Raw genomic sequence first — 144,179 nt, forward strand, 5'->3', positions numbered from 1 at the left:
AGTGCCCTACTGAAAACGTCAGAAATTTTCAGCTTTGGGAATATGTTTCCCCCAAAACTGTAGTGACTCAAGAGTGTTGTTGTAAAGCCATGCAAAGCAAGAGAGGGTCAAAAAATCTGAGAAGCAATGATTCAGTTGTAATGCTTTTGCTCATTTCTTTGAGTTGTGGATTCTAACCTCATTAGTGGCTTCTACAAACCTTGGTGTTCATGACTTGCAACTGATACCTTTTCTAAAAACAGAGGGAGGGAGGAGAGGGAGTACTCTGTTTATTTCAACAACCACAAGCAACACTTCCAAAATACACTTGTGGTTGTATCGCAGAGTTATGAATCTTAGGTTATCTAGTGGTGACTAACATGGTGAGACAGTAGCCTAATATGTCCAGGCTTTATTTAGAAAAGGTAATTCTTGTCGAAGACAACACCAGTGTTTCATTCACTGTTTGCTGAATCCATAAGTACAGGTATCAAGTCTGTTGACAGTTCATGATGCCAAGATACAGCAGCTCTCCTTTCAGGGTCTGACTACAAATTTTAAAGGATTTTGCAGTACAGAAAGAAAGAAATTCCTCTCCCCCTCCAGCTTCTCTCCTTCCAAATGCACTTTTTAGGTTATTCTATGGTTTGATCAAAGTTAACAAAGGGTTGTGATATCTCTGGATCCGGTAGATTTTTCTCTTACCTTGTGGTGATTTTTTTAAACACTATTATCTCATTAGAGAGATGGTTCACAAATAGACTGTAACAGCTTTCTAAATTCTTCAGCCAAAGCCTGGATTATACCAGTTGTTACATTTAGAGAATCCTACAGGTTAAGAAAAAAATTACTTTTTTTTCCTCACTGCAAGTTAAACCTTGTAGAGTCTGTGTGTGCATCTTCAGTAAGGCAGGAATCTTCTACTGTTCTGCCTATTTAAAAATAAAATGGAAGAGCAAATCCTCTCTGGCAAACTGGGAGTTCCTCAGGTTTTGGGTTATATACAGTTTGCATTGAAGATAAGCTGGTTTGGGGGGCATAGGCTTTGACATAGAACATGTGGCTTTATTCCCATGGACAGACAATGCAGCTGAACTGGGGATTACTGAATACTGTGGAGTCCTCCCTGATTTGCCACCTTCTCATTGATTGCGAGTGCAGGGAATTGTTTGCCCCTGTGGCAATAACATCATTTTAATATTTGTCTGGTAGTGAAAGAATGAATGATATCTTCTCCCAGAAAGACAGAAAGTGTTTGTGTTGGTTTGGGGTTTTCTTTTAAAGTGTTGTTGGTTTTGGTGTTGGGTTTTTTTTAAGATAAATAAAAAATCTTCTGTGGGTCATTTTAGGCTCTCAGAAACTTGAATGTGCTAAATGAGTATGTTTCCCTAGCTGAGCCAATAGGGATAGCCAGGCACAGGCAACACTTTTATCCCACGAAAGGGAGGAGGGGTGAATGAGCCAGAAGATATAAGCTGAAACAAAGCCATGCTGTCCTTCTGAGTCATTCGCATACACTGGATGGGTAAGGCTTCCTGCTTCCTGGGACACAGAAGTGGGGTCATGATTCTAACAATGGACGTTGGTAAGTCGCCTTTTATTAAATTTGTCTGTGGGTTTTTTCTGGGAAGTCTCTCCTTCCTTCCTCCTAGCTGAAAAGAAGATATCTGTAAACTGGGAGGCTGAATTGTTAAATAAAAGAATGCTTAATCCAGACTTTGCATGCTGTGTGCACTTCACTGTGTGTTACACTGGTGTTATTTCTTGACTGTTACTCATCGAAGCATATATCCTCTCTTGCAAAGCAAGACCTTGGTATCAAAAGTGTGCCTGTTAATTTGTACTTCTGTCTTCATTGGGACAGAACCTGGGGCTTGAGAAGTACATGATGTCTCACTCTGATAATAGATGTGATAGTGTCTGGAAGATGCATGCTAGATCTTAGGCTTGTTGAAAAGAGTTATTGGTGAACTAATGTACTGGCTGTGGCTTCCTCTACTCTGTGTTTACAGAAATTTTTTATTGGGGAGGAAGAGGGAAAAACTACTTCATTTCTGTGGTAGGCAGCTCTGCTTTATGTGCTTATAGCCAAGAAAGTGTACGTGAAAAAGCACACACAGAATTTGGGGTTTTTTAAATTAGATATGAAAGTGAAATCTTTAACATAGTTCCCTGTGTGATAGGGAGAATGAATGTAGAGTGGTTTCTATAAAAGAAACAAGCAATCCCAGTCCTGCTTCTTGAGAGGGGGTGTGTTTCCATGTCATAACTTGCATCCTTCAAATTCCACAGTAATAAAAGACCTTGGATTTTAAATGGTTATGGATAGGACATAAAGCACCAGTGGTTGTGCTCTGGCAGCATGCTCTCGGCTGCTCCTTCCCTTTACCAGCTGCAAGCATGCCTGCTGCATTTTTAAGAGGTCTGTTGAACTTTTGTCAGCAGTTGGTTCGGCTACTTTTTTTTCACCACAGTGCAGAAGCATAATGTGACATGTTCTGCAAGCTCTGTTCAAAGTGATAAACTTAGTCGGGTAGATCTTGCCAGTCTGTTTTATCTACTTGTCACATGCTGGGTTTACTCCATGCTAATGAAAAGCTCACTGTCCCCTGTGTATGTGAATTGATTCAGTTGGGCATATGCTGGGCCCTAAAGGGAAAAACTCTCTGTGCCTTCTTATGGCTCTTTAACTTTACCGAGACTTCCAGAAGGTGACCCAGCTGGGTTCTTCATGCACAATTTAGAGGAGATAGCAAACCACTTCATTTAACCCACCCACACCTAATTAAAGTTGTTTTGTTGTCGTCTGTGTAGCCAGTGACTCTTTTTGTGTTCAAGGTATGTTACAAGCTTTGCAAAGCTTGTAACATAACTTAAAACTGAGATGATGAAATTTAACACAAGCTCTAAGAGGAGTAAGATGGTGCATGGCTGACAATTTTTCCATTAAGTGGAAGATGATTTTTTTATTAAGTGATTTTTTGGCCCTTCCATTAGAGTAGCTTCTAGAGGAGCCAAATTTCAGGCCCTTAAAGCAGTTTGAATACCAGGAATTGGTGATCCTCTTCTACCCTTGCTTGAATAAGGATTGATGCCTAGATTGTAGATGTCATGCCATATATTTTAGGAGGATGCCCTGGCACTGTTCAGAATTTACATGCTTGTGGGAGATAGAGATAACAGGTTTTGCCCACAAGACATTTCTTCCCCTTTGAAGTACCAGAGTTCCTGTACTGCCCTGGAGTAATTGAACTCTTTGTTTTGGAGAGACTGGGAGGATGTTAATAATATCTGGTTGGAAAAATACCTTTTATTTGCCTATAATTACATACTTGCATTGTGTGCTGTTTCTTTGCACTGTGAGGTGAACCATAAATATAATGCTGCTCACCTGTGTTTCATTGGATCCAAGCCTGATTTTTTTTCCCAGAACCATGTCACTGCACTGGTTTCTCCAGAACTACTGTGCTCTTGTAGTCCTAGTGGTAATTTTCAGTTATAACAACTTGTATGGTTAGTAAACATATATTTTGGAAGATCTTAATTCTGTAAGAATTCTTAAATTATAGTTCTTAGCTTCTTTGTGGGAAAACTACCTGAAAGGAAACATTGTAATTCAAGAATTTATAACAGGGAATTCTAGTACTTCACAAGTGTATTTAGGTTACAGAAAAAAATATGCGAGCAATGCCTTATGCCTCAATCTGGGACATGGATGGTGCCCCATGAAGTTTATCTGCTTAGTTTCACCCACCTTTTAAAGCTGTCCTTGCTGTTCTTGGAACTGTTTGCTTATTTCAAATTGCATGTTTGCATTACAAGTCAGGGCTGATAACTTCTTTTATATGGGCATAAAATACTTAAGCTAGTTTTTAACAGAATAAAACTTCTCTTCCTTAAGATAATTGTAAGAATAGTTGTGCATTTGTTTTAAATTTGTATTTAATGCATTTAATGCTGCTGCATTTGTCTTAGCACCTTCTAATTTCTGTCAGGAGGAGAACTAAAAATGTTTTGGATGGGGGGAGTAAAAAGGAGGGCTGCAAGACAGAGTTGACAGTATAATTGGATTTGAAGCAGCTACAGGCTGGGACTGTTGCAACAGCTGATTTGATCCTTCTGAGTTTCAAGAGCTATTTATGGTAGATTAGCTGTATCAAAGCTCTACTGTTCCAACCATAAAAGGCTGGTCCTCTGTGAAGTTGCCACACTGCATTTGGCTTAGTCCTCTGAGGTTGGAGAGCCTATAGCTTTTTATGTGGATAAATCCAGTGATGGATGGAAATACTAAAGGCAGATCAAGGAATAACACTGTTGAGGACTTCAGATGGCAGCGAACTCTTAAAAGGAGATTTTCACTAATAAATTTTTTGCTCTGATGTTTGGAATCAGCACTTGGATATAGCTCCTGCATATTTACTGCATTTGGTGAACGCATGCTTTTAGGAAAGCGCTGTTCTAAATTTATCTGACTTATCTGAATCATCTTGACTGCACATGTACTTGCCAGCCATGCATGTTGATATTTGGTAACTTTTGTGAAGTCACTTTTCTGTTTTCTGAGCGGGTGAGTGTTAGGTCCTTTGGAAAGAAATCTTAGCTAAAGTGAGTAACTTCTTTAAAACAAGAATTATTAAATACTTGGCTAAAGAGAGCTTCAGGCGATACCTGTAACTACTTTGAGAAGACTTTGATTCCTTTTGCTACATCCTTCTGTCCTCTGTGTAAAGGCAGACAAGTGGATTTTTTACAGGACTCTGAAGTAAGTAGCACCTTGTCTGGAGAGCTTGCACGCAGTCGCTCGAGTCACTTGTTTGAGAATATTCACAGCATTGTCAGGTTGAAATGCAAGTGGGTTTATTCCAGCCTGTGCATGCCAGTCCTTCAGCCTTCTGTAAGGCATTTTGTGTTTTTATTTTCGAGTTTTGCTTAGACGATGAGTTCATTCTGCTATGAATGGAAAGTCCTGTCACTGGTTGGTTTGTGTGATGTGTCTATTCTTTTTCAGTTTTAATATGTGAACCTTAGCCACAGTACTACAAACGGCTATAAGAACACTTATATAGCAACAAAAGTTTTCAGTAGTAATTTTCTCTTGTGTTTAAGAAGTTCTGTATACACCTGTGAATACTGTTGCATTGGATAACTCTTGTATTTTGAGACTTGGAGTGTTCCGAAGAAAGCTTCCTCCAACTTTCCATTCTCTTATTTTTAAACATTATCAGAACACCACAGGTGGAAGTTACTGGCACTATTTTACCTTCCTCTCCTGCAGCAGTATCCTTGCAGGCAGTTACTCGAGCCAGTTGTTTGAGAATATTCACAGCGTTGTCAGGTTGAAATGCAAGTGGGTTTATTCCAGCCTGTTAAAGGGGGGGAGCATAAGGGACAGGGGGATGGGAAGAAAAGTTTCCTTGCTTCAAGGATATCCCAGGTGCTATATTTTAATCTCCAGAAACAAGAACGGTGTCCTTGCCAAAAAAAACTCAATTTCCCTGTCAAGAACTAGCAATTTAAGGCCATCTTCCATTTTCTTTGGATTACAAATCTGTATTTCTCCATCAAATGTATCCAGAATTTTTATTCTGAATTCTATAAGCCTTTGTTTTAGCCCAGGGAATACCAGAAGACAGAACATATCTGGAGCGTTACTGTTTAAAAACAACTGTATCTGTTTAGGGATGGGAATATTTTATTGGAATAACCAATAAAATATATATATTAAATTTTTCTCACACAGACTTTATTAGATATACATTTAAATACTCACCTCTATCTGTGTATTTTATAGGAGATAGAATCAGTCTACCTGCATAAGCAGTGAGGATATGGAAGAAACTGCCTGATCAATATACTCCTTCAGACAGCTTCTTAGTTTTTGTGTTGGATTAACAGATGTGTGCTTCAGTTCGATACCTGACTTTAAAATGTTTTTACATCATTTCCAGTAAAATTAGTATTTTTAAGAAGCATCCTTTTTTATGTGATCTGATTTTGTTTTCCTTTGCTAATTACATTTTTAAAAGCATGTTGCTATAAATTGCTCCACCATTTTAACACGCCTGTTTTGTACCTGTTAACCTGTTAGAAGGTGTCAATGCCTTAAAAGCCTTAAAACCACAGAGCCATCAGATACAGAAGTTAGATATCCCAGAGTGTGCAGAAGAGCAGGAATACACTGGTAGAGCTCTTAACTTGAGTTTCAGACTCAAGTGCACTAACAGTATAATGCAGGAAATATTTTGATTGATGAAAAGTAACAATATCTGCTCCTCTTCATGCAGCAAAGGCTTAAATGTAATGGAATAGGTAAATTTTCTTCCCCAGCTCAATTTAAATGTTAATTCTACCTCATCCTGTACTGTTTTGTCTTGATTGAATTGCTGAATTACATTTTTGGCAAAAATTTCCAGTAGGAAGGAGAATTTCAGATTTTTCTGGGCATTATTCTGCAGGCCTTTAGTTTGGTAGTTGACATTTCTTTGCTAAATTCTTTGATAGTTTATATGGGATAAAGGTAGTGGGGATATGCAAGCAGTATTAATCTGTCTTTGAACTATGCCATTTTTATACAGAGAAGAGACATTATAACTGTACACAGAGCTCCCCAAAACCATCTAGTTGAGGAACAGTAAAATGATAGTGCAGATTTCTTCTTCACAGTGAGTCAAGGTAGACTCGAAGAGGGTAGAGTTGAGCCATTTCTGGCCAAGACATTTCCAGACAGGTCAGAGGAGTCTTTTGCCAGTTTTCTGTGTGGAAAGTATATGTGTCTTATACATCCTAACACATTATGAGCTGAGGTTTCTCTTTTGTGTAGGTTTATGTTGATGAAGTGGTTTGAAAGCTTTATATAGTCTTACTACGTTTGTTTATGTGAAAGGATATTGAGAGTGTATAGAATTTGTGGTTTGTGGTTTTGGGGTTTTTTTAAATGCAACATTTTCATTTTACTTGCTTAGAACATGTTCAGAAGATCAGCTCTTGTCTATGAAACCTTTAATATGATGAACAGGGGAGAAATTGCACAAGTTTATTCAGTTTAAATTGTCATTGTTTGAGTTCATGTTTGTTCCCCAGTGTGTTGGCTGTTGTGCATGGCAATTTCACTGCAGTTTTCTGGAGGCAAAAGCTGCTGAACAGTTTGCAGTAACAGGGTGGCTGAGATTATTCCCTTAGCAGAGGCCTTGTGATTCACAGTGTGTTTTCTTGCTGGATGCAAAGGCTTCTGTTTCTCCACGGAAAAGCCTCCATTTGGCATAATGGAGGAGAATAGTGATCTTGCAAAGGAATTAGTGTGCACAATGGTCTCACCTTATTAGTTCCCTGTTTTGCTGCTTTCCCAATTAGACACTTTAGGGTTAACAGACACACTGGAAGGTTGTGATTTTTAATAAGCAAAACATGTCCTACTTGGAGTCTGCCTTAAGCAGATAAGAATGCATTGGGTAACTGGTGATAAAAATGCTTCTGATGTCACTTATTCACGTGGTGGTGTGTTGAAGGGAGTCTTTCATTAGAGAGGGTACAACAACTATGCACAATAAATCTTTGCTGATTTATTTGGATTCAGTTGATGGAATGGTCTCTGCTCTAATGATGCCAGTTTTCAGAGTTTAAAAAAAAAAATAAATCTTTCAAAGACCCAGATTAAAATAGTTTGAATTTCCACCAAACACATCTCTCTTCAGGTATACAAAAAAGCATCATGAGAAACTCAGACATCAACTATCATGTGTTGTAATAACTAAGGCTAGCCACATTTCTAAAGCAACTTGAGGCTCCATCACACCATTACAGAGGAAGTGTGCAATTTCCCAACAGAACTCAGCCATCTGACACTAAAAGATGCCATGCTGTTACTAGTGGTCTGTTACAAAGGAACTGCATTTAGGTGTTACTGCCAAAGTACTGTAAGAAGTTAATAATACTTCTGTGGAGTTAATGACTGCCAAATGTGCTCCTCGTGGCTTATACCTGTAAGACTCTTGGCAGTCAGCAAAGACCCACAGGATTTCATTCTTGCTTTGTTATATCAGCCTCAGATTTAGACAAAAATACTGTCTATTCCCCAAAATAAAACAAAGGTAGCACTGTCTCCTATTAGCTCGCTGCGGAAGGATGAAGGAGTGTGGATTAATGTTTCAGAACAGTTGCACCAAGTGTTCTAGAGAATATGCAAGTCATATGTGCTTTACATGTGACTTTTTCAATCTTGCCCTTTCTGACAAGAAGCCCAGTTAAGGCTCAGAGACAGCTACAATAACTCTTTAACTCTTAGAAAATAATTGCCCCAACTGTTTATATTCATATGAAAAACGGAGAGTATTTCAATGTATTTTCCATTAAGAGCCAACTGGCCCTGAAAGCAAGGTGAGATCCTACTGAAAGCAGCATTTCAGGCAGCTGTTGGCATCCCAGCGGTGACTAGGGTTGGTCAGGCTAATCATGTAGCCACAAGTTAGGTCTGGGAGTTAAGACCTGGGTTCACTTGGCTTCTGTGTCAGTCATCATAACACCTACCTGTCTTCAGTTACAATAAAAAAAACTTGCCAGATTTTTTAACACAGGCAACTGGAGCTGAACAACTGACACAGTTGTTGCTGCAGCAGCACTAGATTTCACTTTTTATTCCCTTTCATTGTGAAGACAAGTAGCTGATTTTTGCAGTGAGTAAAGCTAACCTTGAATTACATATTTCTTACTGTAGTCAAACATCCAGAGCATATAACTCGTTTGAAAAACAGACTTAAGGCTTCAGTGTTGGTAACTCTAAGCAACTTGAAGCTGAGGCAAATAAAGCTTATGGCATGCCTTAAAAACTCTAGAGTTAGTTTTTACTAACCTATTTCAAACAAAAAAACATATCTTAACTCCCTGAGTTGAACTCAACAAAACCTGTGTGAATTGTACAAGTTGACTTTGAAAACATAGCTCAACCCCTGCCTCTTCATTCTGATCAGATAGTAGGATGTGGCTTTGCAAGTAAGGAAACTTTGCATTTAGAGGTTGTGGTTCAGAATAAGAAACTTCATTTTATAGCGGTAAGATTAACTCTGGTCTTTAAAGGCTGCATTACAGATGCAATACTAAATTCTTGGGTTGAAGTTTCCCATCTTTCCTACTTCCATTCCTTAAGTTATACTTAAGTTAGCACAGAATATGTTTTGATTATAGAGCTCTACATACTAAAATATTCTCTTTATCAGCACACAGATATGTAAAAGTGTGTTACAAATGTAACTGTGGCAGATGCAGTTTCGATATTGTCAGAATGCAGTATCAGTTTATATGTGGAATTGTTGGAAATTATTACTGTAGCTCTGCAAAAAATAAAAAACATTGCACCCTCAGTCAACCAACTGTCCTGAGAATGAACAAAACCATTAGAAGGTTTTTGTGGTCAGTTTTGCTTATCAGAATCCTCTAGAATTGTGTTTCAAGTGACTACAGTTGTTTTGTGCTATAGTGAATTAGAAACATAGTGAATTAGAACACCTCTGGAAGAAATATCTTCTGTTTGCAAAAATTGTATTTGGTGTGTGGATAACTTTGATTTTTGTTTCCTTGTTGAAATTTCTAGAAAGGATAAGGGTCTTTTGGCTTATTCAGAGCGAGAAAGACTAACAGAACTAACCACTTATGCTGACAAAGGTAAGGTCATTAATTTTATGAAATGATATGCATTAAAGGGGGGGAGCATAAGGGACAGGGGGATGGGAAGAAAAGTTTCCTTGCTTCAAGGATATCTCCCGAGGATTTCGGAGGAGTATGGATCAGGCAGGTAGATTTGTATGTGTACATGTGTCTGTAAAGGCCAAATAGACTTACACAAACATATTGCCACTTTCAGCAGCTGTGAGTCATGCAGTGAAGAGCCAGGCAGGCCAACAGTGCTGGTGCCAGGAGGATTGGCATGTAGGAATCTGTGCCAAGTCTTCATCAGGCTCCTGATTGCCATGTGTATTTGAAGAGTGACCTGTCCAGATGGAAATCTTGCAGAGGTGGGAATGTCATGTTTAAGTTGTAGAAAACCTGGCTGGGTTAAGTGCTTTGAAAAAGTAGCAAAGACTTGTTTGTTTTGAAGTACATCAGAGCTCAAAAGGACAGATTTGATGATCTTGTGCTCACTTATAGCACAGTATGACAGATAAGAGATAAGTGTTGAGATCAGAGGAACTCTGGTAACTGAAAGAGTTTTGAAGTTAAAAAAGCTCCTGTGTATGCAAATGGTTGGCATTTCTCTTCTGATTAGAGGCTGGAAGCCTTTGCTGATCAGTCATTAGGTGAAGTCACAACCCTTTATGTATAAGAGCTATGTTTAGGTGGGCACAGGAAAAGTTACCCATCCTGGCACTTACTCAGAGTGAGCCATAGAGGCTTAGATTTTCTGGTATTAATTGTGTTTCTGGCTATTTGGACTATATATGTTTTCAGATTACAAGGATTCATAAGGGTTAAGTCAAAGGAGAAAACATAGTATCAACACACTTCTGTCCAACATTTTATTCTCCGAGCAAGTAATGTGTTCCAGACATATTAAGTAGGATTTATAGCAAGTACTAATTGCAGAAAAAACCATGAAATCATTAATAAGACTTTGCGTTCTTCATAGCTGCCCTACTTTAAGCAAGGGAGGTCAAGAGCAGCCTTGCTATTCACTTGCTTGTAGACTGGTGCTTAGGGTTGTCTTGGAGTGGGTAAGTTTCAAAATGAGGTCTCCCCATTTCTTTTGGAAATACGTAAGCAATTGGATGCCATTTGGTGAGGCCAGTCCCATTCTTTCCTACTATTGTCAGGAATGATGGTTGCTATCCACCTATGTTAGACATTGCAGCACACCTACTGGATCATGTTCCTGCAAATAATCAAGGCCAGGGCTACCAAGCTTGTTCTTCTGACTGCTTTAGACAGCTAATGATTTGGATTGGCAGGTAGGAATAGTGAAAGTTGCAAGCTTGCTTTAAAATACCAGTTTAGGAATCCTTCCCACTCCCTTCTCCATTCTCAGTTTGCTCCAGAACCACTCTCTCCAGTGGTGTCAGTTGGCTACATGGTCACACAAATCAGGGAACTGCTCTGTAGGAACTTTTTTCCACTTCCTCTCGAGCCCTGAGGGTTTCCCAGACCTGCTGACATGGCTATGCCAGTGTGGGTGCTGATTTAGTGGTGGTGGGAGAGTCAGGTTTTGAAAAGACCTGGGAGTGTGGGAGTGAGAATGAAGGACAGGTGAGTAGGGAACACTGTGCTGGCTCTGGTTAGATGGCAGGAGAAGAGACAAAAACTGTGAGCCCTGTGAGCTCTGTGAGGTACCTTAGCGCTTTGCTTTCACCCCATCAGGTGGGATGTCAACATTTAAATGTTTGTGACATGAGGTCTATCACACTGTGTTCATGATAGCCTCAGTTTGCTTGATTTAGAGGCTTAAGCAAACCATGGTAAGGCAGGAAGGACAATGTGTTATGCAACTGTTGTGCTAATATTCTTATGCAAAAGAGAATTACTCTTTTATTTTAAGACACTACATTGATTTTTGGACCAAGTCTATTGCTGTGTCTTCTAACCCAGGGTTAAAATTTCCCAGTGATTTACTTTCCTCTGTGTCATGCTTCTGAAAGAGTGCCACAGGGACTTAAATCTGAACAGTCTTCTACTTGAAATTAGTTAGTTCTGCACCTTTCGTTTGAAATATAAGTAAGTGTTTGTCTTGAATTACAAAAGCTAATAGACTGCCTGTGCTGGGTTGTTTGGACTTCAGTAAAAATAGGTGTAAGTAAAACTAGGGCATAATTTTGATGGACAGCTATGAAAGACTTATGTTTGATATCACAGGAACTTTACAGCTTGATTGAAGGCAGCACAAAAGTAGCACGTTTCTGCTGAAACACTGAATATTTCTGATTTAAACCTAGGGCTAGTAATTGAGTAAACTTTTATGAGTGACTTCCAATGCCTGTGATGATGAGAGACTGAATCCAGACAATGAAATGTCATGACAGCACAACTCCACAGAAGTTAATTGTCAGGAAAAAACTGACTTCACACACATTCTTCTCAGCAAACACTTCAGATAAATCACGAACTATTAGGCTTAGTTGCCCTGGCTTGTTCTTCCTGGTATTGCAAGTAGCCTTCCACAGCAGGCCTCTTGTTCTTTATGCAAGACTTTGGAGAGACAGAGAGGAGAGAAGGCAAGAGTTAAGAGAGATCAAAGTTTAGGGACCAAGCTTTGAGACAAGAAGGTAGAGGTATTTTAAAGGGAAGCACTTGAAGAGGAGCTCTCCCATGGTTTTTTTTCTACTGTCTTGATTGGATAAATGAGCTAGTTTAAACAGGATCTTCAGTCACCTCTCTGCTGGGAACAGACAGGGTTGATATGCTGGGATAATAGTCTAAGATTTAATCTGAGTATTGCATCATGGGATTACACCCTAGGAGGTGTAAATGTCTAGTTCTCAACATGACTTCACTTACATGACCTATACCCTTACAATGCCTCATTCGGTACCTTGGGGTATTTTACTCCTTATTTATATTTTTTACTCTGTCTATGAAGCACAACCTGCTGCTCAACTTCAGAGTCTAATGAATGCTTTGAGCTGAAATGAGCTTCAGACTGATTAACATTTCTGAATTGCTTCTTTCTTGTGACATGTAACAATTAGTTGAATTAGCATGTAATTTTTTGGTGTCTGTTGCTTCCACAAACACTGATTTTTGTGTTAAACACTTTCACTGTTGGCAGGGGGGCAAAACTTAAGTGTGGCCCTTGCATATTCCTAGACTGGTGGGCTGAAACCTAACCGTGAAAGCCAGTGGAGCTGAGATGTGCCCTTCTGCCTGTAAAGGGATGCTCTACTGCAGCTCCTGCTGGGCAGACGTGTGTGAATCTTCCTGATACAGAGGAGTAATTTTGTCAGTTCACTGGGGGTTAAGTGTATTCAGTAGAGTACAGTAAATACAGTAAAAGACAATGCAGTTGGTGGTACCGTTCCCATGGCCATCAAACTGTACTCCCTGTGGGTGGTCTAGCAAAGCAGACAGGCTCAGAATGTTTGGAAATATTTACATAATTCAGGACCCTGAAGCTGGCAAACATGGCTGTATATCCTACAAGAGTATCAAGTGCCAAAAAAAATTGGGCATTCGGCTTTAGCCAGCCTATCATGTTTTTCTTTGTAGCTAAAAGTCCTTCCTTCAACCACCTGCCAAGTGTTGTAGCTGTTTAGCTTTAAGGGTTGACAGCTACCCAAACCTGGTTTTGTTGCAGGCCAGAGATTTAACTTACAAGCCACTAAAAATAAATAAATAAGGGGGGGTGATGGTGGTAGTAGAGTTTTGCAGGGCAGACTTAGTTCAGATTTTTTTCACCTCCTTTTGGAGCACTTAGCAAAGCAGAAATCAAGCTTTTGGCTCAGGGGTTCTTAAAATAAATTATTTTAACCTGTTGTTTTTTAAAATAATCATAATAATTAAAAGAACCATTCAGCCTCTAAAGGAGATCCTGTAATAGTGAAAGGTCCCCCTTCCCCCTCCACTACAAAGAATCTCTCCCAGTTAGGGCAAACAGGCATCTTGTGACTTTTACAATAGATCTTTGTGTTCTGAAGACCTAGCATAAATAATTCCTCCTCAAAGAAGGCTGAGAAAGGAAAAAACAAGGCCAAATAGGCTGGTTTCTCCACAAAAACAAGGCAGAAACAGTATAATTCCACCACAGTGATGTGTTCTTGCTGTACCCTGACCAGTGAGTGTCCAGGACTGCCTGTAGTGCAAGACTTTTCCCCAGGTTTTGGTAAATATTTACAACAGTCTTCCCAAACACCAGTCTCTGGCCAAAGCTGTGACCTGAGAGCTAGAGGAAGCATCAAGTGAAAAATTGCAAGTGATGATGTTGTATAAAGCCATTTTATTTATGGTACTTCAGACTTGATGGACTGGCCAATAGGCCATTGTATCAGTCACAATTTTAGCCTTTCCTTTTTTAAAACAGGATCATGATTACAACCTTCAGGACTTCTGACCTTCCTTCTTCACTGTCTGAGTTGCTGGTCTCTAATTTCTCTTCCCTTTCCCTGCAAGGATTATACCCTTTTTATTACTTAAGTTATTCTTTATTTGCATTTCTCCCCTCCTTTATTCCTGCTGAGTAGTCTACAGATTCTCTTTGGAGACACCTTTTTAAATATTATGTGTGCCTAGTGGTACTGTTGGTAATTACTTTTCCAAATATCAGGCTTCTCATTGCTTGGTAAATATTTGGAGCAGAAACAGAAACCAGAACCTTGGAATACTCATTTATGACAGATAACTCTTATCTTGTTTGTTCTGAAGCAGTGGTGCTGAGGGGAAAATCACATAATTACATCAATTATTCTAAGGTAAGGTTTGACAATAACTTCAGAAAGTTCTATTTAAATTCATTTTGTTAGGAAATGACAAAAGTATTTCTGAGCTTTGTTGAGCTGCCTCTCTGCTGACAAAGAAGAAACATAGCTAAGGAATAGATAGGAGAAATGACACATACTATTTGACTTTCTAGTTTTGCTTTCCACTTTGCATGAATATTAGGAGGAAGCTTATGGCATAATACACACCTGTCTTAATACATTTAATGTAGCCTTAAATTTAACATTCCTTACAAACCGTGCTCTAATATTTGTTGCCCAATTCAAGTTCGTAAGAGCTTTTGATCTACATGCATTATGGACTTTACTGAGCTCTCCTTTGAGAACTGGAGATGCTTTATATCTGGAAAAGGTTGGGTCACGTGTTTGTGACATACAGTAATGTCCAAACCAGTGGTCTAAAACTGCAGCATTGTCACAGTTCAGAAAAAAATAAACTGTCGAAGAAATTATACATTTTGGTACCAAAGAACTGTTTATGCCTCTTGGTAATGGAATAATTGTACGGAGGCACAATTCTGCCTCTGTACAATCCTAAACATCCACTGGTCAGATTTTGTGACCAATACATCTGTTCTAGAACAAGCAGCAGTCACAAGTATTGAGGCCATGTTACTTAGAACACAGCTGCGTTGGGCAGGGCACGTCTCCAGGATGAAGGACCACCGCCTCCCTAAGATCTTGCTCTATGGTGAACTTGCCACTGGCTGCCGCATGAGAGGAGCCCCGAAGAAAAGATACAAGGACTCCCTGAAACAACATCTCAGCCTTGGCCATATTGATCACCATAACTGGTCTACTCTGGCCTCCAATTGGGAGGTCTGGAGACACACCATCTATAACGCAGCTGTCTCCTTTGAGAAAGCACGCAGGATCACCCTTGAGGAGAAAAGGCAACGCAGAAAGAACGTGTCTTGTAGAATACACCATCTAAGGAGTCTTTCTGTTGTGCTTTCTGCAATCGGATATGTCTGTCACGTATTGGCCTCATAAGCCACCAGCGTGCCTGTAACAAATGTGGATAGTGCCTTCCCAAATCTTCCTTCGTGAAGCCTAGCCATGAATGAATAAGTGGAATAACATGTCACAAACTTTATTTAGGTGTTGCAGTGTGGCAGTTTGGTCTGACTTGTGCACTTGCTGGAGCAAGCTGACTGTGAGGAATAATTGTCTGTACTCATCTGATAAACTTTGTGGTTTGGGCACCTCTTCTCTGGCATAGGAGCAGTCTTTGAAGGGCTGGTTGTCGCGTGCTTGGCTTGTAATTGCAGCGGCATGTAGGAGGAGAGAAACAGGAGGAGACAAGGGAGAAACGAGTGTTGTAGCCTAGAACCAATGAGGCCTGTGAAGAAGCATCACGTGCAGCAGAGGGATTAATAGACATCCTTAGCACTCAGATGTCTGCTGTGTTGGGTAATCCCTATGAAATTACCTAGATGGTTGGATCAACTGCAGGCTTGGTTCACTTCCTGAGTTGTAATAAATATGCTAAGGAAGAAGCAGAAATAATGGAACCTATTTGGGCACTGACATGCCATTGAGTTTGCATAAATCCCTGGAAGTATAATGCTGGCAAATGAATATTCATAAACCAGGCTATTAAAATTTTTAAGAAACCTTGAGGGGATGATGATGTTAGATTCCAGAGTTAATTATAGAGATGGTAAAATTCTTGGCTAACTAGGCTGAACATACCTCACAATAGTTTTTACACAACAGAACAATCAGAGGGAGCCACAGTGTTGGATATAGGTTCTGAATCTCTTAATATATTCCCTGAAGAGGAAGTATTTACATACAGCTACTGTGGAAATAAATCACCTTCTAGTAGTTGAGTTGCCAGTCATTTCTTTTGAGCTTATTTTTGTCACTGAATTGGTTACAGTTTCTAGCTTACTTGTTGTAAAGTGCCCTGCTTGGCTGGGAAGCATGTGGTGGCTCTCTCAAAAATTGTCAGTTGTTAAATGCAATCTGTAGTGTTCACTAGACTTGTTACAGGGAATACTAATACTTCTGTAACTTTACTTACTCAAGGTAGCAATCAGTTTTAAGGATTGTTGCTTTGTTTTAACAGTCTCTTTTCCTCTCAAAAGAGTTATGAAAAATGTCTGATTTCAGTTTTGTAGGATAGTGGTATTTTATAATGTTTTCAGAACTAATGAGGGTTTGGAGAGAGCTACTGAGGTCACAGTTCTAATCCCACTTGGAAGAAACAAATTGAAAATTTCTAACTTTTGTTGATGGTCATCATATTCTTATTTCTGCTATTCCATTTTTTCCACAGTATTGATTAAAACTTGAGAGAAATGCCAAAGCCAACCTGTCATACATGTCCTTGCAGTGGTGCAATGAGCAAAACTGCTAAACAGGATTATAGCTACCCTGGACTCAGGGTAGTTAAAGTTCTAAATTATAGGATCTTAGTGAAATTAATGTTTCTATTCCACCTCTAATAATATTTCCTTTCTTAAATACAAAGAGTTAAAAGGAAGAACACATTACTGTGTTTCTTGAATCAAAATCTGTATGTCAGGACCCTTTTAATGGCACAATCCATAGGAGGAAGAGGAACAAAATAATATTTGTCTTTTTTTTTAGATGTGATATGAAGTTAAAATCTAAACCAAACTAGTTATTTGTTTTGGTCATGGAACAGGAACAGCTGCTCACTCCCTTTATTATGCCAGAGCAAGGAACACAAATACTATAAACATAGATGAAGCAGTTCTTGAATCCCAGCAAAAAGCCTGAAAACAACCATGAATGTCAAAACATGCTAAATAGGATTCTGAAGGTTTGGGAAGATTTAGAAAATCATTCCAACTTGCCTTGAAATTGAAATCTTTCTTCTTAAGAGGCAACTCTTCAGCAGTCAGGAAGTCGAACAGAGATGCTATGTGACCATGAAAATGCAAAGTCTTAAATTTTGAAATATACTTTTTATCAGAAATAATACTTCCAAGAGCTCTCATCAGTTCAGGGATTGCAACAGGAAATCACCACTGGTCAAGTGAGATGTGCTGCAATTTTGAGAGAAGGAAAATCACTTATTAACCTCAGCTTGCAACAGCCCTTGTTGTAGGGTGACTAAAGAGGCAGTGTCTGCTTTTAGGGATAAAACATAGGCTGCCCCTTTGACAGAGGCCTTCAAAGTCCTCTGAGAGGAAAGCATATTTATCACTTGCCTAGTCCTGCAGTTTGCAAGTAAGAATTCCACACTTACTGCTCAGTCTTGAGCCCTTTTACTACAAGAGGGACGTGTGCCACAGAAACTCTCCTCCCCACCTTCTTCCTGCTTACCATGCTTTAACAGTGTGGCCTCTCTGCATAAGATCAGGCAGGAAAAATAAAAATATACATCTGCGAGATATATTTTATGATGGAAAACAAGGTTTAAGACTGTTCTGGATGAGAGGCTTTTGAATGTTACTTGCAGGCAGCCAAAGTTGCGTTGGTTGCATTTGTGTAGGAGACAGCAAAGTTACTTGCCACAGAGGAAGAACTGAACAGATGCCAAACCTTCATCACAAATCTGTCCACTACGAAGAAAAACCTTGTTTGTTGGAAGCCCAGACTTTTCCTTAGCAAATTGATTTTTTTAGTAGGTATTTCCCTTTCTTTCTCAAATCAACCATCCATCAGAGGATGGATGCAAATGGTTTCTGTCATTGAAGGCAGGTGTCTCTGTGAACACTATGTTCTAGAAAGGTTGGAAGTGAGAGACTGGCTTAGTGGTGATGTTCCACCCAGCACCAGTGCTAGGCATCTGCAATGAAGTGGACATTTTTTTCCTCAGTTCAACAGAACTGAGCCAATGCTCCAGAAGCATAGGGGATACTGCAAGCTAAAGACTGTGTAGAATGTGAACTTTAACTTGTGGAACAAAAAGTTTTTTTTCTGAGGATGATGAAAGTACCTTTAAATAGGTACCTCTTCTTTCTATTTCGCTTTAATGCCTTTTTGAAGGATCCTATATTTGACCTTAACAATACCAGCGAGGAGGAAGATAGGGGAAAAAAACCTGAATGGAACTTGATGGAGTCTCTTTTTCCAAAAGAAAAAAGGAAAAATTACTGAAGGTACATCAGCATTTCTACCTGGGAGCGTTTCTTGTTATGAGAGAAAGCAGGGTGTAGAAAGAAAATGCAAGTAGATCCTGATCTTTTGCTTCAGGTCAGGTTATTACTTCAAATTCTTGAAGTCTCCTCTTCTCACTTGGTCTCCTCTGCCGCTGATGTTCCTGAGACTCCCAGGAGATATCAGGAATATCAGGAAGATGACTGGCCTCAAGTTTTAGTTCCATTTATTTTTGCCAAAGTTGTCAGCGGTCATGTAAAAATAGTCTCTTCTCCCTGTCTGTGGGAAGAAGGGGGATGTGATCACAAGGAGCCATCTTGCAGGTATTGCAGTGAACAGCCTGTGAGCTGCCTCCTGTTCCTGTGTTTTGGTACATTGATGGTGCCCAGTCTGAAGTTCTATATCGAGTCATTTGTCAGCACTTCAGTGAGCTCCCTGTCCCCCTCCCATTCATAGCCAGTGCTGCCTGTGCCTTGAATGTGACTATACCCTCTTATCAGGAGCCTCTCCTTGCTCTCAAGAGCAGATACGCTGCAGTCCTCAAGATAGCACTGTGATACAGGCAGTAAGTGTCCTAAAGAGTGTAGTTGTGTGAGCTTCAAGCCTTGCGGGATTTCTATGGATCTCTCTTCTTCTCCTCTTTCCTTTAATGATTAATAAGCAATTACAAACGGTTTTCTTGTTTGTTTGCTTTTTCAAACGGTAAACTCCACACTTGTTCTTTTTTTTTTTTCGGTCCGAGGAGCATATGGCTGTATTGATTGTGCAGACCTGCCACTACACTTTGCCAAGTTGTTGTTAGTTTGCATGGTGGCCACGCAACATTTTATGAAAAAGCCCTGCCCTGCCCCTGCCTGCCTCCCTCATTGTTTCCAAATAAAGGCATGTCTGCAAGGGGAGTTAAGCCTCCAACTGCCAGACCTTAAAGAAAGGAACTTTTACCCATAGATTGAAAAGAGGGATTTATCTGCAACAAACTGTTCCTTTCCCACCCCCTTCCCTTTCCTCAATTAAGTGAAAAAGTTGCTTTAAAATTTACATCATGCAAACTGCTTGTTTTACACTCATACTCTCTAGCAGACAGTTTAGGAACCTACCATCAGGCCTGAGTCACCCTCAGACTTAATGAAACGTCCCAATTGATATTTCTTTTACCTTTAGAGCAGTTTAAGCAGAACATGCTCATGTTCCTGAAAGACTTAATAAGTGATCCTTTGCTTGCATATAAACCCTCATCTGTGTGATGAGTGGGGAGTGTGAATGGTACCTTTAATGCAAGGTAGTAGTTTGCGTGACTTGTTTTTTTTATTATTTTTAAGCCAGAAGTACTCTTTATCATGGGTTTTAATACCAGTTTTACGTGGCATAATTGATGGTTAGCTGTGTATGATCTAAGGACATTGCTAACATGAGGTTGTTAGGAAGCAGTAATTTATTAGACCAGACTGGTATAGGGGGAAAAAATGAGCCAAGCTTTCAGGCACACCAGCACTTCATCGAGTCTGAAATAGAAGCAGCAGATTTCAGGTTAAACAGAAGTTATGAAAAACACTCTGTTTAATCAGACATGCATTGAACCTGCCAAAAAGGAGCTTGCTGGTATGATATTCCTTCAGTGGAGGGGGGAGTGTGAGAAGATAATTGTTATACTGGAGAAAGAAATAAGGAGTTTAAAACCAGTTAAACAGGGGAAGGCTATAAAACCAGTACCTGATGAGCTCATGGCTGTTCTCAGTATCTATAGGACAATTGGGAAATTTTAGTAGTGTGTCTTCTCTTTGGAGGTTTCTATTTTGTAGGATTTTTGAGGATCAAGATTGCCAGATCAGTCATTTATGGACAAATTGTTGGGTTTAACAAAAGGAACTTTATCAGACAAATCAAGTTTCAGGCTTTTTTGTCACTTGGTTGCCATTCCTTAGCCTACACTAGACTTTAAGAAGTTACCTAGTACTCAGCTAATATTTCTAAAGGTAATGGCAGAAAGAAAAAACAAAACAAAACAACAAAAAAACCAACCAAAAAAAACCCCACAAAACCTTTATTGTTTATTTGTTTTTAAAAACACAAAGTATTTACTTCTAAAATATGATCAAATCTATTCTAACAAGAAGCCCTGAATGCTTTTTTTATCTATCTTTTTTCTAATACATTTTTTATCTATTCTTTTCCTCGAGCAGAAGCCAAATTCAGAGTTGAAATACTTCAAAAAAAAGTTTCAAGGCTTTGTAGAATGATAGATGCTTTACTTGTGCTGCTAACGAGTTGGCAATGTGCTGTTTCTAAGCTTTGAATGAGGTTGTGCTATCCATGTGGATTTGATGACACTCACTGACAATGTATATTTGGACTGTACACTGTGGAGAGCAGAGGAGAAATGTTGATGCTCTTTAGAAAAAGTTTTCACTATTTTTCTGTAGTGCTGTATCCTAATTGATTAATATGATAGTTAAAGCAATGTCAGATTAAACATGTTAAAGTAGAAGTCATTATCTTCTAACTTGCTCATCTGGCTTCTTAGTTATGTTTGATGGGCTGTCTGTACAAATGCCCTCTAAATTAACCCCTTTGATATTAGCAGTTGCTTTAAAAGTTATGGTATCTTGCCTTTATCATGGAAACTGACTTTCATTATCAATTATAATGCTCAAAAATGCTTGATGCTGTTGGAGTGGTGTCAGGAGTCCCGGGAACCAGCCTGTTCGTTTTTTCTGAGTTCTGTGTTAAGAGGGCAGAGTTGTTTACTCAGCTGTGTCCTGTAGTACCAAGGGGCTGGATAGGTAACTCGTTGCCTTTAACCCGAGCTCTGGATAGGTGGAGGAGGTCAAAAAGCTTAATCTAATTCAGATAAATTACTTGCCAGGAAGGGGTGTAGCTGTGCTAGCATTTGTCTTCCTCTGCCAGAAGTCAGCTTCCTCCAACCTGCTGAACCAACAATTTGAAAAAAGTTATCATGTACTGGGAGGAATTACATAGCAAGTGGGATGGATTGAGAGACTGCAGCATCTTCTATGATCCTTGATGTTGTAGGATATGGCATATCTGTGTCTTGGGCTTCCTTCAAGGTAGTTTTATGGAAACTTCCAAAGATTAATGTTAAAATATCACTTTCATGTGGTACTTGAGTCACATAAGTCTTCAGTCACATGGGTAGTATTGGAGCTAAGGTTTTTGTGTTTTGCTCTCAAATTCTTTGAGAATTTACCTGTAATTAGTTGTGAATGCCCTCCATGATATTTCCCGAAAACCTAAGCCAGACACCAGGTCACCCTAAGACTGGTCTTGAGGTATTGGCCGTATTGAGTATGGCCTCTGTGTAGCAAGCTCATAGGAAAGGTAATATTAGAAGATAAAAGTAATATATTGGTTTAGTATTTGACCAAAAAGTAGAAGCATTAGGCTGACATTTGGTGTGGAACAAGTTACAGAAAAACTTTAATCCAACTGGAGCTTAATGGAGTGAGATGTCTCAGTTCTAACAGATATGGGCTTTGTATATTGGCTGCCTGTTGTGTACGTAGCTTTTATTTATGGCAGAGGTAGCCAGCATGTTCTAAAAAGTTGAAATAAGAGTATTTATAGGACTCCAACTGATTCATTTATACTACCAGTGCTTGGAAAGAGAAAGAATTAAATGGCATAACACTTGATGAGATTAAAAATAGGAAGGGGAAAAAACTTATTTGTAGCAAATTCAGAAGATGGAAACGGATTAACTGTATATTATTCTGACAAAACTGGACCCCAAATCAGTTCTGAGTTCTTCTTTTTCAACCCCCATCTCTTAGTAGGGGTAACTGAAAGGATGCAAAAGGCCTGCTGCATTCTCCAAACTTAAAAACTGATTATTGTTGATTTTTCTCACATATAAGATATTAAAGGGGAAAAAGAGTATGAACAGAAACAGTTAAGCCCTTTACATAAGGAAATAAAAATAAATGTTACTTTTATTTTTCTGTAGTGAGGGATAGATTTATTACAGTGTTTTAACAATGTTGTTTATTGGATCTTCCTGTTAAGATATTTTCCCACAAAGTAGTGGCTGTGGAACACCCTTAGTGTTCATCCATTCGGAAAAAAAAAGCACTACAACTAACATTTATGACTTACACAGAGAAACAATTGCTTGACTTTTGAAATAAAACAAGACGGTGCTCTACAGTAAATGTAGATTTCTGGAATTCCTGGCGCTGATTCATCTCCGTCTACTCCTTTCTCTTCCCTGCCTTTCTGTGTTTGGAAGTAATTTTTCAGGGTTACTTACCAAGCTGCCTGACTTTCACTTTTCTTTGCTTCCCAATTACAAGACAAAACGATAGGAGAGTTGTGTGTTTATTCTAATATAGAATTTTCTTATAATCAATAGATTAAAAAAGCTAAAAAACCCAACCAACCAACCAAACTTTTTTCCTGTGAAATCCAATTTCTATGCAGGTGTGTTTTACACACCCACAGACCCTTGAAATATTAGAAGCTGGATGCTCTCACACTGTTCTTCATAAAGACTGGCAAGAAATAATGGTAATACTTGGCCAAAAAAAAAAGAAACTACTTGAGAACTTATATATGCCAAGTTGTTTAATAGTTTACTTTCACACATATGCACACATACCTTTGAGTGAAGAAAGTAAGAATTTGACTATAAAAATTAAATTATGCTTTCCAAGTGAAATCCTTATATAGTGTCTTCACTAGGAACAAGCCTCCAGTTCAGTGTTCATTAAATAGCATTCTAGTGCTCCAGATCTCCTTGGATAGGATTCCATTCTTTTACTCCATATTGTGAGCTAATGAAACTCCTGGACTTACTCCAGTCTGTGCTGACTTTACATCTAGACTTTGGGTATAAGCTGCTGATTACTTACTGAAGTTTCAAACTTCCCAGGAAATGAAAACAAAGAGCTCAAGAAAATGTTGCAGCTTTTCACGGTGATCTCATGCATGGCCACATGCTGTCAGGATGTTTAAGTTTCTTGTGCTGAATTTTAATGCAGGCATACTTTCCATGGCAGTTTGAAATACTGCTGTAGTTTGACTTACAACCACTGGCAAACAGTATACTTACAAAATAGTTCATATGTCTTGAAATGTAGCCTTCACTGAGCTTGGTTTTGGTTTTGTTTGTTTGTTTACTTGACTATTTATGAACTTGATTTTTTAAGTCAAAACAAGCTCTATGTATGCTGAACTGCAATACAAATTGGTAAATCTTGTATTTAGAGAAGCTGCTGGATTACTTAACTCTTCTACTGCTGTATTTTATTCAATTTTTCCATTAGCACTTAAAAATCAGGCCAAATATAGAAAAGCAGTGAGGCAAACACACATCTTGCTTGGACTTCAACAACTTCATGTGGAGTTTTGATATAAAACTTTATAGTAAATATGCCAGTAATGCTGATGTGCTGAAATGAAGCTCCCAAATGGCTCCCTGCTGTAGGAAGAAGGACTATTTTCATACCATAAGAATACCTTTCTGTAGACTCTGTGAGCAGAACACTGGTGCTGACAATAAACTAGGATCATGAATTTCTTGTGTATCTGTGCAGCACATGCTCTCTTAAGGTGCTGAAGCTCATGTGCACCTGCCGTGTATTGTTCACTTGCTTGAATCACAAACTATGGTTCCAGACTTTCCGGTGCCTGTGAGGATGATGGGGCATTTTAAAAATGAAGCTTCTTAGGGTCCATGTACCCCCAAACTCCCCAAGGCTTGCAATATCTTCTTTTTCCTGAGAAATACGAGATCCTGGGTTTGGAATCAATGCAGTGTGGATGGCAAAGAGAAGTCTTGCTGCAGAACTTATCCCGTTTCCCTCCTGGGTTTTGCAGCCCCTCCTGAGCTCTGTGCTCCCTGTGGCAGCTGAACATGCTGCTGCCTCATCAGAGCTTGCAGAATATCAGCTAAACACCAGGCTGTCTTCACACGTGACAGGGCCCTAAGGACTGAGCATTCTGTAGCATCACCTGGCACAGGGCTGTGTCCAACTGTGCTCTGTTGGCTAAGAAGCATTGTACTCTGCGTGTCTGTGATTTTGAAGATCATGCACTATTTCTCAGCAGTGGTTTTGCCTTGCTCTTAGACAAATACCTTGCAAGGCAAGGTATTTTTTCCTTGCCTTGCAAGGACCTAGTCCAGCACCTTTTCTGTAACTGGTTGTTGGTGTATTACTGTAATAACAATGACCATGAAGACATCTAGGGAGTCTGTTCTTTCCAACTCTGATTTGTTCAAGCTGCCTGTCTTTTTTCTCTTTTAAGGGATGTCTCTTTCCATTACACATGCTTAGTGCCTCTCTTCAGACAGCACAGCATTCCTTTGATGCTATTCATGGGGCAAACAAGTTGACTGATGAAGGGAATTTACCTGCAAGAAAAAAATGTCCAAGACTATCAGCATGCTTTTACACTATGACCTTGTGGTTGTTGGCCTGCTCCACAGTGTGCTGCTGAAGTTAAGCTTTCTGTGCTCCAGTTGGTTCAGCTCTCACAAATACACCTTCTTAGTTTCCCATGAGTGGTTCTCTCCTAGTAAAGGGGAGAGTAAGTATCAAGTCTGCTAGGTTGGACAGACCATTACCAAAATCTCCTCGAGAAGGAAAACAAAACCCTGCTAAGAAGGTGGCCAGGTTTGTGGAGGGGATGGAGTGGAGTGGGTAAAGAGAGCCAGTGAGGAGACTGGGTCTCTAATGGGAGAATCTGCAGTGGGAGTTGGAGAAGAGCCAGGGGAGAAGTGGAGGTACCTTTGGAAACACTGAAGAACACAAACACAGTGGAATTACCCAGAGGATGGGGGAGAGGAGGAAGATGGAAGTATACGAAAGGCATCAGAACTAAAATCAGAAGAGGGGGATTGGCAAGGATGAGAGCTGGGAGACTAAGAGGAGTAGAGCTGGGAGTGGCAGTTCTAGTCTTGGGAAGATGCATGAACTCTGGGACAAGTGCTGCTGAGCTCCTCCCATGTGTCAGTAAAAGCTAAAGTGTGGCTGAGCACTTCTTTCCAACCATAACATGGGCATCAATATTGCACCAGCCTTGGGGGCTGTTCTCTGTATGTTGATGAGGTGGCTCGGGGAAGCTGGACTGTAACAAATCACTCAACTCCCCAAGCAACTGCCCTTGTTCTCTCATTTCTAGCCAGTTTGTTCACTACATTTCATTTCAACAAAGTTATGATGTTTTGCTTTTGAGTTTGAGCTGACCATCTGTGGATCAGGGGAAGAACACCTCCCCATTACCTCACTGAGACCCCATCTGTCTTCTCAGTGAATGTGTGCCTGCAGCACATAACTGGTGATTATGTGGTGGATGTGTTTCCTCTTGTGTGACCTAGGGCTGGGGTGGCAGTTGATTCTTGTAAGGTCACTGGCGGAGGTGGCCTGTGTGGGGGACTGAGTAAGGAAAACATTCTTCAGCCTTGATTTAAACCAGAGGTTCAATGTGAGCCATGATTCTGTTCTTTCAGCATCACTTTTGATATGCATAGATTTTGATGAAATTAATTTTCTACCCTGTCCTTGAAGAATTCAGTGAGAACTTTATAGCTCTGCTAGTAACTGTGCTTTGTCCTGAACAATGAAAATGCCATGCTTCTTTGTGAGGGTGATTTCCCTACCACTTAGGCATCCTTTTGCATTTAAGATATTCAGAATACAGATTAAAAAACAATGTTGATTCTACTTTTTTCCCCCTCCCCCCATCTTTAGCACAGGAGGAGATCCTGTTGTATTTCTAAACTGTTCCCAGAATTCCTTCCTGAAAGGGAATCCGTCTTAGGATTCTTAATGTCTCTGAGCAAAGATGGAAAATGACAGTGTTAGAATGGAGAAAAGTCAGCTGTAACATTAGCTCCTATTTAAAATTAAAACTGTGAAAGCATAAAAGCATTTGAAAGCATTTGCTAGTGTGCAGTTACCCCTACGGTCCTAAATTAACCAGTGTCAAATCAACAGTCACCTGTGAGAGTGTCACAGTGTTTTTCTATGATTGTGCCTGAGTTTATTGAGATTCACCTTTTTAGCCAAGAGGAGAAAGTGTTCCCATGGTATTTTGTCCATGGGTACTCTGGGAGACTTGAAATGAATGGGTGAACCCATTTCCTCTAGCAAGTAGTGCAAGTCCAATAGGTTTTCTCTCGGCCCAGCCTGGATGTCTGTGAAATGTGACTGATTTCCATAGTTCAGGGCTATCTTGACTTCTTCCTAAAACTCTTAACAGGTCTAATGCACATGTACCAGTCCGTCTCATTCCTAGTGTGTTGTTTTGTTTCCTCAGTGTTCATTATTGATGTTGTGCTGCTGATGTTGTGTTCATTATTGACGGCTGTGCTGCTGATCTAAGCAAATTGGACACAAAGTGGGTTAGCTTATGTAGGACTTACCTGTGTGTAATTATGTCTGACTGGCCCTTTTTTGAAAGTGTGTGCCCCATTTCTTTGTATTATATTGAGTGAGAATAGACTTTGAGCAGAAAGTCAGCAATTCTGAGCCGAGATCTGTGTTTGCATCTGGCAAAGCTTCAGCCCAAAATGACAACTGTTTAGCTTACAAACTGCCAGTGTGATTCCCAGCTGCATTTTTTAACATGAACTATTTTAAGAGTGAATTTGCCGTATATTCTATCTCTTTTAATTATAATAGTGTGAACCTCAGGTTCATTGCAGGAACAGGACATAACTGCAGTAGTTTTGTTATTTCAGTAGGGTGATAATCATAGTTTGGTTTTGCTCCCTGAGCTCAAGAGAGTTTTCTACTTGTGAGAATCACGTAGTAAATACATCATTATATCTGGTAGTATTAGGTAGGTATTTAAACCTTACTGTGTGGTGTCAAATGTCTGTACTGACCTGAAGGGAAAAGCCACTCTGAGTGGCCCCTTGGAGGGGTCTTGCAGCAGCACTGTGGCAGGAGGCGGCCTGCACTGCTCTCCTCTGACAGCTCTAACCACAGAGCAGTCTCATGGCTTTCCTGGCAGACTCTGTGCTGGGAAAGAGGATAGGGTGGTATCCAAATCTAGCATCTTGAAGTTGCCTTAGGAGAGATGTGAAGCGGAAAATAGACTGAATCACAAGAGATGCAGCAGAAGGAGGGGTTTTGTTCGTTTTTCTTTTTGCCAGATAGCTATTTCTGGGGAGAGTAAATCATTACTTTTGAAGCCATCTGTCTGAATTGCAGTGAATCTCACCATAACTGATCAAGACTAATAAATAATTAAATAGCAGTGCTCAAATGAGTATCTGTACCTTGCTTTCATCTAGTTCTCTTGGTTCTGGTGTTTGACAAGTACCTGTCTGCTGCCTTGGAGCTGTGAAGGCGGCTGTTTTTATACCCATGCTGCTGCCCTACTTTCAAGCAACTCATGCAGTGAGAAACCTGATTATTTTTTCAGTCTAGTGGCCCTACAGTGTGCTGTGGTGGAAACTGTACCTGAACTCCCTGCAGTTTCGTGCTGCTTGTGGTAAAACTGAAGTGTGTCTTCCTCAGCTGTGAGTGTCGGCCGAGCGTAACCTCTGGCATAGGAGCGATGAGAGCTGCAGAGCAGCGCTGCGCTGCCGCGCGTCCCGTGGCTGTGCGAGCGCAGGGATGGCAGAGCCGTGGCCGGGAGCTGAGGGAGGCTGGTAGGCTCTGGCTGCTGCTGCGCTGCCGGCTTGCAAGGTAAACACTGGGTGACCTATAAGCCAGCCAGTCAACTCGCGCGTGGCCTTATTAGGCAAGCTGCAGAGCCCGTGTCTGGGGACAGAACATGCTGGATGGCGGCAGAGAGCGCGCAGCCCAGAACGGATCCAGCCCAGACCCCGGGAGATACGACCCAGTACTGCGGCGCTGACAGCGAGCTGCTGCTGCCTGAGCCCAGCTGTCAGAGAGACTGAAACTCTGCCTGGCAAATATCAAGAATTGTGCTATTAAGAGGTGGCTTTAAAAAGTAAAATGCTTTTTGTGTAAATGTTAGTAACTTGTAGTTCTCTTCCTGATGTATTTTTCGTGTGCTTGGTTATAACCTTAGGACACCAGTTCACGCCGTCAGTCCATATACTGAAACACTTTGTGGTGGCCTTTGTTGGGAAGTGTGTGTTCATTCCTTGTGCTGCCTGCTTTCAGAGGCACACCTGAACTAAGGGGAATTAATTTATTTTTTTTTTCCACTTCAGGACTTGTTTCTCCCCTCTTCTTATGCAGTTTTATGCCCTTTATTGGAAGACTGATTTTTACTGGCTAAAGCAATGGTCTTGCTCCCAGAAGAAGAGGAATATTGGCACCCACAGCCTGTGTGAAGACTAGCACTAGTCTAGGTTACTTCATACCCACCTCATGAAAACTGACTTTCACATGGAAGAAGTCTTAAAAAACAAAAAAGTATTTCTGTTTTTCCTTTAGTAAGATCTCTGTAGATTTAGACAAGTGCATCACAAGCAGATGCTGTGCAGGCTTTCCTGGGCAACTCTGGGAAGGCTCTTCAGTTCTGACTTGTGATTAATTTTCTATTAGTGACTGGTGCCCCCCTGAGCACTGGGCATGTTTGTGATTTTCGCAGGGGCTTTGGGAGTGAATGAGGGCAATAAAGAGAAAAACGCCATGGCTGCTATGAATTTAAACCTGCTCTCTAGAGAATAGGCTCCAGAACTGCAGCATCACTGTGTTAACCAGGTTTTCTTTCCTCATTAATTTTTGCTTAGCCATGCTGGATGTAAATTAAGGTCTGGTACACGTGCCTTTTCATAGTGACACTATTTTCAGTGACAGTACTTGTAGCTGAACTGTCCTACCTTTACCATCAGCTTTTGAATAGAGCATACATTTTTTTCCTTATTTCTCTTACTAAATATTTAATTTTCTGAGAAAGCATTGAAACATGCTATAGAGAGGATGGGAGCTGGGCTCATAGATTCATTGTCTGCAAGGTTGTTGTCTGCCTGAGGCTTGAAAAGTTATATTTCAAGGTAAGTATGCAGGGATATGATGTGACCTGTGAAATGTCACATCACAGTGGTAAACAAAATTGATGTTTTCCTTAGATGACTACTATCACAAAGAGCCAAGGAACGTTGTTATAAATTCTTCCTTGGGGTGCGTGTGCCTGTCTCGACTCCCTTTTTGGGCTTTTACATGCATGTGGAGATAGCAGCGCAGAGGTGAACAAGAGCAGACAGGAGAAAACTCAGTAGTGTGGCTGGGCTTTTTGTGTCACTTAACTGCATGGGGCCTCTTGCTGCTCCAGGCAATGAGACAGCCTTGTGCTGGTTGTAGACACCAGAAGTGTCAGAAGATGGGGAAACCCATCATGAAAACCCTAGCTGTTTGTTTGCAGGACAGGCGTTTTACAGCCAGTATCCCGACAACAGATAAGGCCCTTGGTTGTCCCAGCAGCAAAGTTCTTGTTCACTGCAATAGTAAAGAAGAAGCTACTGCTGGTAGTGTGACTTCAGAGGATGTCCATGGAGCTGTGGCTAACCCTGTGCGTTTACAATCTGAGCTGCAGCTGCTTTACAATGAGCCATGGTGTGAAACGCTCTCAAATATTGTTTTGTTAGGTAAAACCCCATATCTCCTCAAAGTCCTTGAGCTGTTTAATCATTCAAATTGTACGTATTGCTGGGAGATGAGTTCCTGCCTTATCCTCATTTCCAGCCATTTGCTCAGTCCATGTCTAACCCTGCCCGTGTTCATGCCTGACATCATCTCTTACTGTTTCAGGCCCAGAGACAAATAGGTCTGACTGAATTTGGGTAATGTGCCTCGCTGGCATATCTGATTACCATATGTGAAAAGGGTATGTGGCCCTTGAACTTCCTTGAAGGAGCTACTCTAGACTGATCCTACTCCTAAAGAGGAAAACCTTGGACATCTTTTATGCTACAGTCTTGCCATACAGTTTTGCAAACAGTGATACAAGATGTAGGCATGTCAGGGAACATTAGACTCACGTTCCTTATTCTGAAAATGTGTTGCAAGATTGAAAGGTACCAAAATTTCCTTTTAGGAGCAATCTACTGCTAAAATTAATGACTCGAGTGATATTTCTTCAAATCTGAAAGAGTAATCTAGGGATTGGAAGGGGATTTTTTTAGTGTGTGTGCCAAAATATCTGTTGTTCTCCCTTTTCCCTCAGCACATGACTAAATAACCAGTACAAAAAGACCATCCATATTCTTTTAACACATCTGTCATCTTATTCTGAAAAACTTAGTCTCCTTTATAATCTTACTAATCAGCTTTTTTGATCTCTTTGCATATGACCTGTTTTAAAGTGCACCACACAGACAATGCACTGCTGAAGTTTATCTGAAGAGTTGTCCAAAACATACTCACTGACCAGACATAAATCTTCTTGCCAGAATCATTATTGAAAAGGATTACATTTGCTTTCCACTAGAGTAATGATACCATGTCAGGAAACTATCCCAGTTTTAAAGTTCATATAAATAACCTTCATTTAAGAAATGAGAAATTATCACTTGCCCACATACATGAGGTTTGGATGGAGAAGACAAAACCAGAATACATACTGTGTTTGCAAGCTAGGCTGTTTGGATATCACTCAAGATGGTAACTTTCTGTTAAGTGATTGCAGTATTGAAGTAATCTTCTGGTAGATTTTTGACCTGTATTTTAGCTTTGGGCTGACTTATTTCTTGAACATCTTGGCAGAAATTCCTGGAGAGTGGGAAAAAGGGGAAATAAGGAAAGGGAGTGCCTTGCCACTTTCCTTCAGAAAGATATGCCTGCATGCCAAAAACTGACAGGGAGTGTGGGGTAGGCGAGCAGCCCGCAGCCTGGGAGGGGAGGTCAGATGGAGGGATGGAAAAGAGTGATCTGGTTTAGCCCAGTCTTCTGACCTTCATTCCTTCAATCATCTATAGCATCTCAGGTCTTGGCACAGCCATTCCAAAGGTGCTTCTCTTGTCCAGAAGAAGAGCAGTGGAATAAAATTCATGAGCTCCTTTAAGTCTCTACCCATGAAGTGTGGATGAAAATGTAATTTTGTCATCTTGTTTATACAGCTCATCTCAGTTTTCTGTGCTGCTCAGATTCTTGCTAGGTAAGTTGCTGAAAGTTTCTTTGCAATCACTGTGGGTTTTCTTTTCTCTGCATTGTTGATTTCTTTAAAATTTTATTTTTAGGTTTTCTTCAAACAGCTGTCATGGGCTTTTTTGATTTTTGCTTTTATGATAACTGCAAGTCACAACAAAGTATCTACTTCTCCTTATCACAGAGAAACACTTCTAAATATAAATTCATAAGTGATCAAAATTCAGGAAGGAAAAAGGCTTGATCTTGTTGGGACCCGATTCATGACTCCTCAGTGCTTTGGGACTGGCAGCCCTGTAAGTTTGGAACCATTTTGCAAGCCGTTTAAACTCCAGCTTTGATTAGAGCGATTAGTTTTGCCAGGCAAAAGGAAGATATTTTCCTTCTCTTCCTGTGGGAAGCTTCAGAACAACGTTTAACTGCCAGCTGGTCTTTCATGAGCAGCCTCAGATTTGAAATGTATACATGCTTAACCTCGAGCTCTTTGCCCAGATGACTGCAAACTTAGCTTCCCGCTGGGCTGCCCCCCCTTTCTGACGGCTGAACTGTTGTTCTCTCTTTGTTTGCTTATGTTGGAGGCTACTAATGCTCAAGAATTAATGATGGCAGAGGGGGACAAGAACATTACTACCGATTTGTAACACAACCTTGATAACATAGCTTGGCTGAACACACTTCTAGTTCCTGGAGACTGGATCTTTTTGAAGGACAAACCTCTCTTCCTCCTTTCCTCATCAAGTGTTTGGTGATGAATTTCTTTGTCTCCGAGAAAGATTTACTCTTAAATCTGCTGTTTCCAAACAAGCAGCACAATGCTAAATCCGAGATTTCTTTTCTTTATACCATTGCTTGACTCTGCTGACTTACTCTTTTTACACCTTACTGTTTTTCTCCACTGCCAAAACTGTTAAGGGACAGCACAGAGACTGCTCTTGCAATAGGTGATCCCTTATTGATGGAAAGGAGGGAGGGAAGTGGTCAGTTACCGTGGTTAAATATTCCCAGTGATCTGTGAAGTGCAATACACTAAGTATACACTGTGAAGTGTAATACACTAAGGCTCCAGTATCTCACAGCTTTTAGAGTTTTAATATTGCAAGCAGTGTTAGCACATACCCCGCATTTTGAATTGACACTGAGCAAACTCTGGGATCACAGATTCTGCACAGTAGCACACTTTCAATATTAACAGCAGTGATATTAATGTTAATTCATAGATACTGTGCACAGAGCAATGGCTGATTGCTTCACCTTCCAACCTAACATGAAGAGATTTTTAAGCCAAACTTTAGACTGTGGGTAGGTATTTTTGTGAAGACCTTGTTACAGATGTTGTTTTTATTGGATATTTTACTTTCCTCTGTAATAATTCTTTGATTCCACACACTCTGTATTTTTGACTTGTCAGCTGTATATAGTAGGAAAAGGAGTCCTACTTGCACCAAAGCCTATCACAAATATTTCTTCCCAGGTAGTAGCCAGAGCTATTGGAGAGACTGACTTCCTACTGTGTTCTGTGGGTAGAATTTAAACAGCACGAGCAGAAACCTCTTTAAAAATTACACATTCTGAAAGGCACTCCAGAGGTTTTCCATCTTTCTTCAGCTCTATGTGCTTTACCTTCTGCACCTCATTCACCAGGAGGATGCTGAGGATAAAATGTTGGAGATGATGTATAGCAAAGGAATGTGGGAGCCTGACTCCTCCCTCCACAAATACAAACATATCTGTCCCCTGTTGTATGGGACATTGCCAGACATGGGGATGACATTTGAGCCGAGCTTACCTGCTTTGTTAGCCAGGAGGGTTGATCCCTTTCCTGGTCATAAGATCTTGTGCCTTTTTCTTTGTTCTGGAACATCCTGAAAAGCATATCCAGCAAAAATAAAAGGGGATATTTGCTACCAGTTTAGTCATCAGACCGGGTCAGTAGGGGAGCAGGACCTAGCAGAAGTCCTGCAGCAGAGAGAATGACAGGTAGGATGACTTGGCAGCCATGACCTATTCCATCAGCTCAGCTGTCAAGTCTGACTTATCCTTCCACCTTGCTTAAGACTGCAGACACAAAATTTATCAAATGAATGTTATTTATCTGCACTTTATATAAGAGAAACTTCCCTTACTGTGTATCAGATGAGTTACAGGTGCTTAAAAGTGCTCCAGGTAATAATACATCTACTTACAAGACCAAGTGAACAGTCTTCACAAAAGCAGGGTTGAGAAAGAAGGGATTTTTCAGCACAGAGCATCTCTTATTGATATACCAACACAGATGCTGGTCCTGAATCTCTCCGTTAGCTGTTACCAGCAGCTTCTTTCTTAGTTCTGCACTGTCTTGGTTTTGTGTTTTAATTACAGCTGCGCTTACGCTTAGGCCATAAAGCAGATTTTCAGGTTAATGGCAAATTTGGAACTTATGTCAACAGATTATGTTTTTTGTTACTGGGGTTTTTTTATATATTAGGCTCTAGTACATGGAGGCCTTCACAGCTAGTCAAGAGAGAACAGCAGTGTCCATTTGTGTTCTATTGGTAGTGCTGTGAAGTGGTTAGAATGAAACATGAGAGGTAGCAAGGTTACAGGTAAAGAAAAAAACGTGGTGTGTACCACCAAATATTTCTGAACAGAAGATGTTACCTGGTGAGTCAGAGGCTTTGAGGTCATGTTCCTTGTGTTGGGTGACTCTCATTCTAGAGAGCTCTTGACTGTTGAAAGATCAGCTAATATAAGGTGCTTCGGTTAGGGTGACTCAAACATTATTCATGTTTAAAAATAAATAAATGAATACAAATAGCAGGGGCATTAGACAAGATGAAGTGCATATTCTTCTGTCCATTGTAATAACTTGTTAGCATGAAAAAGAGTGTTTTGATGACCTAAACAGGATAAATACAACTTCATGGCAAGCCAACAACCATTAATAGGTTTTTGATAGATTATATATTTCACTTGTGGTTAAGCAGTCTCTTTCACAGCATCATTGCTTATATATTTCCTTTACATAGAGGTTCCCAGCATAGATCAGGGTTCTGTTGTACCATATATCATAAAAACAGGTGAGCAAAGTCAAGAACTTCAGTATTTTGTTTCTAGGCTGTGTTCTCATGGTCCTGACAACCCCAGTCTTGTGGTGAGTTTTCTCATGGAATTATAGAATTGTTTGGGATGGAAGGGACCTTAAAGATCATTTAGTTCCAACCCCCCTGCCATGAGCTGGGACACCTTCCACTAGACCAGGTTTGTCAAAGCCCCATCCAAACTGGCCTTCAACACTTCCAAGGATGGGGCATCTACAACTTCTCTGGGCAACCTGTTCCAATGCCTCACCATGCTTAAAGAATTCCTTCCTGATATCTCATCTAAACTACAGGTCCTTGTAAAAAGTCCCTTTCCAGCTCTCTTGTAACCTTCTTTAGGTACTGGAAGGTGCTATAAGGTCTCCCTGGAGCCTTCTCTTCTTCAGGCTGAACCACCCCCACTCTCTTGGCCTGTAATACTAATACTAGTTGAAACCTTTTTGAAGGGGAGAAGTCTGTTGGGGGGAAACTAATTGGTTTCCCTATTTGTTTGTGTGGGGTTAAGTGCATGGACCTGTTTCAGTCACATATTTAATGCTTCTTTGTGTATGTTAGACCATCAGGTAGTTCAGTGTGGGTGACTGAGCCAGGTTTATTGCACCATTTCAAATTATTATTTCCAGACTTTCAAAATTAACTATAAAGGGTTTCAACTCTTCAATCCAAAATCCATCAAATCTGTTTAATAATAGAAAAAAAGTAGCTAGACAGTACTTTTGTGCAGTTTTGCACCTTCTGTCTCGAATTAAAATATTTGGAGCTGTGGTGTCTGTTCTTTAATCCCCACCCCCACCAGTAATTTTGCTCATATGTTATCCATAAATCTTGTCTGTTTTAAATGTTCCAACTAATAGTTAGGCAAAACATTTAAGCATAATGATATGATTAACAGCGTCCATTTTTTGGCAGCCTGGATGCTGTTTTTCTTAAGCTAGCACTGCAGTTTATCCTGATTAGAGATATGAAGGAATTATTCTTCTTCTTGGAGGATTTTTTTGGTTTCGTTGTTGTTGGGGTTTTTTTGTTTGCTTGTTTTCGTAATACGAGGATTTAGGGGTTCTACATTCATTTTGCAGGAATATAGTGTGTGATTTGGCTGGATCTTTGAAGTGGTAATATTATAAATCTCCCAATCACCATTGCCCAATCTGTTTTAGCATTCATGTGCCTAATTTCTGTTTGTAATCTGATTACTGGCTTGAGCTGCTCCGGCTTGCAGCCTATTGCTATGCATTTACTGTACTCCCTGGGACGCGATAGCCTGACAGCTCCAGTCCTCTGCTATGAAAAATCTCTACACGATATTGCTAAGACAGGCCTAGGGCTGTGGCTGGTGGAGAATTAGCTGCTATTGTAGTTTCTCTTTGCCGAATCCTTTGTTTCTGCAACCATGTTCAGAAATCCTTGGATCTCCAGCTATTTGGGAAATGTTAAATACTCTGAGGAGCAAGGTAAGAGTTCCAAGTAGATAGAAGAAAATGCAGTTCATTTGTGTGTGTTTAATCTCTTGTATATATGTATGCATGTGTAAATATTGTTTGACTGGATCTTCTGCAGCTGCATTAGGTACTTTAGCAATCAGTATGCAGTTAGTCAAATAGGCTATTTCATTATTTCCTAAAGGGCACTTTTGAAAGATCCGATTAGATGGATCTTTTAATTAGCTTAGCATGCCACCGACTTAGGGCCTTTAAATATACTAAGTAACACTGGAAGGTTGCATCTACTTTTTCTTTTTGAATTCAGCATTTGAAATTTCTTATGTGTTAAATTATGGATAGTGGTTTTATCCGGTAGCTTGTACCTAAGAGGGAGGGGAACTAGACTGAACAAATGGTTAAACTTGTGAGCAAGTTTGATTTACACTTCAGTGAATATATTCTTAATTTTAAATGCAAATACTTAAAATTTCTTTAATGTGATTATGAACATGTTTAGAATTCTTCAGCAAAAGAAAGAACAAAATGCTGTTGCAAATATTTTCCTTCTGTGTATCAGGTGCTGTGAGGGTGGGTTTTTATCTTTAAATTAACCATTGAATAAGACTCTACTAAACTGATGTTTCTTTGTTGAGCATATTTATTGTCTTTTGATGCACAGTTGTTTTACTTTTCCTCCTGTGTTTGTATTTAAGACTTCTGTATTGTGGTAAGTTAGTTTTATTGGACTTTAATCCCCCCCACATGATGTTTAATTTGAACAGGAGGAAATACATAAAATATCAAAACTGTGTAACAGAATATAATTGCCTGCTAGTTTTTTCTGTGTTTAGGGTGTGGGGGAAAATTGGAGCTCATCCCTGTGAAATACAGCAAAGTTTTAAGATGTTTTTGAGGCACCATAAATGTGGTGTGTATGATGTTACTGAATGTGTTTAATGGGTAGCAAGAGCCAAACCGGCTTATGTGCCCCGTCTTAGCAGCCCTTCTCCCTCCCTGCTCCCAGGGAAGCAATGCAGGCTACTTTCTTCCTTTCTCATATTCCCTCCCCCGTTTTGGCTAGGGTAGGCAGAATTTCTCTGTGGTCTGCTTGTGGTTTTCATGGTGGACAGCTGTTTCAGTGCCAAAAATTCTAGGATGGGTTGTATCCTGTAGAACAGCTATAAATTTAAGATATGCCTGGTTCTGATTAGCTAAGCTGATACTGAGCTGGGCTTTGAAAGTTAGTGCATAGTCTTCTCAAAATCATGTAAATCTGGCCTTTTTTAGAGGATGCTTATGGCATGGAGTATTTTTTTTAATGTTGTAGTGTAAAATATAATGATTTATATACCATTCACACTGTTTTTCTTATAATACTCTGTTTTGGTTTAGCAAGATGTTTCTGTGTAATCTATGTGCTTTATTCTCCATTTAATGGAAAGAGAAAATTAATGTTAACAAAAACAGGAAAAAGTTGCCTATTAAAGTTGAAGAATGCTATTAGCAGAGCTGCTAGAAATCTGCAGTGACTTGTAGCAGATGCCTAAAAAATGCTTTTTTGCACAATTTAAGCTTCTTTATCAAGCTGTTGAAATTCTTTGTTACTTTTTTTTACCTTTTTTTAATCTTTATACCTGTAGAGATGGCAGAAAGAAGCGAAAGAGGATGAAAAGTTTTGAAAGACATAGACAAAATATACGTTCTCTAAATTAAGACCTATATTGTCAGCTATAAGTTGCATTATACCCTTTCTGCAAAAATAAGGGACATTCTACCCTGACTTTAAAACATTCTGCATAAGCAAAAAATTTTTGTTGCCAGTTAGATCTTCTTTGAAATAGTTAAATCTCAAGTGTGAGGCAGAGTTCAAGGGATGTATCTGCTTTTGAATTGTTCTAAAGTCCAGACTGTGTAATATTCAGGTCCGTCTTTGAAAAATGAAATGATTGCTGTATCAGTGACCAACTGTTTATTAATTTAAGGTCTTGAGGTAGTAGATTTAATACAGATGGGGACAGAAGGCAGTTTTCCATTGGGAGTAAGTTATTAGTAGCTTTATGTACTTTTCAACAGCAGTCACTGACCAGGTGCTCCCCTGCTTCCTGGCCAGCAGTTCTCTAAGGTCTCTTAATAGCATCCTTGTTGTTGGAGGTGGAGATGGTACTTGGAGCACTGGACCCCTTGCCACTGGTTATCATTTAGAACCTCTGGTGATGCACTTGATTGCAGAAATGAAAAAGCTAAATCTGGGAGAGAGTGGGGAGATTGCCCATTGCTTGTTGTGGTTCACAAAGGTTTGGGAACCTAAAGGCTTTGTAATACATACTTTTTGAAAATGGGGCTGCATCTGACAGTTTTGCTCTCAGTGTAAACACGTGTTCCTCTGTGAAAGTAAAGCTAAGGCTTTACTTCTAAGGCTTTTCAGAAAAAAGATGGGAGCTTCCAAACAGTAGACAGCAATTTGTCTGTCATGGATGGTGTAATACTGTTGCAACAGATCCTCAGCTGGACATCTCTGACTTCTGCAGTGAATATGCAGTTTTTATATGCTAGGCTGCAGCCAAAAAGGCTCTTTCTGCTTGCAACATTTCTCATTTGCAGAGTGCATCATAAACATGTCTACTGTCCATTTTATAAGCTGGGGAACTGAGTCAAGAAGTTAAAATGACCATCCCAGACTGCAGTACTACACCACAGATATTAAGAGTAGAACATGGCAGTTCCATGAAGCGTTGATATTTTTAGGATATCTACTGTCTGTACTCATTTTTACAAGGCTTGGGTTTATCACCATCTTGGACATGCCAGATTGAGCTGTTTGACTAGAGAAAAGGCCTCTGCACAGTCTTTTACAGTGGATAGGCTATGTTTGGAGGCTACAACCTAGTTTACCAGAAGTTCCCCATTTATTCCAGCATCTTCACAATGTTGTGTTTTTTCTTCTATTTTGCAGATTTTGCCAAGGGAAACTCAGTCAGATTTAAACCTTCACGATTGCTCCTACGGAAGAGAGCGTTAAGGTGAGGTGGAGTTCGTCTTGCCCAGTGAAGATCACTGGTTGCAGTAACTTATAGTCATTGCTTGAATCTGCATTTACTCTTTTGTCAGGAAAAGTGATTACTGTCCTCTCACAGGACCAAGCTCTGGCACAGAGCAGATGCTCTGAACGAGTATTGAAAAGACCAACTGTCTCCTAAGTAATGTTAAAATCTATAGCTGGAATTGTGCAGGGAAAAGTCCCACTCTGCACTGGGCCTCCTGCCACTGCAGTGCACATTTTTCCTTGTGTGGCATGGACACAATACAGATCAGTGAACCAGCTTGGAGTACTTACCTGTCTGTAAAAGAAGGTGGCTGAAGTGGATGAATTAATTATACATCCTTGCAGGGAGCTTTGTCAGCAATCTAGGGGAGAGAGATGAGGCGGGACACTGCAGGGATGAATGGACAGGTGGTGTTGCTGCTTCCTTGCAGGGCTCTGCTGCCTTGTGCCTGCATTCTTAGGACGTGGTTCCACGAGCCTGAATAAGGGGATACAGCTACGCAAGATGGCAAATCATGTTCCCTCTCTCTTCCCATCCTTGCTCCAACTGTTTTTGGTGTCCACATTTGTGCTTACTGGACTCATTCATAATGGCACAGAGAAGAGATCAGGGAGTTGGGAACTGACTCTTGCCCCAGCAACCAGCCTGTTGTTGGCTCAGCTGCACAGGAATCCGCCAGCACACAGGCTCACTTTGCAAACTTCTTTTCAGTCAAGGCACACCACCTGGAGCACACCTGATTCCCTGTCATGTTGTTTCTTATGTGCTGTAGAGAGATGGAGAGAATAGGTGTACAAGACACACTGTGTTATGAAAGCAGGTAGGGGAAAGTAGAAATGAATAGCGGAGGAGGATATGACTTTAGAATGGACCTTTTACTTAAGGGTCCAGGGAAGAAAATTCTCCTGGAGGTAGGGAAAGAGGAGTGAACACCAAGAACCTAGCTGGCAGGTATACAAGTGGATTTTGTATTTCAATCATAAAATCTCAGTATATCCTGTAGCTTTAAATGGGATGGCAGGTCAGTGTTACCAAGTGGCATTTGGATCAAACTTCTGGTTGCTTTTGGGCATGTAACTAGGTTAGTGGGGCAGCTATTTAGAAACTGTATGCTGCTGCAGCAGCAGCAGATGAAGTTTGCAGCCTGGAATCCCTGATGTATAGAATACCACCCACACTTACTTTGGAAGTTGGCAGATCAGTATAACTACTGAGTATAACTACTGTCAAGTACTCTACTAATGCTACATTATACATTGTTTTTTAAGAAAAACGATTGAGATTGTGAAATATTGTTGCCTGTGTTTTAAGAGGAATCATCTGAATTCCTGAACACTGGAGAGTATAATGAGTTTGTTGGGAACCTGAGGCCAAACCACACACAAATCCTGTGTGAAACAAACTGGTGGGACCTCTTGCTGTTGATTGCATTTCATGAACCATGGTCACAGGCTATGTTTCAGGCAAGGAAAGGATGAGAAGTTCCTCTTTCAATTCCAGATTTAACAGGGACTTTAAGAAAGAATTCTTGCAAATTTCTAATTTATTTTTTTTCATTTAGAGAACATCTCGTATGCCTTAATTATTTTAATAATGAATGTGCAGAGCCTAGCTGGTAAGTGTGGAAATTCATGGTACTGAACATATCTGTTCAGAATCTGCACCTAAATTTATAACATGACTAGATGTAGTTGTGATATTTCTAGAAGAGAGTTGTGGATGAGTTTGAAGGTACAATATATCTGGCAATTCAAGTCTGACTATCTGACTCTACTTAAGCAACTGAATTGATGCAACTCCTTCTTCAGCAGAGCAACTAATAAAGCAGGGGGACACATGGATATATCTCTTTGAGAAAAAAGGGAAAAAGGGAAGTCTTGGTGTGGAATTACTTATGAGTTTATTTTTTTAAAAATACTTATGAGTAGTGTCCTGTAATTTTATTTTTGGGGTTTTTTTGTTTCTGGTTTTTTGTTGGTTTTTTTTTACTATTTGGAATTACTTTAACATCGTTCCAACTTAATTTGGATTCCTAATGAATGTTCTTATTGAATACTGTGACATGTCCTAAATATGCCTACTTTCATTTTTAGAACTAATTTGATATATGAGTCTATAAATACCCGATTGTTTGGCTTGACTCTGTCATCTTCAGAGCAGTGCTCTGTCTCTGAATCCTCTGTGCATGTGAAAGCAATGTTATTATATATTGGATTAAAACATTTTGGTTTTTTCATGTGCAAATACTTAAACCAAGCAATGCTACCTGCAACTTAGCTAGAGAGAGGAAAAAAAGCCTCTGAAGAGATAAAACTCCTCAATTGTGGATTAAATAGTATATGAAAATTGTTAATCCTTTAAAAAATAAACAAGTAAATAGATGCTGACAGTCTGTCCGGAGGGAAATGGAAAATGAGGGCATAGGGAAAACTATGAAGGGACTTTCACTAAGCAAATAACCTGTGATGCTGCGTAGCCCAGTGAGGGTTAAACTTAGGAAGTTTGTAGTTATTTAAAGAATTTTAGTGAAATCTGCCAGTGAGCAAAGGTTGCAAACCACCCTCTGTACAAAGGAGGAGGGAGCTCACATACAGGAAGAACTGGATGACCTTGAGGAGTAATAGAAAAAGGATGTAATGTAATAACACTAAGTGCACAGTTGTGCATTGGGGGCCGATAAATTTTTCTGTCACTTGCAACTGATGAAAGCAAAGCCTTGGCATATTAGTTTCTGACACAGGATTGAGCAGCCAATATAGTGTAGATATAAAAAGGCAAATGTGTTGTAGATCCCAGCATTCAACTAACTAGTCATATAATAATGCTTTCTCTTCTAAAATTCCTATTTTTGTAAGATACTGCTAAGACCCAGGTCTGGAATCAAGACTATCCAATTCTGGTCATGATATGCAGAAAAAGATGACTTAAAACTAGAATAAGCGGAGAACGTTTTTACAGATAATCAATGAAACTGAGAACCTGATTTGAGGAAGCTAAGTACATATGGGTAACTTCTGTTACAAAAAATAAGGAAGGTAAATAACAACACTGGCATGAGAATGAATGGATGGAAACCCAGTAAAAGACATTTAGACTGAGTTTTGATTATCTCTGGCTTCAGAGTCCCTGGAACTCCCTGGAGTGAACCTAACTAGTTTATAGTACTTAAGGATTGTTGAGGAATCCACAAGCAATCCAATAATCCTGTTCTTTTTAGAACCAGCAGGCTAGTGCCAGTCTTGATTCTGTATGATTTTACCCTTGGAAATTCATGTAGGAATGAGACATAGTGGTCAGTGTTAGTGCATAATTAATTTAAACAAGGCTTTTGCTGTATGAGTGAATGCTTTTCTGTACAGAGTCCCATGTTTATGGAAACTTAAGGTGCTGCACTGTCACAAGCATTATGGAAGCAAGTGGAGATGCTGCTAAATACAGCACAGATATTCAAAAGTCATGAGCTGGGTCCCTCAACCCTTTTGTCTTAAGTAATCAAATTGATTTGACAAAATAAATTTGGGGGTGGTTTATAGCCTTAGGCCAATATTATTTTCATTTTTCAAACTCATGCTCAGCCAAAAGGAGTAGAAACTGCTTTCAAGAGGGAACTGGGAATCTCTCCACCCAGCATTCTCCAGAAGCTGTGTCTGTAAGAAAATAACATATTGTGAAACTAGTAAGAATCGTGAGTATTGGCAGTGTGGGGTTAGGCATATACAAACATGCTGTTAACTGTCTGAGTCTCTGCCCAGTGTCAGATGACACATGCACCCATTTTCTTGTGGCTGCTTTGTGCTGGTTTTTTACTGTATTTTGGGTTTTGTTTAGTTCAATTACAGTGTTTTTGCCTGGTAAGGAGACAGTTTTCTCTAACGGACAGCTTATTGCAGCTCTTCATCTTTTATTTGCAATTTTCTGTAGTGACTAACATTGCTTTTCTTGGCAGTACCTGGAATAATTTCTATAAGTGCAGTTGTTGGACACAATTTGCAGCAGGTGGCAGGGTGCCTGGATGTGACATAACCCAGTTTCTTCATTGTCATTTCAAGGGTCTTATTCTCTACTCAATGTTCTACAAAGGAATATTATTTATAATCGATAAACATGCAAATACTTATAGGAGTTCATGAAAAATGTTACTAGTCATTATATGTTAAAACTCTAACCAATGAGAAATATTCTTTTGGAATAATGAGTACAGAATTCTTTTTTTTTGCTATTTTTTTTCTTTTCTAACCAAATAACTATGGGGGAAAAGTGCCATTTAAAATCTGTCCTAGGAAGGATTTTCTAACAGTAAGACTGCATAGTTTTTCTTATCCGAATGACGGTAAATCATATGGCACATCACTACCATGGCAAAATGAAGAGCCTAGGATCCACTGTGAGGATTTTTATCTGTTACATCTGTCTACCCAATTTACTAAACATTTTAAGACCATATAAGTTTTCTTATACCCAGTTGAGATAGCTTAGAAGTCATAATGCCAGAATACAGCAGTTTGCTCTCTATTTTTAATGATCAGAGAAAAAAATCTTGCTTACAAGGAGGAACACTTCCTCCCAAAAAATCTCTATAGACAGTTAGTATCTACTTTAGACCATTATGACACCTACATTTTACAGTTAAAATGTGTATATTTAATGGACATATTTAAAGAAATATTTTGTTTCACCTAAGTGAACATTTTTCTTGTTTTGAAAATACATAGTATAAAATTAAATTACCTGACTGATGCTCATATTAATGTATTATAAACCATGTAAAATCCAGAGAACAGTGCAGTAACAATAGGGCAGTCATGCAGAAGGCTGCTAGGTGGAGTGTACATACAGTACTGCATTTGATGACATATGTTTTAATATTTATGGAGAACCATTTGATACAGATTATTTCAAATGTAATTGCTTAGTATAGCATTTTGAAGGCAGTCTCCAGTCAGTAATTTAATGCAAAAATGTGTCACAGTCAGTTCCAAACAAGTTTCAAATTATGTTAGGTTTGGCTTTCTGATTTTCTTTGGGTTATTTCTTAGCTCATTCCTATGGAAAATATTTTCTTGCGTATCTGTGTTAGACTATCTTGCAGTAAATTGATTACATCTTGGCTTTACTTCATTTGTAGCAGAAATATCCACAGTTCTGTAAAACAGATGTTGCTTTCAGTTTTCAGAAGGAGTTCTCATTTGAAGATAAAGAAGAACTTGCAAACAGCGCAAAAGATATTGATGCTAATCTCTTAGCAGTACTTCCGAAAGGTAAGTAAAGGAGATGCATTACTAACACAAGTGGTAATTTAACAGCATGTGAAGTTTAGTTTATGCAAGTACAAGGCACAGTTAAAATTACTTAGGCACAAATGTTTTGTAGATGAATTTTCTTTTTCATGTGAAGTATGCATAAGGGGTGAAGCCAGGGATGAACAACAGTGCTCTTTTATAAGGCCTTGCTATATCCCTGCTTCATAAAGTTCAGCTTTGTTTACCTAGTTTTCAATAGGTTAAGAAGTAGTTGAAATTCAAAACTTCAGAGAGGCTTCTTTGTACAGTTAGATTAATCCTGAAATCAAAATATTAACTTGACTTGTAGTCATAGCTCTTTCCAGTCCCCTTGGTTGGTAGAATTACTGTGCTTGCATGACCAACTGACTACATTGAGTTTTTGTCTTACGTGCTAAAGGAGCTGCAGTAAGTACAGGCTTTGGTTTGGGTTTCTTTGTTCTTAAACTTCTGTCTTAGTCTGAATAACTTCTGAAGAAAACAGCAGTTCCATATTTATCATTTGACACAGTTGAGGTAGAAGCGAGAGTTAATTCTCTTGAATTATTTAGAGAAAATCACAGTATGCTTGAGTTTATATTCTGTAGCAAATGTTTTTGAAAGATTTCTGAGTTCTATAAGAAATATTTCACCTTAATTTAAGGACTTTTTAAAACATTTTTATGAGGTGCACTCCAAATGTATTTGTTGGTTTTTATTCTGGGACGAGACATGGAACAATACTGCTTTTCCTGATTACTGGTGTTCTAAGGTAAATTTTGTTTAGAAGATCTACGCTTACCAGAATTAAGATGCCTCTTGGCAGTCTACCTTGGAGGGTATTCTACCATAGCAACCCGCTCAATAAAAATAAAATAAAGCCTCAAGTTTGGGGCTGTTTCTGAACTGTGGCTGTTCTTCCTCTTGCCCTTAAGTGACCACTGGTGCTTACAAATTGTGTTGCCATGAATTAATCTAGATAAGGAGCTTTTACTGTGAAATTAATTATTTTAAGCTTCTTAATCTTTTCCTGTGTGCTGAATCAGATCTTTGTGCTACTTTTTAGATAGAAGTGTTGTTACTGTTCTAACACTGCCGTGGTGTAGTTTCTGATGGTCACATGGAAAATACATCCCATGAACAGATGGAAATTGGTACCAATCTATTCAAATTGCAAATTAAAAAGGAGAAACCTGGTCACCTAAGTTTACCAGGGTCAACCAGTATCCTTGGGAGTGAAATGTCTCCAACTGGCTTTCATGTTTTGAAGTAAAATATTTTATTAATCAAAAAGGAATTACTAGAGTAGAAAAATTCCTGCATTTAATCTTTTTTGGGGGAAGGAGGGGTTTGCTTCTTTTTCCTCACCTCATGAAAAGAAGAATAGTGCTGCAACTGCTTTTACAGAAAAACTCTGCAGATGTTGGCCAACTAAGCTGAAATTACTGTCTGTAATCCCAAGTGTGGAAAAAGTGTAAGGCAGAATAGAGTAGTCCCATGCTATTTTTGTCCTATGTTGTTTGGGAAGGTGTTGGAGAGATTCTTCATGGGACCAGTGCTCTTTTTAGGAGTGCAAAGTGGTAGTAGAATCTCTGGAACTTCAGCTAACATGTAGCCAAGAGGGTGTTGAGCTAATGCTTCTGGGAGTTCTTTGGATGTTAAGCATTTCTTGTATGTAGACAACTTATGGTCATGTTTCCTTTTCGGGGGGTGGGGGGAAAGGGAAGAAGACTTTTGCTGTGATATGAAGCTATGCTTTAGAACTTTACTAAAGTTGTGTAAAAGATCTGTTCTTTGATGATGGTTTTAATGACTGTATAAATTGGTGGCTACGGAAGAAAAATTATTATGATTTGGATGGAATGTCATTTTAGTAACTGTGAGCTTTAGAGGCCTATGTCTGAAGTGACAGAATAATTATGGGTTTTGTTTTGACCTTTTTATGTGTGTATAGCCAACAGATAGAACAGAAAAACTCCAATAGCTAGAGGAGCATACTTAAACAGACATAGATTTGGGGAGGTTAGAGCAAAGTATTTATGAGAAATCATTTCCTTTGGTGTGAATCTGAAATGAAGGCTGGTTTCATAGGGGTAAGTTCTTTGTTCATTACAGTTCCACTGCTAGCACAGCTTGAGTAGGCAGAGCAACAGTGGAAACTGCCCGTGCATTGAGAGAAAAGTCTGTGAAAACACAGTGTAAGGGCTCATCTTTGCTTTGGTGTTGGTTCAGAATGCAAATTTTGCATTGCCCAAGTCCAGTTTCTATCCATGTCCAGAGATGTATGCTTGGAATTTACTGACTTTCAGTGGCTATCTTGCACTGTCAACTTGGTCAGTAGCATAGGCATAGACTTCAATCTGCTTTGCTGCAGATGCTGAACTGAGGCATGGAAGAGGTGTCCCCTGGGTTAGCTCAGGATGCCCTATTAGCACTGTTAAGTAGCTGCATCCTGAGCTACTCTGCATCAAATGTGTACGTTAGATTTTTTCATGGTTTGATCACAATCTGAGCTAACCTGGCTTCAGAAATTAGGTTGACTAGCTAAAGTTTGCTTTCTGTAAAAATACAGACTAAAGGAGTTGTTTTTGAGAGTAGTCATGTTCTTTTCTTTTCTCTGTTCATTGCACATTCTCAACTGAGGCACTCATCTGTAGCCTCAGACATTGTGTTCATATCTCATTCATTTGCATCTTTGAGTCATGATCAGAATATGTTCATTCTTGCTGATCCAAGACATTTTATCTGTAGTCCTAGTGGCTTTTCAGCACATAAGGCTGATATGACATCCAATGTCAGTTGTATCTGTGAGGTATGAGCACTGGTATTAACTACAGCAGACTTCCTGGATGTGTCAGCTGAGCTGAAGCCCTGACCTAGCTATGCCTGTATGTTCTTGCAGTACAGGGAAGGGAGAGAAGGGAAGGTGCATCTGACCTTTAAAAGGGTGGTGCTTCAATCATGTTTATCTTGTAAGTATCTAGAGCAATGAACTCTGGTAGCAAAGATTTACTTCTGCAGTAGAGCAATGTCTGCTAGACAGTCCTGACTCATCAGGCGTTTCTGATGGCAATCTCTGGCCAATTTAGCAGACTGTAGATTTTAGCTTGCTTTGACTTTTTATCCCTGGGTCAACGTGGTTAGAACCCCGGAGGTGCATTGCATCAGAATAGGTGCACAGAGCTTTTAGAACTACATGTTTGCCAAGGCAGTGATTCCAGGGGGTGGATGTATGTGCACGTTTGTGTGTTCGGCACACACATACTCATCCCCGTCCACTGCATCCTTTGACAACCGGGATGGTTTCTCTTCCTGGTGGTAAGAAGTCACACCACACTTGTTTACATAGCACTTACTGCTCCAGTGTGGTTTCCATACATGTCTGTATATAGGGATTACTTCATCTATCATGCCTCCTCTTGGTTCACTACTGTTTGAACTGTGGCAGCTGTCTAGTAGCACGTAACAGCGGCAAAAAGTTCAGGGGAAGTGAAGAAAAGTATGTCCAATTTAAACTACAAGGGAAAATTAGCAAAGTGGAAGTTAATTATCAATGCAGGAATATCATGACACTGTAATTTTCACTCTAGCAATGAGTCATCTGGATTCTTGGGATTTGTTCAATATAGGGGAGTGGAGGAAAGTAAGAAATAGGGGGGACATTGTTTCTCTTTAAACATAGTTAGTCCCTGACTTTGTAGACAAGGAAAGCAGTAATTCCATACTACCTGATTTTGAAACAGGTTACTATGGTATGTGAGCTTGATCTTGGCTAACCAAAATGCAACTTGTCCAGTATATGCTACGTCTTGAAAACTGCTAGGATAGAATAGCAGATTCGAGTCTGCTTGGAAAAACCTGGAGGTGGTGATCACACCTGTGTGTCTAATGCACTTTTGACAACACAAGCTTAATAAACTAGGAAAACAAGAGGAAAATGCTCATTTCCTGAAGAAAGCTATTTCAAAACTCTGAACTTTATTTGACTGTTCCTTCTTATTCTAAAGCATTTTAGCAAGTTTCTGAAACCTAGTAGCTTATAAACTACATAATCTTTTGTTGTCTCAGTTTCAGAATTAAGAAAACTGTTTGAACCAAACAACCGAGATTTTTTGGAAATGAAAAGGTAAAAAAGTCTTTGGCCTGTAAAACAAAACACGCAACTTGTTTTGTAACCTCCTCTTAGAAACTGTCCCTTCAAATTTTCAAGATGCCTGTTTTCACATTTTTCACGTATTTTTCAGAAAAGAGAGAATAGCTAGACGCTTAGAGGGAATTGAAAATGATACACAACCTATGCTTCTACAAAACTGCCCAGGTTCAGTCACACACCGTTTACTAGAGGAAGATACACCAAGATATATGCGTGCGACTGATCCATACAGTCCCCACTTAGGTAAGCAGCATATTGCAATCAGTCTTGCATTGCTGAATTACTTCATGTTTACTGCCCTATCAGTTGTGCAGTCCAGTCCGTGGAAAAGAGTTCTACAGAAGAGCTGTGTCAGGGTGGGGTTTTTTTTGACTTGCCTTGTAAGTCTCCAGTTGTCTTATTTGAAAAAAGTTGATTATCCTTATTGTTTTAAAACAACAATGTGCTATGAGAACTATTAATTATTAAAGAGTTACTTCTTAAAGAAGTATTACTAATACACATTTCTTAATCATTTGTATGTGCTTTTGGAGACTAAAGTGCAAAAATATAATGTGTCTGTGCAGTCATTTTGATTTGTAAGAAAAGGGGAAGCTTTTAGTTCACTTGATTTGAGTGATGGGTGGGATACTTGGAGTTTTGGGATGGACTTGCTCATATATGTTGTACTTTTGACAGGAAGATCAAATGAAGAGGAGGAAACTTCAGATTCTTCTGTAGAGAAACAACCCAGATCATCCAGATACCGATCAGAAATCACAGGAGGTAATACAGAGCCCTTGTATAGTACAGGAAACATGGATGTCCAGGAACTAGAGTCAAAAGCAGAGAGAATAGCTAGGTACAAGGCAGAGAGGCGACGCCAGCTGGCAGAAAAGTATGGATTATCTCTTGATTCTGATTTGGATTCTGACTACTCATCCAGATATACGCGAGCAAGGAAAGATCCTGACAGTGGGGAAAGAAAGGGAGTGAAAAGTGAAAGGCAAGATGATGAAAACAAGGACTATACCACCCTTTATTTGTCCAGGACTGAGACAAAGGGGTCAAAGAGTGTGATTTCTGATTCCAAAGAGTACTCTAGCCGTGAAGACAAAGATGACCTCTCAAATGAAAAGAGTGCTAGAAAAGCAGATGATGACAGTGCCATTAGACAGGCTTCTGACCCTTCAGCAAACTTGGATAGTTCTGTCTCCCTTTCACTTTCTGGACGAGAATCTTCCTCCTATAACGAAGTGCCAATATCACCAAAGCAAACCCCCAGAGAGTCCCTTTCTTCACCAAAGCGGGCAGCCTCACCCATCCACTTGCAGAATGACCAGCCCTTGCACAGTAACACCAGACAAAGGTAAGTATTATTTTTATTTTGTTTGTTTTACAGTGAATTCCTTCATCTTAATCACCTTCTGCAGCAAGGTCTACAGTACTCATGAGAATGTATATATTACCCTTGAAGAATGTATTTAGTGGCTTTGGATTGATTGGCTGTATTGACTCACAGTGTGCTTCTGATGCAAGGAAGTGGATATATATTTCTCTGATTAGCTATGTCCTTGGTTTCACTTTTCCTTTGTAGAATTTTTGCTAAAATTAGGCCCTCTGGGGGAAGCAGTGGAATAACTGATGTTTAAGATATTTACACAAATTAGAAATTGAAGGAGTTATGTGGTTCTAAATCTGATTTTGGTTTTTTTTTTAATAACCTATTATAGCAAGCCTTTTAACTTTTTTTCATCTATATCCTGTGATTGTTTGGGTGGGGGCTTCCAAGTAAAAGTAAGATGTTTCTCAGTGAAGATTTTAATATCTTCATGATGGGTCCTGCCAAAATAAACAGTTATCAGAGTCAAAAGCTGAACAGTGTCTTAGGTCAGTTGAAATAATAGTTGATTTGTTTTCATGATGTGAAAGTGTGAAAACCTTTTTTGAACTGTGATAGTCATTCTTTCAGATAATGTCAAGCATACATGTGCATGAAGGGGCAGAGGGGAAAGTTAAAATTCCATGATGAATTGCTTCATATTTGACAAATTTACTACAGTAATAGGGTAACCAGATATTTCCAGAGGGAAAAAAATTATTTTTCATTAATTTCACATTATAATTTCACAGTGTATTGCGAAAACGCTGTCAAATTCTTATGGTGACTGAAAACAATGCGTGAATAAGAACTTTTAAAAAGTATGATTTTCTCTATGTGTGATTCTTTAATTTCTAGTTAGGTGGATGGATAGAAAATAAAAACCATAAAAGTTTAAGTTAAAATGTTGCAATTAAAAATGATGTAAATTACAATGAGAACTTAATTGTAAACACAATCCCCAGGTGTGAGAAATCAGGAAAAGAAGGCAAGAGACCAGCATGAATGAATTGATTTTAAAGGGCAGGAAGCAAATGCAGGCAGTTGAAGCAGGGACAGGTATTATGGGAAGAGTATAGGGACACTGCCCCGTTGGGTAAGGTTGGGCTTAGGAAGGCCAAGGCAAAGCTGAAGCTGAACTTGGCAAGGATGCAAAGAATAAAAAGAAGGACTTCTACAGGTATGTTAGCCAGAAAAGGAAGGTCAAAGAAAGCAAGACTGGCAGACTGGTAATAATGGATGAGCAGAAGGCTGAGGTACTCAACTATTTTGCCTCAGTCTCCAATGGCAACGTCTCTTCCCACACTGAGCTCAGTGGTGCAGTTGACACTCCCAAAGGAAGGGATATCATCCAGAGGGATATGGACAAGCTCAAGAAGTGGGCCCATGAAAACCTCATAAGGGATTCAGTAAAGCCAAGTGCAAGGTCTTGCACCTGGGCCAGGCAAGCCACAGTTCCAAAGTCAGTCTGTGGAATAAAAGGATTGAGAGCAGCCCTGACATGAAAAGCTTTGCAGAACTGGTGGATGAAAAGCTGGACATGAACTGGCAATGTTCACTTGCAGCCCAGAAAGCCAACCCTGTCCTGGGCTGCAAAAAAGGTGTGGCCAGCAGGTCGAGGGAGGTGATTCTGCCCTCCTACTCCACTCTCATGAGATCCCACCTGGAGTACTGCATCCAGCTCTGTAGTCCTCAGCACAAGAAAGACATGGACCTGTTGGAGTGAGTCCAGAGGAGGACCACAAAAATCCTCAGAGGGATGGAGCACCCCTACTATGAGGAAAGGCTTGAGAGAGTTGGGGTTGTTCAGCCTGGACAAGAGCAAGCTCCTGGGAGACCTTATTGCAGCGTTTCAGTGCTTAACAGGGTCTTATAAGAAAGATGGAGACAGACTTTTTAACAGGTCCTGTTGCAACAGGACAGGGGGGAATGGTTTTAAACTAAGAAAGGGTATATTGAGACTAGATTTAAGAAAGAATTTTTTTACAAGAAGGATGAAAAAACACTGACACAGACTGTCCAGAGAGGAGGTAGACACCCTATCCCTGAAAACATTCAAGGTGATGTTTGATGAGACTCTGAGTAATGTGGACTAAATGACCTTTAAAGGTCCTGTCCAACCCAGACTATTCTGTGAATAAGTAATAACTTAGTACAAATTGCTGACTCCATTATCTCTAATTTCAGATTCTTTCTGGGATGAGGCTTTGGTCAGTATTTGCATAAAACAAGTTTCCCATAATTACTGTCATTTTTATCTTTTGAAGAAAATCATCTGCACCCGTCAAGATATGGTGTAGCACTTACAGCAGCCAGGAGCTTAAACCTAGGATTGGTCCCTTGTTTGGACACACATATAGGCAATAGGTGGTATTTTAAAGGTTGAGTTGCCAAGAGTTTGTTCTTTAATACCCCTGACATTTCCAGTGCCAGTGTGTACACACTGGTGTGTTATTGAGATGTAACAATAACCTCTTGGAAACTCTTGTCCCTGTTTCTGTATGGTAAAGAAGTCATCATCTGTTTCCATGCAGTCCATTTGAAGTTACTGTATGGTGCTGTTCTATAAGGCTATTTGCACAAGGGCTAACTCCAGTTTTTCAGGAGCCTGCTGTTCTGAAGTCAGTTCCATATTATATAGGCTGCAATTTTTTTTTTTTGTTAAATTTAAATTTCTTGAGTTCAAATTGGAAAACAAATGCAGCTTGCTTTAGAATACATCTGAAGGCTTTGTGCCTTCAGTCCTAAGAAGATTTAATAATTAATCCTGTTACCCATCACTGAGAAGACAACAAAGTGCTGAGAAGGTATCATTTGACATTGCCTGCATTTGGCTGCTGAAATGGCTGATTAAATTCAAAATGTGGCTTGCGTTCCTCTGACTGCACTCTTCAAAGGATGAATGATCAAGTACAAATAATTGCTGCTTGGGCCATGCCCACTATAAAAATGTGCCAAAGTACACATTAAGAGAGGAGAAGGAAGTTCCCTTGCTTCAGAGCAATTACAGGTGCTGGGGCAGCTTCTGTGAAATGGTTTTATCTTCGATTTGGTCAGTTCCATTAGGGATTGAAAAATATTTGGAAAAACAAAAGATGTTTCAACACTTGGTGTTTGTCTTTGTTCTAAGATTGATTTGGATACAGTGACAACTGTAGGTGAGTTCTCAAATTTAAACTTATTTGCAGCAAATACACTGTTATCTTAAGAACAGTTGTTGATTTGACCTTTTTCAGTTATTTTTCTTTAAAGACCAACTAACAAAAATTGAAGTAGATTATCTGGAGCTTGATTTGGGATTTTAATCCCAAATGGCTCTACTGCAATGAGAAAAGTTCTTTCAGATGTACCTCCAGGTAATGGAAAGCATCCTGGACTCTTGTCACCCTAAGGGAATGAGTTTGTAAACGTTAATGTGGCAGGACAGCCTCTACTTGCAAGGTTAAAAGTATTTGATGTGATCAACTATTTCTGAGGAATTTTAGGTGAAGGTGGGCATTAGGAAAGTATTTGAGAAACTGTATATAGGAAGTCTGTGAGCACCCTTTCCTGCAGAGCTTTTTGAGGTTTGTAGTGTTCTTGTTTCTTTTTATGCTTTCAATGCCAGAACGGAAACTGAATAAAGTCAGGATTAAATTAGGGGTCACTTTGTTTCTTAAGCTTTTCCTTTCCCAAGTCACCTAGTGATGCAGCGTGTTTTACTTTACCTGAAGCTTTTGTGAGCAGGATTACAAGAGGAGAGAGGAGTTCCAGATGCTCCCAAGAATTTCTTAGGAAGTATGATGTAGCCATCTGAATTTTTAGCTTCATTGAATTCCTGTTACTACTTTGTTTTGGATGCAGCAGTCTTTACCACTTTAACCACAAATTAAATTAATGGTTTTAACAACTTTTTCAGATGTCTTTGCACAAACTGACCTGCAATGGCAAAGGGCAAAAATAAGGTGTAGTTGCTTTCACTTCTGAAGTTTTGGACAATGTACACTTGGTAAAGTTACCTTTGCAGAATCTTTACCGTTTAGAACACTTTCTAGATCTCTGTGGAATTAATACGATAGTTTGTTTCACAGTTTACCACATTTGAATTTGATTAGTGTGCATTGCTTTTGTTTTCTTGAGCAGTCCTCTGCAATTGAGTAGATAGCAATAAAAAGCAGTGGGAGGGAGGATCAGGAGAAATAATGGGAATATGTGTTGAGTTCTCAAAGTTACCTGAAGTTCTATTTTTCTGTAGTAGTGCAGGGAAAGCAAAACCTGAATGGTTTCTTCAGAAAGATTCGGAAGGGGACACACCTTCACTTATCAGCTGGCCCTCCAGGTATCATAAAACATAGCTGTGTGGCTAACAATCAGACTACAAACCTCCCCTTTCTTTCCCTTTACTCTGTATTCATTTAACACTTGCCTTTAATTTTCCTTTAACAGCAGCAAGTTAGAAAGTGTTATTTCTTGTGGATAAAGAGCTGTTGAAACTTTTTTGAAGCATCTGCTTTTATTCTAACTTATGACCAGCTGGTATTTTGATGAAGAAGTACAAATGCCTCGAGCTTCTTCCACAGCTACTATCATTCTGACTTCCACTAAATTTTATAACCTCTTATTTGGCCCCACTTTGTACTCTGCAAACAGCAGATTGGTATAACATACACCAATCCATCTTAGCATTCCCTACAATTAATTCCTTGAATTCCAAAAGAGATGGTACAAGAGAGGTAAAAAAAAACCAAAACAAAATAATAATTGGAAAAGTAAAGCAAGATCTTGATCAAAGCTCCAGGCAGCTGCTTTCTTCCAGTTTGGTAACACATACAGTGATCCCACCATGAAAAACATTGTAGGAAGACTCTTTCATGTTTCTGATTAAAGTAATTCTCATAACCCAGTACTAATACCAGCATGGATGTTCTGGGGAATGCTTGGTACATATAGTTAAAAAAATACTTTTTCAGACTTACACTATTCCTGTGCTTAAGTAACTTTGAGGGGTTTCCCTGATAAGTGCATCAATCCTCAGAGGTAAGAAGCACCAAAATATTACGAAGATTGGTGTTTAAGATTGGGTATCCTCAATTATCCCCTTAGATAATTTGCCTCTTTTTCTCCTAACTTTCCTTTTTTCATAACGCAAACTCCAAAAAGTCTGTTGGTAGCAAGCCTAGAATTGCACATATTTTGAGCTGGATTACTTACTTTCAATTAGGGAGCTAGTATCCCATTTTATTTGAGTTTCTCTCCTTCCTCAGAATTAAAATAATTTTTTATATCCGTTTGGGAGGGGAGGAAGTACAGGGCTTTCATTTTTAATACTGTGTGTGCGTTATCTACGAACGCCGCCGCCCTGTAAGCTGTCTGAGCTCTTGGCGAGGCTGTAAAACTGCTGGAGAGCTGCCCTGCAGTGACAGTCACAGAGCAAAGGCTGCCTCTGGCTGCACGTGCTTGCCTTCCCTTGTGCTGTTGCAGTCAGTTTCTAAACGTGAAATATGACTCTGTTTTGCATGGATATTACACAAGTCCAGAGGTGTTTCTAGAAAAGACACTGAAGGTAACTTTTGGGAACATTTCTGTAAGTTTTTGCATGTTAGAACGTAATGAAACCTTTTTAAATAGAAAGCCTGTTTTGGTTTCTAAATCCCTTTCTTCCCTGCAAGCTCTCTGAAGAGCAACAGCCATGCCATAGTTTCACTTTGGGCTTTAAGGCTTACCCTTTCAACATTTTTTCTTGCTTACTGAAATAGGTTACACTACATGTAACATTTCGGGTGTCCTATATGATACACAAAAGCACAGGTAAACCAGTCTCTGGCAAACCATCTGAAAGACTGGATGGAGATAAGATATTTTTCATATCTTTTTCCAATGCAGCAACATCTTGATATGACATAAGCTTCCCAGTGTTTAGGCATCTTCAAAAATCTGACTTCATACATGATTGCCAGCAGAATTTGCAATTTCCGGCTGAACCCAACACTTTGTTAATATAAAATGCAGTTTTGATCATCTTGTTTGTTTGAGACTATTGGTATGTGCTATTTGACAGACACAGTTGTGATCTCATGGGAACATGCTGTATGTTTTCAGAGCTTGCACAGTTACCTTCTCAGGAGTCATGCATGTTCGAGAGCCTGTGAATCCCTCGAGTGTTTTCGAGCAATATTACTGCTAAGATTTGTGGGGAGGAAGGGGTTGCATCATAAGATTGCTTTCTTTTATGTGTTGATTGTTTTTTATTTTAATACAATGTTGCTGTCTGTACCCTCAGTAGGTGTCTGTGTTCCTTTCCAGATTGGGTATTGCTGTTCACAGCTTTAATCCTTTTTCTTTCTTAAAGAGTAAAAGTTAGAGAGAAATTGGTGAAAGAGGAAAGTGCTCGTGGAAGCCCTGAACTTGTCACAGACACAGTATCTCAGAGAAAATCCCATCCAGTTCCAGCCCACTACATGCCTCTTCAGACAGAAACGTCTGCCTTTGATAGGGTCATAAATCAGCCCGTCAGTTCCGTCCGCCAACCAATACATGGCTATATTCAGCCTGCTGGCATTGCTCACACAGCTCAGCTGATGGCAGCAGAAGAACCAGAAAACATCCCTGCTGGCAGCCTCCTCCCACCAGACAGTGTTAGCCTCATAACAAAATCATCAGCAGCCACTGCATCAGAGGGTGAAAAGAAAGAAGCACCCTGTTATGGAACAAAACCTGATGAAGAAGATTCCTTGGAGGGTGATCAGGCTTCCAAAGGCAGAAGACCAATTTTGCCATCTGAGATTCGCAAGCAAGGGAAGAACCATGAGGGCCTCTTCGGAGGAGGAGAATTAGATACCCCTGTGGGGAGTTCCTCCTTTGCAAGCAAGCCGAAAGTTAACTCAGAAGTTCAGAGAGAGTTGGAGTGCAATAAGAGGCAGGCCCCCGAGCAGCAGTTTAAGCCCCCTGAGAACGTAGAAAGGAGCGAAGCTGTTATGTACATACAGAGTGGATCTGTATTGCAGCCTGCCAAAGCAAAGGCTCCTGTTTGGAAAGTGTCAACAACAAAGCACAAGGTCCTGACTCGCTCAATGTCTGACTATACTGTGACTCCTAAGCTAGAAGCTTTTAAAAATAAGGACAGCATGGAAGCAAATCCACCAAACGGTGAGATTGGCATGGTTGACACGAAAGTCTCTGTTGCCCAGCTCCGTAATGTCTTTCTGGAGAGTGCTAATGCCAACAAGAAAACAGAACTGTAGGTGACATTTCAGTCGTATTTTCGTGTGAAACTTGCACGTCCTTGGCAAAAATTACACACACTCAACAGCAGTTGTGTTCAGCACTTAAAGCACACAGCTTAGCTCTCACCAGTGTGTATTGGAGGCTGAGAAAGTTTGAATCCCGCTTTTGTGCTTCTGCTTGCTAGTGCAAGTTGTGATGTGGGGTAGCTGGAATGTGTACGTCTGTGCATGTTACCAGAGGAGCATGCAGAGTGGTCTCCAGTGAATTGTTGAGATGCTTACATCTATGCTTTACTTCTCTCTCCTGTTTTCTTTCCTATGCGCTCTCTGTCGTGCGATCTGAAAGTGAATCTCGGTCTGAGATGTCAACGGCAGGTAGTACTGTGTCTGCCAATGGTGACCGTGGGCCACGAAAGGCGAGGCGCTATTTTACTCCTGGTGAAAATAGAAAGACATCTGAGAGGTTTAAAACTCAACCTATAACATCAGCAGAACGAAAGGAGACAGATAGGTAGGCACGTATGTAGCTCTGTGTAGCATTCTAGTGCAGGTAGACATGAACAAGCTTGTGAAAAGATTTGTTTATTTATTAGCACAAACATTTTGCAAGGTTATTGTTTTTCTTTAAAAACAACCCAATATTTGTTATAGCTTTTTATAAAATGAAACCCAAAACACCCCTGACAAAACCAATTTGTTGCAAATTCCTTCCATGTAAAATGGTGAACAGTGAATCATCATAATGGTGAACAGTGAATCATCATAAAGTACTGTAGCTGTCTGGTTCTGTCTAATAAATGCTTTTGGTTTTATATGGAGAGTTTCCATCTATTCTGCTTTATCATTTACTCTTTTTGTAAACTACCAAAGCAACCTATTTTATGTTAAAAGAGCTGGCAGCAAATCTTAGACTTTTATCTTCTGCAAAATGAACTAGAAATCATTTTCCTTCACTGTATTTAGGTTTGCTTGCAGTTGCTTGCCTTTATGCTTTATTAAAGGATGTTCCCAAGTGGACACTGTTGAAACTTGAAAAATAGATAAATTCTGCCATTCTTAAGACTTTTGAGGTCCTACTACTTCAGACCGAATTTGAATTACATTTTTGACGTCTTGTTTCAAACTAACTTTTTTCTGTTTGATAATTTTTCACTAGGTCAATTTTCAGTGCAGAAATACCAACTGCTGAAGGTAGGTTACTGTACTGTTTTCTAAGGAAGAAATGGGAGCAAATGTATTTTTTGTTTTAACTGAAGAACTTTTTGATAATGCAAACAAAATACACTTGAAAATAACTATCTTTAATGTGTTTGAAGTACCAATTTTCTTTGGGCCATGTCTGCTACAGGCTTGATTTCAAATTCATTTAGGGCCACAAGTCTGTCTATGGATACCAAATTTCATATGGGAGTCAGAGGAGGAATGGCTTGACACTTTTCAACATAGTTGGGATTGTTTTTTTTTCCTAATTTAGACAATAAATAACCTAGTTGTTGGGAAAAAAATTTTAATCATCATTCAATTTTAATCAGTGGTCTAGGACTAATAACTAAAAAAAGCCTTTAGTATAAAGAGGAACTGATGTTGCTAACTTGTTTTCTGGCTAAGGAAGTTGCCAAATGCAGGTTAGTAAATTACAGAATTCGGTCTGCCATCTTGCTTCTCTTTCCCTCTTGTCACCCTTGGCAAGTCTGGCATAAATTAGGTTGGTAATCTCATGAGTAGCTAAACTTAGATTTAATGCCTTATGCTATTTGAAAGCTGATATTCTCTGCAGCTTTGAGATACTGGCTCTTGGATCCTGGAGGATGCTGATTTCAGCTCCTAAGGATACCAGTTGAGCCTCTGAGAAATGGGGACACGAGATGGTAATCAGAATAATCAGTTAGTATAAAATAGATGTTCAATACTGTTCACTGACCCTTAAGACAGTCTTTAAGTGTAATTATTTTCTTAGTCCATGTGTTATTATAGACTGATACAATAAGTTTGATTATTCATAGAAGTTTGTTTGGTTAACTTGAAAGGACATGAACTGTCCTGAAGACAAGTCTTTTCAAATCATTTCAAGAATTTTCCTCTAATGCAGTACATGTAAAAACAGATAAAGTTTACACAACTTTACACAACATGATAAGTCTTTTGTTAAATGGGAGGAACAGCCAGCTTATTTGCTGGTTTGTAATCATTTATTAAAAAAAATGTATTTAATATGAGCTTTATTCACTATGTTCAACATCTTTTTTTTCTTCCTTTGTGTAGATGAAGAAAAATTGGACGACCGAGCCAAACTAAGCGTGGCTGCAAAGAGGCTGCTTTTTAGAGTAAGTACTGCATTTTCTAAATAAAAGACTGAATTAAACATCTCATATACAAGATGCTGAAGGAACCCAAAGTACATTAAAATGAAGTATAATGCAGTTAACCATGCCCAAGCTACATAACTTTTTTTTTCTTACTTTATTCCCTGCCTACACAGTAGACCTGTTGCTCTAAAGCCTTCTTGTCATTTAGAGAGAGGTGTGTAGTTAGTCTTAATTCCACGATGCATACTGTGCAATTGCATCCTGCTTTTAATTCAAAGATGGGCACTTGGGAACTTTACTGCTCTGCATGCAAGAAAGCTGAAAAGAAAGTACTGTTTTAGAACTTTTCGTCCGTGGCTTAAATGTAACGTATGTCCTCTTAGGAAATGGAAAAATCATTTGAAATGAAAAATATTCCTAAACCACCTACAAGAAGTTCAGCAGTAGAGAGAAGACTGCGGCGTTTGCAGGATAGATCTCACACACAACCAATCACCAGTGAGGAGGTGGTCATTGCAGCTACGTAAGTCTTGTGCATGTGTTGGCTCTAACTCTGGCTCCTGCTTTCAAATCTGGGAATAAGTTCCATGTCTGTGGTGCTTATAACTTTGTAGCAAGGAAAACATTTATTGTTAAGGGCCTTGACAACCACAGGGGAAACTATATTGAAATTCCTTTTTAAATGTAGAGGGACTAGTAAAGCATAACTTATATGAACTGTAATTTGGCAGAAAGTTTAGGAACCTGTGGATTAGGTAAACGAGATTAATCATAGCATTGTTTCATAACTCAAATGAAAAAGATACTTTGCACTGAGGGAAATCTGCTCAATTTCTTATGGAATGTATATGTATTGAGGAAAACCTTTTACATTCTGAAATCTCAAATGTACTTTTTGGAAATGCATTTCTTCCACTCCCGTCATATATCATGACGTTTTCCTGAATAAGGGAAAATCATTTTTGGGGAAAATTAAACAAAGGGGATTGGATGTTCACCTAATGGTCTGCTAAAAGGTAGCTTACACTATGGGTAATGAATAAGTTCAAGAGACAGTATGTTTGCTCTTCTAGGTTTTTGGTTCTTTCAAAGTATTTGAAACTATTTTGAAAATGTTGCAGCAGATAATTCAGTTAATTAAAAATCACTGCTGTTTGGTTTTTTTCTGTTTTGTTTTGGTCTTTTCTGTAGTTAACACTTTATGTATTGCTTTTCTTAATGCTTTTTTCTTCTCTCTCCCTGTGAATTTTCCCTCCTTGGCAATTCTTTAAAGTGAAACTACCCCTGCTTCACGTTCTGTGAATACCCACACAGTAGTGACAAGAGTACCTAGTCCCACTGTAGTTAAGAGCACTGTACAACCTACCAGGTACTGGGGGGGTAAACATGCATGTTACATGGAGCACAAGATTCTTCAATAGCAGATGCATCTTTAAAGTCTTGAATGCCTTTTCAATGTGTCAAGTCAATACTCATTTCAAGAATATTTAAAACATTGGTCATTTATGTTTGCATGATAAAGCAATGCAGCTTTTTTTTGGTCAAGCATCTGTTTTCAGGACCCTTCTAACCACACTTACCCACTCTAGAAGCATAGTCGTCTTTGTGAAAGAAATTAATTTGCATGTGAGCAAACCCAGCAGAACTCTCTTTGCTCTTGTAATTTTTTTTATATGGTAATGTCATCCTCAGATGAAAATAGCAAAGCTGAGTGCTTGATTTCACAAGGAGTACGTCCTTTGTCTGTCTCTACATATATATTTTTTTAGCTTGCAAAATTAAAGGAAATAGAAGAAATTGCACCACCTATAGGTAAAGTTGCAGAATACTGTTGCCTGTTCTGAATGAGAGAATTTTAGCAGAGACCATGACAGGAAAAAAAAATTAGAGAATACTGCTAATTCCAAAAATGTGGCAGAAGATGAACAATAAAATATTTTATTGTAAAGGTGAATAAAATACATTATTGTAGAGACAAATGCAATTACAGCTTTTATGAATGAACTTGTCTGCCTTCAGCATTGGTCAAACAATCTACAAAGTCAAACTATGTTTCAAAACTATTTTTTGTTGTTGAGTTACCCCAGATAACTCGAAACAAAAGACAGTCTGAATTCTGTTCCACTTCAAATTATAAGAGGCATTGCAATTTATGCTAACCTAAAAGCAGCACTAACTTGGAGTTTAAGTCTGTCTTTTAAATGTTTTGATCATATATGGTCCACAAGTTACTTTCAATAAAATTGAACTTTACATAAGTTGCACTGTAGGACCTGTATTTGTTCTACAGCAGGCATTTTAAATGTCTCTCCATAGCTCCGTATTCTGTATAAAGAGATTGTCTGAAAAATCTCTCTTCAGTCTTGAAGTTCCCCTTTTAAAAAAAAATGTTGTGTCCTAATCAAATGAATTTTTGAATGAAAATTTAACTTTTTTTTAAATCTCCAGCTGTTGAATTAGAATCCATCATGCCAATGTTGAACCACTGCAAACCCACTTAGGCTGCTATATTACATTGGCTATTGTGCTTCACATGCAGTTCTTCTGCTTCTATCAGGTTGAGATTTTAAAACTGCATAGTGGCTTCTTCAAAACTAATTTCTAGTTCTGTTTCTTCAGCTTGCAGGCATCAGCACAACAAAAAATTTTAGCTAAAGAGGAGATAAGAGCAGCCAAAGAGGCAATGGGGCAAGATCAGTCTGATGAACCAGATTCTTCCACCTTAAGTTTGGCAGAAAAGATGGCTTTGTTTAATAAACTGTCTCAACCAGTATCCAGGGCCATCTCCACAAGGAATCGAGGAGATCTGAGGCACAGAAGAATGAATGCTCGTTACCAGACTCAGCCGGTCACTCTTGGAGAAGTTGAGCAGGTAAGTGCCATCTTAGCTCTTTTGCATTTGTTTTTGATTTTGTTTTGGGTTTGTTTGTTTGTTGGTTGGTTTTTTTGTTTTGTTTTGTTTTGTTTTTTGAGAAAACAGCTTCAGTGTAAGATGCTGTAACAGCTGGCCTTTCCTTTGCTTTGAGCTACACACTGAGGAAAGAGCTTGTCGGGAAGCAGACTTCTGACATTGAGGAACAACATCCCCAAAGTGTTTAACTTTGTTGGAGTGGTTTTCTTCTTTTTTAAAGTAATTCAAGTGTATATCATCTTTCTGTTCGGTGCATGCTGTACCTTTCACAGTGTGTGTCTTTTCTGGTAGATATTACTTGTCTTCTAAAAGTAAATTCATGATCAAAGGGGTAAAAACTGTGACACACGTCATCGTGTATTTTCAGGGAATTTTGGAGCTTTGTAATGTGCAACTTTCAGGCCCATTCCTGAAAGCACTATATATTTCTGTTATTAGTCAGGACATATTCTGTCATTTTCCTCTGGGAGGGGGCACTGATTTTCATCCTAATTTTTTTCTCTAAAAGCTGAATACTTTTGAAATTCAAAAAGTCATGGTCAAAAAGCAATTATTTAATGTGTGCAATGGAATTGGGCTTCCTGTTCTGGAATCCTTCATATAATTGGAACTGCAAAGGAATGCCTTTTTAGTGAAGCCTGAGCATAAGGTGGCCCAGCAGTGGTCTTTCAGAGCTGATCACAATAGCAGAAACATCAGTCCCTTAGCATTACAGCTTCAAAAGAAATCACTTTAACAGTGAAGCACAACTCCTATGCATGTCGTATTTCTAGGGATTTGGATCAATCTGAGTTCTCTTTCTATATGCTTCATCCATGATTGTATGTTTTCCATATTATAATAATAGAATAGTGGGAAGGGAGGATTCCTCTAAACTGATTGGTGTAAAGCTGTACAGATACATAATTGTACTTTACACCTATTTTGCTCACACTTAAAGTAGTAATAAGTGTTTTGACAGATTTATTTTAGGAAGATTTCCAGACCATATATAGTCCTTTTTCCATCCACTTTCCATGTGCCAATCACTGTCACAGCCTGACCTCTTAAATGACTGTGTCACTAACTTGTTTCTGGCCCAGGAAGGTGATCAACAGAAAAGGGCTGAAGCAGATGGGAAAGAAGTGACAGTCACATTACTTTGTCAGACTTTTAAAGAAAAAAACTTGCTCTGCAAGCAAGGAAACTCAGAGGAAGCATGTTTTGTCATCTCTTTCTGAACCTAGTAAAAGAAACCAGAGTTGACTCTGAAACAAGTTCAGTGAGAGTGTATTTTCAAAAAGACTTCGTATAGTGAACTATTCATTTTGAGTGTTGGGATGTTTTGAGATGCAGGTATGGTTTTTCTAGGAAGAAACCTATCAAAATAGGTTACTAGAGGTTACTTTCCCAAAATGCATAATTAAAAATATAGCTATCTTGTAATTAAAGCTGAAGTACTTTTCTGATCTCCTCTAAATTTCTAATTCTGATAGATGCAATGGAAAAAAAATAAACTGGTAACTATTTTCTTAATCTTTCTTTGGACTCTTTGACCTAACATAGTTGTCTTTGCTCTGTTTTCCAGTTTGCTTAATTAATGATTGTGTTGTCCACGCTTTATGGAATCTGCATGCACATTTTACATTCTGAGCTGATTTCCTCCTGCTGGTGTGATCTTGTCTATAACTTTTGCATGCTGTTCACTAGCTCTGCAGTTTAAGAAAATAATAAAAAAAAAATCTGATGTGTATGAGGCATGTTTGTCACTCTCTTTCATAGTTTTTGTATCCTTTGAAGAAGGTAAAGCTAAGCTCTGCCTTTCAGAAAAAAAAAATCCATCTTAACTGTATCTAGAAAAACTTTATAAAATCATTGTGCTAAAGAGTAGAAAAGATTATTTTTCCACTGTGGAGACTGTCAAAGCAAATTTGGAGGTATTTTTAATATACTTCTTAGATTCAAATACTTTGCTCATGACAGCCAATATTTATACTTGAAAAAGTCCTGCTTGAGGGTGATTTATGTGGCTGAAGCATCAGGAATGTCTGTCCTGTGTGGGACAGCACGGAGCAGTCTGTCTCTGGCGCTGAGCAGGCTCTAGAGCTGGAAGCTGCAGAACTGTGTAAGAGCAGAGCTGTGCCAAAGCTAATTAGTCCTGCTGAGATGCCGAGTTGATTAGCCTGGGCACATGGCATGTCATCCAGCATCTGGAACCTGAACTAATTTTCCCCCCCAGTCCCGTGCCAGTGTGAGCCTTTCCATGGAACGCTGACACAATGTCAAGTTGCATGCTACACATACACCCCTTATTACTAAAGATGTTGCTGTTCACGTGCAGTCATTTTTGACTTGGAGAGAATTATCCATCTGCAGCCAAATTATAGGGGCATTGCTGTTTTCCTTATCTGTTTCTAGTCTATACTGATAGAGCACTATATTTATACGGAATAATACCTCTGAAGAACTGACATGACTAGACTGGTTTTTGGAATTGATAACTTCAAAGATTTTAAGTCCTATTTGTGTTCTTTGGTTGTTTTTTTTTCCTCATAGGTACAAAATGAAAGTGGAAAAATCACTCCCCTGTCAACTGCAATTGCAACATCAGTTTCAACGATGGCATCTGCCCTTGCTCCGTTGTTTGCTGGAGACCTGCACATGAAGCCAGCTAGTGATGGGAGTGTTAGTGCTGCTGCTAGAGCTGATTTGAGGTTCCACTCTTCAGCAGAAAACTTGGACTCATCAGGAAAACGCACACAGAAGTCAGAACAGTGGCAGCCCTCGGTGGAAGCACTAGAAAGCAGAAGAGGATCAAAGAAACATGAAGAAGAGAGGAAGAGGTTTCTAGCACATGAAGCTAATGAAATTACAAAATACAGTTCCTTTGAGGAAGAAACCACACATCCTGTTCCTGAAAAAACAGGAGACCGCCATAAAGAGACAACATATAGCTTCCTGAGGAAGGGCAGCTTGGAACTGTTTAGTTCACAAGGACTTTTTCAGCCTCTTGAACAGAAGGAAATTAATACTGGCATGCAAGGTAAATGGGAAGTCAAAGAAGGTCAGTCCTTTGAAGAAAAGATGGATTTTGAAAGTGTTATGAAAAGCAAGACTTGGCAAAGAGGTGCAGTATATACTTGCTGTTGGTGTAGTCTCATTCAGCAAATGGTGTTTCAAGCTTTATCAATGCTGGTTATGTTTTCTTTTTTTAACGCTGCTTAAAAGCAGAGAAATACCTGTGAAGTCTTAAGTTTTGCAAATACAGTTTTTATTTTTTTATTCTTTCACTTCTTCAGTCTTTAAAGATGACTCAATTTTATTCAGATTTTCTTACTTTGAAAGAAGCGGTATTATATGCTGAAGCTAAGATTTATCCTTTCTTTTGCCCTTGCCCCTGCACTCCAAAATACTGAACAAACTAAACTTGCTGCTCTGGATCAAGTACTTGCCCTTAATTTTTGCCTTATTGTGCATATATAGTTATGAATTCACTACATATATGCATACATAGCTAGTAGCAGATAATTTTCAGAGAATTAAATTTGCAAAATTAATATTATTTTCTTTTTAGTGTGGTGACAAATACAAACCAAGAAATTCTCAGAGCAATTCCATTTCTATATGCACAGCATAATTTAAACTTAAAAAGTAAGCTTGCCCATCTTTAAATAAAGGATTTTGGAAACAATCAGTGGATTTGATCATTGCACAAAGTCTTCTATTCTGTTGAATTTAGAAGGATGTTGTATAGCGTTTGTGGTTTATTATGATGGGTGACAGGACCACAGTACCCTGTAGCACTGAAAGCATTTTTGTCTTCGTCTTGTGAAGTTAATTTATTTTAAATTTAATGGTCTTCACACAGGCATGGAGTGGATGGTATAGTTCTGCCTGTATTCCTCAAAAGCAGTATCCATTCTATCCAGTTAGCTTTTGATGACTGCAGGGGAGATGGAGACTGGGATAAAACAGGAGTAGTCATGTATCAGAGGGATGCTGTGCTTATAAAATTTCAAGAAGAAAAATGAAGATTGCTTATATTTCTTTAAGGATAACTGTAATGGTGCATTTATCTTTCATCAAGATGGTTTTTCCTGTGGTTCAATTGCTACTTGAAGAAACAAACCCAAAGAAACCCCAACACCCTCCCAGAAAGTAATGCCTCTATTTATTAAATGTCCTCCTAGTAGGCTACTTATTATGCATTAAACTGCTTTACCAATAAGTTAATCTCTTGTTTAAATTTTGTCTGCTTCTCTTCCCTTGCTCTTTGTTCCCTCTCACTTTTATTTCTCCATTTGTTTTCCTGCTGGTGTGATGATGGGAGCAGCAGTTTGTGCCTCATCCATATGAAGTTCAGAACTGTGTGTTGAACATGATATTCTGTGGCTTCATGTGAACATCAGTCAGAAACAGCCAGTCTCTGCAGCAAATAATACTTCACGAGTAATCTTTTTTAATTTAGCTCAGCCAGAATTTTTTCCCTGTTAATAGAGTATGTGATATGAACGTTTAAAACAACATCTGCTGCTTCAGTGTTAGTAATGTGAAGTATCTTTGAGTATAGAACTAAGTCTAATGCAGCACTTCTCTTTTGAATGGGCAGACCACGCTGAGCCTGCTTCTGAACTCACCAGCACATCAGCAATGAGGACGGTTTCACAAACTGCAGCTGCGGCATCCTGTAGACTGCAGGAGCTCTCTGAGCAATTGGAAGGCAAATTTTATAAGAATTCCTGTGAGATGTTTTCCATTGGAGAGAGCAAAGCACAAACAACTGAGGATGTCCTTGATAATTCCAGCAAAACGATGTCAATTAAGGAAAGGTACTTAAATTTCACTTTTTTTTTTTTAATGATCTCTGTAAATACAGTTATTAGACTGATGATGGTATAAAAAGAAGCTTTAAAACTGTTTCTGAAAAACCTAAGTAGTGATTATTAGGCTTTATTATTACTAACAGCAGAAACATGCAGCTAATCTGCCTGACATCCTTATAAAGCAGGTGATGGTGAATGAGAATTACCATTTAAGAGAACATAAAAACCTGATTTTGAAAGAGCTACCTGAATAACCAATAACTATGTCAGAAAATTAAAGTTGTAAAAAATACATTTGTACTCATACACTTAATCTACTTCCCCAGGTTCTGCTTTCAGTTACAACACCTATAATGTGATTCTGGTTTTTTAAATAACCATTTCTTTTTGGTCTGTGTGGGTCTCTTAACTAAACTGAGTACAGGGAGTCAGGGACAGACTCTGTGATATTGCCCCCTCTTCTTCAGAAATACATGGTTGCCATTTTGACTTCCAAGAACTTACTGTAGGGATTTTTAAAAGGATAGTAATTTAGACAGGTTTGTAGGAATATTAGAAATACTTTTTCCAACCCAAGATCATTCTGATCTGAAACAAAATGTTAAGCGTCCTGTGCTTGTGCAGACAGTAGGAGTTCAGCGCTGGACCTTAAATAGCTACTGTAGTACTTCTAAAAGTTTTTCTGATTTAGTTAAAACTTTGAGAATATAAATTCAATCCCAAATTTGTAGCAGTCCAGTGAGTAAAATTATGACTGCTTCAGGTTGACAGATAGGCCTATTTTTACTTCAGTTTTTCTGCAGTGAAAGCAGAACCAATAAATAAAAATAGCTGCTTGATTAAACGTTCAGTCTGTAAAAGTATTCCCTCACTTGGTGAGGTGGGTATGATATTAGGAACTCAACCATTTTTTTAAAATTTTACAAATTATTCTGAAGTACACTTCTTAAATTCATGTATTTCCAGGAGGTATGTGAGTCATCCACATTTAAAAAGCATCCCCACTCCCTGTTTTCCCCCTTACACAAAGGTGGTGCAGGGGCAGCTACAGCAGCTGTGCAGTCTTAGTGCCCTTCTGAAGGATGTGCTTATCTTTTTCAGTTTACTGTTGTTTTGTTTAAAGCAACTTTCACCCCTCTTCCCATAATCCTAATGTAAACATGTCAGTTGTCTGGGCAGACAAGGTTCAAGATCCATAACTTCTGGTTTATAGGTTGTAAATGATTTGCCTCCTCTGATCCTGGTGCGGAAAAAGAAGTTGGAGGGAAGATCCAAGTATTAGTAGCTGCTTTAGTCCTAGCTTTAATGCCTCAGCTGAGTTGATCTCTTGAGGAATGGAAGTAGAAGGCTGTCAGTCACACTCACAACCAGGAATTGCTTTTGTTAGGACTACAAGACTGTCTAGTCAGTCCCAGAGCTGACAGAAGAAAATACCTGCTATCTTGTCAGGAATTTGTATATCGTGATTCCACAATATCTGTAAATGACTGTACCAAAATGTTTTAGACTTCCAAAATACCACAGTAGTCTGCTTCTTGTCCCAGAATTTAAAAACTACAACCAGTCATTTTCTTTTTCTTGGCTGTAGGTGATGCCAAGTATTCATAAACATCAAAGAACATTTTTGCTTAGGATGAACTTTTTTTTTTTTTTTCCTTTTTACATTTACTAACTTCATCTTCCCATCCAGTGGATTTTTCTGGCTGTGTCAGACATTCTTTCACCTTTTGGAAGAACAACTTTTCCACACATGTAATGGTATTTGGGCAGGATGCATGAACGCTGGTCTGGATGAAAGTGATTTTCTCAAAGACTTGCTTTGCTGAACTAATATTATCCTTGTGGAGTGAGTACATGCCTGGCATTTTCAGAATTACATATATTATATGGGAGAATGAAAATCATGATTTTTCAAGGAAGAAAGATACCTCTCTTCTCCTGTCTTTGTGCATTTATGGAGACCAAAGTTGCTAGAAGGCCTGTCCTATCAGCTCCGCTTTAGAAGTCAACTGCATGCCATAATCACCATTTAAAAAAGTTACAGATAACTAATTTCTGGTGGCCCTCTTACCATCATTCACACCTTCTGAGGAGGAATCTTAACTTAATTTTCAACCTTTTTTGATGTATGGATGCCAGAGCAATACTTTCTTATGCAGTTTGGTCCTCGCTATATTGAATTTATGCATTCTTTTAACAGTCAACTTCCTTTTTGTAGTTATGTATCTCACATTGCCCTCCAGGATTTATGATTTATCTGAAAAGTGTTAGTCAAGTGCAGCCAACAGAGTACATGTGAAAGACAAGCCTGTGTCCAGTTTGCTCTATCTCAAGGGTAACACTAGCAGCTAAGATACTAAAATATTGTCACAGAAGAAAGATGTGTCATTTTGGACATTTTTTGCCAAGACTTTTACCAAGGGCTTTCATCCAACACTCTTTTTTAAGGCAAAACCATTGTTCAAATCTTGTTTCTGTTTCCCTTCAGTATTAATCCAATGTTTTGCCTTCAGCTCTGGAAACTTTTGCTTTGAAGCCATCCTGGCACCTCTGGGAAGATGATCATTCGATCTTGATGTCACATATTCTATCTCAATAGCAGGTGAAAGAAGGACACAGAGCAAGCTGTCAAAGATGGGCAGACATACACAAGCTTTTTTCTTTAAGAGAAGATTAAAACTTTTTTTTTCAGAATGGAAAAGGAACTTTTGGAGGCAAAAGCAGTATAACTGAACAGTTAAAATAACGAATAAATGATTATTCATTATTTATTGGAAGTGGAAAACTAGAGGTATGTAATGAGACTAGTAAGAAGCAGGTCTTAAACAAATCTAAGCATTATACCTAATAATTGCCTTATTTTTGAAGATTTTCCAAAGAATCAACTTCCGTCTACTTTGAGTTAAGCTACTGAGCTGGTGGACTTGCTTGTATGAACCAATTCAGTAGTTTTTGCACCTTTATTCGTACAAAGGGGCACCCTCCACCCAATTGTTGCTGAGTCAGGGCAGTCTGACTTTACTGCCACTTCCATTGTTCAAAAGAAGTGCATGGCTTTGGTTTTGCACAGCGGTGAAGTTTTCATTGGCGCACGGAGCATACACATTTCTTTAAGTGGTGATTTCATTGCTCAAAACAGACAAATGTGTGTTCTCACTTGTAGGGGTGAGTTGTTTTATTACACATACCAGTGAAGAATGGAGGGCTGGTATGAATCCATCCTTATGGCAGAGAAGAAAACAAAGTCTCCAGAGACACAAGTATTCTTAGAATTATAGATTTTTCTTTCCCTGATCAACCATGCTGTTTGAGTCAAAGGCCAAATACCCTGCAATAAAGCCAGCTTAAAAAAAAAAAAAAAAAAAGACTTTTTTTCCCCTACCTGCTAAAGACATTTTTAAAACCAAACCCATCTTAGGCCAAAGCTGACCAATATACCTTCCAGTTTCAATTATCACAGATCGTATCTAAGCAAAACTGACATGAGAGAACATAGCTACTGAAGATAATTCATTGCATGGTGGCAATTCAGTCCCATCTCGGTCTCCTCCACAGTTTCACACATGCATGGATGCACTCCAGAAGATTAGTTCTGGGCAGTGAATTCTTGTATCCGTTCTGGAAACAATGGCCATGACCTCAACTCCTTATTGTGAGTCCTTCTCACCCCTACTCATCCCGTGCTGTGAGGTATGAAGCAACCAGGCAATGTGAAGCCTGCCAGCACTGCCTGCCTGGGCAGGAAGAGAGGAAATAACTGCTTTCTTGAATACTAACATTCTTACTGCCATTGTATTCTGTGGATTACTGTTCTCTGCATTCTTAGTTTTTCTCATATGACCGCCTTAGGCCCAACTCATCATCCTCGATAGGTCAGTAGCATAGTTGCACCCCCTGGATTTTCACAGGAAGCAGCTGCCTGAAACTTGGTTTCTGGCTAAACATATTCAGTTCTTTCCTCCTCCTCAGAGTTTCAAGACAAGACTTACTGTGAGAGTAACAGTAATCACATCTCTAAAAAAGAATTTCCATATCTTGTGGTCAGAATAGGTTTAACTACCGAACCTGTTCAAATATTAATAGTGTTAAGGGTTTTGTATAATACTTACTGAAATACTTACTTAACGAAATTTTAAAAAGGTATGTAGTAAAACTTAATTCAACTAAAATAAAAATTATTTAAGAGGACCAATGCAACTGTTTGCACAAGTGCTGCAGATACATGTTTTATGGATACTCAGAATGATTTCTAGAATGTAGAAAATTCATACAGATGTTAATTTCTGAGGAAGGTAAGCTGAAGACCATGCCTGAGTACACTTCATATTCCTGACTGTCTTACCCTACCCTACTAATCACCTCAAGGTTTGTATGGACAAATAGGTTCTGATTCTAGCAAAATAAATCTACATGTTGTCCCCCCCAGAGCCAGTCAGTGTCTTTTTGAGCTATGTTCAGAATTTTGCTCAAGATTAGGAAACAGCACTTGGAAAAGATCCTACTTACTGAGATTAATGGTAATCCACATTATAAATATGAGGCATCCTTTAAATGAGTTGAATCTTGCTAAGTGTAGTTAGCACCAAATTATTAGAGCATTGGTGCTGCTGATCTGTGTCACAGCAACACCTGAACTAAGCAAGGAGGTACTAAGTGATCCAGGGGAGTCTGATAGTAACCTCAGTCCCTGGAGTTGTAGTGAAAGTAGTAACTGTAGAGTTGTCCTTTGATGTGCCTGATGAGACCTAATTGGTGTGTGCCTGCTGAACAGATCTCTTTCTTCTTGCGTTTTGAAGAAAATAATTTTTAAAATTGTTTTTATGAGTACAAAGAAGACTAAAGGTAGGATACGTATTTGTAACTTTGGTCATGCGTAGGATAAGTATCCATAGCCAAGTCAGTCCGTCTCTGTGCCTTATCGACAGAAGGGAGGGGAAAAAAAGCAGTTACTAATCTAACCTATTTATATGTTTACTTTAGGATGATCTGCGTTGTAGCTTGGTCTCCCTTGACTGTATTGGCAATTTTCGCTGATTATACAAATTAGCTGGGGTGCCTATGTGAAATCTAGATGTCTGTGTTTTGACAGATGATTCCTGTTCAACATGTACAGTAAAGTCTTTGTGTTCGTTTGTGAGCCTTGTATATTTGTATGAAATGTAAATAACTATAGTTAATGTTAGAAAACCTAATTTCAAATTATCTTGAATGCAGCATTAGTGCAACAGTAAGGTTATCTTTTGAGGATAATGGGAAGTACAGTGTTTAAAGCTACCTGTTGGCATGGTTTTCCTTCTAGGTTGGCATTGCTGAAGAAGAGTGGTGAAGAAGATTGGAAGAGCAGGCTCAGCAAAAAGCAGGAGTATGCAAAAGTCCCTGTTGCTGATCGTAGTACGCAGATGCAAGAAGTTGAGCAGCTGTTGAAGAAGGTAATTGTCCTTGTTTGGAAAAAACCTCTTGCTTGAAATGCTTTTGCTTTTTGAAGACTCATCCAACTAGACAGGCATGCCTAATATTAGCTACTAGCTCCTGTTATTCCTCTTATTGTCAGACTTATTTAAAAAAACAATTCTCCCAACGTGAGAGATCCTTAAATGAGAATAGCTTCACTGTCTTGGGACATATAATATTGGTTACAATGTCTTCACATCAGGAGATTACGAACTACTAAATGGGTCTGTAAGGCTTCTGGAACATGTATAATGATTTAAGCCCTTTCCCCTTACCCTCTGCCCACCCCCGTCCCACAAGGAGGAAATTACCTTAAGACTTAGTTCAGGTGTTTTCTTATGTATGGATGAGCTTGTAAAAATTTCACATTCCTAAAGCTGTGTCATCTCTATGCAAACACTGGGGTTTTGACCAGTAATTTTGGATCCTAGAACCACTGAAGAAATGCAGGTACCAGAGCATTCATGAGCCATTTGGTTTTTGGTTATCTTGCATGATCTTTTCAGGTTTTGGATAGCCAAAACTGTCAGGACAGGGATTTTCTGTCTTATCAGTGTTAATGAATAGAGAGAGCGATGGATAGAAAGGTGTAGAGAGGGAAGGGAGGTCCACATTGTTAGCACACTCTGGTTATGTCTATACATGAGTAAGTTATGTTGCCCAGCAGAATTGGATCTGTAAATCAGAACAATTACTGCTGAGGACCTGCTATCTATGCCATACTTGCTTCTTTTCGTTAACCTGAAGCAAAACTTCAGACTAAATTTAGTCTGGTCCTGTGGCCTGACTGCCTTTACCAGCATTAGTGTTACATGGGAATCTGGGAGGGCACTTCAGGGCTTAGTTTCATCCAAAAGTCTGTGCATTCTGCAGTGTGAACCAAAGCACAGAAAGTGAGGATGACTGGGAGATTTGCTTCCAAATGGACTGACTGCTGCCTCAAAATATGGGGCCAATGTGGACTTGTTTCCCTTCTGAGTCTAGTATTTTGAAAATGACAGTGTCATTTTCATAAAATAGGCCGTTTCCAACGCCTTTACTATTTGAAGGAGTATTTCCCAGATGACAAGTGAAAATAATATTTGTGTTACAAATTTTACTAATGGTGACAGTAATCTTTGGATCCAATTATTTGTGAAAGTCCTGCTTCTGTTAAATAGTATAGACAAACAGTAACAAAAAGTCTCCTGTTCCATCACTATATTACAAGTAAGGTCACGGTCTGTCATTATTGAAGGTAAATCTGTGCCTGAAAATATGACTCATCAATTGTTGCATTAACTGGACAGAAAACAAGAAAGCTGATTTTTGCAGTTTGGTTTATGGGGTTTGATTTGGTTTTGCCCTGCAGACTTGTTCAAAAATCCAGTTGCTAGTTTGAAACATATCTTAAAGTAAAAAAGTTTCAGCAAAGGAAGCAAAATTTTGGTCACATTTTTAACAGGCTGGTCTCCAAAATGACAACTGTTGAAATCAGATAACAAATGTACTCCAGCTAGAGACAATGGGGTTGAGAAAAAGCTTTTAACAGCTGCCAAGTTTTAGTCAGAGACAAATCCTTTGTTCTCTCTTCTCAGTCCTCAGCACCCATATCCTCCCTGCTGTGTTTCCATGTGCAGCAACTTCACTCAGTATAGCACGAGTTAGGCTTTTAAAGCGAGTAAGCGAGCATGAAGTGCTTGAAGGATACAAGCTTTGAAGTGACACTGCTAGTGGTGGGAGTTTCTGTGACACTGGGTCACCCACTCTGATAGCTCATATTAGCTCTTGGCTGTTTAGAGCCAAAATCAAAGTATTTGCATGTCTGCCAATGGTTGAAAACTTGGGTATGTTAAGATACACAACTCTCACATCCAGACCAAGCCATGTGAATACTCGCTTCGGTTCCTCTGTAAATCCATGAAAGACAACAAGAAAATTCAATGCTATAGGAAAACATTTTATGAAGTCACTATGGAAGCAAATCTGAAGGGGGAAAGACCTTACACCCTGACACTTGAACATATTCATCCTCATATTAGTACCAACTAAAGGTTAGCTGGAATGAAAAAAGATGGCATCAGCTCAAATACAGAGTTTCTGAATTCTACTAGACAAGTTTCAGAAAATAGAATGTACATTGTAAAATGTCATTGTAAGTGAGCGCACTTGAAAATGACACTTGAAAATATGAAGAATCTGCCCTTTCCCAGTTTCAGATCTTTCAAAACCTTCCTCACATCATTATTTTCCAGTTACAGTTTTGACTATTAAGAGCTGTACTGATATTTGTGATGCTGATTCATTATGTGATATATGAGAAATAATGCAAACCTTTAATAAGTTGACCACACTGTTTACAAGACACCATGTCAGCTGCCCTTAAATCTAGAAATACTCGTTTTGATAATTAGTCAATGTGATGGCTGTCATCCTTTGAGAACTGTGAAGCAGTGTGCCACTGAATTCTGTTTGTAGAACTTTGAGACTGTGGTGTACTTGAGAATCTTGGTTCTTTCTGTTGCTGGATTGCAAAAAAAAATGCAGAAATTGTATTGATTACTGAATTTTGAGCTAGTTATACAATTTCCACACATGGCAGCTATACATCGACAGCAAGGGTGTGTAAACTTCTGTCATGCCCTGGTGGTTCAGAGTAATGCCTGACATTTTTAATTGCAGTATGGCGCTTCTGTTAATGTAGTCAGACACCTTTTTGGGTTTTCTTTTGTGTGTGTCTCTCCCTTAAAAGGTTATCTAACCTGCTCTGGAGATTTGATTACTGAAGTATGGCTGTATAAATCAGAAGTTATTAAAGTACATTTAGATTTCATATAAACAACAAAAGTGGAAAGATTCATACTCTTTATAAAATAGTTATATTAAATAGTGCTGTTTCATCACTTCTAGTCGAAAGACTTCTGCACAGTTGTCTGCATGGTGAGATATTTCTCCAAATGTGTTATAGTAATTTATACATGGACTGAACTGTAGAAAAAAACCACAAAATTCGTGAAAAAGCTGACAGAGCAACATCAAATGGGGAAAAAAAGAAGAGACTAAGGAATTAACTAAGGGCAATACAAATGAGGGGGGGAAGTGGAGATTTACTTGGAGGTCCAGCATCTGTTTTGATGATTGCTGCACACAGGAGGAAAGTTTTTTGGAAGCTATGAGACTTCTTACGTTATTTATATATATGGTAAAACATACTTGGACAATTCAAAGAATAGCTCTAACATCAGGGGAACAACTGTACACTGATGAATGTCTTAATGGAAAAAAAATCCCTTTTATTTGGGAAAAATATTTTGGATTTAGTATATTTGTGTTCATCAGTTTAGGATGGATGGAAGATTTCCAGTTTGTTGGGCTTTTTTCATGAGTAGAAAAATTTACTAACTTTAAGATCTTCCCCTGGTATCAAAATAGCAAGATTTATGGGAATGAAAATTTCTTATTTTATAGTCAGCCATTTTTAAGAGAGTCCCTGATTAATGTGGTTACCAGATGCATTGCAATTGCATTAAAGTGACTGACATTTGAAACACTTAATTCTTACATCAAGTTTAAATTGCAGCTCAGCACTGATGTTAAAGGCTAGGGCTGAGCAGTCATTTCAAAATTATTCAGAGGTGAAGTGTGTAAAAACCTTAAAGGGGGTGAACCCTTAAAAAGTGACTTTCAGGCAAAATATTAGTCTCTTGCTGTGGTAGTAGTTTTATCCATTTCAAATATGGCATCCACCAAGTGCTTGTATCTCATTCTCATCAAAGCTGAAACTAATGATTAGGCTTCATTTTGAACCACTCTAATGAGCCGTGTTTGCCAATATTCTTTGCCATGTTCCACACTTGCTTTAACCTATAGAAAGGACGAAGAATTATAGATGATAAAGCCATGTCTAATCAGCTTTGGGTAAGCCCAGCTCTGGGGCAGGGGTTATTTGTAGGCTTTGTTTAGAATGGTGAACTCACCTTCACTGAGTAGTACTATGGGCTTAGCAATTCCCTCCAGATGGCATTTGGGTCTCCCAGTTTTAGTAAGCATTCTTTCCTTTCATCCAGAAAATAAATGGCTTGTTATTTAGCAGGGTCTGATTAAACTTCCAGCAGAATTATTCACATTGTTGTTGACATGGTTCATCCATTTAATGATGCATGAAAACAGAGACATATAAAAATTATCAGCATATGAAAAGTGTATCTTCCAGCTGTACTGTTTTGTTCTGTGTTGAGTTGTAGTAATATTGTTACTAACTTGGATAATTCCTGCATGGAATGGTTTTGGTAAGTGTGCTGTTGTATTATGACAACATTTTTTATCTCTGGCTTTCCAATAGGGAAAACATTTTTAGAAGATTAAAAGATTAAGTAAGAAATTAGGGAAAGAGGAGTTATTTCTTCCCCATCTCCATTTCTGGTAGTTCAGTTCTTTTCTAATTCCTTTGCTTTGCTTCTGTCCTTGTCATAGGAACCTGTATATGCTTCTACTTACTCTCCTGTTATACCCGCTCTCCATAAATTTCATCCTTTTCTACCTATTAATCAGGTGAGCAAAAGTCTGCACAATTTAAATGCTCAACAATTTCAAGTAAGCACATTTTAAGTGTTTTCTTACATAAGAAATTAATAATCCTCTTAACTCATTAACCAGCTTAGTAAATGCAACTTTAAAGAAACGTAGTGTTATGCCACTATGTTGTGTACTCTTCTTCAATATACATTCTACTGTTTCTCTAATGGTTGCTTTTCTAAAAATTCTATATCTATGTTAGACAATATTTGAGAAAGTAAAAGAAGGAAACATTATTACATTTGTTATCATACTGAAAACTTGCAAGTTGTTTAAAAAGGGTATATAAAAGGAGTAGTATGTAACTGCACAGCATTTATTTTAGAATAAAATGCTGGGTACTCTGACTTCCCTGTAAGTAATGTGCATATACGGTGTAAGACATAACATCATATAATTTATTGACTGTAAAAAAACAAGCTACTTTTGTTCAGAGGTGACTTTCCTATAGTGTTTTTCCCTAGTCCCTATGTAAAGGATTTTTGCCTTGGCACATCCTGCTTCTATTCTCTGACTGTCCCATCTTCCTGCTTCTCTCTCTTTCTTCCTTTAAGGTCTGTAGTACTAGTTTGAAAGAATCAAGCTCTCTGATTTCTGATGAACGTCATCCTTGGAGATGGAAGGTGAAATGCTCTATAAACTTCGTATTTAATTATTGGAGGGAGGAGTAAGACAGAAAATTACATTCAGGTCGAAGATACATATTCCCCAAGCAACTTGTGGCAGTAGAGTTAACTTTGTATTTGCTTGGGAATAGAGTTCTGCTGCTGTTCCAGTAAACGTTAGAGAAGCTTCATGTGAAGTCTTCCTCAGAATCATATCCATACCTCTGCAATTCCATCATAGACAGTTTGAAGAACTAACTTACGAAGAATTAATAGATAACGAGAAATATAAACTTTCTGTGTAACAAATTTGTCTTTGAGCAGAAGTACAATAGTAGATCTTGATCTGAGCAAACAGTACCTGATTCACATGATCAGAGGTAAAAAATGCAAAGGCAAGAGTGGGCAAAGAAACAAGCTGAAGAAAAACTCAAGAAAACAAGGACAGTTCAGTGGAAGTTCTCAATAGATCTATGCAAATCTAATTCTGCTGTATTACACCTCCTTGTCCCTTGCCTCCCAGCTCACATCTGTGGTTGTAGTACTACTAGGAATCCATTGGGTTCTTCATTCCCACACATACACAGTCTGTGTCACATGTGGGGAGCATTCTGACCAGTATGTGTATAATGGCAGTGAATTCAAGGAGCAGATACTCACTGCTGGAATAGAGGATGGTGAGTACAGAAGGGGCTACTGGATACACTATAAAAATTTAGATGACTGATATTTACCATTTCCACATTCACTTTCATAGCTGTTTTGAGTATGATCTTTTACTACAATTTTTTAAATTAAATATTAAATTTTGGACTAGTAACTGAAATGTGTTAGTATTACCTCTTCTCCATAAGCTCTGGATTTAATATAGCTTATTATTTTTTACTTCAGATCACCTGTTAATTTTGTTGTGACAGAGCTCACCAGCTCTATGTATCTAGAAGATAAACATATAGTCTAACTTAATGTCCCTCCAGTAATGAGGGGAGGTCCTTCAATGGGCTGTTCATTTCATCTGTCTTAAAAGGAAAACAGCCAAAAAGTGTTCATCTTTCCATTGACTGTGGTGAGATACATCCTGCCCCTTTACCAAGCTGCTTTCTTCTAGCACAGTGTGAAGGTACATGCAGATTTGTGTGGTTGTTTGGTTTTTTTCCTGGCACAATTAATCATTTTGTTATTTGCACCAAATATGAGTTGAGTGTGTTCTGTTTTGAACACACTTTTGAACAGAAAAGCACATGTTTGCATTGGAGTTTTCTCCTCATGTTTCTCTTGTAACAAGACCCATATAAAGTTGTGGAGGAAAACAATGCAGAGACTTCACCATACTCGTAGAACTGCTAGATTCTTCTGGTGAAGTTTTTTTGTCTTAGGAGCTTAAACTAGAGAAGTTACTTGTATTAAAAAGGAAATAGATGCTTTTTGGATTCTTCTTTTATATAATTTAAAAGATTGGTTTAAAATGGAACCCTCTTTTGAAAAATACATTTTTTGTATTCATTCTTGGTTTGGACTCCCCTGGGTAGGAGCAGTCTTGATCTTCTACACAGAAAACCATGAATTATCTTATTTCTTGTATTAAAAACCAAAACCAAACCCCTAAAGAGCACACCAGCATGCTAACAAACCACTTGCTCAGTTGTGTTCTTGTGACCTAAAAGGAACATGCTTGGACTAGAAGATTGTAGGGTACAAAATGGAGCATTGCCTAGATGTGGCCCCTTCCTTAGAATGAACTGACCTTGCAGAAGCAGTGCAGTGCCTGTGCATGCCCTCAAGAAATGTGTTGCAGTGCTAGAAAAGACCAATATTATCATCCAACCTAGCCAAGTAGTGGGAGAAAAGTAATCCCAGTTTCTAACTTTTCTTGCATTGAGTCTATAAATCCTTCTCAGACTTAAAACAGGAACTTTTAGAAAAATATGCAGTCTTTATTCTTAACTGTCAGCATACAGAAAACTCCCTGCAATATTAAGTGATTTTTCATATATAATTATTCTTGCTGTGTAAAATGTAACTTTTAACCCCCTCTTCAGTGAAAATATATACTCATCTGATTTAATCTGAAGTAATTTTTTTTTTTAAATCTTGAAAAAATATTCCAGCCCTTTCCTGAAACCCTTCAAAATTGTCACGATCCTGGGTAGAAGCATGGAGGTTGGAAATGGATGAGCTATTGCAGTACAGATTATCTATTCAAAACAACTGTTCCATGGGACTTTTTCTCTCTCTTTTTCTGTCTTCATAATTTTCTGGGGTTTGTTTGTTTCCCTTTTCAAATAACATTTCTCTTAAAATCCTGATTTACCAGATTTTTCAGATACCCTTTTTTTTACCCATCTATATGATTATCTTTTCTTTATCTTCATCACTTTGTGTATGTTGGTGTCCTCATGAGGGTCTTCTCAGCAGAACTGCATCTTTTTTTTCCCATGTTCATGAAAACATTTTAATCAAAGTTGGGATGAATCAGATCACTGCATGGGTACTTTCTGTTTAGAAATAATTTTTCAGTCAGTTATCTAGTTTGCAGCCTGTAAGCTGCTCTGATATTTTTATATTGCTCAAAAAAACCCCGCCTCAGAATGTCATCTGTGATTAAGTCAAATATATTAAAGAAATCAGAGGTAACTGTGTTAATATATTTAATCACACTTGAGCTCATCAAACTTACCATTTTGATTAAACCTTTTTTCCATAATGCCATGTGGAATGGCATTAATTACGTGCCCGTGATTTGATTCTTCATTGATTGTCTTTGCAGCACTCTTTTAGTGGGTCTCTGGAACAACACACAGCTTGTGTGACCTGTACCTACATGCTTTAGTTTTACTTCTTCTAAATATTTTTTTCCATCTAAGCTTTTGTCAGTCCTGTACATTTTCCCGTTTTCAAAGGCTTTTTTAAAAATTCACTGCTTGTGTTTGTATTCCAATTATTTCACCTAAGACATCAATGAACCCATATATGTATTTTACATGATGAATTAGAATATTTCATTGAAAGTAACTACCTTTTTAATGAAAAAAACCACACATTGAAGCTGTTTTATTCTTAAGATTTTATTTATTATTCTTATTCATTCTTTACATACTAATTCTTGTTTTTACTTTTTTACGTTTGTAAATTTGAGATTCTCCTTTCATGTCTTACTTTTTTTTTTCACTTGAAAATAAAATTTATACTTAAAAACTTCTTGACTTTTAACTTTCTTGACATACTTTCTCCCAACTGGAATGTCCTTTGACCTATTCATTCCTTCACAAATGCTGCATGTGGTAATTGAGGAAGCTTTCTAAACTGTTCCCAACTACCAGGTGTATTTTTTCTGAAGTTTCTTTTGACAGTTGCATTGGCTCCTGTTAGCTTTCCAGCTATAGAAAAATAATTTTTTTATTTAATCATGGCATATACCTCTGTTTTTCACCAGGACTGTTATGGCAAATTAAATGGGTTGGGGATTCCTTGGTATCTATTCACTTTATAATTTTTAAGTTTGTTTATTTATTTGTAGATTAAGATGGGAGTCTTCGTGCATTAGGAAGAGATCTAGTATGGAATTTCTCTGAATTGTGTAACGTACACATACAATCTGAGATTTTATTTTTTAAGAACTCCAAAGATGTTTTGCCCAATGGAACAGCTTGAAATCTTCCATTAAAAAAAAAAAAGTTTGTTTTTGCTGTCAGACAGCTGCTCTCTTTTGTCCTTTGACACAGCTCCAGAATTACTCACAGTCTTTCTTGCAATTCAAGTGTGTAGTGATTAATACACACACTTTCGAGGTCTGCTTCTCCAGAATTTTCAGTAGTTCTGCAGACTCTGAGGATTCAGGTATTCACTTAAGACAAAATCCAAAATTAGGCCCCTTGTAAGTTTAAAAAAACACAAACCAAAACAAAACCAAATCCATATGATTCTACTTCTTTCTCCCTCTCCCTCACTTCCCTTCATATTGTAATGGAAGTCAGCACCCTTACTAAGTTAAAAGTATTAGTTTTGTGTATGAAATTTCCCTCGTGGTTTCATTAGGTGTTTATTAATTTCCTGCCCAGGTCTCCTTTAGTATGTTGCTGTGTTTTTTTCTGCCAGCTGTTCATCCCAGAGGTGGCTGTGCTGACACTAGAATGGGTGTAGACTTGGGGAAATGAAGAGAGATACTTCAGTGTTTTTCTTTATAGCATTCTGAGGCTTTGACAGATGAGGAAATGACACTGAAGAGACTTGCATGTTGTCATTTCTGTTGAACGTTTCCGAGTTCTAGGGAAAAATCACAGTTTTTAATCTTGATTATCATGGCTTGCAGTCATATTGTCTGGCTGCCCAGCGCTCTTTCCTGATAAATTGCAAGGAAGTTTTACTGCAGGAGGCTGCAGAGATATATGGAACTAGAGGGAAAGAGTGGAGGCTCTCATGGTCCTAGTCCTTGTACAAGCTATTTTCTGGCTTGTCTTCACTCTTCTGGCTGATTGCTACTGATCCTGGTAAATGCTGAAAGCTATGAAATCTCTATTTTAGTGTGTCCTCTGCAGTCACAATAGCTTTTATATAAAGTGACTGTTAGTCTGTTTGATTTTTATGAAAATATAAAATAAGTGGGTTTATATCTCTTTCTTGTGTCTTGAAAGAAGAAGAATGTTTATGTTCACAAGCTTTTGCATACTTTTGCATCTTCCCTCTGTGGTTCCATGAGTTAGAGGTGTGTTAAAGCTTGAGATTTTAATTTTTTTTTCAATTCTAGCAGCAAGGTTGTGAAGAAAAATGACGAATAACATACAATTTGAAAGTAATTCTAGCATTGATAGTCCCTTGCACTAAAAATACTTTTACATCTGATTTCTACGCAGTATAATCCCTAAAATGTTGCTACTTTTTTAAGATAAGTGCATTAAAGTAATATTTCTTTGGCGTGACATAGCTACAGCAGAGTGTGTAAGTTCAATCCTTTGGGTTAGGAGGGCACTAAGATAATTCACCTTCTGCTTCTGATCACTTAAGCTGTTGGCTGATAACCTCTAAAGCAAGCAAGGAAAGCTGAGGGTCACCTGAAAAAAAAAAAAAAAGGGTGGTGGTGATGATCACAGTCATTGGAAAAATATTTAGTAGAGCAAGCTGACATAGGAACTAAAGTGAGCAGCCTCTGGAGAGATAAAGCTGCTAATCCTGCCAGGAGAATTGAGTTACTGTAAGAGACTGATTCAGGAATCACGCACTGAAGTTGCACCATTTCCTTGCTGTTCCCTGTGCCACCTGCAGATTTGCACACTCAGAAACATCTGCTCAATGTCAGTTTAGTGATCTCACTTGTGTAGCAAGTCATGCTTCAAAAGAACGAGGTCTGAAAAATTATATCATTTGCAGAGTGAATGGTTTGTTTTGCTTAGAGGGGGACCATTTGCCCTGGCTGGTAGTTTCAAGAAAAGGTCAAAGAGCACAGACCAAAACCTCATAGTCACATTGTGATGGGGCAGCAAGACAGTGAAGCATCTGAGGGTCACTAAGCTGTGTCTGTGACTTCAGTAGCTTGTTCTCTTTCTCCTTCCCTCTGCATCTGGCAGTTGAAATGTTCAGCCAGTCTTTAGCTGTATCCTGGTTATTTATCTTTTTTTTAAACACCTGTTTCTCTCTTTCCCCAAAAAAGCAAAGAATGGCAGATAACCAGGAGAGTCAAATGACCATTGAGGAAAGGAAACACCTGATTACAGCTCGAGAAGAAGCCTGGAAGTCCAAGGGTAAAGGAGCAGCCAATGACTCCACACAGTTCACTGTAGCTGGCCGAATGGTAAAAAAAGGTCAGTGATGAAATGATCCCAGTATAAATAAGACACCTCTTATCTGTCTAGTCAAAATAAAGTCAAGCTAAAGCTATGCAGAAACAGTATCTGTGTTTAGCAAGAGGAGGACTGTTCAGCTGAATATCATGTCATGAGGCTGTTCACTTTAGTTTCTTGTGGCCCTCATATTGATCTATTTTGTTCTGCACTGTTACACTGCCATCCAGTTATTACGGGGCTCTGACTGGTGGAAGTCTATCACTTGAACAGGGATATATGTTTTGTTTCTCCTTCTAATACAACCCAGAGGGCATAGTTGGATTATTCTTTCTTATTTATCCTTCCTTTGAAAACCCAGCTGCACTGCCTAGAGAATAATTGTGAAATCTAGTTGTTGCTATTGCTGGCACTTCCCCCACTCTTAGGAACACTGGGAATATTTAGCAAACGAGTGTTATTTTTATGGATGCTGTCTTGTACAACAACTTGAAGTGCTCTGTTTGGCTGAAGAAATCACTGAACAGATTCTCTGGTTCTGCATAGAACCAGGAAGTAGAAATGGCAAGGGAGCAGTGTTGACTTTTTTTTGAATCTGTTGAATTCAGTCACTTTTTGAAGACCTAATCATTCTTCTGAATTGGGCAGGAGTCTCCGAAGGCTGCACATGGTAGAAATGTAGCTGTTCTCACAGTACTCTTGGGAAAATGATAGGTTTGGGAAGAAGGCACTTAAACTGACCTCTTGTGCTTAATGAATACTAGATTTTGTTTTGTTACAAGAGCTTGGTTATTAAACACAACAACAACAAACCTTGAGTTAAATGACAACCATCAAAAAAAAAAATCATTGTAGAGCGAAGGCAATATTGCAACAGGAGTAACTGTTTGCAATCCAAGCCACATTCTGTTGGCAGATAAACAAATACACGGTATTAGGAATTACATCTATTAGTAAAATCTTTTAGCTGCTACTTACATTGTTTTGCTGCTAGCAACACCAGTGGTCAGTGTGTAAAGAGTAACCTACTTTGGAGGGTCACCAAGAAAAACTGTTCAGTTGTCCACAGACTCGCTTTTTGGGATTTTTTTTTTTTTTTTCCAAATATATTGGTCTTTGGAAAGGAATAGAAGGTGATAGCATTGTTCTTCTTAATGGGAAAAAAATTACCTTGCACGGGTCTCTTTAGGTGCTATGATCATTCCTTTGAGGAAGCAAAGTAACGCAATGACAGTGGCATTAAAAAAAGTACCCCAAGTGGGATTTTAGTTACAAGTGTGTTGTTTTTAGAGCCTGAAAGAATAAATTATCATGATGAGTTTTTAATTTAAGAGACTATGAGAAAGAAATGCAAAATTACATATTCATTATATGCATGTGCACAGATGCTGTATTTTAATTGCTTCTTATGGCTGAAAATTTTTCAGTCCTAATTGGAAGGTCATCCTTTACTAAGCAGTTCTCCATGTGGTGTTGTGGATTAAGTCCTGGTAGAGCTGCTTAAGAGCTGTGTCCTCTCGAGTATGTCTTGATGGAGGCTTTACCCATTGACTTAAAACCTGCTGGAACTTTGAAAATCTTAGGTAGAAGGGAGAAAAATTGCTTGTGGAAAAGCTACCCTGTTATATTCTAAATCTATCTTGCTGTTTGACAAGTAGGACTTGCAGTAAAGATAGTGGAAACATGGTTAGTATATGTTGTCCCAGCACAACATTGGTTTAATCTGATCAAAATAACTAAAGGCTTAAACTTACATGGCTCAGTAATTAATAAGCTGTAGCTAAGTGGGAAACAGATATTAGAGAAAGGTGTAAATGTCTGTTCCCCCATTTACTGAAAGTCTAGGCAACAAGAGTTAATAGATGCAATTCATTCCTTTGGTATAGTTTTCTACCTAATAAAATCCATGAATCCCGTAGAGTGCCGTTTCTATTACTACAGCGATGTAGATTCACATGAAAAGAACTAAACAAAAATCATCTTATTTTATCCACTGGGTCCAGGATGAATTGCTTTATGATACTTACTGAAAAGGGTGGAGGAGAGTGCAACAAAAGGAGGGAGTAGTGCTTAATATGATGGGAACTCTGACTTTCATTTCTGCTTCCATTTCCATGTTTTCTTAAAACTGCGTCCTGCCACGAGTATTAATAGGGATGCATTTGAATTTAAAAAAGGTGGTGAGGACACAGTGGAGGTGAAGGTGCCAAAAAAGATTTTGGTAGTTTCCTTGCTAACCCTATCTTTTTGTTCAGAACACTTGCATGTTTTTAAAATGTGGCTTGTGGTAGAGCTGGAATCCAAAATGTAGACCAGGTGAACTGCTACTATCTTGAAAAGGTTAAAATTACTGTATTCAAGAGAAAGCTTGTATTTTGTGTTAGCTTGCTTACAGACACTTGGAATTGAAGCTTTGTTCTTGTGAATGGGGTGGTTTCTGAGGCTGCTGTTGATTAAAGGAGCAGGTAGGGCAGTGCACTCTGCCATCTCTAATACAGTGATTAGGGAGGCTGGGGAAATATTCCAGACTATAGGAAGTGTCCAGGCTCATCTGCTTTCCCTAAATAGCTTCCCCGTCATCACTGCTGGGAACATGGGCTGAAGTCACAACTGCATTTCTTATGTTCTCTGTTCCTACACAGGCCTGGCTTCTCCAAGTGCTCTAACATCAGTAGCATCCCCTTACAGTAACCGGCAGAAGTCTACAAAGCCCTTGGAAGGTAAGGAATAAAAATGGCTGAGATAAGTCCAGGCTTTTTTACTTTCTGTCAATTAACAGGTTTTACTTTCTGGTTTGCTTAGAAATTGAAGCCAGACCTGATATGCAATTGGAATCAGATATGAAGCTTGACAAGTTGGAGTCGTTCTTGGGAAGGCTGAATAACAAAGGTTGGTAGAGTTACCAAAGGTGGCAGTGTATCCACTCTCTGACTTCAGTAAATGGATTAACATACCTCTTAGTTAAAATATCTGGTAACAGAAACTGAATATTTCTTTTTTCAGATCACACTTACTGATCACTTGCTTTATTTTTGTGATTCAGTCTTTACTAAATTTTAAGAAGAAAAGCGTTTCTCTATTGTATTACAAATGTACAATAGAGTAAATCACAAATGCCAAAATAACTTTCTTATTTCTCTACACGTGATGTGCACATCCTTCTTGAGAGCAAAATTTCTTAAAGCCACACAACCAGTCTGAACCATATTGCCATATAGTGAAACAGCTTTAGATGTAGTTTAGTGTTATTAAAATCAAATTGTGCTCCAAGCACAATTCATTCACCTTCCTGCTTTTTTGAAAACTGACTCTCTATAGCAGTTCTTCAGCTTCCTGGTACAGGTTGTTTGCTATTTATGAAGCTGTCTAGAGTTCTCCAGTGTTTCTATTTCATATGTCTGTCCTCCATTTGTAAGACAAAAAACCTTTTATAATTTGTAATGTGTCAGATACCATAAACAAATGTGTTCACATTTCAGCAGAGGAGGCACTAGTGTAGAATAATGACTCTGCCATATTCACTAGTCTGAAGTAGTGACTTTTCCACTTGTAGTTCTAGTAGATCTTTTCAAAGGAAGGAATTATATGGTTGGACGCAAGATGGAATATAGAAGAACTTAAAATGCTTATATCATCCTACCAAAACAACTCATTTTTTATAGTGCCCAAATTTTTCATTTAGCCATATTTCCCAAGCATTTTTGTATAATGATTATTGCATATGAGTAGCAGTTACACTGTTTTGACATTCTTTACCAACACTTTTCTACCATGAGTTAAAAAAAAAAACAAAACACACACACAAAAAAAAACAACGAAAACCAAAACACCACCACCCCTCCAAAAAAATCCCCACTCCAACAACTACCCAACAAGGTATGTTTACCTTTCCTAGAGTTGGAAACTCTAGTATGATTATTACTGGGGAAGGTGTTTCTTTCCTGCAGTTGCTGGGATGCAAGAGACAGTGCTGACAGTTACAGGAAGATCCGTGAAAGAGGTGATGAAGCTGGATGATGATGAAACATTTTCCAAATTCTATCGCCATGTGGATTTCCCTTCTTCCTCAGTGCCTTTGGACCTTGATGAGGACTTTGATGCCATCTTTGATCCTTATGCACCAAAGTAAGAACTACTTTTTTCCCCATTGTTTTGAATGCAGACATAGGGCCAGTGCTCAGTGTTCAGCTCTAAGTCATCATGTAGATAGGTGTCTTAGTACTGGGCATGGCCATTTCTTCTGCATATTTCTGAAATCACCCTCCCGCCTGAATTGAGGAACTGATCTTGATTTCTTGTCATTAGGTGATTCTCCCTAGAAAAATTACCTGATGGTTATAAACACTGCTTGTTTTTCAGGTTGATATCTTCTGTAGCAGAGCACAAACGTGCAGTTAGGCCTACACGCAGAGTCCAGTCCTCAAGAAACCCGCTGAAAATGCTGGCAGCAAGACAAGATATTCTTCATGAATACACTGAACAAAGACTGAATGTTGCCTTCATGGAGTCAAAGAGAATGAAAGTAGAAAAAAGTAAGCTAGAAGGGTGATCTGTACAAGACACCATTTTGCTATTTTAATTAAAAGTGAACCAAAATATCCCAACACAAAAGCCAGAAATGAAGGAATGCCACTCTCTGAGTGGCAATAAATTGATTGAAGTATAAGGTTGAATATAGACTGTCTAGGAGGTCTGCAGAGAAGGGTGTAACTTCCTCAGGGAAAGCTACCTACAACCCCCTCCTGTGTGTAGGTTTAATTATTTATTTTTAGCACAGTCACCTTGCGCAGAGAGAGAGAGAGACTGTGCCACAGTGCCTGCAGGGTGAGGACAGGAGATCAAGGAAAGCAGATCCAATGTTACGTTATGCTGGGGCAAGAGCTGGCAAGAATAGATGAACTTTTGTTCAGGTATACTGGCCTCAATTTTGGGTCCTAATTTTCTCTCAGAAACTAGAATTAGCCTTCTTGACTCCTAAAGAGTCATTTCCATAGAGGATCAGTGCTTTGTGGCAGGGCTTTGTGTTTTAATTGTGACATTGCTTTCTCCTGACAACCAGGCAGACAGCAAAAGACATTATTGTAAAATTTATTCAAAGGTTTGTCAAGCCACTCTTATCATTTGGGGTACAAGTTTTCCTTATTACATTTGAATAAAGAAAGATCATCTTTAAACATTGACTGTATTGATGAAAACACTAATTATGTGTGTAATACTTTCTTGCCATTTCACGAGAAGCATTTCTCTGTGTTATAAATTCATGAAGTGCTTTGTCTTTGGTTGAGCAACAAGCAGAAGTAGCCAAGAATTTGGGCTTTACGTTTACAGTAAAACATGACTAAGACTTTGAACTGCAAATGGCTCTTGCATCACACCGTCTGAGCCAAATTTTAAGGGAATAGCAGTTACTTAGCCTTGAATCTCTGCTGTCTTTTATTATTAATGACTTATAAGGCACTGAAGATCTACACAGTACTTCACAAAACATTGGGTAAGACATGTTTCCTAACAGAGTTGGTATTTCTGCCAAATAACATAATTCCAATGTCAACAGTTTACTCTTGGATGATATCTAGAAACTTAGGTAATCCCAAACCCATAAACCTTTTGAGCTAGTGGTTAATCTTGAGTTCAACCTGGTTTTGCTGTTGCTATTGATAAGACGAAAAGCTGGAAATAATGGGCAGAAATTATTTTCTTAATGCAACACACAATTTTTTAATATAATTTTGTCCTTTCTGTGTGTGTGTCTTTCCTCCAACTTCTTTTTATGTACAAGTGTCTACAAACTCAAATTTCTCAGAAGTAGCACTTGCTGGCCTGGCAAGCAAAGAGAACTTCAGCAACATTAGCCTCCGGAGTGTTAATCTAACAGAGCAAAACTCTAACAACAGTGCTGTGCCATACAAGAAGCTAATGCTCCTGCAAATTAAAGGTATGCTGGAACTGCTTTTACTTTCCATAAATAATAGACTGAATGTAACATGTGGGAGTTGCTACCACAGTTGGATGCTTAGCTTGCTCTAGATCTTCAGCTCAAGATTTCTGTCCAAAACTTAAAAGAATATGTGACAACTACGTGAATAAAGTTAAACCTTACAAATAAGTTTGCATTGTGCCACTGGTGTGTGTCTTCCAGGGAGAAAACACAGTCTTTCAGAAATTCTAGCCATCTCCTATGGAAATTTTTTAACTGTCCCATTCTTCCAGTGCTCAGTATAACTCAGAAGTGACATGACAGTGTTCTTGCTCCACTTCCCCTTACAGTGCATAGTAATGTATCTGATTCTGCAGAAATAATAGCTACTATTTTGGCAAAGTAAAATTCCTAACACCGTTTACTGCCTACGGATACTCTGTCATAGCTTCACTTAAGCAAATGTAAAGTGTTCTGGAACTTTGCTGCTGTCTGCCATTTACTTAATTTATTTCTTTCCAGAAGGACACAGAGTTGTTAAATCAAGAACAGGAAATAATAGAAATATTAGTTGATAGGAGACAAGTTATTTTGTTTTCTATGAGTAAACTCTTTTTTCACAGTAGTAGTCTTTTAATTCTTCTTTAACAGTCTGTTTCCATATATTTTGCTAAATGTGCTGGGGTTGTTTGTATTTCATTGAAAACAAATTAGATCTTGGCACTTGATAGTAGTAGTTGAAGGAATAAAATTAACTTTATTTTCTCTTTAGGAAGAAGACATGTTCAAACAAGATTAGTTGAACCTAGAGCCTCATCACTGAACAGCGGAGACTGTTTCCTGTTGTTAACTCCACATTTATGTTTCTTATGGGTAGGAGAGTTTGCAAATGTCATAGAAAAAGCAAAGGTCAGTACTATTTGGGGGGGTTATTATTTATTTTTAGAACTGTTGCAGTATATGTCTCTTTGTTGAAATTGATCCTTGGTGGCAGTTCTCTCAAAAAGTGGCATGTAACTAATAGTCCATGACAGGTAGATATGCAAGATTCCTGAAAATATGTTTTAGCCCATGGACTGAATGAAAGCTGATGTAGGAGCATGTAGGTTGTGAAGTTGCAAGAGAAAAGAGGATATCCTCAGGATACAGACTTGGACTCAAACAAAAATAGTCTGAATTGCAGGATGTCCTTTTTATTCCCATGTTCATTGAGATCAGGTCTTGTTTTAAGGTAAATGGAAGAATGAATGCATTTCTGTAACTTTTTTTTCCAGTGTCTGTTTATTTAGTGCAACAAATGATAACCATTTCTTCTGTTATTTGCTCTATTATATCCCATTTGTACTGCACGAGAATTCCAAAGACTTAAGCAATCCTCTTCAGATAACTGTTAATCTCTTAGGCTTCAGAACTTGCAACCTTAATTCAGACAAAGAGGGAACTTGGCTGTAGAGCTTCTTATATACAAACTATAGAAGAAGGAATAAATACCCATACCCATGCAGCCAAAGACTTCTGGAAACTCCTTGGTGGACAGACAAATTACCAGTGTAAGCATTCTTATAGTTACAATATCTGATGTTCTATCACAGTAAAATAGTCAAGTCAGTTCTGTTTAGTAAAAGATGTTAATTCTTTTATTATTTTGACAATCTTTTCCTTAAGCTGCTGGAAGTCCTGAAGAAGATGAAATGTATGAAGCTGCAATAATAGAAACAAATTGCATTTACCGCCTTGTAGAAGATAAGCTCATTCCTGAGGATGACTACTGGGGAAAGGTGCCAAAATGCACCCTGCTACAACCAAAAGAGGTATCGTGCCACTTACTGCTCCTGTTAAGTGCAGGAACATGTAACTGATAATGACTTTCAGTAACTGCAAATGCTCATGGAGAGGATCACTGAAAATTGGGTCCTCCATACTTCTGAAAGACTTCTGAACACTTTGCTGTCTAGAGTGTGCTACAGGTTTCAAGAAATTTGATCATGTTATCTTTAAAGTGAAATACCGTTTTAGGAGGTGTAAACATTTTTGTCAACAGTGGCTCACTCCAGAATCATGAAGTGCAAAAAGAAGTAGCACTTCAGAAAAACAAAACAAAATAAACCCCTGTTTTTATTTCTATCCTTAGCAGACTTTTCCCTTTCAAACAACCATTTCACCCATCTAAGTCAGAATCAGAGCAGATTTCTAAACTAAAGACACAATGCATTTTCTTGAAAGTATTGAGTCACTGCCTGTTTGCTGAGCCAGTTACCCATGTTGTGCTCTGTCAGCCTTCCCTGGCTGCAGGACAAGGCATAGGTCAAAATGTCAGGAAAAGCTGCTGTAACTGGACAGCAATCAGTCATGCAATGGAATCAGGTTTTTAGCAATAAGAGCTCTCTAATCTGCTAGTGACTTAGCTGCCACCTAAAGATACACCTCACAGCATTCCCCATACTTGCTTCCAATCATCCTCAGCAATTAGACATCACAGTACAGACCACTGCCCTGTCCATACTTGCATTGCAGTGCTACTTGTTAGTGTGCTGCAGAAACTCACATATTTGGAGGAGTTTCTGGTCAGCACAAGGAAACTGGAGGATCAGGGTATCACCTAACCTAATAGTAGGTTGTTGGTGTTTTATGTTTGGTTTGCTTTTAGGTGCTGGTGTTTGATTTTGGCAGTGAAGTATATGTATGGCATGGAAAGGAAGTTACTTTAGCACAGAGAAAAGTGGCATTCCAGCTGGCAAAACACTTGTGGAACGGCACCTTTGACTACTCCAATTGTGACATAAATCCTCTGGATCCAGGAGAATGCAATCCCCTTATACCCAGGTATTGTAACTTAAATTTATTCTCATTGCAGATACCTAGTTTTCTTGTCCTTTTTTCACAGTGTTTAATTTGATTCTATGTCTTTTGTTCCCTTGTACAGAAAGGGACAAGGACGCCCAGACTGGGCTGTGTTTGGCAGACTCACAGAACATAATGAGACCATACTGTTCAAAGAAAAATTTCTTGACTGGACAGAACTGAAGAAACTCAATGAGAAGAATTCTAGTGAATCCCTTCACCAGAAGGTGCATATAATAAACTTGCTAGGTATTTCAAACTAGGTGACTTAGCTGGGATAGAAGCCAGGGAAGCTTGTTCTCAAGGAATCCAGAGCACATTTATTATCTTGTGAGCTTTGACCTAGGGGTCAGAGCATCACCTCCTACAGTGAACCCCTAGAGTTGCTTTATATTATTATTTATATAGTATTTTTTATATATATATAATTACTTAATTAATTCTATATGAGCCAGGCAGCTCAATGAATGCTGCCAAGGTGGCTTTGACAAGGCATCAAAAGATGACAAGATACTACAGTACTGAAATATTCAGAAGTCAAACTGTTTGACTGGAACGGTGGGGTAAGAAGAAAAAAAGCTATGTTCAAAGAAATCTCTCCTCTGTGTTTTTTGACAGGAAGAAACCAGATCTGACTCTAAACCATATGATGTCATGCTAATGGTAGCTGTGCCTCAAACAACTGTAGGCACTGTCTTGGATGGAATGAATATTGGCCGGGGCTATGGACTTGTAGAAGGAGAAGATGGGAGGCAGTTTGAAATTATCACTGCATCTGTGGATGTCTGGCACATTCTGGAATTCGACTATAGTAGACTACCTAAGCAAAGCATAGGGCAATTCCATGAGGGAGACACATATGTAGTGAAGTGGAAGTACATGGTGAGCACTACAGGTTAGTGAACAATTGCATTTCATCCTGCTGAAACATGGAGAAGTGCAACTAAAACTGCTGCTCCTAGTGGTGAAATCCAGACCTAGACTTCTTTGGATAAGAGGCTGTTTTAAACGTTGGGGCTGATAATTTAGCCTTCCTAGGTCATAAGAAGTAGAGCTTCTTATTTTATTTTGTTTAAAAGAAAACAATAGAAAAAAAAGTATTTATTTTTCATACATCAAATGTAATGCTGTCCATCTCTGCTTTTGCCCAACGTTGGTGGTGTACACATTCACAGGACAGCTCATTAAGCCAGAATTGTGTCCACAGCTTAACACCAGGAATAACAAGGCAGCTGGACTAATGACAGTGGTCTGAATGTCTTGCAAGAGACGTAGGCTTAGTAACAAGGAACGCCTTTGCTGGATAATTGAGATAGGTAACAATGACAGGAAAAGCCCTTGCCAACCCATTGCCCTTGCTGTCCCTCTTGCTGTTGCTGGAAACCTTTTGCTGTGGGTTTCAGGCTCAGCAGTGTTCTGACAAAGAGCCTGAGTGCAGCAGGTAAAGGCTGAGAATCAGTCAGCTCAGGAAGCCCGCTGGAACTCGCCCTTCTGGCACTAAACTAAGAATAGATGGCTTTTGTGGTAAATTAAATAGAAGTAGTCTAAAAATGATTGTTGGAAATAGAAGTATATTAAAATCAATTGAAAGCAGTGTAGCAGTTATACAGCTTCAGGCTTTTAGCCAAAAACCGTAGGTAGGTCTTAGTCAAGATCGTTGAGTTCAGATACTGGCAAATCCAAGAAAAACATGAAAGCTTGTAAGTCTTGGGAGAAGTTCACTAATACTGAACTGTAAACAGACTTCTAATCCAAATGGATGAAAACATATTCCATCACTCCAAAACAGAATAAATTTTTATGTAGGAGGCAGTACTTTTATGAGCTGAATGTACAGATAGGAGTGAAAACCATAAATTTTAGACGTGAGTACTGGTTTGAATATTCTCAACTTGAAAAAAACAGGATGCTTTCTCCTAAGTGTTTCAGTTGGATGCTGCTCAGCACTGCTGGAATCAAGGCAGAAGTTTTAATATTTTTTTAAGAATCTGTTTTAAAACTCTTAGCTTTTCTTAAAGCTCTAGTTTAGTTATATCCGTTTATTCCCTATTCACTGGAAAGAGTGAAATATTCCTTATTGGTTGTATTGTTGAACTTCATTTGCTGTAAACATTATTTGCTTATCATAATAACTAAATACCGATCCTTTAAAAAAAAAAAAAAGTTGCTGTTTCTCTGCTGCCAAGGAACAGTGTGTAATGTGGAAAATGAGCCATAATGCACTTTTCTGGTAACATAACTGGACATACCATTTCACATGCAAATTGGCTCAAGTGCTGTCAGTTATTTTTCTCCAGACAGTACCAATCTTTCTACATCTCTTTCTCCTGCCAACACAGGCTTCTCTGCCTGGGGGGCTCACATCCACCTGAGGAGACAATGCCAACTCTGCATGGGGACACACTGGTTTGGAGGCTTAATGTTCCTCCAACTGGACATTTTATCTTCCCTGTTCTGGATGGGATAGTGCTGAGCTGGCAGATGAGATTAAACCATGTGCTGTTTAAACCTTTAGCCAGCGTACTTTCTTCAGCATGTGCTTTCTGTTTCACAGTTGGAAGCAGACAAAAAGGAGAGCAACAAGTAAGGGCTGTTGGAAAAGAGAAATGTGTATATTTCTTTTGGCAAGGAAGGCACTCCACAGTGAGTGAAAAAGGAACATCGGCACTGATGACAGTGGAACTCGATGAAGAGAGAGGAGCACAGGTGAGCTTTCTAAGTGGCAGACCTGGTAAGATTTGCCTTCCCAGGTAGCCACTAATGGTAAATGGGAATTGTCTTTTTTGGTGTCCTTCCTTTCTGTAAAGGTGTTCTTGCCATTACAAATAGTCAGACCTCAGAAGTACTTTTGGCGTTACTCCAACTGCCAGAGACATGTAAGCTCCTTTATGGATTGTCATTCCCAAATCTCACTTCTAAAGATTATACTTCTGAGAAAGGCTGAAGGAGGTCTTCTCTCCTTTCAGGAATATGTGAAGCACATATTCATGCCTTCAATTCAAGAACATGTTCAGATAACAGAACTGTCTTTCTAGTGCTGAGGAGAAGCACTTCCTGCCGGCCAAGACAAAAAAATAAATTTGAAATTTTTAATTTGTTTACTCTGTAATTAGACATAAATGGCCTTGTTTTTCCTAGATTCTAACAAATGCAGATGCAGCTAGTTTGAAGCCAAGAGGACAGGCTAGCTTTCTTTGTCTTTAGGCAGCCTTGGGCTTTGCTGTGGCTTCACCATTACCACATCTGAGGTGGAAGGTTTAGAGTTAGTTCCTATACCTTGATCATGCTGTAATTACTTTTTTTAACAGCTGTGTAGACATGACCAGCAAGACAGGAATTCACAGAATAGAAATGTAAATGCCCTTGTTCAAGAGCGAGTCTCTGCAACAAAGCTGATTGAGCAATTTGCCATTGTCAGTTTCATACTCCAAATACAACATTTAGTGAGCAGATAACAACATGCAGTTGTCACGGGAACCAGTTTTACAGCAAATTTTGAACCCATTTCAGTTCCTCAGTTACCTCTATAATGCTTTCAAAGAACATCAGTGAAGGTGGGCCAGTTCTGTAAAGAGTTCAAATAATGGTTGGAGTCTAAACCAATCTAAATCAAAGTTTATTTGGTATTCCTTATCCTCTGAAACTCTTGATTGTTGGATTCTAGCTAAAAGTTTCTTTTAATATACAGGTCACATATGAAACCCATTGCATGCTGATATATGGTAATTTAAACAATAGTCAGCAGTTTTAAAGCAAAAGGAAAGCCATCTTCATGGATGGTCATAACTATATAATTTTTAGTAATCCATAGAGTCTAGTTTTTCTGAGTCTGTATACTTGCTTCATTTTTCTAATGAAAAGTGGTGCTTTCAATTTCCAGGTACAAGTGCTTCAAGGGAAAGAACCCCCATGCTTCCTGCAGTGCTTCCAAGGAGGGATGATTGTGCATGCTGGAAGAAGGGAAGAGGAAGAAGAAAATGCACAAAGTAAATTATTGTTAGTTAAGAGCTTCTGCCCCAAAATCCTTTTTTAGATAGTGTGGAGGGCTTTGAATAAAGTCTCAACTACCGTACCCTGTAGAAAGAGGAAATTAATGCCATGAAACTCTTAAGACACCTTTGCAGTGCTTTGTTTCAAGGTAGTCTGTTTCTTCTTTGAGCATAGAAAGATTGTATTGGTGCACATGTAAATTGTTCTAGTTGGTCTCTAATTAAGCTAAGTACCTGTTTGCTTTAAAATGTATTCTTTTTTGCATAGTCGGGGGAAAAAAAAAGGCGTTTTTATGAGCAGTTCTTCTGCTCCAAGGAAAGCTCTAAGCTTTTGTTATCCAATCACTCCTTTTTGTAACATATTCCTTGAATGCTATAGTTGAGGTAGGAGAATTTCAATGCAAGTGTAGCTTGGACATGTTCCCGTTTGCACCTGGATGTGACCTTCTGTGCCTAAGGTGCAGAGGGGAAGAGAAGCTGATAGGAATACTGTATTTGTCTTCCCTTTCCCCCCTTATGAAACAGCAGAACTTGACTGTATTGCTCTGTTAAGCTCTTCAGCCCTCATTACTTGTACTCTTGTAGCAAGGTTTCAGCAGGCATCTTTTCTGTACTGGGGTTTCTCAAGTAGTGTTAGCCAAACCTGGTGCTTAGCTAGTTTGTTCTGTGACCATGTAGGTAATGCAACAGGTGAAATTCATCCAGTGTGAGAACAGCTGTTCCAGAGGAGAGGGTTTGAATTTTCAATGCCATGTGACTGTGTAATACTGCTGCACTGTTCCTGTCTGCTCCAGGTGACTGGAGGCTATATTGCGTGCGAGGAGAAGTTCCCAATGAAGGAAACTTACTTGAAGTAGCATGTCACTGCAGCAGCCTGCGTTCCCGGACATCCATGATTGTCCTCAATATAAATAAAGCTCTTATCTACCTGTGGCATGGCTGCAAAGCTCAATCTCACACCAAGGATGTAGGAAGAACAGCAGCCAATAAAATAAAAGAACAGTGAGTGTCTGACCTATATTTTGGAGATGGTTATATAGGCTATCAATTTACTTAAAATAGTCTGACTCAAAGAAAATTTGAAATAAATAAATCTGTCTTCTGAGTACAAATGCAACATGTGCATGCTTGGTGAGGAGGACAAGCTGGTTTGGTAGAGGGGAGAAAATACATGTTCTGTAATCACTTTCACTGAAGGTCGAATGCTTTTATTAATAGACTCATAGAATGGTTTGAATTGGAAGGGACCTTCAAGATCATTTAGTTCCAACCCCCTTGCCAGGAGAGACACCTTCCATTAGACCAGGTTGCTCAAAGCACCTTGAACACTTTCAGGAATGGGGCATCCACATTCTTCCTACTGTACTAATTACAGTTGCAAAAAAACCCAGACACTTTCTATTTGGAGGGCTCAATATCTGAATACCAAATTAAATTACAGTTGATAAGAGGATTAGAATCTAGTCTTGTGAATAAGGATGAGGAAATTATTTTGGGAAAGTATGCAAGGAGGACATCAGCAGTTACAAAAGCAGGCAGTGAAAATCCCTACTTGAGAGCTCACGTGAGCATCTCCTCCACTCTGGGAATAGGATTAGAAATGGTATGAGAATGGTTGTTGAAATTCCCTATCTTGTTTTTTGATAATTTTTCAAAGCGCTTGTGTTGACATGAGGGTACTTTTGGGTTCTAATAATGCAAATGGCCAACAGGTTTGTGTTAGCTGTGTTTGGAGCAGGAACACTGGATTCACTCTCTCTCTCTTTGTTTTGTAGATGCCCGCTGGAGGCAGGGCTGCACAGCAGCAGCAAGGTGACAATTCATGAATGTGATGAAGGGTCAGAGCCCTTGGGATTCTGGGACGCGTTAGGAAGGAGAGATCGAAAGGCCTATGATTGCATGTTGCAAGGTAGATCTGCCTTCCTGGATTTGGCACTCACATTTTACTTTACTGGTCTATGGTATTGTAACATTTAATGTAAAGTTTTTGAAGAACTTCTTGATAGTTGAGATGATCCCTTCAGAGAGATGCTTCCAAAAATTTACTGAGTTAAGTCATACTTTTCTAGAATGAAAGTGCTGGAAAACCAAGTGTTTCATTTTGTTCTCCCCGCTTCTGCTGCCATCTGTATTCAGGCAGCTCAGAGCAAGAGTTAACACCGTTACCAGTACCTTTTGCTTCTCTTCTGAAGGGATTTAGGAGGCACTTCTGCACACATTCCCATCCAGTCTTTGCTTTGAAACTGCCAACAAAGGTAGCAGGGGAATTGATTTACCAAGTGGAAAATTTGTCAGCTAACTCTGAGATGAGCTTGCTTCAATTAAGCTGCAAAACAGCCAGTTATGAAATGGCTGATAGTAACTAGCCAGGATCAGATTCAAACTGATGGCAGCCAGCCGTTTAGCTCAATTTCTTCACAGCTGTTGCTAGTCCGCCAAGACATCTGGTTGTCTTTCCTGATTTTTCAAAAACCAGAGAATTTACAATCACTTTAAAAGTGACTGTAAATTATGTTTTTATTTTTCACAATCATCTCTGACATTTTCTGTTGCAAATCTTCTTAAATTTTGTTCTTTAAAGATCCTGGAAAGTTTAATTTCACCCCCCGACTGTTCAGCCTCAGTAGTTCATCAGGAGAATTCTCAGCCACTGAGTATGTTTACCCTTCAAGAGACCCTGCTGTCATCAATTCCATGCCATTCTTGCAAGAGGATCTTTACACTGCCCCACAACCAGGTATATGCTTTAAAATACTTAAGTAACAGGAAAACAGATAACTGTATCCTTCAGCAGACAGTGCTTCAGTAGCTGTAAGCACTTTTAACTTGATTTATTGCAGGAAAATGTGTGCACATGATGCTTATACAGCATTAAGAAATAACTGATTTTTCCCTTACAAAGATGCTGAGAACTAATCGAATATATATGTATCCTAAAAGCTTGCTATAGAAATACATTGTTTATGTCAGATAATCAGAGTCCATCTGAGGTTTAGCTGGATGATTAACAAAAGGGATTGGTAAGCTGTGAAAGGATCCTGTTGTCATGCTGACAAGCATGTGAGACTGGGGTTGTTTAGGGCGTTATAAGAACTAATAAGTGGCTGATGATGGGTTTGTTATTTTCTGACTGCTTAGCACTGTTCCTTGTTGACAATCACCATGAAGTGTACCTGTGGCAAGGCTGGTGGCCTGTGGAAAACAAAATCACTGGATCAGCTCGAATCAGGTGGGCTACAGACAGGAAATGCGCCATGGAGACAGTGCTCCAGTACTGCAAAGGTAACAGATTGCCGTGCCTGACTGCTTTGAGAGTGTGATACCTTTCCATGCCTTGCTGTCTTGAGCTGAAAGGTGCTTCCCCTATTTTATCAATAAACATCAGCTTATTTGAAGATACATTCTCCACTCTTTCTTAGCAAAGAATTTGCCTGGTAATAGCATTGTTCCCAAATTGCCAAGATACTTTGCTGACTTAATTCTCAGAGGAAAGGTTTTATTTTTTTTCTGTGCCCCTAGTGGAGGAGAATAGCTCAGACATCAGATCTCTAAAAGTGAATACTGAGAACACAGCCTCGTAAACCTGAATGCTTTCTCTATAGCTCCTCTTAAATTTCATAAGCTTCTGTGTATCAAAAAGACTGAATGAAGATACTGTTGGCTGATGTAACTGGGTGTTGATTTAGTGGGGGAGGTGGAAAGACTTTGAAAATCAAGAGCAAGTCTCACATGGAAACTGGTGACTTTTGGAAATTCTGGAGGACAGAGCCTCAGCTCTGTTCTCATTTCTGCAAGATAGTTGTTGCCACTCGGTGTGCAGTGATTCAAGCTGCATTTGATGATCATGTAAGAGTACAGTGCCTAGAGATTATTTTCTGCACTAGTAGAGGTTCTTTGAGACACCATAATGCTGCCTTTTCACTTCATCTACTATTATGTGATGCTGAGAACAGGCCTTGTATCTTCTGACAGAGGATGAATAAAGAAAGGTGCAAAGTTACCTTGCAGGAGAGAGGGCATAAATAACAGCCGTGTTCTGTTAATTCAGAGCAGTTTCCCACTGTGAACAAGTCGCTGGGGCTTAATTGCTGCAAACTGTGTCCTCTTGCAAGGAAATCCTGATTGCTTATAGACCTTGAGACCTCATGATGCCACTGATTTCTTCTGTAGCAAATAAACGTCATAACTTGTGACACAGTGGATGGTAATGCATTGTCTCCCATGGACATTTGTATATTTGAAGAGGGAATGTGATATCCTGGTTGTATTCCATCCTTATGCCAATAAGCCAGTCTTTGCTTTGCAATGTTTAGGTCAAATAGGAGTAACAACAACTGTTGTGTTTCAGTTGTCTTATGTCACTGAGTGGAGTCGGTAACACCTGGCAGGAGACAGCTGAAAACCAGTACTGCAGACATTGAAATGTGACCTTTACTGGACTGCATTATGGCTCAGTGTGGTTCATCAGGTGTCTCTGGCATTGCCCTGCAAAACAGCAGCATTTGTTTAGGAATGGGGGGCTAAAGACAGAGCAGTTATTGGAAGACTCTTTGGCTTTGACTGCAGAATTCCTAAAGAAGAGGCCAGTTACTTGTTCACCACCACCCCCAGTTTTTGCAAGTCAAAGATTCATTTCTTTGAAGCCATGTCATACAGTGTGCTTCACAGCAGCAGTGAAGGTCAGCACAGAGGAACAGAGTCCCATGCAATGAAGTGCCCAGAGCTGCTCAGCAGGCTAGGGAGAGATGAAGGTAAGATCCCAGTCTCATGCACTCCCTGATGCAGTGCTATAATCTTCTGGTAATGAAAGTCATGTTTTCTGGTCCCAGCCAGAGATTGAATCAGATGCACATGCTGAGGTTTGGATACTTTTCCAGATTTCTTGAACTTTGAGTTTGATGATGGGAAAAGGGATTAATGCCTTCTGCACTAGATTGAATTTGCTGCATTCGAGTTTTATGCACAGTGGGAAGTTCTTCAGTGATTCCTCAGGGGTCTGAAGTTTAACTCGTGTATCATAGGACAAGTTATTTTGCTGGGTGCTCACTTTGCAGCACTTGTGGTTTTTAATTTCTTTGCCATGGGTATTTCTTAAGAGTTTCAGGCTGTGTGGTAGGATAGATACAGAACAAGTTTGTTACTGTTAAAAGACCAATTCTGCTCATACTATTTCTATGCTAAAGATGATGCACGCTTCTGTAGCAGGTTTTTTCCATTCAAACTATGCTGTTCTGGTGGTCTGTTGCTTTCATGATCTGGAATTTTGTCAAGCATTTCAAAATTTCACTGCATCAAGCTGTCAGGGCTGTCTAGCTCTTATGTGGTGTAGAAAGGTGTAGAAATTTAATTTCAGGAGTTATTAAGGCTGCTGTAACTATTTTGACTACCAGAATGTAGTTGAGTGATCAGAAGCATTAAAATGCTTTTCTCTTATTTTTCCTCTCCATTTCTTTCCTCATCTGTGTCTCCCTTTTCCTGCCCCTCCCCTTTTTCTTTTCCTGGCTTGCAGTGTTTGACTACATGATGGCATGAAAGAGACTGATTAGCAGCTCTGGATATCCCTTGAATATATGTAGCAGTTTCCCTTGTGCATAAATCTCCTTTAACTTGTCAAATTATCTTGAAAATTTTTCTGTAGTTTTATTTGCTATATCAGCAGTCTGGAGAGTCAAGCTCCAGATTGCTTGAGAGGGAAGAATCTGGTTTGCCCTTCAGTGATTCTTACTGAGGAGATCAGCTTGTGCTGAGGACAGAATTCATGGAATTAAAATGTTTCTCCACTTATATATAAATTCATCTTACCTATACTGGAACATTGCAAACACCACTCTCTTTTTATTCTTGGCTAAATTACTGAGAGCAGCACAACTAGAACAGATTCACATGGTTTTTTTAAATGCACAGATTTTTAAGTATTTTTTAATAGTTCATGGTAGAATGAACAAATAAACCACAGTGAAAATATGTGAAAGAGAAGGCTTAAAATCAAGTATTCAAGTGATAAATCCTCTGTCTAAATTCTAATTCACATTCTAATACATTTGTTAGACTGCTCCACAGAGCTTTTACCTCTAATATGCAGTTTCATATGAACATATTCTCTCAACATCTGAGGTAAGGCCAAACTTGTAGCATTCAGATTTTGCAAACCTAAAGGAACTCCCACATCCAGCCAGACCCTCTGTTTGCATTCAGCAAAGGTGTTGCATGAGTTCCCTGGGGGGTGCTCCTTAGCAATGGGAAGAGGCTGTGTTCTTTTAGACCCTCCTGCCCGACAGCCCACAGGCATCAAGTGCAGGTAGGGACTACAGTAAAAACCAGGGCCTTCTGCAATGGGGGAAGTCTTAGGGCATTAAAGATGCTCTGAGACTGAATGTAGGGAATAACAGAATTTTTTAATAAGCAGTTCTTACAGAAGCTACAGCTCTCGGAAGCGAGGTCATGTCATGTTACTCTGTTACTTTCACCTGTGAGCTTTGCACCATCTTCAGCTTTTCCATTGCCCATCTGGAAAAAAGATTTGTTTAGACTGAGTTGTTTGAATCCGAGTAAGATGAAGGTACAATATATTTTTTGAATTATAGTTTCTCGCAGTCCCTGGCTGCCTGTCTACCTCTTTTCAATAATACTTGGAGTTTATCAGGGCTTTTGAATCCCTGGGGAATGAAATCATTCCCTTTGTTCACTAGGACGTGGCATAATGACTTTAACCACTTAATCAGATACATCACTGTTGGGCAGAGTTATGTCCATGTCCTGCTACTGTGTGCACAAATACATGTTTTAAAGAAGTAGGACTGTCTTGGAAAATCATCAGTAAATACTATCCAGCTATTGCAATACCTCTGTTAACTTTCAGATCCAATTCCTTTGAATTCATAATAACAAAATTATTGTGTTACACTTCAGTATCCCAAGAACAGTTTAAACATTCTCACTTAAGCCTCCAAGCTTAAGCTTTGTCAGCTGCTGGCAGGACACTTCTGAGCATGCCAGAAGGTTTCATTTACCTGAATTTGGCTGATTTCAGACCATTACACTCTGCTTACTCTATTCAAACTCTGTTTTTGTAAGACAAGAAAGGCACTGGGTTAGGAGTAGCTTTTGGAGATTTTCAGCATACATGTTTTGATCTTTGTGGTCAGATACAGTAAAATGCAGGTCTAAGAATACTGAAGAACATGTTAGAAGGTCCCATGCTAATTTTCAAGAAAAAAAACCCTGTTGAAATTTATTCTTACTGCCTTAAATTACTTCAGCTTTTCAGGAAAGAATTAAACATTCTAAGGAGGTAGCTTTGGATAGTGGGTTGCATTGCAAAATATGATACCATTTGTAATTTCTCATTTATCTTTTTTTTTTCTTTTTTTTTTTGATTTTAACTGTTTTTAGGAAAAAATGTAAAGAAGCCCCCAAAATCCTATCTAATTCATGCTGGCCTAGAGCCTCTGACATTCACTAATATGTTCCCAAGTTGGGAACACAGGGAAGACATTGCGGAGATCACAGAAATGGTAAATCTTTTCATTACACTGGCTGTTTCCTATTGCTAGTAACTGTGTCTTGTGTTGTCAGTGACATTTGTTTGTGCTGTTTATGACAGCTTGTTTGTGCTGTCAAGCCCCAAGATCCAGAGAATGAACTTAGAAAGCACAGTTGAGGAGTCTGCGCAGGAAGAAAACCAACAACATAGCTAAAGTCTGACTGGGAGCATGAATATCAGAGGCATTCCTTGTTGCTTTTTCATGTAACTTCTCATATTCTCTTTTTGTTAAAAACAGGAAGAAAGTGTTACCTGAATCATCTCTTAGAAAGAGATGTGCTAGAGTTTAGCAGAACAGCTGTTTCAATCATGCAACAACATGCAGTTCTGGTCTGTCCACCAGATTTAAAGTGCAGGGGAGCAAAACACCCTGCAAAGGAGCAGCTGGCTCCAAAGGCTCCAGTACTGACTTCCTCACCTGGGATGTAGAGTCACAGCCAAATTACATGTGGCTGCTTTAAAAGCTTCCAGTCAAGAGGCATCTCAAGGCAAATGACATTTTCTGTTTTGTAAGTCTTCTGCAGCCATCTTTAGTGCAAAACACTGGCTTCATGACTAAACGCAGATTTCAGCCTCAAACTGAGTACAAGACGTCCTTCTGCTAAGTGCAGATGTGTTTTTAGCTGTGAAATTGTTGTAGGGCAGGGCTCTTGGCCTCTGTGCACACCTGGATGTACAGCTCTGTGCTCCATGGTTCAGGCAGAGCAGGTTATCCCATGCTATTTGCAGAATTCCATGAGCAGGGTTGGTGGTTTCAGCATTGTGATCCTGTTCTCCGTTTTCCTTTTCTCTTCCAGGATGCCGACGTTTCTAATCAGATAATACTTGTAGAGGATGTGCTGGCCAAGCTGTGTAAAACCGTGTATCCATTAGCAGATCTTTTAGCTAGGCCTCTGCCTGAGGGAGTTGATCCACTGAAGCTTGAAATTTATCTTTCAGATGAGGACTTTGAGGTAAGAAGAGAATAGGTGCATTGTGACTCTCTGCATCTGCGTCTAACCGTGCAGTAAAGCCATTTGCCGGTTATGCTACTTAAAAGTGTTTTTGCTAATGGCATATCCTCTTGTTTTAAATGCAGGTTGCATTAGAGATGACAAGAGAGGAGTACAATGCACTGCCATCTTGGAAGCAGGTTAACCTGAAGAAGGCAAAAGGACTTTTCTAAGCTGTGTTTATGGGAGTGAGCACTAAAGGGATGTCCGTTCTCACTTTCTATGTCCTTTAGAAGAATTGTTACCCTATATTTACAGAACAAATAGAAATAATCTGAAGTTATTAGTGACTACCTATCTGGAGGTGTGTAATATTATAAAAGGCCAAGAGAACTCTTTGAAAATGGTATTCAATTTTGACTTTTAAAGGCAACATGTTTAAGCTCGGCTCTCCTATGCACTTAAACAGTAGTTTCTTGAACTACTGCTGCAGGTGTCCTTTGGCTATATACAATACTTGCCATTTTTGTTTTTAAAGAAGTTCTCTTTGTAAAGTGTTATTTTGTTAGTTTGTGGATTACAAAGAATTTATATTTATATAAACACATAGAACAAGTATGTATTTAACAATGCAATATATATTCACTTTCGAGACTTTCATGTCAAAACTACAGAAAAGTAGCTGGATGGCAGTTGCTTGTACTGAATTAGCTATACCACCAATATGTATCTCCTACGCATTCTGAAAAGTTTCTCTTTGCAATAGTTTAAGAATTGTTCTCAGTGCTGCTTCAGGTGCTAAACCGAACAAAGCGTTTGTATTTATAGCATGGATTTCTTGAGAAACTATGCGAATCAACCTTTATACTTTATAATCCAAAAATGTATAGTGCCTTGTTTTTTGTGTACAGTTTATATACAAAAAAAAAAAGATTGGTCTGCATTTTGAAGATGGCTTAGAACAGTCTCCCATGTTACTTTTATAATAGTAGAAATAAAAACATCTCAGTTTCTAATACTTGTTGTAAACATTAAACATGTCTTTTGTGATATAAGAACTGAAAGTAAAAGCTTCTGAATAAACTCCTAGCGATACTCTGACTTGTCATTATCTTGTACTGTTATCTGTGCTAAATCATTGGAACCTTCCATAACATGGTATTTTCTCAAAATATTTTAACTTTAGATGTCTGCAGGTATTGTACAGAGTTATAATTTGAGAAGCAGATAATGTAGAAAATAATCCAGGTATGAGATAAAATTAAGTTGGGCAACACTTTAATGCTGAAATGTTGGAACAGTCACACAACTCCTGTATCTTTTGGGTTTCCCTGTTTTATATATGAAACCAAAATTGTTATGCTGGTTTTCAAACTTTGAAAAAATCTTTTCAACCTTTGTGCAATTGGGAGTAAAACTTGAGCTGAAAATGAGCATTGTGTCCATTCTTTCAATAAGCACTAAAGTCAAAATCATTTTCATTCAGCTAATTACGACATTGAATAGAATCATCAGGTAAATATTTGCTATTGTTCGAAATGCTTTTTTAGGCATTTGAAATTTCTATAACGAGTTGTGTGGTTCCCTGTTACGACCCACCCCAGAAAAAGGGAGGGGGGTAACCCAGGTTTTTATGAATAATTCCCTTGGGGTGGATTAGAGTGAAACGACACTGAATAATCGGTGTCTGAAAACATATACTGGCAAGGTTTATTTTAACAATTCTGTATCAACAGTTATGCTAGTTTTGGGTGTTGTCATATAACAATGTGACATAGAGATAACCTTTGGGGGGGGAGAAAATGCATAGGGGAGAGAAAAACAGAATAAGAGTAAGGGAGAGTAAGGAAAAAGAAAGGATGAGAGTGAGAAAGAAACGTATATAGTCACCATATAGTATATAGTATATAGTCACTGGATCCAGCAATGCAGCTTGGCAATCTTGAGAGCGGTGGTCTCGATGTGCAGGTGGTGGGGGAGAAGGAAAAACCCAAAATCCCAAAGTCACTAGTCAGTTCATATACCCTCAGCATGCTTTTACACCTTCCCTGAGGTGGGGAGTTGTTTTCTTCTTGCCTTTTTAGGGCTTCACACCTGCAGCACTGAAGGGAGGGAGGGGCCCGATGTCTTATCAGAGGTATCAACAGTCCAAAGCCTGGAGCTCGGCCTCTTGCCTTTTCAGGGCTTCACACCTTCAGCACTGGAGGAAGGGAGAGACTCGATTGCTCATCAGAGGTATAATGCAAGTCAAAAGCCTGCAAAAGTCTCCTAGAATGCATAAATCATTAACCATTTCAGTCTCTGACATTCCTCTCTGGTAGATCAGCGGGTTTCACATTTTCATTCTTGCCAGCATAAGTTTCCTTCTGCCCCACAGTTGTTCAGAGCTGCTCCTGGCCTGCAGAGGTGCTGTTGCTGCTCTTATTCTCCTAGGCCCAAGGAATTGAAGTAAGACCTTTGAATGTGTGAGGTCCAGATTTCCTCAAGATCTGCAGGAAGTATTGCTCCACAGTTAATCTTGCTTTGACAGATGGGTTAATAAGTTGTAAGCAAGCTTTATAAGGAAATTAATTAAAAACTTAGAAATACACAAGTACAATTCACCTGACCTGAGATATTACAGGTGAATTTTCAGCGGTGGAGTATTTCCTTTCATGTACATGGTTTCTGTCAAGAACTGAAATGAAATAACCCAAGAAAATCACAGCAACAGTATTCAGAGCCAGGATGCTTCTTACACAGCCTCCAGCAAAAAGCTGTTTAGATGCCAGTTCCTCAGAGGTCCTCATCTGCCTTCTGCATGGGATACACCATTAGTTTGAAAATGCAGGTCTTTATAGTGACAAGTTTATTTTTCAAGCACTGAGAGGTTTCCAAAGTCACTGCTGTATTTGTCTAAGTATTTTTGCACCCATATATTTTCCTCTTTCACCTTCTCTGGTGATAAAATCAAGCAGGAATTAGGTTTTGATTATTCATGTTCAGTCTGTTCCATGGGGGTAGCAGGTTTCTCTGTTTTGATTTTTCTACTCAACAGACAACAGCTGATTTGCATAGCATGATTGACCTTGTTTTTCCCTCTGGCAGGGTAGTATCATTTGCTTTTGTGTTTTGAAAACACCATCAGTCCTTCAAGTGCTGCTGAAGGGCAACATTACCCACCTTTAAAGCCTTTAGAATCTCAGCTAAAAGGCAAGATGAGCCAGCGTTGGACCCACAGGCAGTGAAACAATTCACTGTTGTCAGTTCCTGTAAATTTTACACAATTTGGTATCTAATGTCCCAGTTCCAGGAACCACTAACACAAAACCCAACTTTCTACTCAGGTGCTTTGCTCATAACTTTGCCCAGGGAAGCTTCAAGGTTTTGCAGAAAATATTTTATTATCCATAATATACTTGTTACTTATCAAAATGCTTTTCTGAAATGTGAACCTGGCAACAGAAAGCAAGTCAGTGTAAGGACTCAGACAGAACTAATTTCCTGCTGCGTTTCCACTCCACTATGGGGATGCCATTTATGGTTGGAAATTACAATCACAGAATATGCCGAGTTAGAAGGACCCACAAAGATCATGGAGTCCAACTCCTGGCCCTGCACAGGACTATACCCAAGTGTCCCTGAGATCATTGTCCAAATGCTTCTTGAACTCTGTCAGGCTTGGTGCTGTGACCACTTTACTGAGGAGCCTGTTGCAGTGCCCAACCACCCTCTGGGTGAAGAACCTTTTTCTGATATCCAACCTAAACCTCCCCTGGCACAGCTTCAGGCCATTCCCTTGGGTTCTGTTACTGTTCACCACAGGAAAGGCCATTAAAATCTTCTTGAACTGTGTTTACACCCCTGCATGGGAAATGGAGCTGAAACAGATCTTGTCTGGGTAGGGGGAGTGGATTAGTTTGTTTGCTTGCATGGGTTACCTGGTGTTATCTCCTTGTTTCAAATAGACCCCTAAGAACGCTATGTCTAGGGTGAACTTGAAGGCAAAGTTTCTGATGTAGGGAGTCTGTGCATGAAAAAGGCAGTTCTATGGACCCCACAGCTTCCAGGCCTTGAGCCATGATTTTTATCTCCTATTGTTTTGAACTGCCCCATCCTTACCCTTAAAAATGCAGTTCTTTGATTGCACAATCATTCCAGCACAAATAAGGATTTTTTAGCAGTGAAAGGGGCTGGAAACACGGATACATCTGTATGCCCCAAAACAGCAATTAAAACATTATGTCTGAAAAATCTGCTGCCTGTATGCTTCAGCCAGAAGAGGAGGGAAACTGAGAGGTGGGTAAAAGGAAAAAAACCTAATCTTTAATTGGTTGGGAGAGCTTGTTTCTGTCTATCACCATCCCACCTGTCTCCCAAACAGGTACTTGGCTGAGGAGGAATTGTGGACCCACATGCACAACTGGTAAAAGCTGATTCTGAGCTTCTCTGAAAGCCTGTGGTGATTTCATGGATAGGGCAGTGGCAAGTTGGTGCAGTGAGTCAAGTACTGGCGTAGAGCATTAACCCTGCTTGATTGCAGTGGCAGCAAGAACAATTTGACCAGTCTCTGCTACTAACTCCAAGTTTTTGTTTCCATTTTGAATTGAGTAGTAGATGAGGAGAAATAGCTCAAGTATTGATATACTCCAAAGTGCCTGCTTTCCACTGAGGCCCCAGTTGACCTGATGCACTCTCCCAGTATGACGCTGGCAGCCAACAGCTGATGCTGCAGGGAATTCCCTTTTGGGCGCCGGGTGAAGATCATGTTCAGCCAGGCTGTACTGGCTCTGGGGACACATGGTCCCCTTTGCTTCTCACAGGGAGAATCATGGGGTTAATCATACAAGCATGACATGCTGCCACTGAAAGAACACTTTTAACCTTCCTCCTGAGACTGGCTTTGTGAACTGATCTCCAATGGTGATGAAGGAGTTTGGAGTCCAGTGCTTGAAAGGCCAGGTTTGTTCTCCCTCCTCTGCTCTCATATGCCCTGTAGGATTAATGCTGATTCTGTGTTGTTTTCATGCAATTTGATCATAGAGTAAGAGGAGCACCTGGAAGAGCAGCTAATTGTGACTAACTCACAGCTAACAGTAATACCTGCTGCTATTCAGGTGAGAGAGTAGCTAAAACAGCCCAAAGAACAGCCTAAAGAGTCAGTGCAGTTTCCTCACTCACGCTGGCTCTGTGGGTAAGTTTTGTTGAAATCTGTGACTGTGAGGTAGTGCTGTCACAGTGTTAGCTTTCCTCTCTCTATAATAATAATACAAAAAAAAAAGCGCCATCTAAAATAATGATATTTTTCCCTTCATGTTAAGCCTTAGCATGTGTGCTGTACTGGTGTCTTGCTTGCAGTATTTTTCTGGGCTCTGACTTCTGAATTTGGAGGTGAACAAGTGCAAAACCTCTCTACAGACAGAGACACGGTCCAAATACCCGAGTGGTAAGTATGACCAATCCCAGAATGAAAAGGATGAAGCAGCAGCTCTTCCTGCCAGCAGGCAGGAGGGCAATCCCAAGGACCATGCTGGTCAACTGCAGCCCTACCTGTGAGAGAATGGGCTGCTCACAAACATGGTACCTGTCCGAAGGGTGATAACTTCTCCTCTTCAAAAACAGTGTCTCTTTAACAAAGACGCTGGCTGCAAAGCAGTCACTTGCTCTGTGACTCACAGGTGGTCTTAAACTCTCTGTTTGGCAGACCCAAGATCTGGTCTGTATCAAGACTATTTCATGTGGGATTTTCCGGTTTGTGACACTCAGTGGTAGATGTGGGGAATACACAGCCATATGGGAGCATTTCACCAGCCATGCAGCTGGCAGCCCTCTCTCATGGGGAGAACAGGCCTCTTCCATGTTTCTCTGTGCTCTGAGGTTACCAAGAGCAGTGTGGGCTGGGAGCCAGTCATGTGGAAACTATTCTAAAAACTGGAGAGCCACTGAAGGAGCAACCCCAACCAGCCTGTAACACTGCATACTCTGGAGATGAAGCTAAGTAAATCATCATCTGTGATTGTGCTTCTCCTGAAGTGTAGCATATTTCAGAGGAATGGTGAACAAGAGGGAGTGCCATATGCTGTACGCACCATCATCTTTCCTGAAGCTGGGCTACTTTGCCTTTGAATGCTCCCTACCCTTTATTCTTTAGGGAATTGGTGCAATGTGCCCAGGAGCCAAGGCAGCAGGCCATGAGATCTGCACCAGGGACTGCATCTTCACGTTTTCATGTCAAATCTTGTGCTCTCCACAAGGATGTACAACCCAAGGAGCAAAGATGGGCCTATTCTATTTCTACAGCCATAGTTACAAGGGCAGCCCCATGACAAGGTCCACATACAGTCCTGATCCACTGACAGTTGTGCTCTTGGCAATAGAGTGCCACTTTTATAAAGCTTTGTAAATCACTCCTGCTCAGTGTAGCCCCTTGAACTAGCACAGAATATATTCTCACAGCAAGACCAGACTCTGGGCAAATTTCTTACATTCTGTTGCTAAAGGATATATTTATGTAAAAGAAACAGCTTCATTTTCTGCTCTCTCATTGCAGTAAGGAACTGAAGTATGTGAAGAAAGCTTTCCTTTACCTATTCAGTTGTGGAGATTCATGGTAAAAGCTACTGATGGTGAACCTGGGGTCCCTGGCTCTGCTACACCTGTCTGCACGCACACAGTCCAGGCCCTGTGCTGGCAAACCCTTGCAGTCGTGCGTTTCTACACGTTTGTCTCTACCAATCCAACGAAGCTGAAAGGGGCCTTGAGGGACTGCTAAAAATGTTACCTAAACCACCCCAAACTTCTGCTGACTCCTCTGAAGGGACCTGCCCATAGAATTACTCACCAAGTTACTGAACCAGAGGAAAATCCTAGCTCACATGCACTGCTGAAAGAGCAAGGGGAGGCAGGAGAAAACAACCTGTAGTGTCAGCATTTGCTATTCTACTAGCTGATACCTGTTCAGCTTCAATTTTACACTCCCCTATTCCCCTCTGTGTGTTCCAGGCTGTGCTAACCCCTACATTCATTTTTCAGTAGCAATTGCTGAGCCACTAGTGCTTGGTAACAGAACACTGACATTTAATTCCTTTAATTAAGAAATGTGCTGTATAAACTGGTAACTGTTTGCATGTGTGGCTTTTAATTTTCTTTATGCAGCCAGTAAACATATCATAGCCTCAATATGATCGCTACTCTTGGTCATGGTGACTGGCTGCAAAGAAAGGCACCTGCTTCCTAGGTCCCAAAATTGGATGCTGTATATAATAATGTTGCTGAAGTGGTAACACTTTATTATTAGTGCCTCTGTTAGTTCACTCGATACTTTATAAAGTGCTCATGACTTATAGACAGAAAAGTAATTGATTTGGCTTGGTTTATCTACAGGGGTCCAGGCAATATTTTATCATTTCACTTCTAAAGTTGTTTTTGAACTTTGGTCATTTATGTAAGTAGTTTCCGAGTAAAATCTCTGCTGGTTCTAATGCTTTTTTTCCCCCCAACTCTGACTGCTACTCTCATTTCACTGAAGTCTTACAACTTAAATACATATGTGTTTTTTTAAAACAATTCTAACTTTTGTATTTGAGGAATATGATTGATGGTGCCTTGCTGCACAGTTGTAGAGGGTGTATTCCCTTACACACACACACTCCCCACCCCCAGTTCTTTCCAAGTGGTTTGTTAGTGACCTGGGAAATATGATTTTCTATTTCAAAAAAGATTTTCAGAATTTGGCTGCAAACCAGAAGCAGAACCGTGCTGCACCATACCACACCACACCAGTGGAACAAATACTAAGAAAGGCTGAACATTTCACAAAAGGAAAACTACCAGAAACAGTCTGAGGTTTTAACTTTCTCCAGAAGCCTCTGTCTTACTTGGTATCAAAATTCCCAGAAAAATAGACTTAATTTTTGCAATGCTTTTTGTTTTAGATAGAGTCATGCATTCTGCCAACACATGACTGCTGGATGAGCAGCCTTGCAAGACAGACTGCACTAACAGATGCAGCACTGAGGGCTGGAAGTAACATGAAGCATAGAAGGACTGACCAAAGTTACAGAGAGCATCGACATGAATGAATTTTGAGAGCCCTGCATCTGAGCAACAGATGGACAAGTTGGAGCCCCTCAGGAATGACCTGTGAAAACAAGATCCTCTGGAATCACCACTGGTCTTGGTACCAGTTTGGACAGACACCACAGTAGCAGATCCACAGCTTGCACTTAAAATACATGTAGAGACTCCATAAGGTGAGGTTTATGAGAAGCCCATATTGACTGGACAAATAAGATACCACCTGCCCCAACACACCTCACTTGTTGATGTTCATAGACCATAAAACCAAGTGCTAGAAGAGTATGTGTTTTTGTATTTTGAGGATCTTACCACATTTGCCTCATTTCTGATGAACCAGAACAGGCAGCGATCTGTGAGAGCCTGGTAGCCATATATTTGCTTAGAGGTTTTAGTTTTATCTCTAGAATGAGATGGTCCTTATCAGACACAACTGAGTGTGGAAGTGGAGCTTCTGGAAGCACACGCGTGTGCAGCCTCCTCACTCTGTCACCTGAAGGATCTAACCCTAACTCTATACCAAACCTTCCCTATTTTAGCCAAACTCATTGAGTTAGAAAACCCCTAAAGCAGCGTTTTCCGAAGAAGGGGGCTGAGCCGTGCATGGGAAGGCAGAGCAAGCCCAGGAAAGGCTGGCTGAGGATGTGTGCTAATAAGAAAACGGTCCTGGGTAGATGGGGTGGTGACTGAGCCTTCTCGAGAAGTAAGATACGAGGAAAAACCACTGGAAAAACGCCGGCACAGAGGGATTAAATGGGGAAAAGTCACGGCTACAGGAGAACGCACCCGCGGGCCGGGGGGAGCGGGGAGCGCGGCTGCCCAGCCGGACTCTCGCAGCGCCTCCAAGTCCTCATGTCTGTGCCGAGTTCGCTGCCGCTGCCCGGCGCCTCAGGCCGGGCTGCCTATGCCCGCCGGCCAGGGGAGCCTCCGGGTCCTCTCGGCAGCTCCTCAGCCCCACCTCGGCGCCCGCTCCATCCATCCTTCCCTCCCGCGGCCGCACTGTGGGGACGGGCCATGGCGCCCCTCGGCCGGCAGGGGCCGCCGCGCCGCCGCCCGCGGAGCGCAGCCTGAGGCGGGGCTGGGCAGGCCTCGCTCCGCCTGCCCAGGGAAAGGCGGCTCTGTCCGCCCCACGGGCTCGGATCAGTTTGTTGTGCGTCTCACAAGGCGGTGAGAGAGTGCCCGGAAGGTGTTACCGGTGCTGCCGGCTGCCACTGCCTTTCAAAAGGATACTCCTCCCATCCCAGCTCATGGCTGCGGGCACTGGGCTCCGTGCCTGGCTCACCCCAGTCCGGCGGGGTTGCAGAGGAGTCCCACAGCCCGGCACTGGCCGCCGTGTGCCCTTGGCGCTCCACCATGAAGGGCCATTGCCTCGCTGCACAAGCCCCCTCACCTTTTGGCGAGGCTGCCTTTAGCAGCCTCATTTCCCCCCCTGACATCCCACCGGGGTTTCAGGCCTGTCCTGACCCCTCTCCCTGTGCAGGCAGCGGTGATCCCAGCCTGGGAACAGGAGCTGTGGTTGGAATGAACCACAATCCTCCACTCAGAAGCACATGGAAAAGGAAAAACTACTTTGGCCATGAGAACTGAAGTGGTCCCTTGGGGACCATGGCCCAGGGCACAGAGGAGAGGGAGAGGACTGACTCTCTGCTGATGCTGGCACTTCAGCAGGGGCAGTTTTGAGGCTGAACATTTTCACTGACAGCTGAGTATCTGGTAGCCTGTCTAAGCAAGCCTGAGTGCTGAGGTCCTGTTTCACGTGGCAGCTCTGGGAATGACTTCCTGGCAGACACAGGGGTTTTTCGCATTCCCTGCTCCGGAATAAGTGCGGGGCCACCTTTTCCCTCTCCCTTAGGACCCAGTAGTTCGGGCCAGCCTGGCTGCAGTTGTGCACGGAGCACATGTCAAATGCCAAGTGCCAGGGACTTTGTGATGGCTGCGTGTCAGTTGGTATGGGTAAGGTAGATACACCGCCCTCCTCCAGCCCCATCAGCACACATACGCCTAGTGGCTCTTTCTTCCCTACTCCACCAAAGTAATTGGCACATTGACTAGAGAAGTGGCTCGCAGCTGGCACGAATCAGCCGCGGCTCGCTGGCGCCAGCCGCTTCACTTTGAATTCGCTCGCTTGCTGTCGCCTCTTCCTTCCCCCCTTTCTTCCCAGAGCCACACAAAGAGCTGGCAGGGCCACTCACCAACTCGGCGGGCACTGCTCACCTTGCCAAGCAGGGCCCTCTTCGTGCCCCCTCCCTGCCGCCCCCCCAGCCGCTTCACCCCCACTACCATTGTGTTCACTTGCCTTTGAAATTGGCAGGAGACATCAGCCGTGCTCAGATGATGAAAAGAGAGGAGAAGCACCTGCTCGCGTTTGGAGCTTGGGTTTAAAGAAGTGCTATGGCTTATTTGCGTGCTCGGGGGCAGAAGAGCTGGAGAGCGACTTTATTCTGCTGCTGAAATATTCAGCCAGGTCACAGTGCGGCAGTTTGCAGAGAAACCACCTCTTCCACCCCCTCAACCCTCCTCCACAACTAATTTTTTAAATCACTTTATGTGCTGAATACTGAAGTGTTTTTTATCTTGCGACAGGAACACTGTTTGAATGGGCTGAATGGACTAACCAACAGTAGTCTTCTTGCCCCTTTACACAGTGACTGTGTGTTGTCACCTTCATACATCATGTCTCTTGAAAGCATTTTGGTACCACACAATTTCAACTTGTAAGACACATTTGAATGCCCAGGAGGAGACAGTCTCTAACATCAAGTGAGAAGTGAAGGACATTTTTCCAGGGCATGGGAACTAACAGAGTGAGGGGTGATGGAGTGATGGAGCATTGTGGGCAGTTTGCTCACTTCCAAAGCATAGATCCAAATGGATGACCAAAACCAGCTTGGATTTTCTTCTCTCACTTGCTATGACTCTTTCATGAGGTTTATTACTTTATATGTAGAAAGGGGAGGGAGGTGGGTCTAGCACATTTTCCCTGAAGCAAAGTACTGGTTATGAGCCCTGTACACCCCAAACCAGGCAGCAGCCCAGGGCTGCCCATGCACAGAGAGATGGTAACAAGGTGCAGCCTGGTATCCCACAGACATAGCAGTGGGTCTGACAGCACTACTGATGTGTTCACCTGGCAGTTCATTCAGTCACTGCACCTGAGCTAATAAGCTCTGGATTTGTTAGCTTGGGCACAGCATTGCACTGACATCAGGGTACCTGCACTGGTTCCCAGCCCACCAACTGGGATGCCTCTGGGCTGTTTTCCCTGATTCTGGTGCTGGGTAAGCACAGGCAATTTGAAAGCCAGGAGCTACGTCATTCGAAGTCCCCCTTTCTCACTTTCTGTAGCACTTACTAAAACTGAAGCCCTCGTAGATCCTCAGCCTTTGCTCCTGCCTCCATCTCAAGAGGAGATGGCCAGGAACGGACAAAATAAGGGAAGGCATGGAAGCAGCTATAAATGGCTTTGTCACTGTGACCACTGCAGTGCCCTGCCTGCCCACTCTTCCTTTTATCCATATTCAGCCATCAGACTGCAGAGCATCTTGTATCTGAATCTACTTCATGACTCCACACAGGGGCTAAGGTGAGGTTTGGGGAAGCAATCACCACCACTCAGATCTATAGCCAGCAGAGCTCTACTTGTTTCAGCTGCTGGATTCCATGATGAAACTCACCTCATTCAAAAGGAGGCAGGCATATCATCAAGTGGATTGTATCCAAAAGGTTTTTCCCTCACCCCACTGACTGTAAAGTAGCCCAGGGTGTATGGCTGCACTATCCAGTGAGGAGAGAGGAATCTCACCATTGGAATCTGGAAGCATTTAAGTTTTCTCTGTAACCCAGGGCTCTGCACAGCATGTCTGCCCTGAACCCTTGCCATTGCATTGGGACTCCTCAGATTCCTGCCTAGAGCTGTGCAGGAGATCAGGGTCCTCCTCCCCTCCCTGAAGGACCCCAAGGCACAGAGGTCTCTGCACAAGACACACCACACCTGGCTGCGATTAGGCTGGCAGAGGCAGTACGAGCTTGTAATTTGCCCTTTAACACCGTAATTGGAACTATGGAGAGACTTGGGGTTGATGTCTGGCCTGAGAGCCTACAGAGTCCTTACCTTCCAGATCATCTCCCTGATCATCTGATGTCAGTCTGTAGGGGCAGGGGGAGAGCAGAGGGGGAAGTTGGGCAAACGACTACTGTGTCATCTACCAGGCACTTCAGTGCTGGGTATTGAGGTTCTGGAGGTCACATAACATCGGCCGCTCCATGGAGCTGGCCCTGCTTGCCCGGGTATCAGGCAGCTGGGTACCTTGAATGCTGCATGGGTTGAGTCTGACTTAGTAAAAACGGTTTGCAGAACTGTGTGCAGTCTAGTGAAACCTAAGCCGTTTCCTGCTAAAGAGCCTTTTTCCAAAAAGCTGGATCAGTGAAGTTAGGAACACTCACATCAGCAGACATGATGCCTCAGTTATCGAGCAAGAAAAAGCCCTGAGGAATTGAAAAGTGCGATGATGAAAGGCCACGAACAGCTGCTGAAAGTGTTCATGAACCACGAGTAACTTAACGTAAAGAACTGAAACAGAAATAAAGCCTGGTTTGATTAAATGGTTGGATTCAGGAAAGCAAGTCACATCCTGGAAAGCAGCTTATGTAGGTGTGTGATGATTCAGGCTATTTCTGAAGAGGGAAAATATGCAACACCTTGCTGCCTAAAGCACAGGCCACCCCACTCCCAAGTAAGGCCACAGACTTCCACTGACCCTTGTCATCACTGCTTTAGTCCCTGTGCTCTCAGGGAGTAATAATATTCCTCTGCCTATTCTCTGCCTCCAAAACTAAAATACACACGCACACACATGCACACACACATGTAACAATTCCCACATTGCTAAAATTCATTCACCTACCCAAAAGCAATTTCAAAGGTGAAATTCAAAGGTGATGAACCTTTCCACTCTAGATCAGATCATGCCCAGAGCTCCATTCTTAAGGGTAGCGCAGTGGCCAAAATCCCTGATGGAAACTATAAGCATTTGGCATCTGAAAGAACACGTCCATTTTTGTGTCTAACCTCAAATAACTGCTTGGACATAATATCTGATTATCTCCCCTGAGAACCCAAGGGAACTTTGCAAGTCACTTTAGGAGATGGTCCTGTGACCACGTGGGTCAGCTGGGGACTGCTACTGATCTTGCCCATATAATCAGGTAGGCTGGAAGAACAAAAGCCATTTGCTAACTCACAGTTTGTCACTACTGCCTGTGAGAGGTGGAATCCTGTGGCCCGAGTGATTTCTTTGCAAAATGGTGGGCAGAAAGCCTGGCTACACATCCTGGTTCTTATCTGCTTTCTCTGTAATTTGGCCCAAGCAATCAAAAGCAAATGAGGGAGGATGTAGCAATAATATGGGGGAAGCTGAGAGGTTGAAAATATGAGCAGGAAAACAACAAAATTAGACTGTGCTTGGGAAAACCAAAGTTAATACATTTGGGGGAAATAGTCTGAGAAACTACTGGTTAATAGGACAGAGAAACCTGGAAAGCAGGCACATCAGTTAGCAGCCACTGCTGCATGGTGGGCCAGGACAAGCCCATGTGATTTGGGGCTGTCCACTGAGGAACCACATTGCAGAGTGGGGTGTGCTGGGGCTGCAGCAGGGCTGTTGCAATCATTCCTGTGCACCTCAGGCCAGGGGTGATGCAGACAGGCTGGAGGCTTTCAGAGAGCACCACCACAGATGAGAGGTGGGAGGGAACAGCTGGATGAGGAAAGCCTGAAAGAATTCAGCATAAACAACTTTTCCAAATGATGACTAAAGGAGGAGGATATGATAACCCTCTGTAAGTATTTGAAGGCTATAAACACCAAGGGTGGCTCATGTGGGATAAGAGTAGATGTAACAAGATAAATGCATGGGCAGTAAAAATATGTTTTATGCGAGGACACAGGTAGAAAGTAACAGAAGGTGGTAGAGTTTCCCAAACTAGGGGTGGAAGTCCAATTGTTAAAACTGCTCCAGGTAGGAGAAAAAGCAAGGCCATGTGCTATTGGAGCAGTCCAGCAAAGGAGAAGTAGATAAGGTAGGTCCTTTACCTTTAGGTCTTTTGCTGTGATGCTTGCTGTTCCGTGGAAAAGAAAAACTTATACTCATCGCCTTGCTTAAAATCCCCACCAGAATCAACCTGAGAACAAAATTAGGCAACAAGACTCTTTCCACAGCAGTGAAGAACGTTGCTTATCATAGCCTGGAACTTTCCCTGCTTGTGCAATGAAGGAGGTGCAACATTTTGCTCTATGTAGGTTTTGTTGAGGATGGTCCAGAGGACATAAAAACGGATAGTTGGCTGCAGCCAGCTATCATCTGTGTCACTGGCAGCATGCCAGCAGTGGTGAGGTGACTTCATCTCACACTGCCTTCTTCCTGGAAGTTAATTTCAAACTAAGTCCGGGTGATAAGTGACAAAATGTTCCTCCTATCCCATGGCAGTTGATTGCCCTCTGGGAAATTAGGTGAATAGGCTTTGCACATTTCCAAAACAAATGTCCATACTGTGGTCAGTGGCATAAAAATTGAGTTTGCAGTCTTGTTCCTGCAGAGAGAAAGGTCTGGTTGGACCCCTTCCCATCCTTGGAGGGAAAGAGATCCTTATAATGAGGCTTTTCCTAGTATAGCCAGGCCATTTTATAGAAGCAGGAGATACAGATACCAGTCTATTAACAGGTGCAGTCTACGTGGCTCTCAGCACACCTTGGACTCTGCTGTCAGATTTAAGATGTTTCAGCACTGCAGGCCCCTCTGGACAGCACAGCGAACAGAAAGAGTAAAAATAAGGAAAAAAAGGAAAAAAAAGGAAAAAAAAACATTTCAGGGAAAACTTATTAATCTTAGAAACAGTGAGGGGACTTATGAGAGGAGCACAAGGGAGCATCCCTTCACCTCCCATTTCAATTGATACAGAATGTGAAGTCATGTATCCTGCCTTTCAACACCTGTCTTGGATGTCCTAGGTTACCCTTTGGGTATCATGTGTGGTCCTGTGGCCACAAAGACAACTCAGGTGCTCAGTTTCACATGCCCTGAGCTGTACTGCAACGCATCTGTCTAACAGATATTGTACAAACTTCCACTGTATTTATTTACTTTCCAAATAAAGCCAATGGCCAGACACTCTGTGATTTGCATTAAGCAAGTACTTTTGTTCGGAAAAGACATTTTGAGACAGTTAAACAAATCTAGAAATAAATTTTCCGTACAACATATTGTTGTCATGGGAGCGTTTGTTGACCACATATCCAGTGGCCAAGCTGTAATTAATTCCTGGGATTGCAGCAACAATCAAACCAGGGAAGGGGCGCTCCTGTTCCACCGCTAATTTCTCTTCACAGTAAAAGTAAGGCACAATTTTTTACCTCATGTTTATTCTGACCCTTTGCAGGGTCTGGCTTGTACAGGCATTTTAAAGGAAAAAATCAGGTCTTTGGATGCAATCCTATCACCTGCCAATTGCTCTCATCACTTCAGTCAGTGTAAAGCTAGGCAGAAAAGGGCTTTTTTTTTCCCCCGCTCTGTCTCTCTCTTCCTCTCTCACTCCCCTAAATCTGTGTAATCTAAAGAGGCCGAGGTATTCAGTACTCTGTACTGCGTCTCATTAAAATGTCAGACTCAGCACTGCACACCCAGGATGCTCATTCCTATTGACATCAATGGACAATGAAGTCAGTGGGAGCTGGGAAGTAGAAAAAGCCCCCAAACTTCTTTATGATGAGACTAGTGATCAGAGCAGCTTTAAATTCTGTTAAATTCCTCTCATGTCATTAAGTAGAGTTGTCAGGCTGTCCGGTCCAACACAAGCACGCAAACATTTCAACAAGTTCTCCCTTCTTGTGGGACTTGGGAAAGAAACGTGTGTCTGACACTCACCCGTGCTCTGCTGACAGGCTGTGCCAAGGCTTTCATGTCACTGGAGATCGGCAGAGCATGAGGAAAACGGATTTTGCTGCTGTGTTTCCAGGTTTTATAATGCATCACACAAACCATTTAATAAACACACAGTAAAGTGGAAAATAAATCATTCTAAGAGAAGCCCAAAGCGATCTGAAAGCCAAGCACAAAGCTGTCACTCAGCTTCTATGGGACAAACCCCTTCTTTCCCTTGTTTTCAGATTGCAGACTTGAGTTAGCAACTACTGCAAACTCAGTTGTTCTTCACATACTTGCTTCCAAACCCTAATATGTTTGTTAATGGGAAAAACAAGACTGCTCACAGAAATAATGTGCAACCTGAAATAAAGCTTTGATCAGAGCTAAAATTACAGTTTGGAAAACTGTACTATTATTGTCTGTCACCATCCTCACATTTAAAAGGATCCTTGTACTTTCACATTTGGCAAATACATGCCTTGCCCATGGATGAGACTTTTATATCCCCAAATATGTCCAACAATGTTTCTAGTTTAATTCTGGAAATTCTTTTAATGAGGACTGTCTCTCCTCTAATAAACCGATATAATGGAAGCTCATTAAATATAATCTAAAGGTTTCTCATGTCATAAATCATCATAATATTTTATCACGTATGAAAGAGCTGTTCAGCATTTTTAAGTATCCCATACATGAACTACTTTTCAAGGATACCACTGAGGAATTGTTTTTACACTGTGTTTTCCCCAAAGAAAAGCGAAGTGTTAAAGTTTCTACTTCAGTTCTCATTTCTCCTGCACCAGATATTTGTTAGGGAAGTCGAGGGGACCTGGTGGCGACAGGGTTCACGTGGGCAGCCGCAGACACGGGCACCAACTCTTTGAAGAATTCTAAAGGAAGTGCTAAAAGGAGGCAGTGTGGCATGAGGCATTTAATTAGCATGTTAAATACTCACATATATTTTTAAAAACAGTGCCAGCTGAGCAGGAAAGCAGCATAACACACAGTTTGAAGGAAACAATCATATTTGCAAACTTTTTTTTCTTCATATGTTGATTGTTGCCTTTTGAATAGTAAAGAGAAATCTGGGTTTTTTGGAAGCAGAATATACATTGAAGTCTTTTATTAAATCAGCTGGCTGAACTGCAACTGCTGAAGGCAATGGTGAGAACTCACTTCTTCTTTTGAAAAACATCTTCTTGTTCTGGGCATGGTTTATATGAGTTTATTACAGATGTTGAACTCTGCCCTGGAGGGTAGGGGCACACTTCAGCATACATCATTGCAGATTTCTGGGACACTGAAAGGCTGCCAGAACAAGTTATCTTGCTTCACCTGGAACTAAGTGGAAAGGAGATTTCTCTTTTTGATTCCTCGGTGTCTCAGCCAGATGAACTTGGAAACTCAACCTGCCAAATTCACACGATTTGAGAAGGTTCAGATTAAACCTATGAGACCAGACTGTGCTTTCCAGAGCCTTCTCCTGGCATTCTTCCTCTAGCAATCCCTTCCAGTTCCATCGGCCCAAGGACCAGACACAAAAAAATTTAAGGAAAATGCCTCAGTTCCAGCCCTTTAGCAGCCACCTGGTGTGAAGCTGGCCAAGCACATACACATGCATTTCTTCCATTTGGGCCATCCTCATTTGAGGACCAAGTGGCAGTGTCTTGCACAGGCAGTGTCCTGCACAGGCAGTATCCTGCAGAGGCAGCAGGAGGCAAGCAGGTATCTCACCTGACTTTGGCTGTAAACAGGCATGGTCCCACTGCAGCCTCTGTTCCTCTGCAAACATTTGTACCTGGGACGTAAAGGGCTCACACTTTAAAAAAAACACAAGAAAGCCAACAAAAAAAAAGCCAAAAAAGCCATCACTCCATCAAGTCTGGTTTTAGAGACACTAGGAGTTGTTTTAAATGTATGGACTAGCACTGACATCCAAACCACAGGTGTAGGAATTTTAAAGAGCTCCTCCCCCAGCCCTGCTCTAGTCAGAGCATCACTGCTCAGGGGAGCAGGAGGCCAGCCTCGTTGGTAGGTGTTCTGGAGGCCCATGGGGAGGGAATTAATGCTTCTTTGGGCATTATGTTCTGCTGTGCTCCCTTTCCCAGCGTTATAGAGGGGTAGCCAAAAGCAAAGCTGCTGCCAGCGGAGAATAGAGGCCTGTTGTGACTGAACAAGGGGCAACAGTTTTAAACATAGACACAGACTGGACATAAGGGTGAAACTTTTGATGATGAGGGTGATGAGACACTGGAACAGGCTGCCTAGAGAAGTTATAGATGTGCCATCCCTGGAAGTGTTCAAGGTCAGGTTTGTGAGGCTTTGAGCAACATGATCTAGTGAAAGATGTCCTTGCCCAGGGCAGGAGAATGGGACTAGCTGATCTTCAAAGGTCCTTTCAACCCAAACCATGCTGTGATTCAAAGAGACACCTGCAGCTGAGTACCAGTGAGGGGGGAGCTGAGAATGCTGGGCACATTGCAGGATTGGGCCAGGCATATAGACAAGACTGGGCAAGGCAATCTTGACCAGGCATGTTTTGGTTGCTGAGGACTGGTCATTTGGAATGAATGCACTCTAAAAACATATTAGATGTCAAGGTCCTGGCAGCTGGAAGCTGATGAAATGAGAAGGCACCTGAGGAAATCTGGGAGCAGCAAGTAAACAGGAGATTGGAGACAAAACTGAAATTTTTAAATCCTTTTCTTTTCTAGAGTTTCACAGTCTACTAGGTTTGGCCTAAGCTGACATGAAAGATCTGGTGTGTTTCCTGTTACACATGAAAAATGGCATACACACCAGTAACATCAATGTTATTATAATTTTTTTTAAATTGGACTTCACACATAATTTTTACTAAAAATACATATTTTGCAATTTATAGTTCATCTTAGCCTGGCTTTCCTCATTGAGCATGACCAGAGTTTTGGGAAGAGTGATGAGATGTTGTGCCTCCCGGGCAATGCCCATTGCTGCCCAGAGCTAAGTCAGTAGTGCCAATGTGCCACCTGCATCTTTAATAATGTCAAAGAACTTCAAAACACTGACATCTGTTCATGAAGTTTGAAGTTTAAGTGATTTCTCAGATATGCAAGTCAACACTCGCTACCTGGAACCTTGCTTGGAAAATGTTTGACATTTCTATAGCAGGCATTTGCTCACTTAGGAAAAAATTATCCAGAGAAAATAAGGGCTTTGCTGCTCAGCCAATTCTTATGAGCTCCCCTATCCTCTCTTTTCTCTACATTGTCATATTTCTACAAGAGAGAAATGCACCACGGCCATCAGTCTGGTTGTGGACTTTTCCCTCCTGCAGGAACTCTGCTTCACTGTTCATACATTGACATATTCTGTTTTATTTTTGCTTGACAACTCACTATCAGACCAGTTTGGTTTTTTTCTTTATTTAACTAAGGATACTTCTAATTGCTCAATAATGTAACAAATCTTGTAATGGGATTTGAATTTTTGCTCAAATACCAAAATCCCTGGCAGAAGTTCAGTATTTCTTACCATTTAAGCAGGCCTTTTTACAGTATTTTAAAGTGTCTCATCTTTTTTTAATAGCTTTGTGTACACACTGTAGGGATTTGGCCATATAATCACATGATGACTTGGATGAAATCCAACCCAGATCAGCTGCTCTTACAGGAACGAATCAAACAGGGTTGTTTTTCTTTTTCCCTTTACTCAAAACAAAAGAGGGCTGGAGCTGTGTTGGCTGCCAGTGAGTTGGAGGTTAACCCCAGCACGCTGAATCTGTGGCTGGGTTCATCTTTCACCATGAAGTTCATCTTTCACCACAAGCAAGAAGGGCATGTGTGTTTCAGTCATGCACACTCATACATACATGGAGAGAGCATGATGGCCGTGCACGGCTGCATAACAAAATAAACACAAACCTGCCCCATACACCAAAACAGGGTTGTTTGGTGCCGAGGTGGTTATGAAGCCAGACTGGAGTAAGTGCCCTGCTCACTCAGCAACTCCAGATGTATTCAGCAACCTTTCAAATCAGGCCCTCTTGTTTAACTAAATCACAGCAGCAGCAGCACTGGCAACCCCAGTTCAGGTCTGGGGGGAGCTCCTGTCCCTGCTCTCCCCAGCACGGCTTTCCCAGCTTCAGTCCCCGTACATCAGCACTGGGGAGCAGAGCCTGATGACACAGCATGGTCCAAACACATATTTCTTCCTTATAAAACCACAGAACAAGACATTTGGCTTCTGTTACCAGAGTCCTAGGGCATAATTAATCCACCCTATCTTGCATTTTTAATTACATCTGCACTCAAGGATCCAAGTCTTCCACAACCCCAATAATTTTAAGATGTAGGGAAAATATTACAGCCATTTTCACAGAGAGAGAGACTGCAGCATAGAGCCTCTGAGTAAGTAGGGCAAACTTCAGAGAAAATCTTGAGCATGACTGAGAACAGAACCCAGATGTACCCAGGCTCATGCTTCATTTTAATACAGCACTAGAATCCCTCTCACTCATGATGCCAGTATAATGGTATTTCCTCTCCTGGAATGGTGTGTTCAGCTTTGGCCAGCATCTCTCTCTCTGCAAAGTCAGATGGAGAGAGGGAGAAAAAGGACAGAGAAGCACAACCAAGACAAGTTCCATTGTGCAGAGGACCTCCATACAAGGCAAAGAAGAGACCCAGGAGCCTGCAGAGGAACGTGAGGTGCTCTGTGCCTGGCAGAGCAGCAGGCACACCAGCAAGCTGGCAGCATAGGGCTGGGCTTCACCCAACTGCAGGGTATGAGGGCTTGGCAACAGGGAGTTTGGGCTCAGCCTGGGACTGCTTCTAATTTCTCTTTGTTCTGCAACAAACCATTTAACGCTTTAAGGCTTGTCTACCAGGTAAGGGGGCACTTTGGCAGGGTGTTTTAAAGTGCAAGTTTAACATGTACCAACTATCTTGAGCTAACTCCTCATGTCAGTCCAAGTGCAAGACAGATCACTGCGCTTGTGAGTGACTGCTCCCAAATGTGCTTTTAGATCTCTCGCAAAACAGGAAGTTTGTGCACAGTGCCATGGGTGTATAGAATCATGGAGTGGTTTGGGTTGGAAGGGATCTTAGAGATCATGTAGCTCCAACCCCCTGCCACTGGCAGAGGTGCCACTCACTATTATCAGGTTGCTCAGGGCCCGATCCAACATGACTTGAAACACTTTCAGGGATGGGGCATCCACAACCTCTCTGGGTAACCTGTTCCAGTGCTTCCTCAACCTCCCAGTAAAGAATTTCTTCCTAACATCTAGTCTAAACCTGCCCTCTTTCACTTTAAAACCATTGCCCCTTGTTCTGGCGCTATCTGCCCATATAAAAAGTCCTTCTCTCTCCTTTTCATAAGCCCTCTTTAGGTACTGGCAGTTGATATAAGGTCTCCCCAAAGCCTTCCCTTCTTCAGTCTGAACAGCCCCAACTTTCTCAACCTGTCTTCATAGGAGAGGTGCTCCAGCCCTCTGATCATCTTCATGGCCCTCCTCTGGACCCGCTTAAATAGTCCATGTCTTTCTTTTGTTGGGGACCCCAGACCTGGTTGCAGTATTCCAGATACTCCAGTACCTTCAAGTACACAAGGGCAGAGCAGAGGGGGAGAATCACTTCCCTTGACCTGTTGGCCATGCTTCTTTTGATGCAACCCAGGTTTGGCTTTCTGGGCTCATGTCCAGCTTTTCATTCATATGTGTCATGATGAATATGCTGTGAAGTCTCACCTTAGTACTGTATAAAATGGTCCTGGCAGATGTAAGCCCTTAGGCAAGAAGAGCAAAGCTCAGCTTCATCACACCTGAAGACCCTCACATGCAGCACGGTGGTAGAAATGCAAAGTATTCTTTTTTCAAGCCTTTATACAGGCATGATCTGTGTCAAGTACCCTGGGCCTTAACTATGCAATGGTAAAATGACATTTAGAAACAATTAGAAAACTTCAAAGACTTGAAAAATAGATAAAAAAATAGACCCATTAAGTGTGTTAGGGAAACACCACCCAGGAAGATTTGAATTAAATTAACAGAGCTTTTGAACCTGTATAAATACATCATGGAACTTTTTCAGTTCATGCTTGCAACTTACAGAAAAGGGCATGTTGTTTAGCAAAAATCTTGGTTTTTAGAAAGCCACTTGGCTCAATATTAGATTTGGGAAGATGCATGGTTTTACTGAGGACATTATTTTTTATTCCAGGCCTGTCTAAGAATCACTAAAAGCAAGTACACTGTGCACTGTGCTGTAAGGTATCTGAGCAAGGCTCACATCCCAGGCTTGGAGGGTGACTGCCTCCACAGTGCAGGGGAGGACCTGCAGGGCCCCTTGCCCAAACTGGCTGCAGGGCTGTATCCTCTAGCCAGCAGTGAGCCTGTGGAGGAGCAGGCAGCACACACTCCATGCCACAACTGATTCATGAACAGTGTGTGTGACACCCTGCTCTTCTACCTGCCTGCCTTGGAAAGTGTTGTGACCACTGCATTCAGCTACACATGAGGAATTAAATGAAGAAGCCATGCCTGACATCCCAGTGGAGGCCATGGCATGCTCTGTGCAGAGCTGTCAGACCATGGTGTGATGGTGACATTGTAAAAAGCCAGCCTTCATATAGCAGGCACAGAAACAGGCACTGCTGAAGATGTGCTGTGGCCATCAACAAGGTGAAGCTACCCAGGATCATACCCAGCATCCCCAGGTGGCTGCAGACACAGATGCTAAACCAGATGCTGTCACACCATCAGCATTTCTGATCACTCAGGCATGCCTGGCAGTCCTACCACACTGTCACTGTCGAGCTCTTGGACCATGGTGGGCAAAACTTAAGAAATGAGTGCCTTTTCAGGGCATTCCTCATTCCTCCCAAATACAGACCATGAAATGTAATCCATCAGTTCCCAGGTACTTTTCCTAAGCAGGTCTTCATTGCACCTGTGCTACTCCATTAGGATCAAATGAACATGACAATGGGGACAGTCGCTAGACAATGGACAGGATAAGTGCCTTAGGCATAAGGACATCAGAAAGAGATGGTTCAGCCCTCCAGCAGCAGGGCAGTTCAGGATTGTCAGCACGTGACTCTACATTTGGAGGTGGGGGAGGACAGAAGAGCCCAGAGATGCATCAGAGCCTCTCCTCCACCACATCCAGATTCTTCATTGCCTCAGGAGGCCCAGGTGACCTTGCCTGACACCAGAGCCCTTTGACTTATGCCTTCCTCTCCAAGAAGTCCTGTTTTCCACCTGGGCATGCACAGTGGTCTTAGCAATTTTTTCTCCTTAAAGTCAGAGGCCATCTGTGAGAAAGCATCTCTTCCCACATGTGCAGGTTTTGTACTCACTTTGAAACCTGAGATATACTTAGGGTTCTGTTCCAGTGGTTTGTGCACATGTTAATGTGAATGTGGGATTTCCATGCAACTTGAGATGGAGATTTTCTTTGGTAACCACATCCATGATCTGCCTTAACCCTATAGCTTAGGGATCTCTTGGCAGCCTCTATCACCCATTTTTAGGTTGCACAGCTCTCTCCTCATCCATTTACACTATTGTCCTTGTGACAAGGCTCCTATAAACATTTGCCAATTGTTTATAAAATCTCTTCTGTCATGATGTCTAGGAAAAGCTTTCTGAAAAGCAGTGTTTGTTGTTTACGATTCTAGTTCTGTATCCCTGTTCCCTCAGACCTGGGCCTGCCTGTGTTGTAAACTGCCTGTGTTGTAAACTGCCTGGGCAAGACAAACACTTGTCCTTTCTTTGGCACAAGGAGGTGATGGTCTAGAATGAATGATGCTCTGTGAGACAATAATAAAAGTGATAAACAAATAATCAGACTAATGCTGGGGAAAGTGCTTACTAGAACACTGGTAGAAAAGGTCAAGCAACTCCTCTAAAAGGCAAGTTATTCCAAATACCATCTTCCTTCACCCAAATCAAGGCACCAGAACTTGCACTGGTTTGACTGACCACGTTTTCTCTCATCAGAACCTCCTTCCCCTCTACCTCTTCAACTCCTGATTCCCTTCAACTCAGAGCCCACAAAAATAAATCAATTAGAAATAAAATTTAATTTACAACATCAAAACCAGTCACATTTAGAAACAGTCCAGTTCCCTGATGCTCAAAAGCACATCACATTATAATTTATCAACCATCACATTTTTAACTACATCAGACATTTGTCATAAAATCACCGTTAAATTGGTATCTAATGGCTTCTAATAAATGTCAAAATGAACTTGCAGATGCCTATTTGAAATATATTAGGAACCATTAAACAGCAATTAATAGGAAGTTTCACAAATAATATTTTATATTAGATATCTTGTAGAGCCACGCAAGGAAGGGACAGTGACATTTTGAGTAGCTTCTGGAAATGCTCCCTTATGCCACATATTTCTGCAATTAGAGACTGCATACCTCCCTGGAGAGCAACTCCATGCTTCCTGGACATCTAGAGCCCTCCCTGCAGGATGAGGCCCTGGGCACTCACAATGTGGACGCTGTAATTCACATCTTTAAGGCACAGCGTGGATGATATGTGAGGTAATGGCATTATTCCCACTTTCCCTCGTCCCCTTCTGCTCCAGAGGCAGAAAGGTGTCGCAGTCCCTTTCCAAGTGTTGCCCTCCAGGGTTCTGTGAGGTGCTGTGGTGGGTAGGGACATGGGGCAGGAGGGGAGAGGTGCCAGTGTGGGGAGAGATAAACAGGCAGTGTCATTTGCTGGAGTTTGGAGGGGATGGGTAGGGGAAGATCTCCAAGTGGGGCAGCAGAAGATTTTGGAGAGGATGAATGGAGAAGGGGATACGAACAACCATTCTCCCTCTGGAAATGTATGGTGAGTGAGAAAGAGTGTTACAAAATTGGGTCGAGGGACAGCCTGAGGCCACTTAGTGTGCACAGTTTACTACTGACTTCAAGGAAAGAGCTCACACCACTGGCACTCCCCACCCTACCATCTTTTTCTCTAGTCCACACGTTAACAAAACTCACCCTGTGTGGCTGGTGCAGTCCTGGGCTTTCTCAGAAGGGCACTCAAAGTCACCTTTGCCTTCTGGCTCAAAGCTCCAGAAGCAGCTGTGCTCTGAGAGGCACTGATGGCCCATGTTTTTCTCATGTGTCCATGCTTCTTCTTTTCTGGAGCTGTGGTTTAAAAGGTGCATATTAAGTACACATGCACATGTAAATACAATTTATATAAAATATACAGGTTGTTAGAGTTATGCCCGAGTATGAGGCCCTTAGTTTCTCTTGCAGCACGAAGATTACTTTCATTTCTATAGAATCATAGAATCATTTAGGTTGGAAAAGACCTCTAAGATCTCTGAGTCCAACTGTTAATCCAGCACTGCTAAGTCCACTACTAAGTGGACTGCAAGTCTCTATACCTTGAAAATGATCAACAGATATGTAATCTCTAAAATTAACAAGAATTTCATAGTATTCACATTCCTATATCAGTTTAGAAATAGTTTAAAAAAATGAACTTAATCCCATTCCAATGTCAGGTTCTCTTTAAAGGAGAAGCTTACTTTCTCCTTCTTTTTTTACTTTTTTCTTTTTTTTTCATATTACCCCTCACAAGCAAGAGAAAGGGAAGGATGGGACTAGATGTGAGCATTAATCCTGCTGGGGCTCAGGCCAGTGCAGTGAGAATTAGGTAAGACAGAGGCTGCAGAGCCCAGTGGGGACAGCACATTGGGGCAGGGTCAGGAGCACAAGCAACAAACCAGTGCCTTACACAAGGAGGTATCAGGGGCCAATAACAGATCCATTGTGTCAGCACACAAATATGTTGTTATGCTCCACCTTCTGCCCTGTTTGTTTCTTACAGTACTATGGCTACTTTCCTCTCCTATTTACATAGCTGAAAATTCGTCCTGACACCGAAAACCAAGAAGAGACTCCCATTCCCTCCACCCTTCCCATCACTCACACTGTAAAGGACCTGTTTATAAAACTGTGGAAGAGGGTGTGTATTTGCATATTAAATGAGATCAAGAAAATATGTAACATATGTTGCAAACACAACTAATGTCTAAACACATACATAAACCTGGGCTAACAGGTCCTGCCAAAATATTTTAACCATCTGTTTTTACTTAGCTGTTTTTGAACAAATTATATTTATTATGTTAATTTATTTTACTGTCAACAACACCAAATGACAGAGTTGCCTCTGAACAGCATCATTATATATCACATTCTGGCATAATACCAGCAGGGTTTTTTAATGCAACAGGAATAAATGCATATTAAAATGTCAATTTGTTTAAAATCTAGTTCAGGATGGTAAATACATCTCACAAATTCATCATGTTCCAACAGAAACTGTTTCCATGCAGACTATTTAAAGATAAGGCGCTTTGGCAGGACCTGGAAAAAGAGGCAGCACAGGGGTCCTGTCTGAAGTCCCAGGTCCAGCTTTCACGTTGATTCCAAGAGGGGAAGGGAGGAGCAAGGTGAGGGCTAATTCATATTTTTAGAAGTTGTGATTAAACTTCCCCACACGTCTATCTCGCAGCATCCAGGAGATCTCCCTTAGATGAAGAAAAACTGAAACTCAGATCAACAACAAAAAAATATTGATCCTCATCCCAGGTCCATGTCCTATTCCCCAGAATACACTGTTCATGCCTGGGCAGGAGACTCTGTCCCCTGGCTCTTCACTGGGCTGTTGCAAGGCAGGAACACCCAGTGCCACAGGCAACTGCTGCTGCAAGCCCATATCCAGCTCATGAGTTCTGTGACGGATGCTCTGAAGGCCCCAGCATCTTCTCAAAAATCCCCCAGCAGTTAAGTTACATGATATTTTATGGATCAGCTCCTCTCTCTTGTTTAAATAATTTTCTGCTTGTTGTCCAAAAGCAAATCCTCATTTCAGCAGGATTTTTTTGCTGACTCCCCTTCTCTGGAGGGGGCAGGGAGGTCCGTCGCCCTCCTGGCTGCCTCCCTTTACCATCCACGAGTTCAAAATCATTCCTCTCCTAAATTCCAAAGTCACTACCTGTTCTCCTAAATCAGTTTACTCCCCAAGACCTTCTCCCATGTAGACAGTTGCTTACATCTTCCTGATGAAAACAACCTTTTCTCCTAATGACTGATGCTGAATCCCATATTCTTCTCATGCAGGCAGTATGATCTCTCCTCTGGCAACCTTTCCCTTCCAGCATAATTCATGGGATGGCGAAGGCTGCTTTTGTTGCCTCATTCCTCTCTCAGAACCATGCTTGCTGGTCTGACCTTCCCTCACACAGTGAGAGAATCCTGCTTCTCCCAGCTCTGGGCTGTGCACGCTTTTACACCACTCAGCAGGCAGGCCAGGGAAGTGGCCAGAAAACCCAACCTATCCTAATTCATCCTTTGCAGCCATGGGAAAATAGCCTATGGCCCCATACAGCTGGAAGCAAAGATTTTTATGTGCTCCAGAAGACAACTAGAAAAATTGGAGAACTGGAGAGTCTTCTGGGTTTTAAGTCAAAAACCATAAAGAAAATGGTTCATAAAGACTGATTTTCCTTCTTTCTCTCTTCTGATCACATTTGACACATTGGATCATAGAATTGTTAAGGCTGGAAAAGACCTTTAAGATCATCAAGTCCAACCATCAACCTGGTGCCACCAATCATGTTCAATATTGAACCATGTCCTGAAGTGCCATATCCACACATTTTTTGAACACTGTCATGGATGATGACTCCACCACTTTCCTGGGCAGTCTGTTCCAATGCATTACAATACTTCCTGTGAAAAAAAAAATCCTAATATGTAATCTAAACCTCCCCTGGGACAACTTGAGGCCATTTCTTCTCATCCTGTCACTTGTTACCTAGGAGAAGAGACTGACCCCACCTCACTACGACCCCACCCTGCACCATCCTCACCTCCATCTGGTGCAGACCTTTGGGGCTGCCGTGATGATGGCAAGTAGTATAAATGCAGCAACTGGGACAATGTGGGACAGGCTATGGAATTTTCCCTGCTGTTTTTATGTGGATCTCAGAGAGGAGAAAAGAGAGCAAAATGAGCCAGAAGCCTTCAGAAATACTGAAGAACCAGAATAGAGCAAGATTCAAGTGGAACAAGTGGAAAAGTCCAAAATGAGATCATGAGCACAAATAATGCTCTCTGACCATCCTGAACCATCCTGCTTGCAACAGTTTGCTCCGGGAGCTGAAGGAACTTGTGACATGTAAGCCAGGGACAATGTGATATATTCATTATATGGTGCAACATAAAATACAATCAGACCATGGTCCTGCAAAGATCCATGTATATGCAAAACTATGCACATGAACAGTTCTGCTGAGACCTGAGGAATTACTCTGGCGCAGATGGTTGAACACATGCACAAAACCTTGCAGAGCCAGAGCCTGGGAGAGGTATGGTCAAGAAGGAACTTTTCTGCCTTGAGAAGTCCTAATGTAGCATAACATTGCCTATGAGGTTGAATTAGCTGAGAAGCAACCAGTAAGGAAATATGATATTGCTTTCTGTGGCTTAAGGAGCAGACATCTTGGGATAAGATTTTCCTTAAGACAAGGAACAGGCTCCTTTTGCTTAACCTCAGCCTTTTGAGAAGTATAGCAAAGAAATACTGTGCACATAAATGTTTTGATGTCTTGCTAACAAATATTATAAGCCATGTCACCTTTGTTTAAATGCCCTTCCCTGTCATGACAAGGGCTGTTCATGCAGGATGGTAAAGGAATCCTTGTTTATAGTGTCCACAATAACACTAGATTTTGTCAAGTGCAGCAACATGTGAGAGGCAATGCCACGCAGTGCAAAGCTTGGAAGAATTCCCCCTCCCCTCTCTAAATTCTGCTTTTATGAGGAGAAAGGTTACGTGGTATATATTTCAGGAGTTGAAGTCCTGAGAAAATAAACCTCAGTCCAAGTACTCGTCCAGCATACAACAGATATTCCATAAAATGTATGGGCTGATTTCATGCATATGGCTGCTCGTTTTACAAGGGGATGATTAAGATGGTCATGGTTATGTTGGCTTTTAGTCCACAAATGCCTCAGCTGTTCTGGATTCATTTAAAATCATAATGTACCTCTGTGTGTAAAAAGCAAGCAGCCAGCACTCCTCTGCTCTCACCATCCTGCAAATCCAGCCCTTTGCCCGTGACAGTGTTTCCAACATGGTTCATTAGTCGCTATTGACTTACACGGTCCATCTCTTTCTTCTCACAGTTTACCATCTCCCTCTGCTCTGGCACCAAAGAGACCCATGGAGTGGAAGGGCTGCCTGGAAGAGATGAATTTTTATTGCACTTTGCTGGCTTCCACCCCCCTTCCTGCTGCTTTTCTTGCTCTGTGATATCTCCCAACTGGCATTTCACAGCCTGCCTCCTGAGGGATGTCAGCCCACCCTGTCCTGGCCTTCTAGCCAGAGAATACTGCACTGCTCTGCTGGCACTTTCAGAGGAGTAGTTTATTAAGAAGAAGTGCTACCAGTGGGAATGCAGTTCAAAAGGGCTTTTCCCCTTCCAAGACTGAAAAGTCGGCATTTGCACCTGAACCCAAAAGAGAAACGGGTCTGGCACTGTTGGGAGAACCAACTTTTCACCCCTGCAAATGAACAAGGCATTTGTGACATGGTCTGGGTGGTGCAGCTTTATCCCCTCCCCAGGAGTCACACAGAGAGTGATTAAACTGGCGGGCTGTGACTCATGGAACATAACCACCTTTTTCCACTTTAATCTGTTTTGGTCATCTCAGGCTTTTCAAGCACATTCTATTTGATACTTCCTGCTTCAGAGGTTTTTCTTGCTGCAGCTGCCTAGCATCCCTTCCCCTCACCCTCCTCCACATCTTGTCCTGCATTTGGTTTATCTCTTCACTTTAAAAAGAAAAGGCATTTATTGCTTCATTCACATTAAGTGATTATCATGTAACAGAAATAAATTTCTTGTTCCTATATAATCATATATCACTCTGCAGAAGGCAGGCTTCAAACAGCAGAGGTAGAAGTCTGCAATGTTTTCATCTGAAGCAATCTTTGTTTCTTAAAAAAAACCAAAAAACAAACCCTAAAATCCCTAAGTCAGTATCTTCCCGCAACTGCAGCTGATTTCCTGTGTAAACTTAAACCATGTGATATTCCATAAAAGCTTCCAGCTCTAAATTACAGGAAATGAAAACCATCATGGAAAAGGAAAGCTTTGGACTAAATTCCCAGATCAGATATCGTTGCAACTCTATTTCAGTCTGATTACAATTTGGATGCTTTCTAACATACCTGTTAGTCATTAAAGGAGCTGATAACAGCTGTTGAGCACAATGTCACCCAGGGCCTCTCTGCAGGACAGAGACGTCTTCCACACCCAGGGCACTGCCCCAGAGGTGCCACAGATGAAATCATGAGCTGAGGTTGATCAAGGGAAGCATTTTCACATAGCCATTGTGAACTGAACGTTCAACTGTACCATGTGTGCTGCACACAGTAACAATTTGCAGTTCGCTGGCCACACACCCATGCCTGCACATGTACGTGCTGATTCACCATCAAGGACTTGGTGCTGCAGTTCTTTATTGCTCAGTAACATTTTCTGCAATAAGAAAGAGTTGTGCAAGGGAGTATGAGCTGATGCTGGTACAAAGTATATATATGACATAAGAAAAGAGAGAAACTGATGTCACCTCATCCCACCTGAATTTGGAATATATGCGTGGTCCTTCGGAAGTGATGCTGTCTACTGCTTCTTAGAGCCTGAGTGCTGCTCTAATTCCATGGAAAGCTGAGATTTACACCATATCATTATGCTATTATGATATGCACCATGCAGTGTGAATGTGCAGGAGATCTCTGTGTTTTCCCCACAGGTCCGTTGACAGAAAGCACCCACAGCCCCTCATAGCTGAGACAAGCACACCACATAGTTAACAGCCTGCTACCTTCAGGTGGACTCTCTGTAGCTCTCATTTGCTGACAAGTGGCCAAACTGAGATTTATGGGTACTTGTCCCAGTGTTCTCATCTCACAAATGACTGAAGAAAGGGGAATTCCATTCCTTCGACCAGCACATTCTCTTCATTTTTGCAGTGTCTGTGTCCTTCAAGGCAGTAAATCAGCCTGGCATTGCTAAGAAATAGGGACTTCAATTAAATAAATTAATTGCGATGTACTGTACAATCTCTTAATTGATATGATAGGGGATTTTTTATTTTTTTCAGCCAAGATCGTAATTTTCCTTTTCAACTGATGCGGTGAATACTTATCAGACTGAAAGGAAGTTGAGGTAAAATACTAATTTTAAGGACAGTTCTTGGATACACTCTCACTTATTTCTGATTTCAAATGTCACAGGAGCAAAGCATCACTTTTACTGTGGAAGGGAGTCTTACTGGGTGCCAGACCAGTGCCTGTACCCCAGTGACCATTTCAGATGTTTTAACTTTTGCTGTTACTTCCTCACACAGAGTGGCAGTCCTTAGCGTCTCTGGGTGTTAAGTTCTAGCTGTCCTGTTCCTGGTATTATGAAAGCATTTTTATAAACAAGAGTATCTCAGCAACCATCAATATTTAGGCCTGCATTGATTTCTGTCTTGTTACCAGAATGAGGCAGATGCTCCAGCAGGGCAGAGGGTCACATATCCAGTGCCAAAGGCACCAAGACAATTTGCACAAATTGAGGACTTCAGCCAACACTTTTTATAAGCTGTTCTTGCTGAATGTCCCAAATGAGAGGCTTCAGTGCCAGCAAAATCATTAAAGTGAACGGCTTTGCCTTGTTCCCTACCCAGCAGACATTTCTGTTAGGGTAGGTCATTAGTTATTCCTGAGGTTGTTAGGTTATCGCATTGAATCTTAATCCACCTAATTCATCCCAGTGCACTCCTATTTGTTTCTAGTGCTTGCCTTTTAAAATACCATTAAATCATGTCACAGGCTGCCTCTGCACCTGCCAAGAAAGCTGCATGCGTTCTCTGATTTTCTTTGCCAGGTGAACTCTATTTAGTATATTCCTGGAGAAGACAGCTCATTGCAAATCCTCTTTCTCCTTCTCCTGTTTCTCCTTCCCAAGCACACTTGCTCACACACTCTGGGGATTTTCACTTTTACATACCTAGCTCAGCTGGGCTCAAGTCAATCAGTGCTGTCCTGAGCAGATGCTGGTGGGTTTCCATTGCCTCGAGCTGGCCTGGGTGTCCCACTTTCTCTTGCTAAGTTATTAGGGCAAAGAAAGAAGGAACTGTTTGCCTTTGATAGTGTAATGCAAAAATAAGGAAATCCCAGCAAAATCTGCCTTTCTTGTGCATAAAACCCTTGGTTAAAAATTCTTAGCAGGATACTAAAAATAGAGAAACTCCACTGAGATCAGTGAACAGCTTTAAACTGAACATGTAAATTAATAAAGAAATGGAATTCTCAGTCCTATATAACTTGTAGTGAATTAGACCAGGGCTTTTACAGAATAAAGGAACCTAAAAAAAACCCTAATCTTGCTTCGATGGAAAAAGGTCTCTGATCACTCCACCTGCCACTTCTCTCTGTGCCAAGAAAAACTCAAGTATACACCAAAAATGCTGAAGGAGAGTTGAGTGTTGCATTAAATTTATGTACCACTAGAGACTAGGGTTGAATGTGCTGACTGAATTTATTCTAATAACTTAGATGGGAAAAATCCATACTGCAAATCACCTTACTTAGTTTGGTTTAACAAGAACTATTTACCCAAGAAAGAAAAAACCATGAGTGCTGATTGCTTTATCTCTCACCCAAGAAATACACATGGCTAGCTCCTGATAATGTTTTCTAGCTGAAAAATACCACAGAAGCAGAAGGGGAGTAAGTTGTTAGACCAGGCTAAGGATTTGCCACAGAAAACAAGTGTGTTTGTTCATGTGACAAATGTTTACCATTGGTACAAGATTTGAAGGCATACAGGGAACCTGGACATCCTGGGGTTGTGCTAATGTTGTCTTAGTCATCGTGGTGAACCTTACGGAGTGTGTTGAACCTTGTGCTTCTGAGTCCACATCATTGGGCCAGACCTCCATGCTCTTGGGCCATACTGTATGTCCTAGTTTCAGCCAGGACCCTAATGTTGTTCAGTACCACCTCACATCATTGCCAGGGGCAGGTGAAAGGGATTCTCTCTGGCTTCTAAGAAGAAGGGCACGGCTTTGATCATAAAAATGTGTGGCATTGTCCAGCATTGTTCGAGTCCCCAGTGAGCATTTTTGCATGTGAAATCACCCTCTCTTTTGTAGATGTTTGTTATTTCTATTGTTGCTGTTACGTTTTTTTTCTTATATCATTGCGGTTTCCAGCTACTTCTCAAACCATGATCTCTGCCTTTTGTGCCTCCCATTGGAGGGGGGGAGGAGAGTGGTTCTCAGTCTTTTTAGTGGGAGAACTAAATTGGGGAATACCATTCCTAAACCATGACACTGTGCCTATTACCTTATGGCAAATTCTTGTTTGCATTTTTCACCTCATGTATACACTTACGTGAAACTTGGTTTGCGGGAGGGGGCAAGGGGCACAGTTGGGAGGTGGATGAAGTACACAAAGACGGGGGTTGATGGGTTGCTCCAGTCACATTAATTGCCAATGACTATAGGGTAAAAGTCACCTCCACCCTAAATTACATTAGCTGAAGAGAGCAGAGCAGACCCTGATCTCACAGGGCCAGATCTTGTCCCCACACTTTGTCCAGTGAGACCCACACGCGTGGGTCTGCTCTGACCTGTGAGGTGGAAAATGAGGAGTTAGGGAACACCCTTGGCAGGACTTGGGGAATGTGGGGAAGAGAGAGAGTGAAGGGACTAAAGCTACAGCAGGTGCTCAGTACTAAAGATGGGCAAAGCTGCTTTAATTAAAAATTCAGAACTTCCAAACCGTGCTGGGAAGCCAGAGTGTCTATGAGCAGCCTTTGCTGCAGCCGTAGTCTATAGCAGCTTGTTCAGTGTATGTGCCCATGCAGGGGTCTCTGCTGAAATTACCAGGGAGGTTTCCAATTAGCACCAATTCAGGCAAGTTATTGGGGGGTTTTCATGCTGCAGACACACCTCCCCTGGGACGCAGCATGAGACCACCCGCTCACATTGCATAAACCACAAAAAAACATTAAACTCATAGGAACCGTTCTTAGTCACTACCAACCCATACTAGATTTGAACCATCCACTGAAAGGTGAAAGGTTAATGTGAGCTAATTTTTTAAATCATTGCTGTAACATTAGGAAGAAGCTCTGGTAACCTTTGGGGGCTGCTGACTTACTGCCTGGTGTTCATTTGGCTGATCCTACAGGCTACAATCATGATAGGATAGTGTCTCAAGAGAGCAAATAAAATTCAAGAGGTACATTTTTCTTCTCAGTGCTTGCCTGCCATAACACTGAACCCTTCATTAAAAATGTGATAAGCCATGCAATATATTTTCCTGTATATTATAGCCTTTAATCTTTAATGTTAATGACAGGAATTTTACCATTAGCAGGACTGTATTTTGCTCCGCACTTTAGACATTCTTTTGTAACCATGAATTCTTACCCTCTTTCAGACAGATGGTAACTATTTCAGCTTGAATTCCTTTTTATAGTAACTTAAAGGGAATTTGAAAAAACAAACTAAGCTATAATATAACTAAAACAGAAGAAGTTACAGCATCGCAGTGTCAAACCCTTTTTTCCTAGCCATGACCACCCTTTGACTTTGCTGTTGCTAGGTGTGTCCCTTGAAACTGAAGTCATTTTTGTAAATACTGCTGACGAGGAAGAATCAATCCACCTCAATCCCCAAGTCATGTTGCCTTGATTTGTGCACGACTCTTAGAGGACAAATTATTGGCTGATCAGTTGGAAAATTCGAGTGTTTATGAAACACGTAAAGCCATGTTGGAGAGTGGGGCTTGGTCCAACAATTAATAATAAGGCTGGTAAAGAAGGAATCCCTGAAGTTTAATCCCTTTTACGTGTTTCTCCCTGTCCTTCATACACACCTTTCTAGCTTCTCTTGTAGCTTTGACCTTTGTAGCTGTTAAATGCAGATAATAGCACTGACACCTGCATGTTGCACCAGCTTTCCAAGGAGTCCTTAAGTGTGATGCATCTGCTTACAAGGTTAGTATCACATTTCACATAAAGTCAACATCCAAAAAGCACTATGGGATTGACCACATCTCTTTTCAAGACAGGAAAGCAGTCATGAAGAAATCTGTCAAATCTGAGATAGGGATCAGGGACTGGGGGCACAAGGAACATATCTCTCTTTAGGTGCAGAGTCCCAAGCATAATGGGGTCCAGTGTGCTGGCATGAGATTCTTGTGCCCATAATGATATGGGAGGAACAATGAAAGAGTTCAGTCCTCACCTTGATCCAGAGAGAGTTTCCTTTAAAAACAATCTTCCAAGCACAAGATTTGGGGGAGTGTGATACCCTCTCTCCATCACCAGCCCTTCCTGTAGGCTGGTCCTCGGTCCTTGGCAGTAGCCAAAGTACCTGAGGTGCCAGGGTGTGTGCTGGCCAGGATTTGAACAGCCAGTCTGGGGAATGGCCAGGGAAAAGTGATCTGGATGACAGGCAGTGGTCTTCACAGCTCATGAGCTTCCTGGAGGTGTCCGAGCAGAGACAGTTTTTAAGGAAGAAAAAGGACATTTGGGTACTATGGCCTCCAGTGACTTCTGTTAATTCATTAAGGGTAAGAGAGGGGATGGAGCACCCATGCAATGAAAAACATTACTGATACTATTGCAAGCAAGGACAATTGATAAACCACTGATAGTGGAACCGGGGGGGGGGGGAAGGCTCTGCTCCTGCAGTGATCCCACTTTCCTCTTCTCTGAACGCTGGCTCTGTGGCCTGAGATATCTCCTGATCACCCTGATCTGCAAGAGGAGGACAAGCATTCCTCCTGCTTCAGATTATAGTTTAGTCCTATTGGCATGGAATATATCCTTGAAAAACATTACATCTTAGCACTTTCTCTAAGCACCATAGCTTCTGAGGCAACACTCCTCCATGCCAGGGCTGTAACATGAGCTTGAACCATTGCGCACTGGGGAGCAGCAGGGCTGTGTGGGGAACCCAAAGCTGTGTGCTGCTCAGCATGAGGCCAAAGGGACAGGGAAACCTGAGGTTTGAGATCAGCTCTTGTCTGTTCAACATGTCCCTGGTGAGCCATGGGCTCTGTGCTACTGGGAGTGGTCTCCCCAGCTGGGCACAGTAAGCTGGTCGCTGGTGGGCTGCTGGTGGTGCTTTGTCCTTCTGGTGGTGGGTTTGGGCGACAGGGACAGGACAAAGCCTCTCCTGAGCCAAGAGCAGAGGCAAAACTTGTTGAAACTCTTGAACGCAAGGAGGCATGAGATCACGTCTGCTTGATGAAAGCCCAGTTGCTTTACAGTCCCTTGCCTGTCAGCAGGAGCAGGACCAGGATTGCTGTGTCTAGCTGGGGGGAAATCCAGCAAAATGGAGATGCTGACAGCCACACCATGGTCCAGGATCAGAAGGGCTGACCCCTGCTGAGCTGCATAAACCTGAGCCCAGTGCATTTAACCCATCAAAGCAGGGGAAGAGCTCTGGCCAGCAGGCACCACCCTGGCTGCTGAAGGCTGTTTGGCAGAGTCAGGGGCCTGAAGTCTAACGCAACTATCTGATGGGAGAAGAAACGCCAAGGATAACAATCTTCCTTGCCCTGAACAAACAGAAGAGTTCATCTTTCACAAGGTGGAATTATCCAAAATTAATGGAGGATGTCTAGCTCTTTCGCAATACTTTTAAGTCTTCAGCAATATTTCACCTTAATGCTACTAACAACGGTGCTGGATGACAGCATTCACATTTTACTAGCTTTTCTGTCTTCAGTTCCACTTTTGATGTCCTTACTCATAGGCATGTACATATATGCTTAGCTATAGAGGTGTATCCATCCATATATGTCTACTTGCTCTTGGAGGGAATGCAAAATTAGATAGGTATGGATTATTAAGAGCCTTATTTTGAGAAATTGTTGGCATGTGTGCACATATACTCTGATTAATATATGAATTGAATTCTGGCAGGCATATTTATTTGTCACTACTTATGATTAGACACTCAAAACCAGGATGTGTCTTCTTTATTTACCAGACACTGACACTAGGAAAAAAGTATTTCAAATGAAAAACACAGCTTCTCAGAGTATCAGGTTATGCTGAGAAGTTTGTTCAGGAATTTTGAGAGTTTTTTCAAAAAATTCTTCATTTGATAGCAATCACAGCCACTTGCTCTGTCTTGGGTTTCCAGTGAGGGCATGTGAGGCACAAGGGCAGAAGGGAAGAAGCATCTTCCCATGTTGGGGACATTTCTTGTTTCTGGCATTCTTTAAGGCACAGACTCTTGTTGCTCTTTCAAATTTAATGTTGTCAGTGAGTGCAAAGATCTGAATAACAAATCAAACCTTTCCTGAATTAGGCTTGGCTGAGATGGGACAGGTTTCTCACTGGGCAAAAGGGATTTCAGAGGCCTGCATATCATTACTTCCAAAAATATAAGCCCCTACAACCTGCCAGGTTTCTGCATAGTTAGATTAATTTTCCCCCTTTTTTTCTATGCTAAATTTGGTCCTGAACACCATAGGTTTTTAGGTATTAATGGACCTTTCCTGCCTCTTATCTGTAATTTTTACTATTGATTTTAAGACCACGAAGCTAATATTGGAAGATCAGGATCCCCATATCCTTTTTTGAGGAAAACCTAAACTTTTCAAAATTCCATTTAAAATTCTAGCTGTGGTAATGTGCAAAGGCTGTAACTACTGAGGGTCCTGCAATACTGCTACAGCCATTCCCATGTAGCCATTCAATGGGAAGATGCTTTCATTAAAGCCTTCATGAGCCTACCCCAATAGATTAGTAATGTTTCAATCTTTGATTTTCATTAACAGGTCTATATTATGAGATTGACATCGTAAATCTTAACTGCAGCTGTTGTGATTGATAGTGTCAATGTTTTCCTGTTACTTGAACTTCCAGCTATTGTCAATGTAATTCCCGCTACTGCTTCTGGAGAATGTTACACACTACACCCAATATTGGCATCTTTTTCTGAATGTAAGCGGATTGTTTCCTGCAACTATAATGCAGTAGCATTAAAATGTATGTGGTGATCCAGATCTAGCAGAGCAAACACTAAATCACCAATGGGCTTAATTAGCACAAGGTGAGAAACTTCTGGCCTCCAAGGAGTTGCAAGGCTTTTGTCTGGGAAGGGAGGATTCAAACGGACCGTCCTTGCCATCATCAGTTTTTGTTACAATTTATTTTGTTACATAAAGTTCCTGTCTGGTGGGTTCTATCTGTGTATTTTCCTGTCAATCAGTATGTAGTTTGGCATGCTCAGTAAATAATAACAATAGATATTAATTATAGGCAGTTCTCGTTTTATCACACCATACCTATCAAAAGCCAAAACTTTGCCTCATATTCTACTATAGTATTATAAATTAATGATTAATATTTCTAATCTTTTACTGGACAGCTGACTATAAATAATCTCCCATTTTTGTTTCTTGGACTTTCAACAGCTTTATCTCTGCTACTAATGTCTTCTTATGTCTTCAGAAGGAATAAAGCAGAAAAAAAGAAGATGATGATTTAATCGAAGACAACTGAAATGGCAGTTTTGCTGTGCAGACAATAACAGAGTCAATGGTTCTCTCAGGACTCCTTTTTGAGAACCATAAAAACCCCACACTTAAGAAATAAGAGTTAATACACACTTATAAGAAATGTTTTTCTATTTGAGGAAAGGAATGAAGTCTAATACATTATTGGCTGAATCTTAAAACATTTATGATGGTGGGAAGACAAGGTTTTTATTATACATTTCATCTTTACTTCTCCATTTATTCTTACAGTAAAATCAAATAATCAGTAACAGGCTGATATTTTGGTGTCAAATGGAACCTAAACCACACATGAAAATGGAAAATCATTCAAGCAATAGGTGAACCTTTAGTGATTGAACCTTAACTAAGTAATGGACTACAGGAGGTGCCAATTGGGCATTTTATATTGCCCGAAGGACTCTTTCTCTCATTTTAAAGGGCTACTGGCATAAACAGTTATGGGGAAGTCTTCATGCCATTGAAATTGCTGGACAGTAGAATTTTCAAAATTAGTTTCCCACAGGTCTTCTTTTCTACATGGGAGAGAACAGTATGATTAAAGCTATCACACAAAGGAGGTCAGATACTGCAAACACATATCTGGTTACTGTCCAGCAGCAAAAATATGAACATTCCTGAGACAATTTATTTCAAGACTCCTTTCTCACTTTTTAATGGTGTTAACTGGAAACAACTAGGGAACTTCCAAGTGCAAATTTGGTCTGGATTGCTGAAGACTAACCAAATGAAAGGTGAATTTAGACTAAAAATAGTATAAGCAGCTTACAGGCTTATAACTACAGATGAAAGATTATATTCTGCGGGGGAGTTTTGCAGGGAACTCAGGCAAAAGTGTTCAATGTCACTGACCAGTTTGTCACTTTCCATTACAAAATATATATATATATATTTTAGGACAAGAAACTTCAGCAAAGAAAAATCAAAATGAGAAAAGATGCTAGAATATCTAATTTTCTT

The 144,179-nt window shown here is 40.4% G+C and overlaps 1 protein-coding gene across 10 annotated transcripts; it reads left to right on the forward strand.

Annotated features, from left to right (window-relative positions):
* The first annotated feature begins 1,497 nt into the window (after nt 1–1,497).
* Nucleotides 1,498–106,062, forward strand: SVIL (supervillin). 10 transcript variants are annotated; one of them, XM_032706188.1, is made up of 40 exons: nt 1,498–1,564; nt 38,941–39,007; nt 44,198–44,289; nt 48,358–48,415; nt 48,534–48,685; nt 49,121–49,790; nt 54,037–54,120; nt 56,131–57,018; nt 57,351–57,515; nt 58,161–58,195; nt 59,267–59,328; nt 59,694–59,833; nt 60,584–60,679; nt 61,930–62,182; nt 64,757–65,327; nt 66,810–67,029; nt 72,323–72,452; nt 76,927–77,004; nt 77,583–77,651; nt 83,278–83,428; nt 86,050–86,127; nt 86,210–86,296; nt 87,355–87,532; nt 87,767–87,939; nt 89,187–89,342; nt 90,097–90,233; nt 90,727–90,874; nt 90,990–91,135; nt 91,972–92,147; nt 92,248–92,392; nt 92,784–93,060; nt 94,720–94,871; nt 96,046–96,151; nt 96,949–97,156; nt 97,930–98,063; nt 98,736–98,891; nt 99,293–99,436; nt 103,547–103,668; nt 104,495–104,650; nt 104,776–106,062. In XM_032706188.1, the coding sequence occupies exons 1-40, from the start codon at nt 1,501–1,503 to the stop codon at nt 104,860–104,862; spliced, it is 7,011 nt and encodes a 2,336-aa protein (XP_032562079.1). In that variant the 5' UTR covers nt 1,498–1,500; the 3' UTR covers nt 104,863–106,062. The 10 variants fall into 10 exon arrangements, with proteins under 10 accessions (XP_032562079.1, XP_032562105.1, XP_032562063.1 ...); XM_032706214.1 differs by having other exon boundaries at nt 64,757–65,243; XM_032706179.1 differs by lacking the exon at nt 1,498–1,564 and adding an exon at nt 4,148–4,741.
* The last annotated feature ends 38,117 nt before the right edge of the window (nt 106,063–144,179 follow it).

Source organism: Chiroxiphia lanceolata, chromosome 1 (assembly GCF_009829145.1).
Source record: "Chiroxiphia lanceolata isolate bChiLan1 chromosome 1, bChiLan1.pri, whole genome shotgun sequence".
In the NCBI taxonomy this organism is placed as follows: Eukaryota; Metazoa; Chordata; class Aves; order Passeriformes; family Pipridae; genus Chiroxiphia; species Chiroxiphia lanceolata.

What these genes read in the sequence shown, in the direction of transcription:
- SVIL (XM_032706188.1), top strand. Translation starts at nt 1,501, where the DNA reads ATGGGTAAGGCTTCCTGCTTCCTGGGACACAGAAGTGGGGTCATGATT. An exon ending in TTGAGCAGCTGTTGAAGAAG is followed by an intron (nt 72,453 to 76,926) that starts GTAATTGTCCTT and finishes TCCTTGTCATAG; the next exon opens with GAACCTGTATATGCTTCTAC. An exon ending in CTTTTCTACCTATTAATCAG is followed by an intron (nt 77,005 to 77,582) that starts GTGAGCAAAAGT and finishes TCTTCCTTTAAG; the next exon opens with GTCTGTAGTACTAGTTTGAA.